This window comes from Heloderma suspectum, chromosome 1, assembly GCF_057233095.1.
Source record: "Heloderma suspectum isolate Gila_16-S chromosome 1, 16-S_ref, whole genome shotgun sequence".
Classification (NCBI taxonomy): Eukaryota; Metazoa; Chordata; class Lepidosauria; order Squamata; family Helodermatidae; genus Heloderma; species Heloderma suspectum.
In genome coordinates this window covers 433,509,883-433,635,077 of record NC_139458.1, presented here as the reverse complement: position 1 = coordinate 433,635,077, position 125,195 = coordinate 433,509,883, and the positions used below count along the sequence as shown (strand labels likewise).

General features: G+C 47.6%; 3 protein-coding genes and 1 long non-coding RNA gene across 12 annotated transcripts; 2 read left to right on the top strand and 2 right to left on the bottom strand.

Annotated features, from left to right (window-relative positions):
- Window positions 1-3,748: 3,748 nt before the first annotated feature.
- Window positions 3,749-23,973, top strand: FDFT1 (farnesyl-diphosphate farnesyltransferase 1). 2 transcript variants are annotated; one of them, XM_084829362.1, is made up of 8 exons: window positions 3,749-4,823; window positions 9,912-10,009; window positions 14,887-15,070; window positions 17,241-17,369; window positions 18,756-18,947; window positions 20,657-20,833; window positions 21,951-22,103; window positions 23,325-23,973. In XM_084829362.1, the coding sequence occupies exons 1-8, from the start codon at window positions 4,722-4,724 to the stop codon at window positions 23,544-23,546; spliced, it is 1,257 nt and encodes a 418-aa protein (XP_084685488.1). In that variant the 5' UTR covers window positions 3,749-4,721; the 3' UTR covers window positions 23,547-23,973. The 2 variants fall into 2 exon arrangements, with proteins under 2 accessions (XP_084685488.1, XP_084685487.1); XM_084829361.1 differs by lacking the exon at window positions 3,749-4,823 and having other exon boundaries at window positions 9,514-10,009.
- Window positions 23,974-32,517: 8,544 nt separating this feature from the next.
- CTSB (cathepsin B) lies at window positions 32,518-57,124 on the bottom strand. 7 transcript variants are annotated; one of them, XM_084829353.1, is made up of 12 exons: window positions 57,068-57,124; window positions 56,483-56,589; window positions 56,045-56,098; window positions 47,284-47,436; window positions 45,622-45,707; window positions 43,850-43,964; window positions 42,019-42,137; window positions 40,970-41,055; window positions 39,304-39,450; window positions 38,218-38,334; window positions 36,497-36,625; window positions 32,518-34,472 (listed from the first exon to the last, which is right to left on the bottom strand). In XM_084829353.1, exons 3-12 carry the CDS (start codon window positions 56,084-56,086, stop codon window positions 34,375-34,377), a joined length of 1,092 nt encoding a protein of 363 aa, XP_084685479.1. In that variant the 5' UTR covers window positions 56,087-56,098; window positions 56,483-56,589; window positions 57,068-57,124; the 3' UTR covers window positions 32,518-34,374. The 7 variants fall into 7 exon arrangements, with proteins under 7 accessions (XP_084685479.1, XP_084685486.1, XP_084685482.1 ...); XM_084829360.1 differs by having other exon boundaries at window positions 47,284-47,432; XM_084829356.1 differs by lacking the exon at window positions 56,045-56,098.
- An 8,610-nt stretch (window positions 57,125-65,734) lies between these two features.
- On the top strand, window positions 65,735-79,847 carry LOC146360331 (uncharacterized). 2 transcript variants are annotated; one of them, XR_014787006.1, is made up of 3 exons: window positions 65,735-68,722; window positions 70,053-70,179; window positions 77,888-79,847. It is a non-coding gene; the product is annotated as an uncharacterized LOC146360331 (long non-coding RNA). The 2 variants fall into 2 exon arrangements; XR_014787005.1 differs by having other exon boundaries at window positions 65,735-70,179; window positions 77,888-77,990; window positions 78,819-79,847.
- Window positions 79,848-105,402: 25,555 nt separating this feature from the next.
- Window positions 105,403-110,063, bottom strand: DEFB114 (defensin beta 114). The gene is made up of 2 exons (XM_084824039.1): window positions 110,006-110,063; window positions 105,403-105,693 (listed from the first exon to the last, which is right to left on the bottom strand). The coding sequence occupies exons 1-2, from the start codon at window positions 110,061-110,063 to the stop codon at window positions 105,566-105,568; spliced, it is 186 nt and encodes a 61-aa protein (XP_084680165.1). The 3' UTR covers window positions 105,403-105,565.
- Between the last annotated feature and the right edge of the window lie 15,132 nt (window positions 110,064-125,195).

The window sequence follows — 125,195 nt, the reverse complement described above, 5'->3', positions numbered from 1 at the left end:
CCCTTTTGTTGACTATGAGTGCTACTCCATTTCTTCTAAGGGATTCTTACCCACAGTAGTAGATATGATGGTCACCTGAATTAAATTCGCCCATGCCTGTCCATTTTAGTTTGCTGATTCCCAAGATGTCGATGTTCAATCTTGCCATCTCATGTTTGACCACCTCCAGCTTACCTTGATTCATTGATCTGACATTCCAGGTTCCTAAACAATATTGTTCTTTACAGCATCGGATTTTCTTTTCACCACCAGACACATCCACAGCTGAGTGTCCTTTTGGGTTTGGCCCAGCCGCTTCACTCTTTCTGGCGCTACTTGGAAATACCCTCTGCTCTTCCCCAGTAGCATATTGGACACCTTCCGACCTGAGGGGCTCATCTTCCGGCATCATCTCTTTTAGCCTTGTGATACGTTCCATGGGGTTTTCTTGGCAAGAATACTGGAGTGGGTTGCCATTTCCTTCTCCAGTGGACCACATTTTGTCAGAACTCTCTGCCATGACCTGTTCGTCTTGGGTGGCCCTGCACGGCATAGCTTATGGCTTCACTGAGTTATGCAAGCCCCTTCACCACAAGAAGGCAAATTGCTGTTGAAATCCACAGGACCTACAAAGTCCCTGTCTTTCATAAAGGAGTGTGCACCTTTCCAACCTATTTATGTATGATGCAAAAAATGTAACCCAGCAGGTTCAACTGGCAATGGATAAAGAGACTCTAATGTACTCTTGGTGATTAGAAGTAATAAATCAATAATATTACTGAGTCAATCATAGGTAAAAGGTAAAGGTGTCCCCAACCAGTCGTGTCCAACTCTAGGGTGCGGTCCTCATCCCCGTTTCTAAGCCAAAGAGCCAGCGCTGTCCGAAGACGCTTCCGTGGTCATGTGGCCGGCATGACTGAACACCGAGGTGCACGGAACGCTGTTACCTTTCCCGCCGAGGCGGTACCTATTTATCTACTTGCGATTTCTTGCTTTCGAACTGCTAGGTTGGCAGGAGCTGGGACTGAAGATGGGAGCTCACTCCGTCATGCAGCACTCGGGTCTCAAACTGCTGACCTGCCGACCTTCCAGTCTGCAGTTTAGAATAGTAGGGTTGGAAGGGGCCTACAAGACCATCAAGTCCAAGCCCAACCCCTGCTCAGTGCAGGAATCCAAGTCACAGCATCCCTGACAGATGGCTGTCCAGCCTCGTCTTGAAGGCCTCCAGTGGGGGAGAGCCCACTCCCTCACTAGGTAATTGGTTCCATTGTCGTATTGCTCTAACAGTCAGGAGGTTTTTCCTGATGTTGAGCCGGAATCTGGCTTCTTGTAACTTGAGCCCGTTATCCGTGTCCTGCATTCTGGGATGATGGAAAAGAGATCCTGGCCTTCCTCTCTGTGACATCCTTTCAAGTACTTGAAGACCGCTATCCTATCTCCCCTCAGTCTTCTCTTCTCAAGGCTAAACAGGCTCAGTTCTTTCAGTCTCTCTTCAGAGGGCTTTGTTTCCAGTCCCCTGATCATCCTTGTTGCCTTCCTCTGAACCCTCTCCAGCTTGTCTGCATCCTTCTTAAAAATGTGGTGCCCAGAACTGGACACAGTACTCCAGATGAGGCCTAACCAGTGCTGAGTAGAGGGGAACTAGTACTTCCTGGGATTTGGAAGCTATACTTCTATTAATGCACACCCAAATAGCATTTGCCTTTTTTGCAGCCACATCCCATTGTTGGCTCATATTCAGCTTGTGATTGACAACAATTCCAAGATCCTTCTCAACTGTAGTATTGTTGAGCCAGGTATCGCCCATCTTTATTTTATTTATTTATTTGTTGCATTTATACCCCGGCTTTTTTCCTCTTGCAAGGAACCCAAGGCGGCTTACATGATCCTCCTCCTCTCCCTTTTATCCTCACAACAACAACCCTGTGAGGTAGGTTGGGCTGAGAGTCTGTGACTGGCCCAAAGTCACCCAGTGAGCTTCCATGGCTGAGTGGGGACTAGAACCCGGATCTCTGGGCTCCCAGTCCAACACTCTAGCCACTACACCACACTGGCTCTCAACTGTGTAACTGTGCAACTCAACTCTTGTAACTGTGTAACTCAACTCTTGTAACTGTGCATTTGGTTTCTTTTTCCTAGATGCAGAACTTGGCATTTATCCCTGTTAAATGTCATTCTATTGTTTTCTGCCCAGCACTCCAGCCTATCAAGATCACTTTGAATTCTGCTTCTGTCTTCCAGGGTATTAGCTATCCCGCCCAATTTTGTGTCATCTGCAAATATGATCAGCATTCCCTGAACCTCCTCCTCCAAGTCATTAATACAAATGTTGAAGAGCACTGGGCCCAGGACTGAGCCCAGCTTTACCCCACTCGTTACCTCTCCCCAGTTTGAGAAGGTCCCATTGATAAGCACTCTTGGAGTCCGATCCTGTAGCCAACTGTGGATCCACCAGATCGTTGTTTCATCTAGCCCACTTTGAGCTAGTTTGCTCATCAGGAGATCATGGGGCACTTTGTCGAAAGCTTTGCTGAAGTCGAGGTATATGATGTCTACAGCGTTCCCACGGTCTACAAGGGAGGTGACTTGATCAAAAAATGAGATCAGATTTGTCTGGCAGGACTTGTTTTTGACAAATCCATGTTGGCTTCGAGGAATCATGGCATTGTTGTCAAGGTGCTTCCAGATGGATTGCTTTATAATCTGCTCCAGAATTTTCCCAGGGATTGATGTCAGACTGACTGGTCTGTAGTTCCCAGGTTCCTCCTTTTTTACCCTTTTTGGAGATAGGGACAACGTTAGCCCTCCTCCAGTCATCTGGCACTTTCCCCGTCCTCCATGTTTTCTCAAAGAGAACAGACAGCGGTTCTGAGAGTTCTTCTGCCAGTTCCTTTATGACTCTAGGATGCAGTTCATCTGGCCCTGGAGATTTGAACTCATTCAAAGTAATTCGGTGTTCCTTGGCCATATGCCTATCGACCTCAAGCTGCAATCCTGCCCCTTCAGCCTGCACTTCGCCTTTGCCAGGGGGGTCATAGACCCTCTTTCGGGACAACACTGAGCCAAAGTAGGAACTGAGCATTTCTGCCTTTTCTTTGTCACCTGTTATCATTTTGCAGCATTTGATTAAGTGGAGGGCTTATTATGCCAACAATAAATGTGCCAGTTCTACTGTGATGATTGCTATTATTTTAAATTTGATAGATGAATCCAAAAAAATTGCACTGATTTAAATTTGTTGCAAATTATACATTTATTATTATTATTATTAATTTTATATATGACGTGGCGGCACTCCAAAGACTCTTTTTTGTTGCTTTGTTGTTGCCTCAACCCTGCAACTGCTGCTATCGCCTCATCTACATATTTTCCTGTGGCAGCGCAGCAGACAAACGTGACCTGCAGGGTGGCATTCTTGGCTTCCTCGGTCCTGTCTGCCAACCCCAGGAAGAAAAAGCCGCTCGGCCCCTTTAAGAAACCCGGCGACTTCGCCGCGGCCCGGCCCTCTCCCGCCGCCCCCGGGCGCGCGAGAGCCAATCCAGAGGCGGCGAATGGTCGGCACACCAGCCCCGCCACGGCCCCATTGGCTGCCGCCTTCCTGGTGCGAGCGCCGCGCGGCTATTACGCTCCCTATCAGCCCACCAAGCCAGGTGCGCTGCCCGCTGATTGGCTGCTGCTAGGGGACGTTGTTAAACGGGGGCAGATGGGGACGGGGAGGAGGAGGATGCGTTAGGTAGGCAAGAGCATCTCCAGGGTCAGGCGCAAGGAGGGAGAGAGGGGCCAGGGAATCACAGGGAGGGACTGCTGGAAGGGGACTAGCACCCTCCAGGCAGCTGGGGGGTGCTGGAAGGGGACTAGCAGCCTCCAGGCAGCTGGGGGTTCCTTGAAGGGGACTAGCAGCCTCCAGGCAGCTGGGGGTTCCTTGAAGGGGACTAGCAGCCTCCAGGCAGCTGGGGGATGCTGGAAGGGGACTAGCAGCCTCCAGGCAGCTGGGGGTTCCTTAAAGGGGACTAGCAGCCTCCAGGCAGCTGGGGGTTCCTTGAAGGGGACTAGCAGCCTCCAAGCAGCTGGGGGGTGCTGGAAGGGGACTAGCAGCCTCCAGGCAGCTGGGGGTTCCTTGAAGGGGACTAGCAGCCTCCAGGCAGCTGGGGGGTGCTGGAAGGGGACTAGCAGCCTCCAGGCAGCTGGGGGTTCCTTGAAGGGGACTAGCAGCCTCCAGGCAGCTGGGGGTTCCTTGAAGGGGACTAGCAGCCTCCAAGCAGCTGGGGGGTGCTGGAAGGGGACTAGCAGCCTCCAGGCAGCTGGGGGTTCCTTGAAGGGGACTAGCAGCCTCCAGGCAGCTGGGGGGTGCTGGAAGGGACTAGCAGCCTCCAGGCAGCTGGGGGGTACTTGAAGGGAACTAGCAGCCTCCAGGCAGTTGGGGGGTGCTTGAAGGGGACTAGCAGCCTCTAGGCAGAGAAAGAGAAGAGGCTTACAGGGGGGGAATTAAGCCTGCAGAAGGGGGAGGGAAGGGGAGTAAAGGATTTAGAGAGGGTGGGAGAAAAAGAAGGGAAAGTTCAAAGGACCTTAAAGGAGAATAGAGGAGGCAATTGGGATAAGTCAGGAGGAAAGAGGCGGGGCAAGGGAACAGAAAGACAACTTGGAGGGAGGAGGACAGGAAGGTTTGGCTACGAAGGTCTTAAGTAGCAAGCAGCACCCTGCACCCCTCTCCCAAATTGGCGTTGAGGTGAGACTGGGCGCTAATGGAGCTGTTAAAGAAATGGCTGGGCCACCCCGAGGAGCTCTACAACCTGGTGAGGTTTAAGATGGGAGGCTACAAGGCAGTGATGCCCAAGATGGACCAGGTGAGTGGGGCATCTTGGTTGTATCTTGGGCTCATATGTTGCTCCCTTTGGATTTGCTTGGTATTTGCTATTTTTGTTGTGTTGCTGTTACTACTACTACTATTTTTTTAGTTTTACAGTTCCTTACTATTCCATTGGTTGGCTTGTTTGTAGATCAGGGATAAGCCTTTGATGGCTCATATTGAGGCAGAAATGCAAGATAAAAAGAGATAAAATAGATGGGCAAGAGAAAAAGGTAGGGGTGGGTAGGGGACACCTTTTTTGTTTTGTTTTCTACTCTAGCCCTGTTTCTGCCCTTTCATGCTTATGCCTTATCAATCGATAAAGGTGGAAGAAACCAGAGCAAAAACCATGTTTGCAAAGGGGGTGGGCGTTGACAAACTGAATTGGTGCTTTATTTATAGGCATGTTTAATGCCTGTTCTAGCCTGTGGATTACAGTAATGTCACTAGAAACAATAGATCAGCAAACGCCGCTTCTAAAAGCCCGTGTGTGTGTGTGTGTGTGTGTGTGTGTATTTCTAGGATGCTCTTCAGATCCTAGACCTCACAAGGCATAAGACACAAAACATAAGACATATTTGCAGCCATTAAAATGATCAGACCATGGTGCACAGTTTAATGAATAACAACAAAGAATCTTGTGATACCTCACAGATTAACCAATGAATTTGGCATAAGCTTTTGTGGATATGATCCAAGATCTGATGAAATGGATAGTATTAATGAAAGCTTATGTCAGAATAAATTTGTTAGGGTGCAATCCTATGCATGTTTAGACAGGAAAAAGTCCTACAACTCCCAGCATGCCCCAGCCGGTATGGCTGGCTGGGGCATGGTGAGAATGGTAGGACTTTTTCCAGTCTAAATTTGCATAGGATTGCACTCTTAGCCTTTAAGGTGCTACAAGATTCCTTGTTTTTGCTGCAACAGACAAACACACCAACCCCTCTAGAAATAGTTTATTGGATGTAACCTACAGGTGAGAAACAAAGGCAGACAAGCAATAACAGTAATACTGCAGTTTAAAGAAATTAAACAAAATTGTATATGTAAAGCTTCAGTGCCAGCCATGTCTGCTGCAACAGCTTCTTGCGTTGGTCTCAGGTTGCAAAAACTAGAGATGAGTGCTGTGAGGTTGTGGAGAGTGCTTCCGACCGAATTACCCAGCTCCCCACCTACGTAGACTGGTAGAAAAGCCTGATTCCAAAGGTCATCTGAGCATCTGCAAAGTGGATTAAGGTTTCCAGTTCAGACTGAGTTGTCTAGGCAGGCTGAAGCCAAGGAATCACTCTGTACCTAGGAATAAACATTTGTATTCCATGAGAATTGGAAGTTCACTGTAACAGAACACCAAAATGTGTATGTAATTTGTCTCCCAAGGATAACAAAATAAATGGTTCATCTGTACATTATTCTACAACAATTTACAAGCAATGTCATCTGCTGAATTTAGAATGCAGATTTGTAACAACTTAACGTGGATTTACCCGTTAATTTACTTTAATTTGCGACCAATGAAATACAGCCAATAGAGTATTTTGTACATAGTGGAAGAAGGCAGATTCCAGTCTACCTCAGTAATTACTTAGCTCATCATACAGGAAAATCCATTTGCCTCCTTTTAATTCTTAGCTGCTGCTAGTGAAAGACAGCAATTATGTCAGCCAATTGCATTTGGAATATGGCCACTTTCTATGCAAAACAAATACTGGGCAACTTGTTGATCCTTGGGGAAAATGGTTTTGAACTTAAAAACAAAACAAACACTTTTACAGCAAGATCTCATGCCAAGCAATGTTATGTCAGAACTCTGCATTTACATTGGGGGCTCTGGAAAAGCAGTGGGGGAAGGGGAACAGTTTGGAGAAGAGCCATGATGGGGGGGTCCTCCCCACCACACACACACACACACACACACACACGCCATTGCCACCCTACTCCTCCCCAAAGCTGCTATTGCTCACAGAGGGGTAACCTTGTCGGTTTAAAAATGAAAGCCAATGAAAACAAATCCACATCGGTGATTTATGCTGATGATTTATTTCCTATAGTGTTAACTATTTTATTTTATTTTTTTATTTATTTCATTTCTATACCGCCCAATAGCCGAAGCTCTCTGTACACTATGTACACGGTGCTTTACAAAGAATAATAGGACAGATTGGATTCAGTCTATTCAATATTCTCAGGGCTTTTCCCCACAGTGGCTTTTTAATACCTTGATTTTACTGAGTTTTCTGCTTTTGGATTCTTTGCGGAATTGAGCTTGACCCTTTATATGCACTTCCCTTTCCCCCCCCTTTTATCGCAACTTCTGTATGTTTCACTATACAGCCACTAGATGGCACTGTTATAGCACCACTTCCTCTTTACATGGACAAATACAACCTGATTCAAAGCGCTTTTTATTCACTCATTATTTCCATTTCAAATAAAGCTGCGGAAATGGTTGGAACCCACGGGAGAGGCTCTGGAGGTTGATGATGTCATGTAATACCCCCCCCCCCCAGCAAACTTCTGTGAGTGACCAATTTCAATCACAGGATAAAAGCCCCATGTGGAGAAGCCCTCCACCACACAGGGTAAATGGAGGGTTGTAGGCATCAGTGTGTTCCTCCTTGATTTCCTCCCCAAACTTGAAAGTGGATTGCTCAGGATTATGTGAACATTTGCACTGGTTCTTTCCTATCCCTGGAGCACAAGGAAGTTGAATTTCTTCCAGCTCAAGGTGGAACACAGTTTCGGAGGAGCTCTTGGGAGCTACATTCTAGTGGTGGGTGGGCCAAAATACCAGCCTATTTTAGCTTAAAGCTCTTCCTGCCTGAAACTAAGCCTTAGGAGAGGCATTTTAACGTTTTAGAATGGGGGAGAACAATGTATAAAGCCAGGAAATCACCAAACAGTAGGTAGTTGGGGGGAGGAGGTGGGACCACGGGAAGGGGATGGTGGGGTTTTGCCCCCATGTGGGCCGGTTTTTGCCCATGTGGCAGAGGTTCAACATCACGGGTTTAAATAGAACCATTTGTTTTCCCCCCTCCGCTTCTGAGATGCACACATACACATTATTTTCCTGGTGTGCGCAGGGCCAACCAGTGAAGGGTCCCAGGGTTGGCTCCAAAACTGGCAAGGTGCTGGTCGGTCACCCCACCCAGCCCAGGCCATAGCCTTACCTGGAAGCAGCAGCTGAATCTGGAAACCCATCTACCATTTCAATTTCTTTCCTTGCTCCAGGGCATTGTAGGAAATTCCAAATGGTGGGTAGTTACCCAGCCACTGCTGCCAAAGTTGTGGTTGGGGAGTGGGGTGTGTGTGAAAGCAGATACCCAGTGGGGTGAAGGCAGGCATCTGTGCCCATGGGGGTCCAAGGAAGGACTTCAGCCCCAGAGGCTGAGGGTTCTGGGTGCTGATGCCAGCCCTGCCGAGCTCCCGTTTTCTTTCTCCCTTTTATTGTCTTCCAACAGCAGCAGGTGCACTGTGTAAATCCAGATGGGATTGCAAGCTCCTGGGAGCTGAGATGTCTACCCCTTGGGAATGTTTCCTTTCCCAGCGTGGGTGTGTGTGTATTTCTCCCACTTCTCTGCCGATGCAGCTTGATCCTAGGCACGTGTACTCAAAAGTGAACATGCATAGGGATTCGGGCACGTAGAAGTGGGCAATTCAGTCGGAATGAAAAGGCATGTCTTGGCTAGGCAAGGCTGGGCCAGGAGCTTGGCCAGCCTGTAGGGCGACGCCTGATTCCCAAAATTCACCGTCAGTGGTGTACCTAGGGCTGGACTTTGGTGCTCTGTAGTGCTCCTTCCCCCACAAGACCACCCAGAGACGGATGACAGCGGAAGCGGAACAATGGGAGTTAGCAAAGCATCCATTTAGGGCGCAATCCGATGCATGTTTAGACAAAGAAAAGGCCTACAACTCCCAGCATTCCCCAGCTAGCCATGCTGGCTGGGGGATGCTGGGAGTTGTAGGCCTTTTCTGTGTCTAAACATGCATAGAATCACAGCATAGTAGGGTTGGAAGGGGCCTACAAGGCCATCGATCCCAACCCCCTGCTCAATGCAGGAATCCAAGCCAGGATCCAATAGGATTGCGCCCTTAATTAATTTACTTGTTACATTTACGCCCTGCCTTTTCCCCCAAAGAGCCCAAGGAGGTCTACCTGATTTTCCTCCCCCTCCATTTTATGCTCACCACAACCCTGTGAGGTAGGTTAGGCCAGGAGTCAGTGACTGGCCCAAAGTCGCCCAGTGAGCTTCATGGCCAAGAGCGGACTAGAAACCTGATCTCCCCAGGCCCAGTCCGGCGCTCTAACCGCTACCCCGTCTCTCTCTTATTTTATCCTTTAATTCTTTTCCTTTAATAGTCAGGGGTGCCCCGGCTGGGCTCTGACACGCTCACAGGTGCTCGCTTTATGTTCACTGGCCGGACACGTGCCTGTTCACCGCCTGGGCGCGTGTTCAGACGTTCGCTTTGCCCTTTGTTTCCGTTCCAACGTCAGGGCAGTACGCGCAGCCGAGGGGGGGGGGCGCGCGGGCTGCGGGGGCGGCGGGGGGGGGGCGCGGCGCCGAGGCTCTGCCCGCTGGCTCCCCGGCGCAGTCCCTGCCTGGCACGTTCCCTCCCGAGGCCAGCGCGCACCGCAGGAAGCGCCGGGCGCGCGCGGGGTTAACGCGAGCCCGGGAGGCGCGCCTGCTGCCGCTGGGGGCGGAGGCGGGAGCCCGGCGGCGGCGGGCGGGCCGGCCTCGCCGCGCCCCGGATCCACTTCGCCGGAGCCATGGGGGGCCAGCGCGGGCGGCCTGCGCGCCGCGGCTAGCCGTGCGCCCCGCGGCGCGCCCTCGCCATGGCCGGCGGCGGCTCCAAGGCGGCCGCCTCGCTCTTCAAGCGCACGCTGGCCCTGTCCCCGCCGCGCGCCGGGGCGGGCGGCGGGCGCGGCGGCGGCGGCGGCGGCTCGGGCTCCTGCTTGGGCGGCGGCGGCCGGGCGCGCTGCAGCACCCCGCCGCCGCCCGCGCGGCCTCCGCCGCCGCCCCCGCCGCCCGCGCGGCCTCGCTTCCTCACCACTCAGCCCGCCCCGCCGCCTGCGCTCTTCTCGCAGGACTCGCTCAGCCACGGCCTGCGCCTGTGCTACAAGTACCTGAACCAGACCAGCCGGAGCTTCGCCGCCGTCATCCAAGCGCTGGACGGGGAGCTGCGGTGAGTCCCGGGGGGGGGGGGGCGCAGAAATGGCCCCTGGGGACTGAAAGCCAGGCAGCCTGCGGCTCTTGAAAGCCTGGCCTGCAAAGGAAGGGGCGAGTGATACGTGGTCTTTGGGAGGGGGAGCAAACGATATTGCTATTGGGGGGCAGGGGAAGACGTGCCCCTTGGGGAGGGGAAGTCGGCCCACTAGCCTGCGGCTCTTGGAAGCCTGGCTTGCAAAGGAAGGGGTTAATGGTACGTGGTCTTTTGGGGGGGAACAAACGATATTGCTGTTGGGGGGCAGGGGAAGACGTGCCCCTTGGGGAGTGGAAGGCAGCCCGCAAGCCTGCGGCTCCTGAAAGCCTGGCTTGCAAAGGAAGGGGTTAATGGTACGCAGTCTTTTGGGGGGGGGGAGAAGGGGAGAGGGACTCTGTTGGGGGGGGCAGCAGAAGACGTGCCCCTTGGGGAGGGGAAGTCAGCCCGCAAGCCTGTGGCTCTTGGCAACCTGGCTTGGAAAGGAAGGGGTTAATGATGCATGGTCTCTTTTTGGGGAGGGGAGAGGGAGCAAAAGATGTTGCCAGTTGGGGGGCAGCGGAAGACTTGGGGAGTGGAGGGGAGGGGAAATCAGCCCAGCTCCTGAAAGCATGGCTTGGAAAGGACAGGGTTAACTGTGTAGGATTCCCTTTTGTGGGGAGGGAGAGCCAAAGATGCTGCTGCCTCCTGCAGGGTCTGGCTTCGGGTCCATTTGATCTTCGCTGGCTGATTGCAGCCCTAACTTTAGCGGGAGGTGGTGGGGATTGAACCCCGTACCTTATGGCTGCCAAACATTGCATGGCGAGAGGAGGACATGGAACGCTTGTGCCCAGTTGGGTGGAGGCTGTTTTGCCCACCTAGTCTGGGCTGGCGAGCAGCAGCTGTGGTGGGGAGCCAAGCAGGTGCTCAGCAGCAGGAATGGGCCCCTCCCGGGGGGGGGGGGGGCGGGCTCCGCCACTGGGCCACAGCTCCTCTCCAAAACAAGGCACTGGGCTCAGCATGGGTCTTTCTGGATCACGTGGGCCCTGCGCTGAGCTCCTCCTGGAAACTTCCGTGGCCACTTATTTATTTATTTGTTGTATATTTTTATCCCGCTTCTCAGCCAAACAAGGTTCCCTGAGCGGCTTACAATCGATGAACAAGGAAGACGGTCCCTGCCCGCAGGCTTACAATCTAAAAAGGACACGACACACAAGGAAAAGGCAATGGGGAGGGGAGAAAAAAGAATTACGTAGACCGTCAGCAAGGCTGGTGGGATGGCCCTGTTCCCCCCTCTCACCCCCAAAGGAGGGGCAGTCCAACTGGATCAGGCCCTTTACAGTTGGAAAGCTCTAGGGCCGATTTACCCATCCCGGCACCCCCCCCCGATGGCTTGGACTACAACCTCCATCATCCCCAGTCATGCCCCAAACCTTGGAGAGCCACTGCCAGCCACCATCCTGAACTAGATGGACAAACGAGCCTTCACCTGGCACAAGCTTCTATGTTCTTCATCCATATTGTATATTTGGCATCCAGATTGTGGGAGTTGTAGTTCAGCCCCAGGCTGGGGGAGGCCGCCCTAGGGAAACTCACTGGGTTGAATGGATGAAGCTGCCCTTTTATTGGGACAGAGTCTCTTGGCCCTTTTATTGCTTCCTTGGATTAGCATCAGCCTCTGGCATCTCTCCAGGCAGACTGAGGCCCCAGCTGCCTGGGATTTTTTGAAGCGGAGATGCCCCCGGGACTAAACTTTGCACATGTGTCTGCTCTGCCCTTTGACCTATGGCTCCTGCTGGCTCCCCCCCTTCCATCTTTGCACTAGGGTTCATTTTCCCATGTCTTTATTTTTGGCCTTCAATGCAGCTGCAAAACAGCTGAAGTTCTTCCTCCCCCCAAATAAGACGGAGGTGCAAGGATGAGAAAAGAAATGGCAGGAAGACGTGCCAGGGCCTTTGCACTCATTGGCTGTTCTTGCCATCCCGCATTCCTGATTGAGTTCTCGGTCTGCTTTTCCTGGCATTTCTGCAAGCGGTTCAGGGGTTGTCATACTGGCAAAACTGATCCCATACACAGGCCCAGATGTAAGTTTTTTCTGTCTCCTCCGAAGGAAGCCCATCCTTCCAAGGCTACCCAGAATTTCCCATCTGGACAGTTTTGTTTTGATCTGGGGAGCCAAATTCCCTTTAATTGGAGGAGAGAGAACTCTTCATTGCATGCACCTTTTACAAAAATCAACAATGTTCGCCATGGCATCTTTAGCACATAGACTAAACACAGCCCTGTGGTTATATATTTATATGGCATCAACAGCTATGTGCTTGGTGCTTTACAGAGTACAAGAGTACAGGTCCCTGCCCCGATGGGATTACATTCTATAATTTGACATAGGGGAGACAACAGAGGAAGTGGTGGTGGGGGAGCAGGAATTGTAGAGTTAGACAAGGGAGGGGTATGCATTCTGTCATTACATGGACTTAAACTTCGTTACAATCCAAGCAGCAGTTCCCAACTTGGGGCCCTCATATGTCACTGGACTGCAGTTCCCATCATCCCCAGCCAGCAGGGCTGTATTTCCCATCATCCCCAGTCACTGACATCCGAGGGTCCCCAGTTGGGAACCACTGAGCATGTGAGCGCTAGCATAAAGGGCAGATTTTGTCCTCCCTGGAGCAATGTCAATTCTCCCTGTGCTTAACCCTTCCATTCACTCCTATGGCGATACCATTCACTTAATGGGAGAAAGTTAAGGGCAGTACCTGGAGATGCTTTGCTCTGATCTGTGTAGCTGCCTCCTGCTTCTTGGTCATGTGAAATGTCTCTCCTTAAAAAAAAAAAAAAAGTTAGGGCAGGAGATGCGTCTACTTTGTCGTGCCTTTTAGGCGCAACAAGTTATGATGGGATTATAACACCACTTTCCAGGACGGCTTATGCACTAAACCACTGTGACCTGGGAGCACAGGAGTTAGTCATGAGCAACACCGTTGCCTCTTTCATGCCTCTCTATTTAATGCAGATTAATTGGCTCGTGTCAGGCTAGGTGCAGCATCCTGTTAACAGCTCAGAATCCAGAAATCTGCCCCAGGCCATGTTCCAGAGAGGCCTTTAATTTTGTTTTATTTATTTTCAGTGTTCTATAAGCTGCTTTCCTGGACTACGGAACAGCAACCTAACCATAAAAATGCAAGCATATATGACAGTGTTGATTATATTGTAACGTAAGAACGTAGGATAGTGTTACAATACAACGTTTAAAAGTCATTAAAAAAAAAAACCCTAATAAACAACCCATCAACATTACCATACCCTTCCGCGGGAAAAAAACATTTCCGAAGCCATTTTTTAGGCTGCCATGCTGGCCTGCTTCTGTGCCTGTCTGTAGGTTTCTCTTCTGCACAGTCACCTGTTCCATCTTCTCAAGCTAAAGATCCTCTCTGAGGGATGCTTCTTGCATCACGGCCGTTTGCAGTAGAGGTTTGGAACTGTTTTTCTGTCCAGGGCTGCCCACCCTCAGGGGAACCGAAGCCAGTGCTGGGTGGGGCCTCTCCCCTTTCCCCGTGCTTCCCCATCCAGCAGACTCGGTGGTAGAGCGCATGCTCTGTGTGCAGAAGGTCTCAGGTTCGATTCCTGGGGGCTCCCTGCAGGGCAGGAAAATCTCTTCGGATTCTGTGCTGTAAAGCTGAATTTGGTAGGCACATGTAAGCGAGGCGTTTTTCTGTGGACGAAGCTGCCGCTTAAAGGCACAAGAGCAGCTCGGTCAGTTGGCAGCATTCCCCCGGCCCTGTTGGTACTGCTTTTATTTTTATTTTATTTTATTTTTTAAAACGTGTACCTCGTTGCGTGGCTCTCCAGAAGGCTCACAGCATAATGAATGGAGCAGCCTTCCGCAACCTGGCGCCCTCCAGAGATGCTGAACTTCAACTCCCATCATGGCGGCTGGGGGTTATGGGAGTTGTAGTCCAACACCTCTGGAGGGCGCCAGGTTTGGGAAGCCTGAAATGGAGCATAACATGCTAAAGTAGGAGATCAGATTACAAACGGGCATCTGAAATGGGTTCGCTGGGGTGATGAATCGCAGCTGGAGATGTAATTGGGAGCAGATGCGATTCTTTCCATTCTGATATGTTAAGCTCCCTCCTGAGAAGTGGGCCCTGGAGTTTTAAACTGATGGAAATGGATCTCAAAATACTAGAACCCAAAGGGGTCATCCTATGAAGCTGATTGGTGGGAGATTCAGGACAGATCAAAGTTGGACTCCCCCCTGCCCTCACATGGCTAACTGACGTCCATGGCCCTGTGGGGAAGAAGGAGCGAAGGAGCCGGCAAAGAGAACATCAGGGCCTGCTCCATTTGGACTGCCTCTCCTGTGGGGATGAGGGGGGGGGAACAGGGCCATCCCACCAGCCCTGCTGACAGTCTACGTCATTCTTTTTTCTCCCTCCCCATTGCCTTTTCTTGTGTGTCATGTCTTTTTTAGATTGTAAGCCTGCGGGCAGGGACCGTCTTCCTTGTTAATCGATTGTAAGCCGCTCAGGGAGCCTTTTTTGGCTGAGGAGCGGGATAAAAATACAATAAATAGATAGATAGATAAAGGAAGGGCTTCTTCACACAGCTCACAGTTAAACTATGGAATTTGCTGCCACAGGATGTAGTGATGGCCCCCAAAGTGGATGGCTTTAAACGGGGGTTGGACAAAGTCCTGGAGGAACCCACAGGAGCCTGTGGGTTCCTGGTCGACAGCTGGTTGGCCACTGTGTGAACAGAACGCTGGACTGGATGGACCCTGGGTTCTTACGTTCTTATGTCTTTGGGGCCAACCCAAGTATTCTTCTCTTCCTCCTGGCTTCCAAGTCGCAAACGCTCTCTCTTCCCTCCCCCTGCAGCCACGCGGTGTGCATCTTCTACTTGGTTCTCCGAGCTCTGGACACGGTTGAGGATGACATGACAATCAACCTCGAAACCAAGGTTCCCATACTGCACAGCTTCCACTCCTACCTATATCAGCCGGATTGGAAATTCATGGACAGCAAAGAGAAGGACAAGCAAATATTGGAGGATTTTCCAACGGTGAGCAACTGCCTGTCTGGACCTCATGTTTATTTATTTATTTATTTAGAGCGTTTTTACCCCACTCTAAAGCCAAAAAAGGCTCCCAGAGTGGCTTACACGGGTTAATATTAGGACAGCCCCTGCCCTCAGGCTTACAATCTAAAATACATAAGACGATAGGAAAAGGGATTGGGAAGGAGGAGGGGAAAGAAAGCAAGTACTGTCGGTTGGAACTGCAATGAGCTCCCTGCCAGGTTGGTTTATGCAGTTCCTAAGTCAGCCATGTGTTCCTTGATTTATGGCCCCTGGGAGGAGGAACTTAGGAACATAAGAGTAAAAAAAAAAAAAAAAAGGTGTGTAAAAATGCAGGATCGCATTGACATGGCTCAAAAGCTCCCCAGCGGGGTACTTGACCGGCACAAATCAAGGGAGAACGACATTTATACGGGCCCCACATTGGGATGCATTATAGATGGTTTTGATGCCTAGCTCTTAACTTATTTGCAGCCAGGGCAAACAGGAACATCTAGCCTCGTGGAGTTGAGTGGTGGGCGGCAGCTGCTCTCCAGGGTCTCAGGCAGGAATATCTCCAGCCCTGCTTGGAGATGCTGCCAGGGATTGAACCTGGGACCTTTTGCATGTAAAGTATGAGCTGTACCACTGGCCATGCCCCAAAGCCCAACACGCTCACCGGTCATCCGTTTGGAAGGGCCCCATGTGTGTGCAGAGACGTGCGTTGGCTTCCTCCACACGGATGGCAGCTCGGATCAGCTGAGAGTCCTGTTCACATGGAGGGGGCCTACATGTGCCCATCGATACGGGCATAGTAGTGCTTAACACTTCTACCAAAGGTTTCCTTGGTGGGCATGATCCTGCTTCCCCCTCTCCCCCCCTCCCCGTGGTTGATAAACACGTAAGGGGGGTTGTTTGGCCACCCCCATTTCATTTGCGTGAGAACAGATTTCCACATTGACTACTGTCTAGCTGCTAGTCAGTGGAAACCCCATAATAGTTTACGTTACCTTATTGTATAGGCTGGTGCTCCAGCACAGAACACCCCCGTGGCTGCACGAACATGTTCACTTGCGCTTGCCGAGTGTGCGCTGAATATGTGTCTGTGCATTGTTGTATAAAAGTTAAAGTCATTCCACAGGTGCTTAAAGATTTGCAAGGGTTTATTTAAATAAAGTCTTAAGAACTTGAGCAGAGCTATGCTGGATGAGACCAAAGTTTGTCTAGTCCAGCATTCTGTTCACACAGTGGCCAGCCGGAAGTATGTTAGTTAGGAAAGGCCTCGAAAATGTAACAGCCAATATCATCCCACCCTTACAAACAACCTATGGGGCAAGCACGCTTGGGCTACTGTGTACAGTTCCATCTGCCCCACCTCAAAAAGGATGTTGTAGAGTTGGAAAACGGGCAACTGAAATGATCAAGGGGCTGGAGCGACTTCCCCATGAGGAAAGTTGCAACAGCGGGAACTGTTGCTTAGAAAAATGGTGAGTGAGGGGAGACATGACAGAAGTGTACAAAATTATGCATGGTGTGGAGACAGTGAAGAGGGAGACATTTTTCGCCCTCTTCCATAATACTAGAACCCAAAGGGGTCATCCCATGAATCTGAGTGGTGGGAGATTCAGGACAGATCAAAGGAAGGGCTTCTTCACAGCGCAGAGTTAAACTATGGAATTCGCTACCACAGGAATTAGGGATGGCCACCAGTTTGGATGGCTTTAAAAGGATGAGACAACTTCATGGAGGAGAAGACTATCAAGGGCTACTAATCATGATGCCTCTGTGCTACCTCCAGTAGCGGAGGCAGTAGGCCTGTGTACTCCAGTTGCTAGGGAACACAACTGGAGTTATAGGCCAAAACATCTGGAGGGCCAGAAGTTGCCCACATCTTCCCTAAAGGTACTTCCTGGGCTCATCAATTTGATTTTGATGCTGTGGGAGAGAGAAGTGTAAGGTCAAGTCCCCTAAGTCAGGGTGCAGAACCTTTTTGAGTCTGGGGACCAAATGTAGTTTTGGAGAAGCTCTTGTGGGTCGCATTCTGGTTGTGGGTGGGGCGAAGGCAAAGGGGGTGTGGCCACCCCTGCCCAGGTCTGAGGTTCCGCACCCCTGGTTTAAATTGTAAGTTTTGTCTCCGAACCTGTTTTTAGTTGTCTTCTTTTTCTGCCCGCCTTAGATCTCCTTGGAGTTCCGGAACCTGGCAAAGGTCTATCGGGATGTGATTTCCGACATTTGCCACAAGATGGGCCGGGGGATGGCAGAGTTTCTGGAAAAGAAGGTGGATTCTGAGAAGGAATGGGACAAGGTGAGTGAGCCGGGTGTCCTTGGCAAATCTCCATGCTGGCTGCAAACCTGGGAATTCAGGAAATGGGCCAAAGTAGTGATTATGAGGCCTGGAGGTTTGCTGTGCAGACACCCATCACATGCTTGACTTCCAGTGGGCAAGATCTTTTTTGCTTTTCTTTTTTTTTTAATAGCAAAGTGCCCCATCAGTATGTTATCAGTATGTCTCCCATTTCATTTATGGGAGAAATAGTTCAGGGCTGGACAAGTCCACCAGGATGGCTTCCCTGACATGTGCAGTGTCAAGTAGAATCCTAGAGTTGGAAGGAACCATTTAGGCTGTCAAGTCCAACCCCTGCTTGGTGCAGGAATCCAGTTTAAAGCATCCCCAATGGATGGCCATCCAGACTCTGCTTGAAGACCAACAGAGAGCCCACAACCTCCCTAGGCAGACTGTTAGGAGGCTTTTCCTGACTGAAATCTGCTTTCCTGTAAATTAAGCCCGTTATTTCATTCCCATTCACCTTGGATGATGGGAGAATGGTTGCAGCCCTCTTCTGTGTGCCAACCCTTTAGGTACTTGAAAAGCGCTGTTCATTTATTTCATTCATTTATTATATTTCTATACCGCCCCATAGCTGAAGCTCTCTGGGCGGTTCCTCAAAATTAAAACCATTAGAATACATTATATAAAGTATAAAAAACCATTAACATAAGGACATAAAGCAGATAATGCACACACAACGACAACATGTATCTAAAACAATTTAAAACCATCAGCCAGATACAATCCAGGACCTGATCCAAGAACTCAAGATATGCTGCCAAATGTCTGAGAGGAGAGGGCAGTTTTAACCTGTCTCCAAAAAGATGACAATGTTGGCGCTAGGCAAGTCTTGTTGGAGCGATTGTTTGATAAATGAGGGGCCACCACCAAGAAGGCCCTCTCTCTTTTTGCCGCCCTCCGAGCCTCCCTAAGAGGAGGCACCTGGAGGAGGGGCTTGGATGCAGCGCGTATCATCTCCCCCCCCCCCCCCCTGGTCTTCTCAAGGTTAAATCTACCCAGTACTTTGAGTCTTTTCTCGCAGGACTTGGTTTCTAGTCCCCTAATAATCTTTGTTGTCCTTCTCTGAACTTGTTCCAGTTTATCTGAATCCTTCTTAAAGTGTGGTGTCCAGAATTCGAGGTGAGGTCTGACCAGCACAGGGTAGAGTGGAACTATTAACCCTGCTTATGAGAGCTTTTACACAACCGCTTCTGGTTTCAGCCACAATATTTTTCCATATGTGTATACACGCACGTGCACACAATTGCAAGCTGCCAGGTTCCACGTGTGCTGCCTCCTCCCTTCCCAAAACCACTCTGGAGAGGGAAAGTGCATATATACTTTGTTTTTGACCCTCTCCAGTATTGTCACTACGTCGCTGGCCTTGTGGGCATCGGCCTCTCCCGGCTCTTCTCTGCGTCGAAGCTGGAAGACCCCATTGTCGGCCAGGACATGGAGCTCGCCAACTCCATGGGGCTTTTCCTGCAGAAAACCAACATCATTCGGGACTACCTGGAGGACCAGCTTGAGGGCAGAGAATTTTGGCCCATCGAGGTAAAAGGAAGAGAGATGGAAGGCCAGAGATGTGCAGCTGGGGGGGGGCACAGCTTGGGGGTAGCCCAGGCGTCAGGGCAGAGAATTTGGCCTCCTTTGGCATGCAGAAGCTGCCAGGTTCAGTCCCCGGGCACCTTCAGTTGTCGGCGTGAAAAGAAAATTAAATGGACGTTGAAACTCTTTCAGCCCAAGGGCTGAACTCAGTTTCAGAGAAGCTCTGGGGAGCCGCATTCCAGTGGGGGGCGTGGGGAAAAAATACCAGGATATCTTAGCTTGAAGCTCTCCCTGCCATTAACTCAGCCTTAGGAGAGGCATTTCAGCCTTTCAGAATGGGGAAAGCATTGCCCAAGAGCCGGGAAGGCACTGAATGATCGGTGGCTGTGGGGGCCAAGGGAAGGGGCGTGGCTGTCTGGGGAGGGCCGGATTGGGACTCCGAACCTGAGGTTCGGCACCCCTGATTTAAAGGATGAGGTGATATTGGTGACGTGAGACCGTGGAGAGGCAATATTCAGCTAAATGGGCAAATCCTCTAACTTGGCACAAGGCAGCTTCCTATGAGGGTCCAGGCCATGAGCCCCAAGACCAGCGTGCTCTTACTGCTTTTAGTGCTGACGTCTGCAATCATGAGGGCTAGAAGCTTGTTCCTTTTGGAACAAAAACTGACGGAAGAGTTCCTGTTTTCCAGTGCTGTAGTTCATATTCTGTAACTTCTGGCTCAGCCCCCACCCCTGCAATGAATGAGTGTTCCTTCCCCAGGCACAAAGATCGGCTCGCTGGCTGTGCTAATTGAAATAGATGCTGGTCATTGTAAGTTTTCAGTCTGTTTTCACCCCCTTTAGGTGTGGGGGAGGGGTGACACGAAGTGAGTACATGTACCCAAAATTAGATTCTGCCACGTCTTGAAACCTGCAGGTCTGTGGCCATGCTGCAAAGCACAGAATACAATTTCTTCCTTACAATCTGGGAGCACCGGCATGATATCTGGAACATCATCTTCCGTTCGCTGTTGCATTTTATTTTTTATGTAAAGGTTCTAGTCCTCAGCATTGCAGTGGAAAAACTTGGAAAGTGTACCAGCAGGGGCTTAGGTGCTAAACACCAAGGGGGCTTTTCTGTAGGGCCTCGCTAGCCTTGTGCTTCTCTGCACCTATTAGTTCCTGGTCACACAACATGTAGAGCTTCAAGACCTCTTCCGTGGTCTGTGACAAAATGATTGTATTGCAGTTCTAGTTGCCATGAACCTCTTGCTCAGTCAGCCTTCCAGAACAATAAAGATAAATTTTTAAAGGTGCTAGGGCAGTGTTGGGCAACTTTGGGTGGTCTGGGGGCCAGTCGTCCCCCCCATGGCCTTACTCTTGCTGCAGCGCCCCCCCCAAACAGCTTGAAAACAAACTAAATTAGTCTTTAAATCAGCTTGTGTAGCTGTTTGATGCCAAATTTTGATGGCAAACCCAATTTTTCTCCCCCGTTTTTTGGGGGGAGGGGTGACGGGGGCTGCTTGTTCCCCACCCCGTGCTTGGGCGATGCTTCCAAAAATAATGTATGGAAGCCAGCATGGCTGAGCTTCTCGGTAACGGTGTCTTTGTGTGGTGGGGGGAGGCAGTGTGGATTGGCTGAAGGTTGTGGGATGTGCGTGGTGCAGAGTTGCAAAGCCAGCCTTGGCAAGCCTGCCTCTGACCCCCACCAACCCCCCTTTTTGGTGTTTCCAGGTTTGGAGCAAGTATGTGAAGAAGCTGTCGGATTTAGCCAAGCCAGAGAACCTGGACAAGGCCGTCCAGTGCATGAACGAGCTCATCACCAATGCCTTGCACCACGTCCCCGATGTCTTGACATATTTATCCCGCCTGAAGAACCAAAGCGTGTTCAACTTCTGTGCTATTCCGCAGGTGGGTTTGATAACAATCGATTATGACGGCTATTTCGGGATTATGACTGCTACTTTGGAGGACATTGTTTATTTCCCTAGGAACGTCCTTCAGGTGCAAGGGCGCGTGTTTTCTGTCTAGAGAACTAAAAGTTTAGTCCGGGGTTGGGTGGACCAATATTCTACCTGTCTGGGTATAATTTATTTAGTGCGCAATCCTATGCATGTTTAGAGAGCCAAAAGTCCTTCAACTCCCAGCATTCCCCAGCTGGAATGGCTGGCTGGGGAATGCTGGATGTTGTAGGACTTTTTTTCTCTCTAAACATGCATAGGTTTGCACCCTTGTTTTTATTTTTTAATAAAACTAATTCTCTGTTTGGTCACGCTCTGGTGTGACCAGAAATGGAACCCAAAGCTGGCTGGGTTGATTCTCAGTGGTTCGCAATAAGGCTTTTGGGGCTGTGATGAAACAAGCAATAATCTAAGAAGCCCCTGTGTCTCTGGGGGTTCCCCCCCCCCCCAAGTCCCGTGTTTTACATTTGGGTGTTCCCCTTTCCTTCCCTTTTTCTGTATCATTTTGCAATCGGCTATCCTGTGTGCATCGAGAGGTGGAGGCTATTTAATAGATGCTATTCCATGATTCTGTGCAAGGGTGGGTGTGTATTCCTGGTTGCACAGCATATTCTGGTACTGGTAATTTGGGCATCTTGAGAATTTGGCTTGAGTTTAAAACACAAACAAGCAGGTTCTGAACCTTATAATGGCAGAAATAAGCACTTGAAGGTGCAATCCTATGCATGTCTAGACAGAAAAAGTCCTACAACTCCCACCATGCTGGGTGGGGCATGCTAGGAGTTGTAGGACTCCTTTTTCTGTCTAAACGTGCATAGGATTGCGCTCTAAGTAGTTGTGCTTATTTCTTTCTCAATTCATTGTTGCGACTGTGCTGGGCTTCTTTGTATGACGTTCTTTTCAAATGGGATTTAAATTTTTAAAAAACTAAATCAAAATAAATTCTCCTTGCACACAGTTCTGGGTTTTTTGTGTGTGTGTCCCGCACACAAATACACACGACTCTTGCTTGCTGATTCCTTTATTGCCTGGAATTGAACAGGATGGTTCTTGTGACTTCCCTTCAGGTGATGGCCATAGCTACCTTGGCGGCCTGCTACAATAACCAGCAGGTGTTCAGGGGCGTGGTGAAGATTCGGAAGGGACAAGCTGTCACGCTGATGATGGATGCCACCAACATACAGGCCGTCAAAGCCATCATGTGCCAGTATGTGGAAGAGGTGAGTTTAGCAGGGGGCTGGAATAATCAGACTTGTCCGGGGTATCTGGTTTCTCTGCTGTAGATGGGAGTGATGTTTTGAGAGGGACCCTGGTTCAAATGTCGCCTCCAGCCATGCACTTGCTAAACATAAGCCTCTGTCTTTTGGCCTCAGATCTTCCACGCATGCCCCCGCCCCAATACAAACACACTTGTGACTGGTAACTCTGGCCGGTGGGGTGTAGAGGCTTGAGTGCTGGGGTTGGACCAGGGAGCTCTGGGTTTGTGCCCCGACTTGCATGAAATCCATGGAATGACCTTGGGCTACACAGGTAGTCTAAGCTACCATACAAGGTTGCTGTGAGGATAAAATATGGTAACCCAAAGATGCATGCTCGCTGGCTGGTGCTCACGCTCTCTTTCTCACTGTCACTCACACATACGCGCACACACACACACACACACACACACTATCCTGAGCTCCTTGGAGGGAAGGGTTGGTACATAAAAATGTGTGTGTGGGGGGCTGTTGTTCTCCTCCCACATTTTCTTTGGCGGGAGCCTCTGCTAAAGGAAGTGAAGCGGGTGGCTACCAAGAAGAGGGCCTTTGCTGCTGTGGCACCCCAGTTGTGGAATGAGCTTCCCGGAGAGGCTTGCCTGGCGCCTACGCTGTACTTCTTTTGGCACCAGGTGACGAAGTTTCAATTTTCCCAGGCATTTTAGTCTTTCATTTTCCGTTGCGTTAAAATCTATCGTCCTATTTTTAAATCTTTATCCTACCGCTAGGTTCTATTTGGTTGCTATTTGTGTTTTTTATACTGTAGTTTTGAAAGTTTTGAGGTTTTGTATTGTATTTTATCTTCTTGCATTTTATGGTTTTACATGTTGTGAACCGCCCAGAGAGCTTCAGCTGTTGGGCGGTATAGAAATCTGATTGATGAGTTAGTTTTGTTGAGGATTGCCAAGAATATACAGCTTTATCGAACTGCATCAGCACAGCAGGAGAACACGCTCTGCAGGCCTAAGCGATTCCCCTCCTCCTCGTGTGTCCCCCAGATCTGCTCTGGAGGCTTGGGGGATTTTCTGGAGCAGGGGTGTGTGCGTGTGTGTGTGTGTGGGGGGGGGAGTGCATTGGGGAGGAGAGGAAGGGGAAGTCTTGTTGCGTGAGTCGCCCGACGCATCGCAGAGACTGTTTCTGCCAACTGTCTTCTCTGACTGGAAGCTGGCTCTTATTTCTCCTTAGATCCACCAGAAGATCCCAGCCGCGGACCCTTCCTCCAGCAGAACGCAACAGATTGTTGCCTCCATCCAGTCCATGAGCTTACCCAGCGGCACCCTGGTCTCCCGGACCCATTACTCGCCCATCTACTTGTCCTGTGTTATGCTTTTAGCCGCACTGAGCTGGCAGTACCTGAGCACCGTCTCGAAAGCAGCAGAGGAATACGTGCATGCCGGGGAGAACTGAGAGCGACAGCCTTGGGGCGTCGTGTCATTCGGGGTGGGGAGGCATTGCTCTGGAACGGGGGAACTTGTTGGAATCCCAGGTCTGTGTGGAGAAGGACTTGGAATCTTTCATTGAAAGCCAGGTGGGGCTGGAAGCATTCACCTGGAAGCAGCTGCTGGATGTGAAGCAACTAACAAAATCGCAGTTTCCGAACGGAGACACTCTCCCCCCCCCCCCTTTTGGATGAACTGGTTACAGACAAGTCTGTTGTTTGAGTCTTACTTAACATTTTCTTTCCAGCAGAGCGTTTGATCTGCAGGATTCTTTTTTTTATGTAGGGTGTTTTCTTAACTAGGGCATTTCAAGGTGCCTCTTTGTTTGAATTTTGACAGTAAAAAAAGTGCTGTGATGAAAGCCTCGATAAGAGTATTTAATGGGTTCAAATTCAACAAGCAAAGAAAATGACCTCTTTTTTTTAGTTATTTAGTCGGTGCAAAGTCCACAATTTATCTTGAGTTGGGCTAATTGAGGAGTAGCGGCAGCTGTTTACTTTAGGATCATTTTAACAGGCCTTTAATGCTATCTCTCTCTCCCCCCCCCCCCTGGCCTTACCACAACTCTGAACATGGTTACAGCAAATGTTAGACAAGTAGGGCTGCAGCTCAGTTGGTTGGGGACCTGCTTTGCATGTAGCGAGTCCCAGGTTCAATCCCTGGCAGCATCTTCATGCAGGGCTGGAAAAACTCCAGGCTGAAACCCTGGAGAGCCATTGCTGCCAGTCAGTGTTGACGATACTGGGCTAGATGGACTGATCATGTGATGCGGTATAAGGTGTCCTATGTTCCTAGGTTTCTGTATCATCATATGCCCAGGGATTTTGGGGTGGCGATGAAGCGTAGGGCAGTGTGTGGCTGGGTTGCCCTATTTTCACAAAGTGATTAGTACGAGAGGTGCCACTATGGTGGACCATGGGGCACAGGTCTGGGGAGGGACTTTCAGATAGTTTTGAATCACTCCCGGGGTGTGCTAATGAGTGGGGGTGTTCCCCGCCAACATCTCTTAATTAGGGATTTGTGACGCAAGCAATTCCCTTCTGTTTAACTCCAGCGGGATTCCCCAATGGAGGATGAAATTGAGAAGTTCATTGACAAGGACAAAATATGGCTCTGCTGGGCTAAAGGAAGTAGTGTCTGGAGGGGTTGGTACTGACAAGGATATTTCCGAGAGGGGAATGTGCCTCTGCGGGGCTACATAGAAGACAGGCAGACTTGGATTGTGCACACTTTTGCAAGATCGCCAATTTTAAAAATCTTTAAAAAAAATTATGACCTCATTGGTGCAAACTTTCAAGATTCCCCCCCCCCCCGCAATTTGCACAAGTTGCCACCACTTTTTTTAAAAAAGGACCCACATATTGGATTGACTCGCTAAAGATTGAGTCAACGCCAGAAGGGGGAAACGGAACAAAAACCACCAGGGCTGAATTGGAAAAATTTGTCAAGGTTTCTCCCCCAAAGGGAATTATCATACATCCCTTCTTTGAACACACCCTTGTGGTTCATACTTGGTGCAGTGCAGAGCACCATCCGAAAGAGAGTCCTTTGATGACGGGTATCAGATCATGGTGAGCCAGTAGATCATAGAATCATAGGGTCGGAAGGGGCTTCCAAGACCATCAAGTCCAACCCCCTGCTCAGTGCAGGAAGCCTGATTACCAGGCCTCCCATCCAAGTGCTAACCAGGGCTGACCCTGCTTAGCTTCTGAGATGTAACGGTGGCAGCATCTGCCAGCTTAGATGGCTTTAAAAAGGGATTGGAATATTCATGGGGGAGAAGTCTTCATTTATAGTTTTGAAAAGAGTTCTCCATCCACCTGCAGAAACGTACACAGCTGTGCAAAGAATAACATTGTTCAAATAACTGCAGCAATGGGATAGGGATAGGTTTTTCTCCTCCCATAATACTAGAACCCAGGGTCATCCTATGAAGTGGATTGGTGAGAGATTCGGGACAGAGAAAGGGAAGGACCTCTTCACACAGCGCAGAGTTAAAACTTACGGAATTCCCTGCCACAAGACATAGTGATGGCCATCAACTTGGATGGCTTTAAAAGGGGGACAGATTCGTGGAGGAGAAGGCTACCCATGGCTACTAGCCCCGATGGCTCTATGCTACCTCCAGTATCAGAGGCAGTGTGCCTATGTACACCAGTTGCTGGGGAACATGGGTGAGAGGGTGCTGTGGCATTCATGTCCTACTTGTGGGCTTCCTGCAGACATCTGGCTGACCCATCTTATGAACAGAATGCCTTTGGTCTGGTTCAGCATGGCTTTTGCATGTCCACAGCACATTCTGATAGATGATAAAACATGTTGGGGAGAGATCTTTATTGACAGCCATTTATCCATGTGAGCACAATGGAACTTCTGGGGCAGGGGCAGTATATCTCAAGACCAGTTTCTGGAAGGATTGCGGTGTAGTAAGCAGGGAGAGCTGTCTTCAGCCAGGCTGTGAGCTTTCAAAGGCCGCCTAGCTGGCTACTCATCGAAGTAGCATGTTGGGTTGTCTGGACCCAGCTGAGATCTAATAGGGCTGCTCCCCTTGTGCCAAGGACGGTAGAGGAAGCCTGTCCTGGATTGGGAGCTCTGCCATTCAACTGGTTATGTACAGCATATAATTATAAAGTTGGTACAGCTGGGGCTGTGTTCATCCCTTGCATTCTTGCCTGCTCGTCTAGGGAGCCTGGTGTTCGGGTTGCACAAGTCAGCCTTGATCAGCTCTGTATTTCCTGATGCTTCTGAAACCTAATGTTGAGCTTGAAGAAGTGGATGGGGCAATCAGCTGATGCAATCCCAGTAGCTAGTGTTGGGCAGCATTCCCTGCGGTGCAGGTGTTGACCTCCCTTCGGCAGGGGTCACAGAAGTGCAGAAGCCATCCATGCGCGGTGTCTGTTGATCCAATTATTACAGGTTGCAACGGCCGTAATCCCTTGGTGTAGGGATTTGATAGCTAATCCTACAGCGCACACAGGCCGAGGTCAGGCACGATCTCGAGTTCTGGTTGGTGCAAACAAGTACTCAAGCTTGAGTCAGCAATCCTGGTGCTTGCTTGCTTATTCTGAATTTATCTGTCTAATCATGGATCTGTCACCTTTATAGAAGCAACCTCTAGCCAGGGCGGGTGCCTTTTTGGGTTGGGGGCTACATTCTTTCAGGCTTAAACTGTGGTGGGGGCGGGCAAAGCCAGTAGGATCACCTCCATCTCTGACTAGCGGGCTGCTTGATGGGGCAGGGAGAGATCACGCAAGAACATAAGAGCCATGGTGGATCAGACCAAGGGTCCATCTCATCCAGCATTCTGCTCACATAGTGACCAACCTGTCGACAAGGTATCCACAAGCAGCGCATGAGTGCAACAGCACCCTCCTGCCCATGTTCCCCAGCAAATGGTGTACATAGGGTCACTGCCTCTGGTCCTGGAGGTAGCACATAGCCATCAAGACTAGTAGCCAATGATAGCCTTCTCCAGGAATTTGTCCAGCCCCCTTTTAAAGCCATCTGTGTTGGTGGCCATCACTACATCCTGTGGTAGCGAATTCCATGCGCTGTGTGAGGAAGTCCTTTTTATCTCCCCTGAATCTCCCACCAATCAGCTTCATGGGATGACCCCTGCTTCCAATATTATGTGAGAGGGAGAAAAATGTCTCCCTAACCACATTCTCCACCCTAGGCATGATTTTGTACACCTCTATCATGTCTCCCCTTACCAGAGGTCTGAACTGATGGTTTGCAGAGGGCTTTGACATTTGGTCAAGGGATGAAGGTTGTCTTCCTCTGTATTTTCCCTTCTGAACCTGTTACCTCCAGAGTAGGGGTGGAGGACCTCAGGCCCTGGGGGCCAAATCCGGCCCTCTGGGATTGTTCAGATGGCCACGCCCCCTCTCTCTGGCCCCTCCCCTTTCCCCCAACCACCCATCGTTTGTGGCAGGAGCGCCCTAGTGGCCTCTTTCAGTCTACTCGAATAGCCAACTCAAGACACAGACAAAAGGATTCTTTTCAAGGCTTTAATACTTTTACAACTTAATGACTCTTTCAGATGCTGATTGCCAGTGACTAAGCAATGAACAGCAGAGTAGCCTATGCTCTGGGTTAGGCAGTTGGTCCCCATTTGAAGGAGAATCACTTGCAGACCCTGAACTTATGGGCTAGGGAGAGATCCTCCCTCTTTCCCTTGGGTCCACGGGACGTGACCGTTGCTTGTGTGCCAAACGGGCGCTACGCCTCCTTTCCGTGCCCTCCCATCGCTCGTCGCTCCCTGCGTCTGCGTCAAGTGTCTAGCAAGCCCCCCTCCCGCACTCTCTCACTGCCAGGGTCACTAAGGAACGCTGGCAGGAGGAATCTCTGCCAGCTGCTGTGCCTGTGAGGGATGAGCTGGCTCCTCTCCCACGGATTGCTGATCCTCCTCAGAATCAGAACTGCTCTGGGGTTCTATCAGCTCAGTTTCCACCCTGACAGTTTGGTGCTTTCCTGGCTCTTGTGCAGTTTTGTTCCCTGTTCTAAAGAAGTTGCAATGCCTCTTTAGTTGGTGGCAGTGAGAGCTTTACGCTAAAATAGGCCGATTCCCCCCAGCCCCCGCTTTGCATTTGGCCCCTCCCACCACTGGAACACAGCCCCCCCCCCAGCTGCTCTTGAAATGGAATTTGGCTCTCGGGCTGAAAAAGGTTCAATGCCCCTGCTCTAGAGGAAGACTTCCTGTAGCCTGAGCCATTCTGGCCCTGAGCCACTCACTACGTGTGTATCTGCTGCACTTGACGGCTGCGGTGGTATGTTCGGAGATTACCGCTTGCCCAGCTTGTCAGTGGGAGGAAAGGAGAGTGTTCTGGAGACTTGTTCTCCCTGTTTCCAAAAGAGGCAGCCAGCCCTGGCAAAACTGCCTTACACTGACCTTGGTGGATTGGGGGAACTACCTAGAGCCTGAGGTGTGGCAGCCTTTCAGGCCAGCCTTGCTGGCCTCAAGCCCCATCCCCTTTCCAGGGCTCCCCGCCACCATAACACTTGAGGCTCGGCATCTTCGTTGAGCGGCGCCCCTGAGCGGTGATCCAAGCAGCTTGGAGCAGGGCTGCTCAAACCCACTGGCGGATCACCAGCAATTGTCACCGGCGCTTCCAGGATCCTCAGCTGCGCTCTTCAGCCGTCCGCGCCGCTTGCACAGTTCCAGCTGCGCTTGGCCGTGCTCCTGCAAGCCCTCTGCCCACTTCTCCTCTTGAGGGTAAGGCGTCCTGCTTGGTCTCTTCTAAAGCGACACTGGAGAGGGGACTGTGGCGAGTGGTTTACGAGTGGGATTGCTCAGGCACGCTGACTGGTTTCCCTGCTCTGTTGCGGGGTGGCTGGGCTGTGAGCATATTTTCCATGTAGCGGTGGACAAGGGTGGCGCCAATGTCAGTGGGGTGGCAAATCCGACTCTTCGTGACCCCATGGACCATAGCACGCCAGGTCTGCTGTCACTGGGATGGTGAATCCAGATCTCTGCCAGAACTCTAAAGGAGCTCTCCAAGGAGCCCCATTGACTTCAGAGCCATCAGCCCCCACGGGACATGAGCCTACCGTGAGCAAGAGCAGGCTGGCCCCCCTCTGTTTCCAGCGTCGAGGTCCGGATCTCTGAATGACAAGCTCCTATCCAAGTCCATTGAGGCAGAGCTGCAGAACCTCTTTCAGCCCAAGGGCTGGAATCCAATTTGGAGAAGGCTTTAGTGTCTGGGTTCCAGTGGTGGGTGGGGCCTAAGGCAAAAGGGGCCGGGCTAAAGTTACCAACGTATTCCATCTTAAAGCTCTCGCTGCCAGGAATGAAGCCTCAGGAGAGGCATTTCAACCTCTATGCATTCAACAAACATTGCCATCTGGGGAACCCTAGGAGGGGTGAATTTGGTACCTGGGTCTGAGTGTCTGCATCCTGGTGGGGCTGGACTATCGTCTGTGACCTATGCCAGCGTCTCCAACAGATGCTTCCCTTGGTTACCTGCAAAGGCCGTTTGCCCCTCCCAATTTTTAACTTTTAGAAAATTTGTTTATTAAAATTTATTTTATTTATTAAATTTATTAATCACCATCTGGCTGGTCACCCAGCCACTCTGGGCGATGCACAGAGTGTATAACAAAACAGTTTAAAACAATAAAATTCTACATTAAAAACATATTTCTAGAAATACCCTAATCCACCCCAAATGCCTGCCTGAACCACATTTTTAATGCGCGGCAGAAGCTCATTAAAGAGGGGGCATGGCGGAGTTCCCTAGGGAGGGAGTTCCACAGAGTGGGGGCCACCACAGAGAAGGCCCTCTCCCTCGTCCTCACCAGCCTAGCTGTCCTGGCTGATGGGATGGAGAGAAGGCCATCCAAGGCTGATCGTGTTGAGCGGCCTGTCTGCTGTTGCTGGAGGTGCTCCTTGAGATAGGCTGGGCCGGAACTGCATAGGGTTTTAAAGGTCAAAACCAACACCTTGAATTTGGCCCACAAAACAACTGGGTTTGTTTGCAACTTGGGCAGTTGCAAAATCAACCACCTTACTTGCAGATACTGGCATTGTCCTTTTCCCAGAATGCCTCTGGGCCCCATAGCCTGTGAAATGTGTGGCTTGTGCCTGGCTGTATCCACTGTGGTAGCCATTTTGTGAATGTGCCCCCAACTCCCAGGCACATCCATTTCTTGATCGCACCCATGACATTTTCCCAAAATACTAAACGTGCCCACCAGGCCAAAAAGACTGGGGACCCCAATCATCGCCGCCAATAAAGTTAGAAGCTCTGTGGGCCCCCGCTGCATTCTGAGGAGAGCATACTCCGCCTGTGTACCATTTCAGTTGTGCCTTATCTGTTAAAATACGCCGTTTTAAAGGCTGAAAGGAAACGTGATGCCAGAGCAGGGGCGTTGCTAGGGTCTAAAAAGATCCGGTGCACAGGCCCATAACACAATGTTATGTATTTTTTATTGATTTCATTTCTATACCGCCCAATAGCCAAAACTCTCTTTCAAAACACAAATTTGCATACACACACACACACACATATATATATACAAGTCTAAGCGCACGTCTAATATGTGTGTGGTGCAGGTACGCAGCGTGCTTGTGTGTGTGTATAATTACATACAAATATCTGAGAAGTGTGCACTGACCCCCACCCCACCCCACAGCCAGCACTGCTGCCCTCCAGGGGACATGCTGGAGACCTCCAAGCCTGGGATGCCACAGACACATGCCTGGGATCAAGGCCCTGTGCCAGAGCAAAGTCCGCCTGAGTCAGCATTCTTTGCAAGGAACCTAGCAGACAAGTCTGTTTGCTCCTAAACTTAAACCTCTGCCCTCAGGTCTCTCCGTGCAAAAGGTCGAGAGACCAACCGTGCAAGCACGCCCACCCCGTCTTAAGAAATCGGCTGCAGAACACTGTTCCTTCCTCCATTTCCCTGAAGGCTTGCAAAAGCCCTTTATTTGTCATGCAGAGAATCCAGCGCTGCTCTAGGCTGTGAGGTTGGGGAGCCCTTCTCAGCCCCAAAGGATCACATTCCCTTTAGGGTAGAGGTGTTGGAACCTCTTTCAGTCCAAGGGAGGAAGACCATGGCAGAGAAGTGCTGGGGGGGGGAGCACATTCCAGTGGTGGGCTGGACCGAAGGCAAAGCGCAGGAGGGGCAGAATATGTTAAGTTTAATGCTCTTAACTGGCAGGGACTAGGGGCATTTCAACCTTTTAGAATGGGGGGGGGAGGCACAAAAGCCAAGAAACCATCAGACGACCAGTGGTTAAGGGAAGGGCATACAGCCACCCGGGGAGCTCTGGAGGGCCAGATTTGGCCCACGCTTCTGAGATCGGGCCCAGGGGCTGGAGGGCCACCCTGTATATCCACAAATATCCACACAGAATACACAGATCTGTTCTCTTTCACACATACACATTACCCTTCTCCCGCAAGAAACGATGCCATCCCCGACAGTGGAGGCTGGTGGCTCTGATGTCAGTGGGACAGTGAATCCGCTCCAGGATTCAGCCAGAACTCTAAAGGGGCTAGCCAAGGTGCAACTCAAAACATCTTGGCTAGCTCCTTTAGAGTTCTGGCAGAAACCCGGATTCACCATCCCAGTGACAGCAGACCTGGTGTGCTATGGTCCATGGGGTCACGAAGAGTCGGACACGACTGAACACCACCACCACCCCGTTAGGACGGGGGGAAATTGCCACAGGCTGTGGGCCAAACCTAGCCCAGCCCTCCACTGTTCCCCAGTGGCCACCCCACTTTCCCCTGGCCCCACCCTCTCCCCACAACTGCAGCGTGTTGGAACTTAAGAGCGTCTAGGCATCACCCATCCATGAGAGACACACGAAGCTGCCTTATACCAAGTCAGATCATTGGCCTATCTAGCCCAGTATTGTCGACACTGACTGGCAGCAGCTCTCCAGGGTTTCAGGCAGGCTTCTTCCCAGCCCTACCTGGAGATCAAATCTGGGGCCTTCTGCACGAAAGCATGCGTGTGCTACCACTGAGCTACAGCCCTTCCCACACAGGCAGTGGAGGGTGGGGCAAAGCACCTTGGATAGAGCCAAGTTCTGCCTGAACCCCGGAGCAGATTCACCACCCTACCAACAGTGGAAGCACCGTCTCCCCTGCTCAGGTCCCTTCACTGCATGTGCTCAACAGACCTGATTGTGCTTACATTATTTCAACTGCCCAGTTCATGCGGGAGTCCATTAAGGAAATCCTGGTTCTAATAAAACAATGAGTGTAATTGTTTCTGCAAATACTTCTGACATGGCAGCTCTTTTACCACCTAGCCATGGCAGTTTCCCAGCCTGCAACAGCCATCAGGGGTGGAGACGTGCCGTGCCCCTAAAACCTCAGGAGTGATGGCAGGCTGCCACTTCCTGCAGCGTAAGCATGACACATGCTGCTGCCAAGAAAAATACGAAGACGGCCATTCCCGGCCACCAGAAGGAAGAAAGAAGAGGCTTTACTGTGGACAAGTGGTAAGAGGCCTTTATTACTGGAGCAAGGGGAGAAACAGACACTGAAGCCACACTGATAAAAACGCATGATTGCTACAGCAGCCAAACGTGTAAGACCTTTTGCATTGAACAAGTACCATTTATTTGGAGCCGGAAGCTACTGAAATAACAGCATCTATGAGATGGATCAAGGTTTAGTTATCCCTACAGCAGATCCACGCATCAATGGGATTTAAGTTGGTCATGATTAAGTCCCACTGCTTTCCATAGTCTACTCAAGGTATGATCAAAATCTGGCTCCGACCCTGTTCATTGTGTCACATTCCCTACTCACCATCTGCATCTTCAGTCTTTTGCTTTCCCTACTGCTAATTTGCAATTGTAAAAATAGATTTTTAAAAACATTTAAGTCATTGGCTGTTTATGTGCAAGTCCAGCTAGTGCAGTAATCCAACCAGAGAAAGGAGAAGAACAAAACGCAGTAGCAAACGCTAAAGTCTCATTGAAAAGAAAAGGAGAACAGGTATCTTAATTTCTGCTTTCCCATTTTAAAGTACAATTTCGATAGAAGTCTTCAGCACTAACAACCTTGATGGTCCTGCAATCCAGTAAAGCTGAATCTAAATAAGGCAGCAATCATAGGGTCGCTAGACACCGTCTAGACGGCCATAGGATTTTTTGGTTTGTGGGAGCCGTGCCCCCCCCGCCCCCTCCCCTTTGTAGCTGGCACAGTTCATCACCGGTTCCGCACTCATAAGTGCAGCACAGAGTGGGTGAAAAGGGGGTGTTCCCAGGGGTGGGGAGGAGACCATGAAGTGTTGTTCCATCGCTTCCTACGTACCCTCCAGCCTCCCCCACCCGCCCTGCTACAATATGCCCCAGCTAGACAGCCAAAATCAGCTGTCTATCCACAAATACAGGAGGAGCTGGAGCATGGAGGAGAGGATCCCCTCCACGCTCCACCCACCCTGCATTGGATAGTTGGATGCCTCTGAACTCAGAGGAGGCCGACTATCCCCATAGGATTGCGATCTAGGAAACTGAAGTTTAGTGTTGAGACGAATGCGTTCTTCACCAATTGCACTGTTAGCTGGGGTCAGCTGGAAATAAGACCTTGACTTGGCTGCCTCCCCCGGCCAAAGAGGCACACGTTGAGACCGAGAAATAGCAAGCAAGGGGCAAGAGTGGGGCAAGGGAAAGATGAGGTACACGCTTCCCTCTTCCCATACACCACTGCTGCATCCCCTCCAGATGCAGTTCCTTCAAATGACCCTTGAGAGACCTCGGGACAAATGGAGTAAACAGGCATTGGAGCACAACTATCCCCAACTGCAGTGGAAGTAGATAGTGTCCTTTTTTTACCACTTGGCACCACGCTGTAGCTCACGCAGGCCGCCCTAAACACACCTCTGACTCCATGGCTTTGCAATAGTTCTGCTGCAAGAGGCATTTTGGAGGACTGGAGCAATCGAAACTGACAATAGGGCGGCCTCGCCCAGGAGGTGAAAAAGAGCGACCGGCTGGGTGGGGGTCCTTCTGCTCACACAAGGCTCTTCCATTCCTCCAGAACTGCCCCATTTAGTACGGTCAGTTTCATTTCAGCGCCTCGCCTGCCATTTTGTCGCACGGCCAAGGAAAGCTGTGTGTTCTGCATCGACTGGGAGCCTCACATCGAAGTCAGCAGCACTGCACAATTCCCCATCACCCCAAAAAAAGACTTTTTAAAAGGCATTAATAAAAAAAGAAGCTGAAGTCGAAAATGCCTTAACAGCACAGGACGTTTGCAACCACAGCTTCCATCTCCACAGGTAAAGTCGACTGATTATTTGCAGAAGCAGCGGGCTTCAGAAGGAGGACGATATTACAGGCGCTTCCAGTATTCGCTCAGCTTCGGGATCCCAGCGACGACCTCCGATTCAATTCCACAGTGGTCCTTCCCACGGAGGATTCTGAAGAAGCCTAGGAGAAATTGAGAGAACACCTTGGCAAAGCTTCCCCGGGTCTGGGAGCTCTGTTAGGCCAACAGCTTGAGCATAAGTGCGCATTCCCTTTCGGTAAAGGGAGGGTTTTAACGTTAGGTTGGGATTAAGGCCAGGCCTGTCTGTGTAGGTTGGCTTGCCCAGCAGCACAAAATGTGGTACTCTGAAGGAAATGCAGCTTCCCAAGAATCAGCTTTTGCTCTTTTAAAAGTTTCTAGTCCTTCTGGATTACGAAGAATTGTTTTAAAGCGACTGTAACCAATACCTGTTATAATTTCAGAAGTCAGCAAGGTGGTTCAAGAAGGTTTCTAGTGGCTAGGGGAAGGGTGTCCGCTGCAGTTTTCTTCCCCAACAGGAAGGCCAAAATTATGCAAAGCAGTTATGCAAATTTTAACAAGGTTGCATAACTTGCACCAGTGAACATATGTCAGGATTTCTGGTACAGGATTTGAATTGCCTCGTTCATTCATTCATTCATTCACATCCCGCCTTTTTTCCTCCTTAAGGAACCGAAGGCGGTGTACATAATCCTCCTCTCCATTTTAGCCTCACAACAACAACCCTGTGAGGTAGTTTGGGCTGAGAGTCTATGACTGGCCCAAAGCCACCCAGTGAGCTTCTATGGCCGAGGGGACTAGAACCCAGATCTCCCAACTCCCACTCCAACAGTCTAGCCACTGCACCACACTGGATCTATTTGTGCACAACCGATGTTTAACAGCATGGATTATGTGCTGCCGCTGGTTAAAGATTTCTGGTCAAGTATTCTCGCCATCTTGAATGGCTCTTGGCCCCCAAAGGTGAACAAACAGGGCGCCAAAAAGCACTTCCCTTAGGCAAGGTCCTGCTTTGCATCCCACAGCCAACCGAGCTATTGCTGCCCGAGAAGACAGACAAGGTTCACTTGACTCCCTTCCCAATAACTAGGGGGCATCTCCTAAAGATTACACTTTTCTGGGTTTGTTATGTTTACTGAATGCCCATAAAATAGGTCAGCCTCAATGGAGGAGTGGGCTGGTGAACCCATTCCAGGTTCCAGTCAGAACTCTAACGGAACTATCCAAACTCCTTTAGAGTTCGGACTGAAACCCGGAGCAGATTCACTGCCCCACTGACATCAGAGCACCAGCCTCCCCCAACCTGGTGCCCTGCAGCTGTTTTGGACTACAACTCCCATCAGGCCCAACCAGCATGACAAAGGTCAGGATGATGGGAATTGCAACTCAAAGCCTTTAGGGGGTACCAGGTCATGGATGGCTGTTTTAGGGGCTTCATCCAGTTCAAAATAATGTTTATAATGTTAAGACAGATTCAGGTTGTTCCCTCTGCTGCTGCATTTTCAGGTTGTGCCCTTAAAGGCGGCCAAAAATAATTTAAAACAAAGTAAAACGGGTTTAATAATAACCCTTTTAAAGGAAGGAAATTGAAATATTGTCAGCTGCCTCAAGAGGCACCTTTAAATTAGAGCAGGAAAGTGGGGCATAAGGAATACATAGTTTTCACAAGAATAGCAGCACTGGAAGTTCCTTGAGGGGAATCCATGACAGTTTGGAGTACAGCAGGAAAGTCCTAGAACTTGAGATTTTTGCCTTGTAGGGCAGGACAACACCCCCTGCCCCTAATTCCTCCATCTTGGACGGTATAGGGTGAGTCTAGGTGTTGAGAAGTTGGCCATAGCAACAGCCTTAGGGATGTGTGTGGGGGGAACAGGTTACATTCCCTCATTTGTCCTCTTTCTACTTCTTTGACATACCCAGGTGTGTGACAAACAGAACAGTGGGAACTGATTAAATACTGAGGATGAGAAGGGCCTTTTATTTATTTATTTTGAAAGAGAGCACAACACGGCTGGGCACAGATGCAAGTTCTCCTAGTTCTCAGGCCCACAAAACACCCCTGTGGGATTATTATTCTCAGGACACAGGTATATGGGCCTACACGGATGAGGCGAGGACTTTAGTAAGCCAGCCCCCGAGATGCTCAGGACAGACTTGGTTCGCCTACCATTTTCGCCCCAGTCGGTGTTCCAGGAATTGGCTACCAGCCAGTAGGGTGTGCCACTGTCAACGCCCCAGCCAAGAATTCGGATGGCGTGACCCCCAACTTCTTCCCCAGAGACATGTTGATAGACACCTACGGGGAGGGAGAGGGGGAATGGAGAAGAGAATTACTACTCCCTTCACAGGCAAGCTGAAGGATTCTCCTCAAGCAATATGTTCAGAAGAGATGCTAGAGGCCTGTTCAGACAGAACCGCAGCAAATCCTGGATTGATCAACCTGCATTTTGCCACGGTGTTTGCCGCTGCCATTTTGCGTATGCTGCCTCGCAACGTTAACCTAACAACAAGGGAAAAACTGAAGGCTAACATTTCAGGGTCCCCGGTAATGGACAGCTGGGCACACTTACTTTAACCAGCCTCAGCTCGGCCCTGATGTTGTAGGTGAGGTTCCTTTGAGGACTCAAGCTAGAATGTTCACATGCACTCAGATTTACTTAAATTCTACAGTAAGGACTAAAATAGTAACATAAGCTAAATGCATTTATTAAGAAAGATGAAGTTTAACACACACACACTCAGCCGAGCAAAGATAAGACATACTCACAAATCCTGCCTACCATTCACACCTGTACTTTACCAGCAAAAGATCTCACTTTCACTGGCAAAGGAAACCTGCTCACAATACAGGACCGCCATTGAGACCCTACGATCAGGAGGAGAAGGCTATCAATGGCTGCTAGTCCTGTTGGCTATGTGCTGCCTCCAGAACCAGAGGCAGTGAGCCTACGTACACCAGTTGCTGGGGAACATGGGCAGGAGGGTGCTGTTGCAGTCATGTCCTGCTTGTGGGTTCCCGGTCAACAGCTGGTTGGCCACTGTGTGAACAGAATGCTGGACTAGATGGGCCCTTGGTCTGATCCAGCAGGGCTCTGCTTATGTTCTTAGGAACACCAAGTCCCATTATGCTTAAGCTCAAATTCTCTTCTAAACTTGGTGACCTCCTCCTTATTACACATTCTAATATTCCTAAATCTATTGGTCTATGTCACCTTTTGGGCCTCTTTTCTCTCAAAGTCCATCCTTTTCCTCAGTCTACAGTCATGGAAAGGGGAGGCTGTGAGTAAGTGAGCACCCAAACATCCTGAACTAAAATTAGGAAGGTTAGCACTGAGCACACATCCACAGTTCCGAACTGTGGTTGCAGGGTATGGCCTGAGGGGATATGATGCAGCCAAATTAATGAAGCTAATCTGGTCTGGATGTGAAATCACCAGGGAAGCCATCTGTATTCTGCCTTCCACGATGGGGCAGACAAGACTCTGAATTTCAGGCATTTTCTAAGCTTGGCTTTTAAAATTGGGGATACATTAAATCTCCCGTCTTATTTTCCAACAATAGCTTATCAAGTATCCAATTAAGCCAAATTCAGTTTTTTTTATACCCCCCCACTTCCCTCAGCCATTGGCAGTGAGCCTACGTACTCCCTCCTAATCCAACAGAATCCATAACTGGAAGTGTTGTATATATTTGGAGACTATCCAAGTCAACATCACTAAAGGCCAATTTGAATTTGCTCCACTCATCTCCACCCCAAATTCACCGTCCTTTCTTCAACACCTAAGTGAATTAGGGACGAGTCGTAAGTGCTCGAAAATTCTCATGCCATTTTAACATGGCTATTCTGAATATCAATAAAGTCCCCCCCACCCCCACCCCAAGGCTTACCTTTTTTGTACATGAGGAAGTCAGAGTAAACTCTAAAAGCTGCCTCAACTGGCCCATTTTTGTAAATCTCACCCATTATCTCTTTCTCACTGCAAGGGACACTGTAGGAGGTAACTCCTGGACAGAAAGAAAAGAGATTAAAAGGTCAGAAAGCATTCAAATTTTGCAACCTTTTTGTTGTTCCCATACTGCTCATGGTAGCAGCTAGGAAGAAAGGACAGCAGCTATTGTTTCCTTGTCGCATTATCAAACCTCCTTCATCACAGGGACTAGAAGCACACTTATCCTTTTTGGTGTCAGATTAGGATGTTTCCATTCGTCCAGACATTTTAATATGTTAGTAGTTGATTGCATGGGGTGTTTTGAGCATTGTTTTGTTTTAATTTCGCATTTGTTTTATAGACAACGTTTTTATTGTGCTTTACAATACTGATGTGTTATTTTATGCTTGTACACTGTGCTGGAACCTACTTGTGTGGGTGAAGGGCAGTCTAGCAGTTTGAAAAACAGAAACACAGAACTAGCTTAACTTACCAGAACATGCCCCAAAGCAACACATACACCCTAGGAAGGGCAGGGAATTTACGGCCCTCCAGATGTTTTGGCCTACAAATCCCATCAGCCCTAATGGGGAGGGATGCTAGGAGTTGTAGGCCAAAACATTCGCAGACCCACAAGTTGCCCACCGCTGTCCTAAAGGGACTCCCAGTTCAAGGCACAATCCTATGAATGTTTAGATACAAAAAGGTCCTACAACTCCCAGCGTTGCCCAGCCAGCCACGCTGGGTGGGGAATGCTATGATTTGTAGGACTTTTTCTGTCTAAACAGGGTTATGCCTCTAAAGGCTTTTTAGCTTTAATTAAACATCATTATTAAGTGCAGATTTTTTAAAAATTCAAACTAGTCCACATTAGCAAGATCAATTTGTTTTCCATGGCTATTTTCATTTCATCAAAGTTCTTGGGTCTCTGCAAACTGTCTCGGAGTCCGAATCTAAAAAAGGATGTAAAGATTAAACTTCAAACCATTTCACTCATTCCCAGCTCACAAGCCCTGTTGAGCGCCGGGCCACACAGCTTCATTACCGTAGTGTTTGTCATCCTGGTACGATGGAGAATAGCCCGCTTCACATTTCTTGACACATTCAGGAGTATCCCCACCTTCGCCGGTGCACGGGGGGCGAGTTCCGTTGGTGTGGTGCTCACAGGGTGGGATTGAATATGGCCTACAGCCTGTTGAATGGAAACCAGAACACAGAAGTTAAACACCATCCATTCTAACTCTAAATATGCCTCACTCCTTCCTCTTTGGCTTTTGGGTTGCCTTGACTAGTTCCTTTTCTTGTTTCTACTACTTTCACTCAGCACCGTTGCCGATAATTTAGTATTTATACTACAGAGGGGGCTTTGTGCCATCACAGAGAAGACTCTTTTCTTCAGACTTTCTGCATCTCTTGACCCATAAGGCACAGAGAAACACAGCCACACCCCTGCTGGCACAGATGCTGGAGATCTGTGCTGTGGAACATTTAGAGTGGGCAACTTGTGGCCTCCAGAGGTTTTCGCCTACAGCTCCCATCAGCCCTATCCAGCATAGCCAATGGTGAAGTATCTTGGGAATTGTGGCCCTCCAGAGGTTTTGGCCTACAAGTTGCCCAGCCCAGGCTTAGAGATGCACAAAGGCCTAAGACAGGTGCCTGCTGGGACCTCCAATGGCACCCATGAAGCTCTACCCATAATGTGCCCTTCAAAAAAAAGTCTGAAGAAAAACCTTGGAAAACGTTACAGCAGTCTTCTCTCTCTCCCTTTTGACCCACACACTTCATTTCATTTATTACAAGTCTATACCGCCCCACAGCCGAAGTTCTCTGGGTGGTTCACAGAAATTAAAGCCATTAAAAATCCATTATACAAAGTGCAAAACCATTTCCATACAAACATATAAACAGACGGAACACACACAGACAACATGTATCTAAGAACAATTTTTAAACCATCACCCAAAGACAATCCAGGACCTGAATAAAAACTCATGATATGCTGCCAAATGCCTGAGAGAAGAGGGCAGTTTTAACCCGGTGCCCCAAAGGTAACAATGCTGGTGCCAGGTGGGCCTTGTTGGAGAGATCGTTCCACAATTGGGGGGCCACCACCAAGAAGGCCCTCTCCCTTGTTGCCGCCCTCCAAGCCTCCCCCAAAGGAGGCACCTGGAGGAGGACCTTGGATGCTGAACGTAGTGTATGGGTCGGTTCACGCCGGGAGAAGCACTCTGTCGGGTCTTGTGATCCTGAGCCGCGTAAGACTTTATAGGTCAAAACTAGCACCTTGAATTGAGCTCAGGAACATACAGGCAGCCAGTGCAAGCAGGCTCTTTCTCTCCGCTCTACCGCGTTATTCCCCCCTCCTGCCCTGCCTTGCTATTCCACCCTCCTCTTTAGCTTACTTTTGACTAGCCAGGCCCCCATGGCAGCCATTATGTAACTAGCCATATCCTTCGTGGGAGCCATTTTGTGGTGGTGCCCACAGCAGGTCTGCAAATTCCCAAATGTGCCCCTGGGCCCAAAATGATCAGGGACCCCCGGCCTAAGAATTACGGCAGAAGGTACCAGTGGGCAGCTGGCTCACGACTTGCCCCGCTGAGGAGCGAAAGTGGCACAGCCACAGCGATAAAGACAACAAGAAGGTGCTGCAGAGGACATTCACGCCCTGCCCAAGGACCAGCAGAGGCGTTTCCGTGTGGACGATGACTTACCCACGTGAGAATCATAAAGCCCGCCAGACACCAGGCCCTTTTCGGTCCAGTACTTCCAGGCTCCTGAAGGATAGCCCCCTTCACACCTGCAAGGGAGCAACAATTATGCACAGCAGCCAGGAGGCTCCAGGGGGAAAACAGGCAGGATTAAAAGAAATTAACTGTAGGCCTGCAGAAACATGGACAACTGGGAAAGTCTTTTGAGTGGCCAGTGCCCACAGAAGTACTTAATGTGCTCTTATCCATCCTTCTCTGAAATCCGAGGGCCAAAACAGACATGACTTTAACTCTGTATCACAGCTATTCAAGAACACAAGAAGAACCCTGCTGGAGATCAGACCAAGGGTCCATCTAGTCCAGCATTCTGTTCACACAGTGGCCAATCAGCTCTCGACCAGGAACCCACAAGCAGGGCATGAGTGCAACAGCACCCTCCTGCCCATGTTCCCCAGCAATGGTGTACATAGGCTCACTGCCTCCGATACTGGACGTAGCACATGGCCATCAGGACTAGTAGCCATTTAGCCCTCTCCTCCAGGACTTTGTCTACCACCCTTTTTAAAGCCACCCACATGGGTGGCCCTCACTACACCTTGTAATAGCGAATTCCATAGTTTAACTCTGTCTGAATAAGTCCTTCCTTTTGCCTGAATCTCCCACCAATCAGATTCATAGGATGACCCCTTAGGTTTCTAGTATTATGAGAGACCAAGAAAGAAGTCTCCCTATCCACTTTCCTTTCTTTTGTCATCATTTTTACTCTAGGGTAGGCACAGGGGGCTCAGTCCAGATCTTAGAAGCTCTCCACTGCCCATGGGAGGGTCCTGATCCAGATCAGCCTGCCCCCCCGTACCTACTCCAGAGTAAAAAAGAAAAAAGTAGCAGCAGCTACTAGATACTGATTTAACATTATTTCCATTTTGGCTTGAAGCTCTTTATCTCTGCGCAGCCCTAGGCGTGTAGCATCGATGAACCTTCCAGTGGTTACTCCTGAATGGGTCAGCTTCTTAAGGGGTGGGAGGCCAGGTCAGGGCAAAGAGCTGACTTACCCCATCCCACATTCCAAGCCGCAGCAAGAGAGCAGGTCTTCTGCAGAGATCTCCACGTTCATCTTGGCATTGGTGTGGACACAAACCCGGTCCGAAATGGCTTCTGCTGCGCCAAATGCCTACAGGTGGCAATTCAAAGGGTAAGTTCTGGCCCAGGCAGCTCCTAAAGCATGAGCAGTTGGCTTTACTCCAAGCTCAAACTACAATCAAGCACATGAAACTCCATCCATCTCCACATTTTCATTTCTCCTTTTCTCCTCCCACTGGAAATTCTGCAGGTCTGGGTGTGTGGTTTTTTTTGGTATGTGTATTTTTATGTTTGAAGGCAAAAGGAGAAGGGGACGGCAGAGGATGAGATGGCTAGATAGCATCACTGATGCAATGAATATGGACTTGAGCACGCTCCGGGAGAGAGCGCAGGACAGGAAGGCCTGGCGTGCTATGGTCCGTGGGGTCACGAAGAGTCGGACACGACTGAACAACAACCATGTTTATGTTTCATTTTACTGCATGATTTGTTAGCTGCCCTAAGAGGTGTGTAAGCACTGGAACAGAAGTACTTCTATAAATACAAAATAAATGAGATTTGTTCCCATCAAAATTAGGAATGTTAAAGTTCTATTTATTTATTCAATTTATCGAGTCATTTCTAATCCACCCCAAAACTAATGTTCTCTGAGCAGATTACAATGAGTTAAACACACACACACACACACACACACACACACACCACAATGCCATTTTAACACAGATAAAAGTACAAAATGCAATGCAAGTATTTAAAACAATAAAATACATTATAATGCAAAACAACAAAACAGCACAGGCATCAATAAAACAGCCATAATAACCCAGAACTAAGATTGTAACCCAGAACTAAGTCTCCGTTGATTGTAAGGCGAGAAATTACTACTCTCCCTCAATCAGATCAAACACAGTTTAAAAGAAATTCATTTTGGCTGGATTCTGCGCATGCCAAACGCTAGCCAGGCACATCGGGGTTGCTGTGGTTTTTGAATGGGACAATGGTGGCATCTGGACCATATTGCACACCACACGCGCGCATACACACGAGCAGCCATCTTTAAGGTTTCCCATCAGTTCATGCATGGATTTCCCATTAATGGCTATGTTCTCAGAACATATCAAGGCAGTGCACAAGTTCGTGTCTTAAGCTAGGCCTATAGAGGCAGATCAGGGGGCTGGATTTACAGGAGAATTGGGCAAGCTCTGGGAAATCTCCTTCAGCAGGTATCAGCGAGGTTTAACCCCATCTATGTCCAAACTGTGCCCAATTTCCTGCCAGCTGTTCTGGAGGGAGGCATCCGTCCATGACTGGAGTATTAGGGCCAAACTAGATCCAAAACTATTCATGCAAATGAAGAATTGTGCGAATAGCCTTAAAAAAACACACAGTAAATAGAAGGTGCTGAGGCTCCAATCTGATTTTTAACTTACAGGTACACCGGAACGCTTCGCAGACATCTCTGCCCCACCTTCCAGATAGGAAATACTCCTACCCGGTGGACAGCAGCAACCAGTTCCATACACTCATCTTCCCCCAACTTGGTGTTCTCCAGATGGGCTGGTCTACAACTCCCATCACCCCCAGGGTGATGGGAGTGGTAGTTCAACACAGCCGAGGGGTGCCAGGTTGGAGAAGGCTGACGTATGTTGATTATGCAACCAGTGTGCTTCTTGACAGGCCGGACCCTCAGGCCAAAGAAGCAATACTTGACACGAGTTCCGAAAGCCCACCAAGCATTTGCAAACTGGTCCTGCTTGCTCTGCCCTCCCCATGCCATCTTCTAGCGGAAGGACCACGCCTTACCCAGCAGGAGCCGCAAGAACCTTGGTCCCTGATCTCGTTGATGGTCGGACAGTTTGGCCACTGCTTGCGGGAGTCGAAGCTCTCGGGTAAGACCAAGTCGTCAGCAAACTCAAACCTTTTTGTTTTGAAGTGGGATAGCGGGGAAGAAGAGGAAAGAGCAGAACAACATTCTGGTTAAGCCTGTTCTTGCTTGTCCCAGAATTTCAGGCACCTGTAAGATGATGCCCAGTCAAGTCAAGGTTTAAAGATATCCCTCCGGCTTGGAGCAGTCCTGCTTTCTCGAGGAAAGCGAATGGCAGGAAGGAATAGGGACTTCAGTTCTGCCCCCCCCCTCCCTCTTTATGGAATCTGCTTCCTTGAGAAGCCCACCAGGCTTAGCTTCTTAGAAAATCTATAGAAAGATAGGCAAGACATGGCTATTTGGGCAGGTTTTTCCCAATTAAGAACATTTCATTCATTGAGGGTTGTTTTTTTTTTTAAGTCTATACATCCGAACTCCCCCTCATCCACCCTTCATATACACCCTGCAAAGAAATGCTATGCTGAAAGAAAATGACTGGCACAAGGTCACCAAGTAAGCTTTCTGACTGAAAAGGGATTTGAACCCAGGTCTTCCTTGGTCAATATTCTGGCACTAGCCACTGCACCCTGCTCGCTCTCCCTTTTATGTATATCCTGCCTTGCCTCCAAGCTGCTCAAGGCAGTATACATTGATGTCTCTCCTGCCTAAGTTTTAATGCTGTAAAGCCGCCTTGAGTCTCAGTATTGGGAAAAAGGTGGGATATAAATATAATAATAATAATAATTTCATCCTAGCCTGAGAAGTGGCAAGTGTTGCAAAGTTACCCAGTAAGCAGTTGAAACCTGGGTTCAAATCCCCGCTCGGTCACCCCAGTCCTAGTCAGACACTCTAACCACTAAAGTACACCAATGGTTACATTCGTGAAACTTGCTAGCCGCACGAGTACAACTGAAAGCTGCTTTAAAAGCTTGCAGCTAAGAAGCAGGCGATGTTCTAAAAACTACCCCCTGCCCCAAATAAATTTTTCTCCTGTTAGCCCTGATTAAAGCACTAGTCCTCATGAGTAAAATACAAAAGGGGTTGATCTGGAAGCATACCTGACCAGGTTTCATTCCAGTAAGCATCATATATTGTCAAAAAAGTAACTGTTTCCTAGAAGTCAGCTACCTGAAGCTGTGAAAAAGTGCCCTTGATTTGTCTTTTACAGCAGCAAGCACAGCCATCTTCTGCACTTAGCTGTGGGGATGGAATTTAGCCTCGTTATCACAGGCACCTATTACGTGTGTCACAGGTCTCTCCCAGCCAAACTACACTTCTGCTAAATGCCTGGCAAGTTGAAAAAAAACAAGAAAGCCAAGGATGCACGCCCCAAGAAAAAGCCCTATACGGAATCAAATATTGGTCCATGCGACTCTCCAGATGTTGGTGGACTGCTACTTCAGTCAGTGCTGCAGTCCAACATCTGGAGGGCTGTACGTTTCCCATTCCTGGTGTACACTGGCAGCGTCTCAGGCAGAGGTCTTTCCCAGGTCTCCCTGGAGATGCCGGGGATTGAACCGGGGACCTTTTGCAGGGAAAACATGCCCGCTGCCATGAGCTACAGCCCTCTCCTTACCTGCAGCAGCATTCTAAGACAACAACTGTCATCAGTTAGACAGTCCTGAAAGCCAAAACAAAACAGTCTCTGTCTGGAAAGGTCTGAAGTTATAGCACACGTACACGCAAGTAACAAGGGGAGTCAACACCTCACCTTTGGGGCAGTTTGAGGCCGTGCAAGAAGGTGCCGCACAACCTTTTCACGTAACTGTAGTCTGCATTGCGGAAGTTGTGCCTGGCCTTTTAAGAAGAAAAGAGAAGCCATTTTAAAAGCCTGCAAGCCAAGAACACCCATGTCACTTTATTTATTTGTTGAATTTCTACCCCACTTTTCCTCCAAGGAGCCCAAGGCAGCATACACGAGCCTCCTCCTCTCCCTTTTATCCTCACAACAACCCTATGAGGTAGGTTAGGCTGAAAGTCAGTGACTGGCCCAAAGGCACCCACTGAGCTTTGTGCCAGAGTAGGGACTAGGACCCCCATCTCCCCATCCAGCACTCTAGCCCCTGCACCACACTGGCTCTCATTGCTTGCAAATAAGGAGCAGCTGTGTCCGAAGTTGTTGTATCTCCCCGCAGATGGGTCAGAGGCCTGCCCTGCCCTCAGGAACGGGCAACTGGCTGGTCGAAAAGGCAGGCAGCATTGCACCCTGGGACAGCGCGTGTATTGAGGAGCACCAAGAAAGTGGCCTAGAGGAGCCTTTCCCAACCTGGTGCCCCCCAGCTGCGTAGGACTGCAACTCCCGCAGTTCCCAGCCAGCACTAGGAATTATGGGAGTTGTGGCTGGACCCATCCGGAGGGCACCAGGTGGAGGAAGAATGGCCTAGAGAGGGCAAGGAGCTTGAAGCAGTGAACAAGAACGTCCGAAGGAGGCCGTTCTTGTCCCGGGATACAGTGCCTTCCACAGAAATGTGTGGTGCTCCCGATCCTAAGCGGGGCCATGCACACTGACACTGGAGTAAAGAAAAAGCTGGCCCTCAGCTATGCGATTAGTGCGATGTGTCGCTTGGCTCAAAGAAGTCGAAATGCCTCTCCTAAGGCTTCCTTACTGGCAGCCAGGGGTTTAAGCTAAACTGGGCCAGTATTTTGGGTCCCGCCCGTTTTGCCTCTGGAATGCAGCCCCCTGAGAGCTTCTCTGAAAGAGAATTCCTCCCCCCCCCCGCCCCCCGATCTAGAAGCCATGGGGTTTGGATGCCAAACTGGGCATGATGATAGCCACAGAAGTGGTAGTTCCAGGACTGTGGTTCATTTACTAAACGGCAGCAGCTGGGAGAAGGAAAGAGGAACTGACCCTTGGCACCCGCCACAGTCCCAGCCCAGATCTTCCCCACGCTTTTTTGCCATTTAATAACCACGAACACTAATGCCACATCTCGCTTGGCTCTTCTCTGCATGCCTAGAAGTTTCGAGGCGCCAGCCACCGCCTGGGGCATTGCAGCCAGCCCCCACGAGCTACGAGCTTCGTGAAGATGTGTCAGCCTGTTGGCAACCGAACATCTCACGCTGACCGGCTCTCTGGTGAGGGAGCAGTGCCCCAAATCTGAACCGAAGCACATCTCTGAGGCCAAAAGGATGGCTCCTTCCCAAGGAAGCAGCTCCTTGAGCCAAACAGCACCTGGATCTCCCTAGATCGTGTGTGTGTGTGTACACAGATGTGCATGCACTCACTGCTTTGTCCATCAAGTAAGGGGGAAGGGAGCAAATAAACCTGGATGTCAATTAAGTTGGATGCCCTTGTAGTCCAGACCACAGCCTAATGGCTCCATGTCAGGGCCCATCAACTCCATGCAAGCACTGGGGACAGACGCCCACTCACCTCCCAGGTGGTATTGAGTTTATTGATGTAGTTCACCAAGTCGTGAGAGAGGGGAGGGAAGTTGGGAAAGTTACGGGCAGTTGAGAGGGCCACCAGGAGAAAGAGAGCTGCTGCGGACCACCACATTTTGGAGACTGGACCCTGAGGGGCTACCTGGGAAAAAAAAAGATGATTAGGTATTTGCAGAGCTGAAATACGTTACCATATAAGTATGAGCAGGAAGCTGCCAATCTCCTCAGTCCTGGCAAGGGAAATATAAAAGTAATGCTTCCCTGATGTGGCCAGACTCATCACAAGCAGCCAGGTGAGTAATCATTGACTCCTGACAAGACTGAGTTAATGAGCTCATTAAAATTGATTTAAAGCATTTTTATCTCACTCCTCAGCCAAAAAAGCTTACAATCAATCAAAAAAACCAAGATGCCACCTGCAGGCATCCAATCTAAAAAAGACACGTCAGCAAAGGAAAGAGGGCTGGGGAGGAAAGAGGAAAAAGCAAGTGGTCTTTCAGTTTTGCTTCCCTCCCTTCTCACCCCACTCTGCTTTTCAGGATTCAGATCACATGACTGAATACTCCTCCATACAAAAATGAAGTCCTTCCACATAGAAAACCATGTGAAAGCATGTCAGGGGGAGATCCTGTGTGCAGAAGAAGGGGGGGAGCAGAGGACCATTCAATTAAGCAAGCCTCCCGCCCCGAAATGGTATAGTCCGGATGCACACTTGCGAGGGCTAGGGCATTATGCTTCAAAGTAGAGATGTAAATTTCCAGAAATTTTGAGGTCATGGGAAAAAACTGTTTCCCCCCCAAGTTTTTAAAGAAAAATTTGAAATTTCAGAAAAATGGAAAAATAAGCAATTTTTTAAGCACTCTTTCCAGATCTAAAGTCACTTGTTGCTTGAAGATAGCCTTCCCCAACCTGGTGCCCTCCACATATTTTGGACCTCATCTCCCATCAGCCTCAGGCAGTGTGGCCAATGGTAAGGAATGCTCGGCACTATAGTCCAAAACATCCTGAGGGCACCAGGTCGGGGAGGGCTGCTTTAGGAACATGAAGCAGCCTTTCTGTTCTTAAAGTTATTTTATGTATGATGCGGTTTGCTCATAAAATTATAATTATATTTTAAAACTTTTAAAAGTAAACTCAGTATATTTGTAATTATTGTCTGAATAGATCAGAACTACATTAAATGACTGTTACAGAATCAGAAACACAGGACTTCTATACAAAAAAACAAAGCTGTCAGGAATGCACATTTACTGTCAAGAATGCACAACGGTGATTCACACGTTAGGAAACCGAGCATAAATGTCTATCAGTAAAATATACTTTAGATCAATAATTTTAATAAGGAATGAAAGAACTAACTATGCTGGGAATCTCCCCAAATTTCCCCCCAATTTTCCCAGTTTTTTCTGGGCCTTCACATATCTACTCCTAAGACACGGGCATAGTTTGACCAGCCAGCTGTCTCAGAATCTTCTCTATTAGCAGTCAAAAAATAGATAAATCTGGGGCTGGTAGCCTTTCCGTGGCACCAACATGACCTTGGCATGTCTGGTGTAGGGGCAGAGAAGGCACCAGCACACCTCTTTAGCAGCTCTTTGCCCTCATTTAAAAGATAGGACAGCTTGCCGGCTACCTCAAAACCCATCATGTAGTTTCTAATTGAAATGCAAAGAGTTTTAAGCTGCATGCAGGAAATACACCATCACTTTTCGCTCAACCTTTCACCCAATCCTGTTAGGGCCAAACTGATTGCATAACTTTTTTTAGTAAAACCTGAGGAGGGGGCATGAATCGGATACCAAGTGCCAAATCCAGCTTCCTGGGAATCTGAACTTTCTTTTTCCTTTAAAAGTGCACGTTTCTAGTCCTTATGGCTGAAAGACTCATTTGAAAGTATAAAAGTGATGCTTGCAGAGGTTTCAAAGCCAGGTGGCCAAATAAGATCTAGTAGCTGGGGCAGGACTTCAGTATCCTGCCAACTTCATGACTATGGCAAGCAAAAGCCAAATGATGCAAATTTGATCTGCACCATTTTTACATCAAAGTCAGCTTCTCTTGCCACATAATTTGGGGCAGAGATCTTTCTTTCTTTGTTTCTTTCTTCCTTTAAGTGCAAGGTACACACACACCTGACTGATCCCAAAGCAGTCCTGAAATGCTCTCTACAACTCAGAACCTTGCTACAAAGCACTTTAAAGGCCAATGCAACAGTTCCCCATTATTCTGTGCTTCACTTACTCTGCGGAACTGAAAGATGCATTGACTCAGATGCTTTGGCAGTTTGTGAAACCACTATCCATTTCTTCATTTCAAACACATGCAGACTGGCCAGCTGTGACATAGAACAGCTTTCTAAAATGAAACTCTGCTAGCAGCTGAATAAATGAAACCCCCGGGTCACAAGGTTGGCTGTATAGTTGTGGTACTCTCAGTCGCCTCTTCTATGTCCTTCTTTGGCCAGTCCTTGCTTACCTTAGCTGCAAACCCTTTTTTAACCATGAGAGAAACGGAGAAACCCAGACCCAGGCTGGGGAACGGCTTGTCTAGTTTGATTTAAAATAAACAAACCCAAGGCAAGTAAGAAATATTCCAAATAAAATATACGTGAAGAGGGAATTTCAGGAGATGCACAACTATTAAAAGATGCATGAGCCATTAGAAGATGCAGGAGCTGGCCCTCTTCTGCATCTGGCCACCCTAAAGCTTGTTCAGATAGACAGACATGGTGAGCGCTGTGCATTTAAGGTATAAATTCTCACCTCCCTCAACTGTAGAAGGTCAACACACATATTCCAATTGCTACCTGGGCTCTTATCTCCTGCTTACCTGCCTTTTCCCATTCTCTCCCCCCCACACACACACCAGTCACTACTGCCTGGCAAACTCTCTCTGTTTTAGTGGCACTTGCAATCCACACAAATAGGCCACGGTTCATGAGTGCTGGCAACTGATCTCCCATAATTCACGTGCTTACTTTTCTCCTCCCCTTGAGAACCAGAAAGGAAGACGCAATGTTGATATTACCAAAGACACCTCAATCAGCATCATTTTATGGAAATATAGAAGCCTCTCTCCTCACCCCCCAACCCACCTTCCAGTCAATTTCTAGGTTCTGAAACATTTGTGTCTTCTGCCAAGCACAAGATCCCAATCCTCACCTTGAGTGGAGGAGGAGGAGGTCTCGGCCACCATCTGCTCCGCTCTGAAGTCTTGCTTCACCCCGCCCCCCCAAGAAATACTGAACAGGACAACAAAGCTCCCCCATCTACCTACCAAGCTAAAGTCAGCCCCCCACTACCACACGTGGTGACCTATGAGGGGCTCAGAGGACCTCCCTGGTTCTGCTGCTCACCTGGGACTGTAGGAGGCAGGCCCCCATTTATGGCTGGTGGGCAACAAGCTTCACCAGCTGCTCTCCCCAGGGCTTGCGTATCCATCCTCTTGAGGTACACAGAGTTACAGCTCATGCAGAACCTGGATTCAAATCCAAACTGAGCCAAGACGTGAACAAAGTGGACTTTGTGCAACCCTCAGCATCTGCCCTGTGGACAGCGCAGGGGGGGGGGGGAAGCTCACAGGAAAGGAGCCATAATCCAAGTAAACACAATGCAAAGAGTTACACAGATGCACTGCACATTGAGGCTGCCAACTAGCCAGAACTGGAGACTGGCAAGCCGAAAAGCTTCCAGCTGTGCCGTTTTTACAGGTGACAGTGTAACTCCATTTTTATTGTGTCATGTACCTGTACGCATATGCTCAAGCGCATACTGTCAGCTAACATGCCTATCACACCTTGCTCTTCCTCACCTTTTCCAGACATCTGCAGGGCATTCATTCTGTTCAGCTGTTACTCGCCCCGTTCTGCCTCTGAATGTAGGGAGGGGCCATAGCTCAGTGTGACAGAGCACCAGCTTGGCATGCAGAAGCTCCCAGGTTCGATCCCCAGCTTCTCCAGGTAGGGCAAGGAAAGAATCCTGCCTGAAACCCTGGGGAGCTGCTGCCGGTCAGTGTTGACAATACTGGGCCAGATGGGCCAATGGTCTGCCTCGCTATAAGGCAGCTTCCTCTGTTAGGAAATTCCTAGTCTGAGAAATAACCTTCAAGGCAGCCTTGCTTCTAACATGGCGATCAGCCTCCCCCAACCCGGGCCCCTCCAGATGTGTTGGACAGCAACACCTGTCAGTCCCAGGCAGTATAGTAAATGGTCAGGAATGGTGGGCATTGCTGCCCAAAACATCTGGAGGGCACCAGGTTGGGGAAGACTGGGCTAATCCCACCACATGGGGTTGTTGCGAGAATATGAGCATGTGTGGCAGGAAAGAGGAGAGCCGTACACATCAGTGAGCTCATTAGAGAAAGGAAAGGGTACACATGTGATAAGCCACGGGTGGGCACAAAGTAGCTCTCCAGATGTTTTGGACTTCAGCTCTGGGAGCCAGTGTGGTGTAGTGGTTAGAGTGATGGACCGGGACTCAGGAGAGCTGGGTTCTAGTCCCCACTCGGCCATGAAGTTCACTGGGCAACTTCGGGCCAGTAACACACTCAGCCTAACCTAACTTGCAGGGTTGTTGTGAGAATAAAATGGAGAGGAGGAGGATCATGTAAGCCACCTTGGGTTCCTTGCAAGAGGAAAATTTGTTTATTTGGTCAGTCGCTTCCGACTCTTCGTGACTTCATGGACCAGCCCACGCCAGAGCTTCCTGTTGGCCATCGCCACCCCCAGCTCCCCCAAGGTCGAGTCCGTCACCTCCAGAATATCCTCCATCAGAGGAAAATAGGAGGATATAAATGTAATAATAAATAAAACTCCCAGCATTCCTGCTATTGGCCATGGGCTTCACACACGGACACCTACTGAAGCCTTGGGAACACACTGGGTTAGAATTTTGATTGTCCAACTCTCTAAAAAACACACACAAAAAACATTCACTTCACATATCAGAACCCTTTTATTTATTTACTTATGTTACGTATTGCATTTCTACACTGCCCAATAGCTGAAGCTCTCATTTTTGGAGGAAGGGGTTCACAGGCATACCACAAGCGTGCTCCGCAGGAACATTCTCATCCTCACACACCAAGACCAACTCCCAGCCTGTTCAGCTTTAATGGTAGGGGGAGGGGGGGTCAGGATTCAGCAGAAACACATACTTTGGGACACACTCTGTTTTTGGACACAGGAAAGCTTGAGAGCACATCTGAAGCGCCAGCAAAACCAACGTACCATTTGCCAATCCCCCAGTTCCAAAGAATAATGCAGTCAGATCACACTGCAGATAATGTAAAGCTCCAGTCCGGCAACAGTTAACAGGATCCGAAGGGCGGGGAGAAATGAAACCAGACACTGGATCAACACAGCTTTATAGATAAGCTCTACAAAGCAAAAACAGGGGAAAAAGGGCCTCAAAAGGAACATTTCCCCCTTTGCAATCTAAAACAGCCTCAACCAACTTGCAACTTCTCCTTGTTTGTGTTGTTGCGCTATGTTTATAGTTATGGTTGATCCTTTTAAAAGAGGGACGTTGGTTAGTCAGCTAAGGGCTATTTGGTACTTGGGCACACAACCTTGACAACCTTTTGCACCTAAAGTGCTGGGCCGGACAATATTCACCGGCATGTTCTACAAGACATGCTCCTGGACATTTGGTGTACGATTTGGTGGGGCAGCCAAAGGCTTATTTGGGGGTACGCCGCCCCCCCCCCCAGTTCCTTACTTGCAATTGCCATCAGGGTCCATCGAACATTAACGGGTGTCTCACAAAAACAACAGTTTTGACTGGAGGGAATTATTACGGACTCCCAAGGGTCCCCTAGTCCTGGCAATATGGGGTAGGGCAAAGCTTGCTTCAGGGTGCAGGGGAAGATCAACTTTAGTTCCTTATGAAGTTTACCAAGTGAGCCATATTTCAAAGGAACTAGTAACCAAATTCTGCACTGTTAGTAAACAGCGGGAACATGGATTTTCATTTCCCCACTTTTTACTGCATTTAAAGCCATCCAGTCTGTCTCTCTCCTTCCTCCCCCCAAAGAAAGAATTCTGGGACCACTAGTCTAATTCCTTCCACCAGGGGGCAACCTACTTGCTGACCCACCAACCAACCCTTGCCAACTTGCCAACTTACTTGCCAACCCACCTAGCCCCTAGGTGATGGCAGGCCAGCGCCACAAGCTCAGCGCCACAGGCACTGGTTGAATCAAATCAGGGTTGTCCTTTGTTTGTTTACCTTCTCCCCCCCCACGCATTTCATGGAAATGACATCAGAGTTCCATGGAAATTACATACAGAGTTCATTTACTTGGCAGAGCATCAGGTCTACGAGGAAGTCATGCCTCTGCAGCCCGAGCAACACAGACCACACAAAACCCATTTCTCTATTGCTCAAGTTATCAGAGCCACACCAAACACTCCTGGAGACACAGCAGGCTAGTGAGGCTTCTATCTCCCCACCCCCATACACTTTTGTCCCCCCCCCCCACCTCCCCAACGGCACTCAGGCAGTCATCTGTCCAGACTTATCTGCCACCAGAAATACTGAGCATAGACGGCCGCGCCCCGTCAGCCTGCCTTCATTACTCCTGTTCTTTATCAGGCAGCGTTCATGTGGACTAGCAGGCCTATTCTGCTTTTAGGCATTCAAAACGAAAACACCTGCCTGTCTCTCCCATGCTAACTAACCTGCTCACAAGTACAGAAGAACAGTTCAAAAAGAGTTCCTCAAGGTGAAGCAGAGATAGAAATGCCCCAGGCAATGGAAAAAGGCAGGGCCGTCCTGGATAAATATGGCCACTGGATTATCTGACTTGCAATCCAAAGTAAGCTTACCAGCACATAAATGCCACTTCGCTTCCAGGTGAGTAAACCAATTTAGGAACAGGCCATTCATTTCAAGTTCAGACACTACAACATGTCCTTGGCGTTCCCCCATCTCCCTCCTCAGTTCAACCCAACATCACAGCACTGTGCAACCCTATAGAGCACATGCTTGGTCCCAGGTCTAGGGAATGGACATTGGGATCTACTGGTATATTTCTGGGCGATTTGCAGTACATCCAAATGACTCCCAAATGTTTAACGTTAGCAACATACAGCTCTACACAAACCAGCTTGCCTGATCCATGAGCAAATTGCGTATTTCTGAGCCTTGGTGTCCCCAGTCTGTAAAAAGGGACTTAACACTTAAGCACAACTTGCCCTTTCGTGAAATGGCAAGTTTAAAGCTGCCGCCACGCCATCCCTCTCAGTCTCCGAGTTGCTTACTTGTGAATGCAAGCGCTAACCACTTGCTTTGGGCCATGCCGTGACTTTGCTCTGTCAGCCAGTTGTAGAGTTTTGTGTTCGAATCTCAGCTCTGCAGTCACTTGGAAGTAGGTATGTACCCACTCATCGAGATCATCACAGTTATATGACTTGGGAGACACAGCAGGGAACAGGCCCCACCTACTCTACACCATTGCGCCCTACCATTATTTTTGGGTCTGGTTGGCAGGCTTCCACATCCTAGTAAGAACAGGAATGAAGGACTTCCTACAAACCTGGAGTCTGTTTGCCCCTGGACCAGAGCAGGGCTGTGCCAGCTTCTTGGATATACTTTCGCTTTGTTTTTTGCTAGAACTTCAAGGTCACCTTCCCCAACCTGGGGCCCTCCAGATGGGATGGGCTACAACTCCCATCAGCCCCTGATGGGGCTGATGGGAGCTGTAGTCTAACCCATCCAGGGCAGGCAGGTCTGGGAATGCTATTCAAAGCCCACCAAGTGGTGCTAGGTGCAAAATAGACGTCAACATACCAGGTAGGGTTGGATGAAGATCTAGTCATACTTGGAGTAGACCCATTGAAATTGATGAGACTTGAGTTAGTCATGGGTAACTTAAATGCTGTTTATTTCAATGGGCCTACTCTTAAGTATGACTAAGTCTGGATCCAGCCCCTGCAACGAAGGAGCAGGGTGCTTCTGAGCACATGGCTCAGACCAAGAATTAGTCTTCAGTGTCCTGAGGCTCAAATATTTTGGCCACCTAATGCGAAGGGAAAACTCTCTGGAAAAGACCCCGATGCTGGGGACAGCAGAGGATGAGATGGCTAGATAGCATCACTGATGCAATGAATATGGACTTGAGCATGCTCCGGGAGAGAGCGCAGGACAGGAAGGCCTGGTGTGCTAAGGTCCGTGGGGTCACAAAGAGTCGGACATGACTGAACGACTGAACAACAACAACAACAACCTGAACTGAGCTCAAAGTCCAGTCAGATAAACCCCCCCCTCACTTCTGGGTCTCCCCCCACCCCATGCTTACTTTAAGCAGCCTGGATTAGAGCTTTTTGACCAGTGTTTTTTGTTGCTGCTGCTAAACAGCAGAAGCCCGAACAGAGTGTGAACCACCCAGAGTGAAACTCAATCATTCTTCTTTCTCCCCACCCTACCCCTGGTCTAGAGTGAAGGTCTTCAGACCTGGAACCCACCTCCAGCCCAAACATGCATTAGGTTTGCTGCCTTGGGAGGGCTTCTGTCCCGAAAGGCGGCCAAGAACTATTTTAAATAAAACAAAATAAGAGCCGTGACCCAGTTGTGAACCTTGACCTGGCCATTCTGAGCAGGCTGCCCCAAACCTCCCCCCCCCCGATGGGTTGGACTGCAACTTCCATCATCCCCAGCCAATTGGCTGGGAGTTGCAGTCCAACCCATCCGGAGGGCCTCAAAGTGGGGCAAGCTAAGGATAATTAACACTGCCCTTTAGGCAGCTTAATATACCTTTCGAGAGAGAAAGCGTGGGTCTGGCCCCACCTCTTCCATTCAGGGGTACATCTGAAACAGAATTCCTGAGTTCGGAACGGGGCTCGGTGGGTGTTGGTTGAAGGAGGTCATTACCCCAGCTTAGTTATCACAGAATACAGGAGTGTGTGCATGTGCGTACGCACAGGTGGAACACCTGGTCCATCCCCAAAGCCATCCAGATGGAGGCAAGCATCTAATCCACCCCTCTCCTCCGCTGCCCTGGCACAGATCCCTGTACCCCCGACTTCCTCTCCCCCCACCCAGCTAAACCGCTTTCTTACAGAGGGGAACACAAAGGACACCACCCCAGTGCCAGGAGGCGCACCTGCCCCGCGAGAGGCACAGCGCGCTGCTCCGGATCGCAGACCACCACAGGAAGGCACGCTGCGCTGATCCGGGGCAAAACCCACGTACCTTCTACTTGGAGCAAACCCACTGAAATGAATGGGGCTTCAGCTGGTCGCGACTTGCTTTTCTTTCAATCGGCCTACTCCAAGTAGGACTCGCGTTGGATTTCGCCCCTGGGTTTAAAGGCTGGATCACGACCGGAGCTTGCCTTAGGCGGCGTCCGGCCGCCCCTTCCCGCGGGCCCCGCTCCGCAGGTCAAAGGCGCACGTTTTGTTACTAGGAAGTCAGCCTCCTCGCCGCCGCCGCCAGGCCGCGGCCCAAGCAAGGCTCGCCCCCGATCCCGCCCTCTCCGCGAGCCGAGGCCCTCCAGACCCCTGGGGCCGCGGCTCCCATCTGCCGCGCTGCCTGGGGGGGCGGCGGCCGATGGGAGCTGCAGCCCCCCGCTCCCGGGAAAGCGCTCCCACGCCGACCCGCAGGCGGCCGCTCCAGCCCTTGCAGCAGCCGCCTTCAGAGGGGGCGGACTACAACGCCCATCGGCCTCAGCCGGCAGGGCTGCCCTCCCGGGGGACGAGCTGCAGACCGCCGAGCCCGGGATGCCAAGGACGCGTGCCTGGGAGCGGGGCCCCCCGGCCCGCGGAAGGGGCCCCTTACCTGGGATGCTCGCGGAGGCTGCGCGGCTCGGGCCGGGCCCGCGGCCCGCCCTTATCTACTGCAGCCGGCCGCCGACGCCCCTCCTCCCGCTGACTCACCCCGCGCGGGGGCTCGGCCGCCAGCTGCGGCAGCGGCGCCTGAACCCCGGCACGTGACTTCTTCCCTCCTCCCTCCCCGCCCCACGGCTGCGTCATGGGATCCGCTCTCAGCCCCACCCGGATCACCTTCCTTCCTTCCTTCCTTCCTTCCTTCCTTCCTTCCTTTTTCTTTCTTTCTTTCTTTCTTTCTTCCTTCCTTCCTTCCTTCCTTCCTTTTTCTTTCTTTCTTCCTTCCTTCCTTCCTTCCTTCCTTCCTTCCTTCCTTCCTTTTTCTTTCTTTCTTTCTTCCTTCCTTCCTTCCTTCCTTCCTTCCTTCCTTTTTCTTTCTTTCTTTCTTTCTTCCTTCCTTCCTTCCTTCCTTCCTTCCTTTTTCTTTCTTTCTTCCTTCCTTCCTTCCTTCCTTCCTTCCTTCCTTCCTTTTTCTTTCTTCCTTCCTTCCTTCCTTCCTTTTTCTTTCTTTCTTTCTTTCTTCCTTCCTTCCTTCCTTCCTTCCTTCCTTTTTCTTTCTTCCTTCCTTCCTTCCTTCCTTCCTTCCTTTTTCTTTCTTTCTTTCTTTCTTTCTTTCTTTCTTTCTTTCTTCCTTCCTTCCTTCCTTCCTTCCTTCCTTTCCTCGCAAGTAAGCCCCCGTGATTTCAGCGAGGCATGCTCGGAGGGAGAGGATGCAAAGCAGGGCCGCCGCGGAGACCCGATCCGCAAGCACAACGTTTCCCCTCCCCCCCCCTCTCCAACCTCTGAAGGCTGCGCAGTCCTCGGCACGCTTACTCGGGAGTAAATGCTGCTCGACGCAAGAGGGCGTAAACCTTCCCAGTGCACGAGCCTAGGATCGGGCTGCAGGCTGGACGGAGTGGAGAGCCTCGCAGTGCGAGCCTGTACATGTCTACTCGGAAGCAGGGGCGTTGCTAGCGTCTTAAAAGATCCGGGGCACGGGCCCGTAACACAGTTTTATGTATTTATCATTTACGGATTTCATTTCTATACCGCCCAATAGCCAAAGCTCTCTTTCAAAACATACATTTGCATACACACACACGCACAGAGTCTAAGCGCATGTCTAATATGTGTGTGTGGGGGTATAGATTACATATGTACATACATACCAAGTGCGCACTGGCTCCCCACCCCACTTCAACTCAGACCCCGATTCAGCATTTTGGGAAACATCCCACTTCTGGCCGGTTTGTAGTCGGACCACTTCAGCTCAGCACCAAACCTGAGTCAAGGTTTGGAAAAATGAGTCTTTATGCTTCCTGTTGAGTACCATGGCAAATTAGAAAAAAAACAACCTGTAACTTTTTTCTCATTCATTCATTCATTCATTCATTTAATCGCCCATCTGGCTGGTCACCCAGCCACTCTGGGTGATGTACAAGCATATAATAAAACAGTTTAAAACAAAAAAAATTCTACAATAAAAACATTTTCTAAAATACCCTAACCCACCCCAAATGCCTGCCTGAACAACCACGGCGGTTTTTAATGCACGGCGGAAGCTCATTAAAGAGGGGGCATGGCAGAGTTCCCTAGGGAGGGAGTTCCACAGAGTGGGGGCCACCACAGAAAAGGCCCTCTCCCTCGTCCCCACCAGTCTAGCTGTCCTGGCTGATGGGACAGAGAGAAGGCCATCCGAGGCTGATCTTGTTAAGCGGCCTGTCTGGTATTGCTGGAGGCGCTCCCTAAGATAGGCTGGGCTGGAACCATATAGGGTTTTAAAGGTCAAAACCAACACCTTGAATTTGGCCCGGAAAACAACTGGTAACCAGTGCAACTCCTTCAGCACTGGAGTGATGTGATCTTGCTGGCGGCTGCCTTTAATCAGGCGAGCCGCCGCGTTCTGTACCAGCTGCAGCTTCTGAACCGTCTTCAAGGGTAACCCCACGTGGAGCGCATTACAGTAGTCTAAACGAGAGGAGACCAGGGCATGTACTACTGATGGGAGCAGATGGTCGGGAAGGAAGGGGCGCAACCGCCGTATCAGATGGAGTTGGTACAGCGCTGTCCAGCTCACAGCTGACACCTGAACCTCCACGGACAGTTGGGAGTCCAAAATGACCCCCAGGCTGTGGACCTGGTCTTTCAAGGGTAGCCGTACCCCATTCAACACCAGGTCAACATCCCCCAGCCTCCTCTTGTCTCCCACCAAAAGTACCTCGGTCTTGTCAGGGTTCAGCTTCAGCTTATTCCTCCCCATCCAGCCACTCACCGTCTCCAGACTTTTGGACAGGGATTCTTGGTGAAGATTTGAATGAGAGGTAGAGCTGCATGTCATCCACATATTGATGACACCACACCCCAAACCTCCTGATGATAGCCCCCAGCGGCTTCACATAGATGTTAAATAGCATCAGGGAGAGGATGGAACCCTGTGGCACCCCACAAGTGAGCAGCCACAGGTCCAGAACCTCCTCTCCCAGTGCTACCCTCTGGTACCTGCTGGAGAGGAAGGACCGGAACCACCGCAATATGGTGTCTCCAATGCCCAACCCCTCCAGGCGGTCCAGGAGGATACCGTGGTATCAAAAGCCGCTGAGAGGTCGAGGAGAACAAGGAAGGAGCATTCGCCCCTATCCAGAGCCCTCCTCATATCATCCACCAAGGCAACCAAGGCCGTTTCAGTCCCATGCCCAAGCCTGAAGCCCGACTGAAATGGGTCTAGATAATCAGTTTCTTCCAAGTGTGCCTTCAACTGCATCGCCACCACCCGCTCAATCACCTTGCCCCAAAATGGCAGATTCGAGACTGGGTGAAAGTTGTTCAGAACTTGGGGATCCAAGGAGGGCTTCTTTAAGAGTGGTCTTATCACTGCCTCCTTGAAGGCTGGTGGCATCACTCCCTCCTCAAGGGAGGCGTTCACCACCGCCCTGATCCCCTCACCCAGCCTCTCTCTGCAGCCCATAATGAGCCAAGATGGGCAAGGATCAAGTAAGCAGGTGGTCGGCTGTACAGATGAAAGCACCTTGTCCACTTTATCAGAAGGAAGAAGCTGGAACCGATCCCACAAAACCAGTTTGCCACAGGCCGCCTCTTGCTCACTAACTGTATCCACAGCGCACAGAGTAACACTCCCAATCCGATCAATTTTATCTGCAAAGTGCCTTGCTGAGGCCTCACAGGAGGCCTTAGAATGCTCCAGCGGTTCCGGAGCAACTGGACCGACCAGGCTTCGGACCACTTGGAACAGCCTCCCAGGACAGCACTCTGCAGACACGATAGAGGCAGCATAATGTTCCTTTTTTGCTGCCTTCACCGCCACGTGATAGGCTGCAGATACAGCTCTAGCCCGTGTCTGATTGTCTTTGGGGCGACACTTCCGCCACCGGCGCTCTAGCCGTCTCACCTCCTGTTTCAGAGCTTGTAACTGCGGATTGAACCATGGTGCAGTCTGAGCCCTGTTCAGGGGGAGAGGGCGTTTCGGAGCTCGTGGGTTTCCAATGGGCATCTGGTTGGCCACTGTGTGAACAGAATGCTGGACTAGATGGACCTTGGTCTGATGCAGCATGGCTCTTCTTATGTTCTTAAATAGAGAGTGCCTCTGAGCATGTGCAGAATGTTTTTCTTTCACCACTGAGCAATTCTATTCCCCTCCATGCAACCATCCTTCCTCATCCTACCATCCTCCAGCAACTCTTCATCAAAACAGATGTCTTGTTTTGTGCAACTCCTCTCTATGCACAAGCTCTCATTGTATCTTCCTCCCCATAACTTCATTTGTGCCAAGACTTCACCAGGATTCAGCCAATGAGTCTGTGTTCAAAACTAGGGCTCAGTTATGGAGAGACTCTGAGCATGCACTAAGTGCTTTTCCCTCACCACTGAAGCTAGAGTTCATGCAACCCGGACCCCCCAAACCCACAAATGACAAAACATGCATAGGACTGAGCTGAAAGGGTAGTCAATTCATTAGGCGTAATTGGGTAGGCACTGTATTAAGCCTGCAGTACCATGCTCACAACTCAGGACTTATTTCTGAGTAAACATGCAGAACATCACGGTGCAAACCTCCCTGCAAAAGTACCTTGTGCTGGAATCCTATGCACACTTTCCTGAGGGTAAGCCTCATTAAACATAATGGGCCTTCTCAGTAGGCATACATAGGATTGCATAAATTAGCAATATTTATCTCCCCTCCACTTAAAAAACAAACCCCAAACTCCTATTTTTATAAAAGCGTTCTGTTCAGAGGGCCGTAGGAAGCTGCCTTGTACTGAGTCAGGCCCTGGGTCCATCTAGCCCAGTATTGTTGACACTGACTGGCAGCAGCGGCTCTCCAGGGTTTCAGGCACAATTCTTTCCTTGCCCTTCCTGGAGATGCTGGGGATTGAACCCGGGACCTTCTGCATGCCAAGCATGTGCTCCGCCACTGAGCTACAGCCCTTCCTATTGCTGGATAATGGCAACTGGCAAAACAGCCCCTGTTTTGTTTCTCTGCAACCATGTGAACCCACTTTTCTCAAAGGCTTGAGTGAGAAGGAGAAAATCCAACCCTCTTGTCTGTTTGTATAAAGTCAAATACGGTTCAGAACTTCTCTTGCCCACCGAAGAGAATTCCCCAGGATATGCTCTGGGTGGAATAAAGAAGAGAAAGGAAGAAAGAACAGGATAGGGGAGGGAAGAAGAAAAGAAGAATGGTGATTGGAAATGTGAACGGAGGTGCGGGGCAGAGAGAGTCCCCTAAGCCAAGTGGCTCCTTTCAGAGTGGTAGTACTTCAGAGGAATTTAGGGAGCTGTGGAGGGTTTGTAAGGATTGCACGTACTTAAATGAACTTTATGAGGTGAGGTGGCTGAGGGCTTTCTCTAGCTTTTTTTTTAAAACTGTAGAACCTATTTAAAAGCCCCAGCAGTTTCTTGATCATCACGCCACATAGTCCTAACCCTCCCTTTGGGATTATTTGAGTCCTACAGCTATTTAGGATAAATTAAAGTGGAGGGGGAGAAAGAAGTTTGTGGAGGCTGATTGGATCCTTTGCTGTACTGAAGCTACTAAACTTCTGCAGAATCCAAAGGTTCCAGCTCGGGGCAGTAAAATCTGATGCTGTGTGAAATACCAGTATTTCACGTGGAGCTCTTTCTTCCCTTCCTTCTCCCTCTTCAAAATTTCATTGCGGGCAAGCTCCCAACAGTGGGCATGTAAGAGAAGAAAAGTAGGGGGAGAGAGGTTTTTTGCACCTCAAAAAAACCCTACACCAGAGATTAGGGATAGTGACCTCCTAATGGTCATCTTAAACACCTTCTGATTAGGATCTCTAATCCCCTGGGTGGCTTGACAGTTTTTACTTTTTGTTTTAGACTTTGAGAAAAGGAAAATTTAAGCATGGCTAGTGCAAATGCCACTAGACCTAACTGTCTGAACGGAGGCATTGAAGACGAAGCTGGACAGCCATCTGTCAGGGATGCTTTGACTTGAGCAGGGGGTTGGACTCGATGGTCTTATAGGCCCCGTCCAACCCTACTATTCTATGATTCTATGATTGCATGGTTATGGTGCAGTTCTACACATGTCTACTTAGGCATAAGGCCTGTTGAGTTCAATGGGATTTACTCCTAGGAAAGTCTAGAATTGCAACCCCTAGCCTCACAACAACCCTGTGAGGGTGGTAGGGGTGCAGGACCGTGGCTGGCCCAAGCTCATGCTGTGGGTCGCACGGCCCAGTGGAGATTTCGTCCCATGTTTGTCTAGCCTTAGTAGTCCAACACAATCTTTTCCCAGTACTGGTTCCCAAATTCAGAGGACCTTATTTCCTGATAAAAAGCAAAGGTAGGTGTGTCGGTCTATACGAAAAAAATCCATGTAACCGAACCCCCAAATGCAAAGTCCCTCCTCTGGCAACCAGGGGAGGTGATTTTGGAAATCACATTTCAGAAGGACTCTGCATGCAATCAGTTCAGACCTCTGGCAAGAAGGATCTGTCCCTTCCCTGGCAGCCCACCATATGGGACAGGAGACGGAGAGAAAAGGGGATGGCAGAAAGCAAAAGAGAAAAGGGGTGACTCATCCACTTTTTGCTCTGGCCCTAACTTTGGCCCTGCTCACTGCTGGCATGCGGCCCCCAACAGATTAGCCACGAGAGAATATGCGGCCCCCGACAGGGAAAAAACAACAGTTGCCCATTGGCAATATTACACAAGTTGGCATCAACTGATTCTTAATTTTTCTTTTACCTAGGACCACCACCCAAAATTAATCTCTGGCATTGCTAATTAATATAACGACTGTCCTGTTTCTCTTTAACTCAGCCCTGTGCCTAACCAGGAACCTGTGTGTTTTGCTTAAAGCTAGAGACAGATCTGAGGAACAACTGGGCGTTATGTTTTTAAAAATGTAGGTCAGCTATTGGTCCTTTGTCCCAGAATCCTTGGTATTTGATACCTGCAGCACCTTGTGACTAAAGGCACAATCCTATGCATGTTTAGAGAGAGAAAAGTCCTACAACTCCAAGCATTCCCCAGCCAGCATAGGAATGTGAATGCTGGGAGATGTTTTTTTTCCTTTCTAAACATGTATAGGATGACACCCTAACTGTGCAATCATATGCATGTTTAGACAGAAAGAAAGTCCTGCATCTCCCATGCTGGCCAGGGAATGCTGGGAGTTGAATGTCTTTTTTTCTGCCTAAACATGCATACGATTGCACCCTAATTCATTCAGTCTGCATTCTCCCATCTTGAGACTGGGCCTAAATGCAGACCTTCATGACTACAACATGTATTGTAATTTTTGTACTTTTTTGGCGTTTTTTCCCTCTTTCTCCCACTCCTGCTTTGGGTACCATTCGGCCTGACAAGGTGTTCTGGAGAACTCCAGAGCTCACTCACTGTCTTGTGATGTTTAGTTTGGACCTAAGGAAGACCTTGCCCAACTGTGGATTTCGTAATTCCCTGATAAAAATGTGTAGGATCAGAGACTCCCCTCTCCAGACATTGTTTGTCTGGCACCTATTCTGTTATCTTTTCGGCACCAGACTCAATTTGCCCTGTTTACCCAAGGTTTTGGTGGGAATTGCTTTGATATGGAGTTGCTTTTTTATTTTTTTTACCTGCTGCCTATTGTGCCATTTTGTCCATTTACTGTTTTATTTATATCTTAGTTTGTTTTGTTTCAAATCTGATTTTATATTTTATTCCTGCCTTACTTTAACATTCATGTGGGTATTGCCTTGGAAGGCAAACTGCTGGAAAGGATTGGGCAGGAAGGGGTGGTGGTTAGAAATACATAAATAAATAAAGGACACAATCCTATGTATATTTAGACAGGAAAAACTCTTACAACTCCCAGCATTCCTGGCTGGGGAATGCTGGGAGTGTTAAGACTTTTTTTTCTGTCTAGGATTGTTCCCTAATAACAATAGTTTGCATTTCGTGGATCTCTAAGATTGCAATCCTATACACACTTCCTGGGGTAAGTGTGTACCATTGAATTCAACATGGCTTATTTCTGAGTAGACGTATAGCACTGCACCATTAATCCGTCTGAGGAGGAAATGATGTTAGCATGATCATGCTTCCCTATATTACTGATCTAACCAGAATTTCATCTTTCTGGCCATTACAGGATGTACTGTAAAGTGACGGGAAACAAACTTTTATGGTAAGTGTTTTTGTTATTTTCCTGCTTTCTACAAGATCTCTGTGTGTGTTTCAAATGGTGTCCTTGATTACTTTTAAAGAAAGCTGCTTCCCTTGAGATGGGAAAGGCACTCTGCACATGCTCAGAAGTATTTTAACCCTAGGTACTATTTTTAAAAAAGGAAGGCATGCTCAGAGCAGAGTCACACAATTTGAGGCAGCCTTTCCGAACCTAGCACCCTCCAGATGTGTTAGACTACAACTCTCATAATTCCCAGCCAGCATGACCATTGCCTGGGAATTATCGGAATATTGGTTGAGGCGACTGATTTTTTATTTTTTTTTTAACACAGAAGGTAACAACTCTATGCTTCCCAGTTCCTTTGGGAACTCTCTTGCATATTTTGTTGCCAACTTTTACAAACTTCTCCTGTGCCTTTAAGAGCAGCTGCTCCTGTGCCTTTAAGAGCAGCCTGATATGCCAAAATGCAAGTTAGGTGAAGCTTTTCCTGTCAGAATCACCCTCACTGATTGAGTGGGGCTTACTTCCAAGTCGACATGCATAACAGTGCACTGTTAGTCTAATTTGGGGCAAGTGACCCATGAGACCAGTTGTCCAAGCAGCCATTTCCTGATGATGCCCTCTGAGCTCCTGCAGGACTTTTATAACGTGAATGAAGCCATGCTGATGTCATCAGGTTTCTGTTCCCACCAGCCATTTCCTAGGAGGGCCAAAGCTGGCTGGCTGGGACTGGGCTTTAGTTAAAGAGAGGGTCAAGGAAAGGCAGAATCCCAGGGGCCCACCATTTGAGTTGTTTTCCTATTAGCAGATCACAGATCTTTAAAAAAAAGTTATTTTGCACTTTCTCCTCTGTTTAAAAGGCTGCTGACATCATTTAATGACTCAGCAGAAACTGGCTTTGCATTCGGGTCATATGATTTCTTGGTAGCGTTTACACACATGGCATATTTAATGTTTTAGAAACAGGCTGCAATCCTATTCAATGCTCAAAAAACCCCTGCTGGTTAACTCCCGACTTAACACTATCTCAGGTTGGCAAAGCCAGGGAATGGGAAGCTTAAGCTGATGCTTTATCTCATGTGCCCCGTGATCAGTCATGCGGTTGTGCAATGTCACAAATTGTGCTGGCTTACAACTTACCCTCACATAATGAGAAGACAGGATATCCTGGAGAAGATGCTGATGCTAGGGAAAGTGGGAGGCAAAAGGAAGAGGGGCCGACCAAGGGCAAGATGGATGGATGATATTCTGGAGGTGACGGACTTGACCTTGGGGGAGCTGGGGGTGGCTACGGCCGACAGGAAGCTCTGGTGTGGGCTGGTCCATGAAGTCACAAAGAGTTGGAAGCGACTGAATGAATAAACAACAACACAACTTACCCTCCATGCACCCATACTTTTCCTGGTCTTTCGGTCCCAAATCCAGGTTGGGTGGATGGAGTGCCCAGGACCAGCAAAGATGCTTCACGTTGTCCTGGTCCTGTATTGCCTTATGAAGCATCTGAGCCTTACTGTATTGCTAGAGGACTTGAGTTTTTCGTTCTTGCAGGTGTGTGTGTTTAGAGTGCATAACTCAGATTTTGTAGTTTTGGAGGTGATTCTGTGAAAAATTATGCTCCTGAGTTGCGTCCTGGACCCCAAGTGGCGGGTGGTATCTGTTAAACCAGGCTTTCCCAACTCGGCGCCCTCCACACAGGTTGGACTACAACTCCCATTGCCCCCACCAGCTGGCTGGGGATGATGGGAGTTGTATTCCAACACATATGGAAGGCTCTGTGTTTAGGAAGGTTGGGTTAAACCCTCACTGGTTCCAGCCCCGCTCAGTTATTGGTAATGTATCAGGTTGTTGGTTATTGTTTACATTAACAAAGTATCAAAAGTGTATAGCAAACAACATTAGATTTTAAAATCACCTCACATCGTTATACAGCCAGACCAAATAGCTAACAGCGTAAGTCTCAAAATGGTCTACTCAAAAGTAAGTCCAACTAAGCTCAATGGGGCTTCCTCCCAGGTGAGTGAGTATAGGGTTGTAGTCTAATTCAATCTAATCCTTAATCATATAAGCAGAGACACACCGAAACAGAAGAAACGTTTCCAAGTTAGCCTTTGATTATTGTCATCTCAAATTGCCCATTTGTCTCAATATACTAATCTTCTGATATGATGTCATCTCACAAGATATTGAGCCATCTGTTCAACCCCCTGTTTCTTGCCCAATACTGGAAGAACAGTGGTCATCTGCATATTTGGCCGGGTCACAGTTATCCCTACTTGGGCAACATCCCATTTGGATTCCTGTAATGCGTTGGACATGGGGCTGCCTTTCAAGTCTGTATGGAAAATGCAATTGGGTCAAAATATAGCAGCTAGATTACTCACTGGGTCTGGATGAAGGGAACATATTAGCCCAGTTTTCAGACAGCTACACTGGACTCTGGTCTATTTTGGGGTACAATTTCAAAGCGCTGGAGTTGATCTATTGTTGCACTCATCCCACCACTAATCTCTCAGCTGTGAGAAGTTCCAGTGGTCCGGTGTTTGTCTAGGTTTGGCTTCCTTTGGAAGTTGGTCACTGGAGCCTCATGGGCATTTTGTAATATTTGTATTTATTTCAGTGGAGGCCCGTAGCGCCCATGTCGGCGGGACAGTGAATCCGCTCTGGGTTTCAGTCAGAACTCTAAAGGAGCTATGCAGAACACCTTGGAGAGCTCCTTTAGAGTTCTGACTGAAACCCTGAGAGGATTCACCACCCCATTGGCATCGGAGCCACCAGCCACCACTGGTTTATTTACAAATGCAGAGGTTGAGCATAGCTAGAGGCATGGCTTAAGCACAGCAATGGAGAGCCAAAGTTCTCTGCTCCCGTATCAGATCTCTAGGAAGCCAATCAGCATCCCCAAACACTGTTAGCCTACAGCTGACAGGCCCCCCCCACTGGAATACCCCCCCCCCCCGAGCTTCCCCAAAATAGCCCTTGGGCTGAAAGCCAGGGGCACAGCTAGGTAATTTAGACCCTGAACTTAATGATTTTATGGGAGCCTTGTTAGACATCCACCTGTATTATTTTTGTTGTGCAGCACACAACGAACATTTCTTCTTCCTGATACGTTAGAACAAGAACAACAAAACAGTTTGCCAACCTGATTTAAAAATATATATAATACTCTGAGCATGTGCAGGTTTGCCTTTTCAACTCAAATCATAGCACCATCATGACTGCAGGAATGGAAAAGGAGTTTGCTTCTGCTGCCTCCGTGACTTGCCACTCTCTGCTTGGTCATTCATGGTATGCCTGGACTTTGGCTCCAGGGCACCACTGTTGAAAGCAGTTCAACAACACTGTTGTTAACTATTAACTTTGGGCATGATCTTACTGGGACGCCCATCAGCCTCCAAACTTGGAGGCTGACAGGCATCCTATGCTGAGTGGGAGGAGCGCGGAGGTGATCTTCGCCTCCGTGCTCCTTACGCTCTGCATTTTTGCTAGACGGGCTTTTTTGCCCATCTAGCTGGGGCTCTGCAGAGTGGGAGGGAGGGAGGCTGGAGGATTCTTCATAAGAACTGCCCCCTTTCCCTCCTCTCTGAGGTCACTTTTGCGACCTTGGAGAGGCAGCTGGCGTGGTTCTCTCCATGCTGACTGCGAGGGGAAGGGGAGCTCGGACTCCTGGGGTCCAAGATCAGAGCATTGTCTCCAACCTCGGATCCAGGAATCTGAACTATCCTATGCCCCCCCCCCGCTATCTAGGGGCAATAAGATTGCTCCCTTAATTGTTTTTATATTTCTGTAGAGGAAGCTGCTCTGAAAACGTGTGCTTGATGAGTGGGGTATGCCTAAATAAAATAAATATTTTCAGTGCTTCTCAATCTTCTCTCCCTAGACCACAAACGGTGAGTCAATTTTGCAGGGTTGTCTGCAGTTCTGTTCCAGGGCTCTTAACAAGGGGTTTTTCTTATTCGAAAGGAAGAGATGGAGGTGAGAGGTTGGTGGTTGGGATGTCGTTAAGAGGACCACACACAAGTAATTTGCTGTGTCTGAATAAAGCGGAGGGAGAAAGCCAAAATGGATATGTATTAAATCAGCATTTCCCAAAGTGGTTTGGACTACACCTCTCATAATCCTTGACCATTTGTCATTATGGCCAGGGCTTATGGGAGTTGTAGTCTAAAACATCTGGAGGGTACCACATTGGGGAAGACTGTATTAAATACATTTTCAAAAACAAAATAGAATGTCTTCCCCATTTTCAGTTCCTGTTAACTTCTCCTCCTATTATCTCACCCTCAACGACTCTTTGTTGAAGGGGGAAATGTGAGGAAGAAACTAAAAGCAGAAAACGAAAAGAAAGGAAGTGGAGGCAAATGTGACATGGTTTTCCTTTTTTTTCCTCCCCTAGAGATTTGGGGCCACAATCCAACCCAAGATTAAGTGCATTAAAACCCATTGAAATCAATGGCCTTAAATGTCCTTTACTCTGGGTTGGATTTGGGGTTGCCAGCTAACCACTGGCCTGGCCTGCTTCTGTATGGGTCTTTGGGATTCGGTGGAAACATGTGACCCCTTTGTCTAAGCGATTAAATAACAGAAGGAGAAATGGGCAGGCTTTAGTGCAGGGGTAGGTGACTTGTAGCCCTTCAGATGTTGTTGGAGTATAACTCCCATCTTCCCTCACCATTGGCTATGCTGGCTAGGGCAGGTGGGAGTTGCAGTCCGACAACATCTGGGGGGCCACAGATTGCCCACCCCTGTTTTTTTGTGAATGGAAAGTAGTTGGCCACAAAGTAACCAGAGTATGGGTTGTCATAGAATCATGGATTCTTATGTGCGAACCCTGCACTATGGTTTAACTATGGGCTGTTAACCATGAACAACCCAGAGTTCACAATCCAACAACAAACCATGGGTTCTCTTCCTGGGTTATTCATGGTTAACAACCCATAGTTAAATCATAGTGCAGGATTTGCACATAACAACAAGCCATGATTCAATGACAAAGCATAGTTAACCCATACTCTGGGTTGTCGTTACGTGCAAACCAGTCCAATGAATCACTTGGTTGTATGCCAGCCTTCCCCAACCGGATGCCCTCCAGATGTGTTCAACTACAGCTCCCATATTTCCTAGACATCTAGGGATGATTGGAGTTACAGTCCAACACATCTAGAGACTTGGAGAATTGTATATAATTCTCAGTAGAAGAGACATTTGCTTAAGTTCTCTGGCAGGATCTTTCCAGTAGATGTTAATGAACACTCTAACTAAAGCTAGATATGCACTGAAAATCTTCACCTGCTTATTTCTGCAGATCAAAAGCCTCCATAAAAGGGAAAGGAGGAGGGCAGGCCTTCCTTTCTGGCCAGTTGGCACCTCTTCTAGGCACACAAGCAAAATCTTAACCTGTTCTCTGTTCGACAGACCGATCCAAGGAATCTGTGAGTAGAGTGCAATTGCCTGGTTCATCAAACGTGAGAAACTTGAGGCTCTTTGAAAATAAAATATGAGTAGATGCCTTCAATGTCCAGTGAAGCGAGAAGCATGTTGACTATAGCCTTTGTCACTCAAGAATCCAGCTAGAAGAGAAAGCATACCATAGCATAACTCGGCGTAGGAATTCATGTTCATGAGCCAACATGATATTCAATAGGTATTGGGTTACCCTGCTATTGCTCACTTCTAATTTTTCGGTGACCGTTATTGGTGTGTGAGTTGAAGCTGAGTTATGAAACCACAGCTCTGATTGCTACATTTCTGTGACATCACAGCGGCTTGTCCAATGGCTAGGGAAGGCTCATAGATAACTTCCAGGCTGTTAATCCAGCATCCTGTGGCCAGCCAGCTGCTGGTAGGAAGCCCACAAGTAGAACATAAACCCAACAGAACCCTTCTGCTTATGTTCTTCAGCAACTGGTGTTTAGAGGAGTACTCCCTCCGATACTATAGGTAATATATAACCATGATGTCTACCAGCCATCAATAGCCTTATCCATTAATTTACATAATCCCTTTTTAAACCATCTAAGTCGGTGACCATCACCACATCTTGTGGTAGCTTAACTATGCGCTGTGAGAAGAAGTCCTTCCTTTGATCCCTCCTGAATCTCCCACCACTCAGCTTCAGTGGATGACCCTGGGTCACTGCTAGATTTTCTCCCCTGATCAAAGATAATTGATAATTGGCAGGATGAGTCGATACACTGAAAAATAAATCTTGATGTGCAATAGCTTTTGCCTCCAAAGCCTTCTTTCTCTTCCTCTGCTGTTTTGTTGACTTGTTCCTTAAAATTGCACCATCACTGTGAACAGCTAAGAATGTGTCTTCCTATGCCGTGCCTGTGGTTAAAATTAAAAACTGTACTTGTGACACCTCCTCTTGGTCTCAGAGCTGAGCTGGCAATCATGAGTTGTGACACAAACATACAAATGCAAGTAAAGCAACAAAACTGCACAGTAACCACAGCTGGATACAAAAATACATGATGATGATGATAATATGATGATGTTAATACAGGCTTTCCACCTTAAACTAAGTGCTTGGACGGTGAACACATACCATTTTTATCCTGCCCTTTCTCCAATGAGGTGATGTCCATATACCTGAGAGAGAGAGAGAGAGAGAGAGAAAGAAAGAAAGAAAGAAAGAAAGAGGTAGTGGGCACTGGTGCAGGGACAAGTGAGCTTCATGGCCAGATGGACATTTGAACCTGGGTATCCTTGGTCTAAATCCAACACTGTAGCCACGATACCATAAGATATAAAAAATATTAGAACAAAATCTTTTTATAGAGAGACAGAGAATGACAGAGAGCAATAATCAAGAAAGGTACTAGCGATTTAGTATGAAAGCATCAAACCAAGAGCACAGAAAACGTCCTTATGGGCTTGCTCCAAGTTGAGGAAGTAGACAGAAGATTCTGGAGTAATACCAGGGTTGGACAAATTAATATATGATACAGGATAATTGGCAATTTTAAGCATTTGGTTGCACTAGCTTCTTTTGACAAAAGAGCATGCAAACGTTTGAGCTACACAGAACTCCACATCAGCCAGAACAGAGAAACAGCTATCACTCATCAAAAAAACTGAGTCAACTTGTCAATACCTGTAGGAACTTCAGATACTTGACTTTTCCTTCAAAAACACTGTAATGTGATTTGGGGTTGGTCTAGAACTCTGGATGAGTCCCTGAAAATCCTTTTGAACTGTGACTCTTGATTTGAGGACTTCTTTTGAATGGGTTTCCCATCCATGTAGGTTGACAGAGCCATACTGGATCACAGCCTTGGACTTGCTGATAGTTCTGGCAAAGTGCCCAGGACCTTTCTTTTGTTTATTATTTATTTACGGCAAGGGTGTTGAACATCAGGTCCGGGGCCAAATCTGGCCCTACTGGGGTCCCAGTCCAGTCCTCTGGGCTTCCCCAGGGGGCCACACTCCCTTTCTGTCACCACTCCTTTTCTCCAACCACCAGCTTTTGCGTGTCTCCCCGCCCCCAACCTTTGCCATTCTAAAAGATTGAAATGCCTCTCCTGAGTTCCTGGTAGTAAGAACGTCAAGTTAAAATATGCTAATATATTGTCTTTGGGGCATTTTGGCCCTGCCCCATTTTGCCTTCAGCCCATCCATCACTGGAATGCAGCCCCATCCTGAGAGTTTCTCCAAAATGGAATTTCGTCCCGCGTGGTGAATGAGATTCATCATGCCTGATTGACAGCATTTATACCTTGCCCTGTAGCCCAGAAGGCTCCTAGACTGACTTACAAAGATAAACAGCGTGACTATCCTTGCCCTCAAGCGTACATCTAAATTGTAACGCATATGGGATACGAGGGAGAAGGAGATATATAATTAAAATAGTAAAAATAGCCTGTGGGAAGAGAAGTTGGTGGTGACAGTTTGTTTCTTCTTCCTCGCCTGCCTACGGGGCAGTTTGCTGGCACAGCCTCTGTGAATATGCTACTGCAGTGGTTTGTGTATAAGCAGGAAACCAAAGGACAAACATGCTGCATTTGGAGCGGGAGCGGAAAAAACGCACAGAGAGCCAAGCTGCTCTCTGCAAGATCTTATGGGGCTGGTTGTTCCCGCAGAAACCTAATGTGGGAGCACTTCCACAAAACGTAGTGATGGACAAGTTCAAGGCTTTAAAGCATCACTTTGGATGGCTTTAAAAGGAGATTGGACAAGTTCATGGAGGAGAAGTCTATGCATGGCTACTAGTCCTGATGGCTATTGCTGCCTTCAGTATCAGAGGCAGTGAGCAGTTGCTGGGGAACATGGGCAGGAGGGTGCTGTTGCACTCGTGTCCTGCTTGTGGGTTTCCTGGTTGACAGCTGGTTGGCCACTGTGTGAACAGAATGCTGGGCTAGATGGACCCTTGGTCTGATCCAGCAGGGCTCTTCTTACGTCCTTATGTTCTTAACCATTAATCCTATCTCAAATTCCCCCAGAGCAACTGCACACCAAAGATGCGTCAGTTTTAACCAACTCCACCTAAAAACTCCCATTGGGACTAGGGGCTTTTTCACATGGAGCTTTTATCCTGCTATTAAGATTGCTCGGTCAAGGAAGTTTGTGGGTCCTTTAGATGACATCGTGAACCTCCAGGGCATCTCCTGCACTAAATGACCTGTATTCGGTTTTTAAATAGATTGGAGATAATGAGCTATCAGATAGCCTGGTTTGTGTTCCGCTTGAATTCCCTTCTTGAAAAGGGGGAAAGCGGCAAGAAGAGGAGCGAGATCAATTAAACATATGGAAGACTCAGATAAGGGGGAGAAGGAGGGGGGAAAGGGAGGGAGGGAAAGGAAGTACATGTAAAGGGAGTCCCTTGTGTTCCTGCGTTTAAAATAGAAGCAGAAAGCCCCATTTTAAATGCAGGATTTTAGGCTGGTGTAGAGATGCTCTAGATGGACCCTTGGTCTGATCCAGCATGGCTCTTCTTGTGTCCTTATGTACCATCTGCTGGGATATTAATGCTGTGAGCCTTCACTTATGCTCAACTAGTATATAGATGTAAATAAACCACATGTCACAAACAACTCCATAACCCTCCAGGGACCTGATTCCTGGGAAACCGAACCCTAGATAAAATGCTTGCAGCCCTGGAGAACTGGAGTGTGAGTTTGTAATCATTAGGGAAGTACGAATCCCCTTACCTTGTGTCCGCGGGGGGGGGGGTCCAAAGGGGGGGGGGAGGTGATCCGTTCCTTCCCCCCAGAATCCTCGCTGGCCAGCTCCGCTCCGCAAGCGATATGGCCGCCACTGCCGTGTCGTATCGCTGCTGAGCAGAAACAGGAAGTGATCCGGATGCAAATGGCATCCGCTACGCTGTTTGCGTCCCTGTTTTTTCACGCGATAGGCTATGTAAATATCTATGTAAATACAGATGCGTAGCCTATCGTGAGGAAAAACAGGGACGCAAATGGCATAGCGGATGCCATTTGTGTCTGGATCACTTCCTGTTTCTGCTCAGCAGCGATACGGATGGCAATGGTGGCCGTATCGCTTGCTGAATGGAGCCGCCAGCAAGGAGGAGTCAGCTCTGCGATGGTCTGGCGGGAGGTGGAGGTGAGTGGGATCGTTCCGCCATGGACTCTGGAGGCCAAATTCCCTGGAATTCGGCCTCACTGGAGTCTGTGGCGAAATTCTCGGACATCCCTAGTAATCATATCAAATTTCAAAGTTCCAGTGTGACCAAGAAAGCAAGGTATGGCCACTCAGAAGGAGAGGGTTGGGCTATGGAGAAAAGACAGACCTAGTTCTCAAGCCCTGCCCTGTTCCTTCTCCACTAAGCCAGCGGTAGGGAAGGTGTGGCCATCCAGATGTTGCCGAATGAAAACTCCCATCAGCCGTAGTCAGCATAGCCAATGATGAAGGATGATGGGAGTTGCAGTCTGAAAACATATGGGGTGGGGGGCACACATTCCCAGTCCTTCCACAGAGCTCTCATGTTGGCCTAGATAACAGGATACAGAATGCAGAGTGTGCACTGCACTTCTCCAAGTAATGCGGCATCCAGGAGCAGCGCGACAGGGTTTAATTTGCTTTGGTTGACAGAGCGCACTGGAGACACAAAGGACCATGAGGTGTGTCTAATATCTGTTTGCTCATACATATACAAGCGGAAGGAGAGAGACTTCGAGCATCTCTACACCAGCCTAAAATCCCACATTTAAAGGGGGGCTTTCTGCTTCCATTTTAAATGCAGGATCACAAGGGACTCCCTTTACACGCGCTTCCTTTCCCCCTCCTCTTTCCCCCTCCTCCTCCCTGTCATCTGAGTCTTCCATATGTTTCATTGATCTTGCTCTTCTTCTTGTGGCTTTTCCATTTGATACTTCATTATCTCCGATCTGTTTAAAAATGGAATAAAGGTCATTTCGTGCAGGAGATGCCCTCGAGGTTCACGACATCATCTAAAGGACCCGCAAACTTCCGTGAGTAACCAATCTCAATAGCAGGATAAAAGCTCCGTGTGAAGGAGCCCTTCAAGTAGGGATGTGCGAATCAGCAAAATCTGAGCTCGCAGAAGTTCTCTGAATTCCATCTCAAAGCTCGTTCCGACTCGAGTCTGTATTAGTTTGTGTGCTTTGTTTTTTCCTTTTCGCCCGAAAATCTGTGTGTATTTTTGTGTGTGTTTTCCCAAAGGTATGCATCAACTGTGTGCATTTTTAAAATGTACATATTCTTCTCCCGTTGAATCAAGCTTATCTGTGCACATATTTCAAAAGTACGCATTTTTCACGCATGTTTTCAAATGTACACACGCTGTTGAATGCATTTTTTTTTGGCGGGGTGCCTGCGAATCACATTGCAAGTTAGGCAATGTATGTATGGACTTCACCTGCAGATTGTGTCTGAGTCTGTGTTCGGTCCAGAAGGTAAGAACTGGGTAAAATCCTGATCAAAAACAACCTGAAACGAATTTCTCATACATCCCTACTCCCAAGCAAGCAGCAAGGAGAAGCCTATTAATGGCTACTAGTCCAGATGGCTGTATGCAACCTCCAGTATCAGAGGCAGGATGCCATTTGTACACCAGTTGCTGGGGAACATGGGCGGGAGGGTGCTGTTGCACTCGTGTCCTGCTTGTGGGTTCCTGGTCGACAGCTGGCTGGCCACTGTGTGAACAGAATGTCGGACTAGAGGGACCTTGATCTAATCCAGATTGGCTCTTCTTATGTCCTCATGTTCTTAACTGCTAATCTGATCTCAAATTCCCAGAGAGCAACCGCACGCCAGAGCTGTTTCAGTTTTAACCACCTCCACCTAAAAACTTCCAGCTCTCTGACTGCCTGTCTCTAGAGTCTAAATCCACTGCTTCAGCTGTCCCTCTCTCTCTCTGATGGGAGTGACAGGCTGGAGAGATATCCCAGGCCATTAAAGCCCTTTTGTTAAATCTGGTGCGCTCATCAGGTGAGTCCACAGCGGTGCTCCCATTCACATAAAATCAAGACAGTTAAAAACAGGCTAGGTGGTACGAAGCTCTCTTCAGTCCTGCTTCAGTTGTTCTCTGGTGGCCAGGTGTCCTACTTTACAGAGGACAGGCCTCTATTTGAAGGTGTCCTCTATTTGATGGACTGTCCGGTACAAATCTGGTTTAAAGTCAAAGAACCATAAGGAGGGAAAGCAGCAGAAATTGTGAAGATAACAATCCATAGTTGGCACCTGGATAGCAGATTGAGCTGCCACACAGGTCGCCTAGTCAGTCTTCTCTACTATGGTGATGTCTTGTATTTCTCTTAAATAACAGTAATTATTTCTAAATTTCCACCTCTACATATACATTTCTCATACATTTTTCTAATGTTACACAAGTTGGTGTCATCTTTTGTCTTCATTTTTGGCGATGTTTTTCCTCTTTTTTTGGCAATTCGTAAGTGGCCACACTAGTTGTTGTGACACTGCCGGCATAGCAGACGGCACCACCCAACAGGGAAGAAGCAACGACTCCTCCCTAAAAAAGTAATAAGGGCTGCAACAGGACCCCTATTGCCACTGCAAGATGAACAGTGGCCTTGTAGTGTAGGAAAAACACAGTGTGATGTGGGCAAAATTGTAACAGAAGTATTTGAAATTCTTTTCCACTCAGAAATGATAGCTGAGTGGCACATCCAACATTTGACAAAATCAAAGCAAGGGAAAACCCTCAAATCTGCATTTCCATATATAGTGGCTGTGTGCTAATTTGCAGCTAACTGTAATTTCTTGTTAAACTTTTATTTTTCTATTTTGTAATGTCCCAGTACCTAGTAAATAATTGTAAAGGTCTAAGGAATAACCACTGCAGGCTCAGGAAAAATGATATTGAATTTATTGGACATAATAGAATCATAGAATCACAGAATGGTAGGGTTGGAAGGGGCTTTAAGACAATTGAGTCCAACCCTCTGCTCAAGTCGTAGAATCATAGAATAGTAGGGTTGGAAGGGGCCTATAAGACCATCAAGTCCAACCCCCTGCTCAGTGCAGGAATCCAAGTCAGAACATCCCTGACAGTTGGCTGTCCAGCCTTGTCTTGAATGCCTCCAGTGTGGGAGATCCCACCACCTCCCTAGGTCATGGGTTCCATTGCCGTATTGCTCTAACAATCAGGAAGTTTTTCCTGAAGAAGCCAGAATCTGGCTTCCTGTAATTGAGCCCATTATTCCATGTCCTGCATTCTGGAATGATCGAGAACAGAGCCTGGCCTTCTTCTCTGTGACAACCTTTCAAGTATTTGAAGAGCGCTATCCTATCTCCCCTCACTCTTCTCTTCTCAAGGCTAACATGCCCAGTTCTTTCAGCCTCTCTTCATAAGACTTTGTGTCCAGTCCCCTGATCATCTTTGTTGCCCTCCTCTGAACCCTCTCCAGTTTGTCTGCATCCTTCTTAAAGTGCGGTGCCCAGAACTGGACACAGTACTCCAGATGAGGCCAAATCAGTAGTAGCTGAGTAGAGGGGAACTAGTACTTCCTGGGATTTGGAAGCTATGCGTCTATTAATGCAGCCCCAAATAGCATTTACCTTTTTTGCAGCCACATCACCTTGTTGGCTCATCCTCAGCTTTTGATCTACAACAAAGCCAAGATCCTTCTCGCTTGTAGTGTTGTTGAGCCAAGTATCTCTCATCTTGTAACTGTGCATTTGGTTTTATTCCCCTAGGTGCAGAACTTGGCATTTATCCCTATGAAATGTCATTCTGTTGTTTTCTGCCCAGCGCTCCAGTCTATCAAGATCACTTTGAATTTTGTTTCTGTCTTCCAAGGTATTAGCTATCCCACCCAATTTTGTGTCATCTGCAAATTTGATCAGCATTCCCTGCACCTCCTCCTCCAAGTCATTAATAAAAATGTTGAAGAGCCCTGGGCCCAGGACTGAGTGCTGTAGTACCCCGCTCGTTACCTCTCCCCAGTTTGAGAAGATCCCATTGATAAGCACTCTGATGAATGTCTTATAACTAATAATAAACTAAGGGCACAATCCTATGGGGATAGGCAGCTGCTTCCAACCTTGGAGGTGACCGCCTATCCAATGCAGGGCAGGAGAAGCATGGAGGGGATCGTCTCCCGCACTTCTGCTCTGCATTCGCTGGTAGACAGCTGATTTTGGCTGTCTAGTCGTGGGGAGTCAGAGCGGGGGCAGCGGCGGCCGGACGACACATAGGATGTGTCATACTGGTGTTTCCACCCTCCCTGCCCCAGCCCACCCACGGGAATGCCCCTTTTACGTCGCTCTGCACTGTTCTTCCGAGTGCGGAGTGTGGGGCCATTCCGCACTGTCTACGAGGTGGTGCGGTAGGGGGGAAGGTCGGTTCCTGGAAACCAGCATATCCTATGGCCATCTAGCCGCTGACTAGCGGCCATAGGATTGCTTCCTAATGCAAGTAAATTAAATAATGAAACTTCTCCCAGGCAAAGCAATTCCAATGAACCTATTCATCCCAATCACTGTCTTCATACTTCACTGTCATGTCATTGTCACATTCACTAACTTGACAGTTACCATATGGGGTTGAACAAGGCAAGTCGTTTGGTTTGCATCCATAATGCAACATTGAACATCCTGTTACTCAGTTACACCTGATCTTTTTCAGAAATGATTCAAAAGCTGGAGCCATATCAGACAAGTTTTGACCAGTACACCTGATCTTTCAGATATTAACCCCAACCTCCAGCATTGACCGAGTGATGTATTGACATCCACTGTAAGATTTTGAAGTATATGCAACAGCTGTGATATGTCGTGATTGCTGTTGTTGGAAGCAAGTTATGTCCAGGCATAACAAAGGGGTTTGGACAAACAATCTCAGTCATGTGCTAGTCACAATTTGTGTTACAAACCATAGAATGTATCCTCTCCATTAAGGGACCATGCATTATGGTCCACAATTGTCTACAGCCAGAAAAACAGGCATACTTTCTGATGTATGCATGAAATCAGTACCTATGATAGTGGCAGTATTGAATTCAGGTTTTTTTACTTTATTGTATGATGAACAAAACACAAATGAATGGAGAGTATTGATAAGAATCATTTTTATTTTGCTAAAAGATCATTTTTAGCTTGTCTGCTGTAACTAAGAGCAAGGGTCAGACGCACCCTAGCAACGGGCCTTAAGAAAGGAGGGACCTAAGAAAAGAAACTTGGAATGCTTCCATAATGCGTTTCCTAGAACATATTCGCTCACTTTGCCAACTCTTGCTTTCTAACTTTGCTAACTGTTGAGTCTGTAAAAACTTTGCAGTAAAGCAGTCCTAATTTAAAATAATCGTATGATTAAGACGCTGCTGTGAATAACGGATATTAGGTGCCATATATGGGGATTGGTCCTCGGGCCGGTTTTTTCTCAGGTATATGAGTGTGCTGTTCTGGAAGGAGGGTTGTTGTTTCCCCTTTGTTGGCGGCCAACCTCCATGCATGAATAAAGGATTTGCGTTAACTCAACCTTGACCTCCAGCCTCATTCCTTATTGAGCAGAGAACCCGACAGTATCAATCAGAGATCTCGATCTAAACTTATGGTGCAACTGTACCACTAGACCGAGCTGTAGAGGAGCTAATAGCTTGTGGCTACAGAGCTTGCATGGCGCTTTGTCCAAACAAACCATCGTTTTTGGACACCTCCTTCCCCACAAAGAGCTTCATACGCAAACACTTCAGCTAGTTTGGGAGATACTAATATGCTTGTTCCTCAGTGAGATCATTTAGACTGAGGTACGCGTCTTTAAAATGTGACAACTGAGCTTTGATATCACTTCTAATGAGTTTGGCTGCAGTTACAGCTACATGTCTGTATCTTCTGTAGGTTGATATCACATTTTTGGGACGTTGCATAGTACTCTTTCTGGATATGATCGGATGTTTCTTTCAGTGCCACCACATCAGCCTTACCACTTTCACCAGATATATGTAATGATATTGTCCCAGTAGTGTTCTATAACCCTGTGTTTGATGATGTGTCTTTCATCGTATGCTTGTGAGTCATCGCCTTCAAGGAATGAACCCTTCAGTAATATGACTTCTGCAACACCCTATTGTTCTTTATCTTTTGCTTCTACGGAACTACACGTCCTCAGAAATGCTTCATGCTGCTGTTAATTACTTGAGCAACCCACAATCAATGTTTTGGCCAGATGTTCATTACTTGCATACTACTGTGGGATGTTTCTCCCATTGCAGAAATTTGTGCTACAGCTCTGATGATATACACGTGCGGCCCCATCTACACCGGGCTTTTACTCCAGGGCAGGTGCGAGTTGAGGTCCCTCGTGATAGATGACACAGTTGCAGCTTCGCAGCCATCTGTGGTTTTTGCCCGGAAAAAGCGGAATTCCAAGGAGTCGTTTTACTGCGGGTTTTTGGGTTTGCTGCGGGTTCCCCTTCGGTTGCGGGCCGTCTGTTCCTTCCCCGACCTCACTCTGCATCTTACAGTGGGCGTGTTGCAGGCGTGCATCGTGCCTGTGTCACTCTGTGATGCCACTTTGCTCCCCCATCCCTTCATAGCTGTGCAGTTACAGAGGCACAGAGGGGCATTTTCATCTATTAAATCACACTTTCGCACATTTCTGCAGCTTCGTATCTTCGCAACGGTTGCTTTTGGACTCAATACCCAGGAGCTGGGGGGGGGGGTCTTGGGGGAGGAGCAACATCGCTCCGGCCACCATTTTGGAACGATGGCTAAGCACATAGCGCTCACGCTTATGAGCGTGAACCATTGCAAGAGTCTCAGGCTGGGGAACTGACAAACTGATGGTGTGGAAATGAAGGAGCACAAAACACCCAATTTTTACCTAAAACAGGGTCAGAAAGACACAGCAGAGCCCCTGAAATATAAAACAGGACAGGACAGCTAGACTGGTGGGGACAAGGGAGAGGGCCTTCTCTGTGATGGCCCCCACTCTGTGGAACTCCTGCCCTAGGGAACTCCGCCATGCCCCCTCTTTAATAAGCTTCCACCGTGCATTAAAAACGTGGTTGTTCAGGCAGGCATTTGGGGTGGGTTAGGGTATTTTTAGAAATATGATGTTTTTACTGTAGAATTTTATTGTTTTAAACTTTCATACACCCTGTACATCGCCCAGAATGGCTGGGTGACCAGCCAGATGGTCTATTAATAAATTTAATAAATACATAAATAAAACAGCTGTGCATTTCAGGGTAATGTAAAAAAAAAAGGGCACGGCGAGTCTGTTAGGGAAGCATGCAGTACATCGCGAGTGTATCGCGGGGCATGGTGATTCAAAGCCCGTAGTTTGCAGTGTGTAGTAATGCTCTATTCTTCCGCTTACTACAATGACTACGCATCACAATGTCTCTTAAAGATAGTTTGAACAGTTTCTGCAAACTGACTTGTCTTAACTCTTACATGTTCTGCTTTTTGACTTGTGATTTGATGAGAAATCAGCATGAGTATCACAAACAGTGTAATTGACTTTCCTGATTAGAACCCCCCCCCCCGCTAAAATGGTTGCAAAGCGCGGGAGGGGCCCTGGAGGACAACGATGACGTGTAAAGGACCCACAAACCACCATTAAGTGAGGAATCACAAGCACACAATAAATGCCTACTGTAGAAAGGCTCTAAATGACCTTTGACTTAAGCAGATACTTTTTTTGAAAGTACTGTTCACATCACAGCCTTTTTCCTTGGAAATTACGTGTTTTGTTTTGGCAAACAACTTCCAGCATGCAACCTGCGCTTTTGAGCCAGCAAGTGCAAAGATGTCACTGCCATATTCTTTGTTTGCAGAATTGATATCTTCGGCCCCCTTTTCTCTTGGTGTGGAGACCTCTTCTTGCAGTTTTAGCATTTCTTTACAGATTATGCAGACTTCTGACAGTGCAGCAATTTAAAAAGAAAATCTCAGGATGACAGTGAGGCCCTTAGAGGCTCTCAGACCTGTTCTTGGTTGGATGTAGGTGAAGGCCTTTGGTTCGTCCCTTGCTGGCTTCCACTGCTGTTTCAGGTTTTGAGCTGCAACCGGGGCCATGGCCGTCTCCTTTATTTTCCACCTCACTAGATTGTTTTTCTTCACTGAATCACCTCTCTCCTCCCCCCTCTGTTTTATTTATTGATTTGTTTATTGGATTTGTATCCCGCTTTTCTTCCAAAAATGGCAGTCAAGGCAGCTTACAATCACCCATAAAGCTTGATAAAAACAATAATAAGGAAATGCATAAAACACAATTAAAAATACAACAATAACCAAGTAGAAACAGCATCCTGCCCAACAGACCTGCTTCCACACCAAAGTCCTGCTTGAATAAAATATGTTTGTCTGCCAGCGGAAGAACAACACAGAGGGAGTGAACCCATCCTCCCGCGGCAGGGAGTCCCACAGCCAGGGGACTGTGAAGGCCCTCTTTTGTGTTGCCTCCAAACACGCCTCTGAAGGTCCCGGTCTCGAAAGAAGGGCCTCTCCAGAAGACCTGAAGGATCAGGAAGGTTTGTTTGGGAGAAGACAGTCTTTCAGGTAGCCTAGTCTCAAGATGTATAGAGCTTTATAGGTAATAACTGTGCCCAGAAACAGACCTGTAGACAGTGAAGTTGTTGTAACATGGGTGTTGCATCCTCCCTGTAACTGGCCCCGGTCAACACTCTGGCCGCAGCATTCTGGACTAGCTGAACTTTCTGAATAAGTTTTTGAAGGCAACCCCAGGTAGAGCCTATCACAGTAGTCCAACTTACTAACCAAGGGTGCAACCTCTTGCACCTTTAGACATAAAAAAAGTCCTACAACACCCAGCATGCCCCAGCCAGCAGGGCTGGCTAGGGAATGGTGGGAGTTGTAGGACTTTTTTATGTCTAAACATGGATAGGATTGTGCCTTAAGTTAACTAAGGCATGTGTGACTGTGGTCAGATCAGACATCCCTAGGAACTGGTGCAGTTAGCGCATAAGTCTCAGCTGCGCAAACGCACTCCTGGCCACCACTGAAACCCAGGCATCCAGGTTCAAGGCTGAGTCCAGAAGTACATCCAAACTCTGTAAATCCCTTCATCCCGCTATGGCTTCTCCACAGGAACAAAATGCTTTCCCCGCAGGGATCCACAATGTTTTGCGATTTGCACAGTGTTATACATATATGCAGGATGACTCAGAACAAAAGGAACACTTATACGAGAGATCAAAGAATCTTCAAATATCATGTCAACCAACATTTACAGAGGGGAGATATGATAATGCTCTTCAAGTACTTGAAAAGTTGTCACAGAGAGGAAGGCCAGGATCTCTTCTCGATCATCCCAGAGTGCAGGACACGGAAGAATGGGCTCAAGTTACAGGAAGCCAGATTCCGGCTGAACATCAGGAAAAACGTCCTGACTGTAAGAGCAATACGACAATGGAACCAATGACCTGGGGAGGTGGTGGGCTCTCCCACACTGAAGGTTCAAGACGAGGCTGGACAGCCATCTATCAGGGATGCTCTGACTTGGGTTCCTGCACTGAGCCGGGGGTTGGACTCGATGGCCTTGTAGGCCCCTTCCAACCCTACTATTCTATGATTCATTCAACAGCAACTCATGGATGATACATGCAACTATCCTTTTTTTCCTGTATGTCTTCGGCTTAGACACCATCTCATGTTTTGGGGGGATTGTAAAAATCTACAGCTTTCCATAAATTTCTCAGAAAAAGTGAACTCCATGAGGTATCCGTCATGTTCTGTTCATGACACTTAACTGCAAATTAGCACATGGGCACCATTCTGAAATGCAAATTTGAAGGTCGTCCCATGCTTCGATTTTGTCAGATTTTGGATGCACTAATCAGCTATCATTTCTGAGTGGGAACCACATTCAAATACTTCTGTTACAATTTTGCCCAGGTTCAGTGCCCTTTTTCCATATCTTTCCTAGATTAGAATTGTAGAACGTAATAGCCAGAAGAAGGTTACAAACGATTGCATTGATCCACGAAACCCAATTCTCTGTGTTGAGCAGTTTACACCCTTATGCCCCCCATTCCATCTCAAGTCTGTGAGCATGGTGACATCATGACTCCAATATAAAGTCCACTTTCCCCTCTTCTCCCCGCCTACCTGTATTTGTAACTTCTTGCCTGATGAAGAGATCTCTAAAGCTCACACACATTTATTTGCATCCTTTCGGTTGGCCTAATAAAGGCATTGCACTAATATGGATTTTTTAAAAGCATTTGTGGTCTTCGCATTTTAAAGTAACCTGGCTTCCTGTATGTCAGCCAAGAATGCAGCTTTTCCATTGTGACTGCTGAAGAACTCTGTGTGTACCTTGAAAGCTTGCATACACATCTGCAAGTATAACTTACTGCTGCAGATTGTAGCCAGGGATCCATTTTGGATGTTAAAGTTGCAGTGTATACTTTCTCTCATATTAATTTGCAGTGCCATCTAGTGGCCAGGATTTGGAAGACTGTGATTCAATTTTTTCTCCAGGCACAATTATTTCAACCCATCACAGGGACAGTGTGTGTGAGTGTACGTGTTGGGTCGAGCAGGGGCAGGGAAAGAGGATGGCATGGATCAGTGATATGTCCTGCTCCGTGATGTGCCTGATGAGATCCATGAGTTGATTATATGTCTGCAAAGAGACCTATGCACATGGATCCCAGTTTGTGCAGGCTAAAATGGTGTGATTTCTATGCCAGAAAAATGCAGTGTCGACGTTATGATTATGAAGGAGGTAGATGAGTGCTCCTCATCCTTGCTGAATATCTGCCGAGTACTGTCTTGCCTTGAATCCAAATTCTGCCAGTTGGTAAGGGCATGTTCCAAAGTGCTGGATAGAGAGATCTGAAACAGAATATCATCCAGCAGACGAGACTGCTTTGCTTCACCACCCCTGAAATGACTTCACACACTTCACTATGAGGTTGAGGCTGCAATCCTGTTCACACTGACCTGGGAGTAAGTCCTTTTGAACTACTTACTTTTGAGTAAGCATGTTCTGCGCTTGTATATGTAAAATAACTGATCACAATGTCAGCTGCTGCTGCTATCTAGCTGCCCGATTCTAGGAAAGTTTACTCAGAAGGAAGTCCCATTCACTGTAATTATTCCCAAGAAACTGTGCATTGAAGTCAGCATCCATAATCTTCTTGTGCTCTAAAAATTAACCCCCCTCTTGAGACAAATGTGGTAGTGGCAAACGTGTTCATTTTTAAACCCACCTCTAATTTGATTTGGGAGCAGGAAACAGTGTTAGACACTTGTTCAGAATCGGGCATGTTTGTTCTGCAGTCCATAGCTTTCTACCCCCAGTCCTCTGCTCCATTCTCCTCTTCCAGCACTAGATATCTGTAGAGAGAAACAACCAATTCAGCACAAAATGGTCAGAACCCCCCCGCCCGACATGCGGAGAAAGGAAAGAACCACAATGGAGCCAAAAGATGAAAAACAGCTGATATTAACTCATCTGACCTTCCCAAAACTGCATTGTTTGTCTCCCATAACTTATCTCCATATGTATTTTTATACAGCATTTGCCCCGCTTCCAAAGCCTTTGACCTCCAGTGTTTGGCTTTACTCCTGAGGTGGCCGTTGGCCATTACCCTCTTCCTTCATGGTGACATCGGTGGCCAATGAGATGTGGATGGAGGAATCCCTGGAACTGTGTCCTCAGACTGCCTGTCGGTGGCTGTATCAGGGAACTCATTCATCCCAGAGGAAATGTGTTGGTGGGAGCCAATGGGAGCTCTATGTGCAGCTGAAAGGGTGCCCAGTTAAGGAGGAAAACAGGAAGGTGGAAGGAGATAAGGAAAAGTGCTGGGAAGGAAGGTTAACAAATGAAGATGGACACCAACATTCCTGTATTTTGTAGGAGTACTGGCTCAACGCAGTGGAGGAAATGGCCAAGACAAAGATGGCTGATGAATGAGCTTCCTTGTTGGCTCTAGGAAACAACCCCCAAGCCCAACTCTGTCTCCAAAAAACACAATGGGATCCATGCCTTGGGTTCCAAACATGGGGCAATTTCACAAGTGTCTTACAGCACGGGGTGGCCAAGTGCCCTACTTTACAGAGGACAGTCCTCTATTTTGAAGAGCTGGCAGATTACAGTCCTTCATTTGAAGGTGTCCTCTACTTGATGGGCTGCCCCATCCATATCTGGTTTAAAGTCAAAGAACCATAAGGAGGGAGAGCCGAGCAAGGGCTTCGGCTATTGGGCGGTATAGAAATGAAATGAAATGAAATAAATAAATAAATAAATAAATATAAGGGCTTTGAAGCTGCCCATCCACAGCTGGCACCTGGAGCAGTTACACAGGGCACCTAGTCCGTCGTCTCCACTATGGTGAGATGTCTTGTATTTCTATTTAAATTATAGCTATTATTTCTAAATTCGTATTTGCAAATGTTATGCAATTTGGTATCGTCTTTGGTCCCCATTTTTGGTGACGCATTTCCTCTTTTTTGCCAGTGCATAAGTAGTCACTCTGAGCCAGGGTGGGCAGAGGGGAGAAGTGGATGGATCTACTGGTAGATCTCTGGGGCTCTGCAGTAGATCAGGAAGGATTTCTGATTCCCAGTTGCTTAAAAATAGCAGCAACAACATATCCCCCCCCCCCCCCCATCACACTGTTGAAATGAAGAAAGTTTGGGCTAAACAGAAGTGGAGTTTTGTGTGGAAATACTGTGAACTCCAGTTTTGGTTTTCAAAACGAATTCCTGGGCTCAGAGTTGCACCAGTCTCCAGTTGGTAGCTAAGTCATCTAGTAAAAAACAAAGTAAGATCACTTAGAATCATAGAATAGTAGGGTTGGAAGGGGCCTAAAAGACCATCGAGACCAACCGCTTTTAGCATTGCATATCAAAAGGCCAGATACAAACTTAACAAATACATAAATAATGAATTTGGTTTTTTTTAAAAGCAATTAATTTCTTGCCACTGACAGCCCAAATGGAAAGGACCAGACCAAAATTCCTGAACCTTGACTTCACGAGGCAGTCGGACTACAACAGCTGTTGTCAGCAAGCAAATTTTCATACAGGATTTTTTTTTTTTAAAAAAATATTTTTATATATTTTATATATATATTATTAAAAATATATTATTATATTATATTATTAAAAATAATATATTATATATTATTATATAATATATATATTATATAATATATAATATTAATAATAATATTAAATATATTATTAAAATATATTATTATATATAAATATTTATATATATTTTATATATATTATATATTTTATATATTTTATATATCATACAGGCACTTACTAACTTACATGTTAGTAAGTGCCTGTACTAACTTGTTAAGCCATCCACTTACATGTAGAGTAAGGTTTTTTTCCTTTTCCATTTTTGTGTGCCTGCTACCAGTCACACAAGCTCCAAGAAGGAAAGCTCCTCAGATATTGCAGTTAAAAAGGACAGCAGTTGTTTTCAAAGATCCAAGAATCCCTTTATCGGAATTTAATGTTTTCCTTAGGTTTTGCAAGCATGAATCCTGCCCACTTCTGCATGCCCGTACAATCCTAGACCTATGTGTATTTACTCAGAAGCAAATCTCGTTGAGTTCAATGGGTCTTACTCCCATATAAGAATATATAGGATTGCAGCTATAATAACAGCCGTGTGGGGTAAGCCAATATTCATACTGCAGATGTAGGAACTGAGGCTGAGGGCTTTTCTACATGAGGCTGTTAATGCAGTTTTTATTCTGTAAACTGCTTTGGGATGGTTTCTGCCCTGAAAAGCAGCCAAGAAATATTTTAAATAATAACTAAATAAATCTGCTGCATTTACCTTCAGTTTTGTCGCACAACTGAAATCCATGCACTATACAAGGAGCGTTTTCTTTCCTGCTTTTCCATGACATAATCTCTAAGTGGGACTGTGGTATAGCAGCATAGCGCAAATACGTAAGAGGAAATCATGATTTCTTTTGACATCAGAAATAATACCCCATTTCCCCTGCTTTAAAAAAACTCGCAGAAAGTGCTGTTTATAAAGAGAAGCCAGACTGGAAGGTCACGATGTCATCTAAAGAATCCATAAACAACAACAAATGTCTCATTTAGAAAAGCTCTGAAAGATAATGGCTTATATGGCCATGTAGCGAGTTTGTTTAGCTCTTACCCATTATGTTATACAAGTTCTTTGTGGATCACTCCTCTCCTTCATGCCTTTACACTTTGCCAGAAGCAATGCTGGCTGACTTTCCTTTCCTTAAGTAATGCAGTAACTTAAAAAAAAATGTTTACAATATTTCATACATAAGAGAAAATGTCATCTTTATTTAGCAGGCTTGAAAGAGCAGTCACGGATTCATCATCGATTCGAACATAAAAACATTTATGGATTTTACGGGGGGGGGAATTGGATTTTACGGGTGGGCTTCCTCCCCCTTTTTTTACTGATTTCACTGCAGAATTGTTTTTAAACTATGCTGTGAGTTGCCTTAAGCATTTTGGAAAATTGGAATAGGTATATTTCATGGAATTGAATCGAAGTCAGAATGTTAAATTAACAAAAAGACCTTTCAGCCATTGATGCCCCACATTTTTTTTTAACACTTTTAAAAAAGCATCTGATGAGCCCTCTTAGATCAGTGATGTACTGATGCTGATAGATGGCGGTACCCACAGGCCAGCTCCAAGGCCCGCTCCATGTCATCTCCTGGACAACCCAGCAATGCCAAAAGGGGCCGTGGGAGTTTGGCCACCATTTTCCCATTCTTATCTCTGCCTAAGTGCAGCTTTTCACCCATCCTGCTCGACTCTGTGACCCAGGTGCGACCTACAGATCAAACCTGTCTCCAGGGAATCAGCCCTATCTCTGTGAACCTCCAGGATACTGGCAGCATTCCCAGCTTAATGACGACAGACACCCCCCCCCCCCGTCTTCCACCTCCTTTCCCTTCTCTCCCAGTCTCCTCCTCAGTGTCTGGCATGGGTTCAGGGGTGGCTCCACTCTTGCTTACCAAAATAGCAGTGCTGATAACTAAGTGCCCTAGACAGAAACGTGCTGATAAATTTCCATTCAGAAAACACCATTCCCCCCCACCAAGACTTCCACCCCCCACCGATAAGTAATCAAATATGTTTAAAGCTACATAACAGATCAAATGCTTTTCATAAAATAAGCCTTAATTTTAATATATTTTAATATATTTTTAAAGTGCTCAGTAGCAACGGGATTGTATTTGGCCTGCATGTTTTTCTTCACATCTCAGTATTAAGTTAGAGTGGAACTTCTCACAGGGTAGGAATCATAGTTTTAGAAGTGACCCCAAAGGTCATCTAGTCCAACCCCCTGCCGACGCATTCGGCCTAGCATTCAGGTGGCCATCCAACTTCTGCTTAAAAATCTCTGATGAAGGAGAGAGTCCCCCTCCTCACACACACACACTTCCAAGGCTGTCTCTTCCACTGTTGAACATCTTGTACTGTCAAAAAGTTCATTATAACGTTTAGTCGAAATCCCTTTTCCTGAACTTTGAACCCATCGGTTCAGGTCATATCCCCTGGAGCAAGAGAAAACAAATTTGCTCCATCATCCAAGTGACAGCCTTTCAAATATTTGAAGTTGGCTATCATACCACCTCTTCAAATCTTGTTTCCAGGCTAAATGTACACAACTCCTTAAACCTTTCCTTGTAGGACTTGGTCTCCAGGCCTTTCACCATCTTTGTCACCCTTCTCTGGACACTTTCCAGTTTCTTAAACTGCAGTGCCTAGAACTGGACACAGGACTCCAGGTGAACTCCGACCAAAGCAGCACAGAGTTGTTCCCAATCTTGACTTTATTTTCTGATGCTAAAGCAAGATCTGGGGTGCGGGAACATTTGGAGGGGAGAATAGGTGGGTCTGAGGCAGGTACTTAAATTTTCCCCCACCCACTAATTCGCCCTTGCCAAATTCCTCCCTCCAGACATTCCCCCCCACAGCTGGGTTCTAGACTAAAAATATGTCAGGAGAGTAGAGTTCAGGGGGGGGGGGATTTGCTTTTGCACGGTAGAATTAGCAGGTACAGAAAAAGTCAACAACCCCTCCTACCTAAGAATAATTTCTCACCCTTGCATTCATGTTACCTGCAAACAGAGGTTTGGGAGCACACATTTGACAAAGTGATGGCTGGATTCACAGAACATGACAAACCAGAATAGGGGTTGAGTATGGGTTGAGTGTGGGTTGTCGTTGAACCATGGGTTGTTGAATCATTGTGTTGTGTGAACTCAGTTGCGCTAACAAACCATGGTTTGTTAACAACAAACAACCCATGAAGAGAACCCATGTTTGTTGTTGGGCTGTGAACTGTGGGTTGTTCATGGTTAGCTAACCATGGTTTGTTAGTGCAGCTGGGTTCACACAACACAGCGACCCACGATTCAACAACAACCTAACTCAACCCAAACTCAACCCAAACTCAACCCATACTCTGGCTTGTCGTGTTATGTGAACCAGGTCAGAATTTAGTTCCACCCTGCAAGGGCTGGATGATCATGACCCTGTCCTGTCAGTGCTTTGCAATTTAGAAGTGGCTGGTGGTGCTTCGTTATGGGTGGCTGGGTTGTCCTTGAGTCCATCTATATGGAAGCTTTGCAAGCTTAAAAGATTTATTAGACCCCTTAAAAATGCCAGGGTGATGAGCAACAGTAAAAATCATATTAGACATTACCTGAAAACAAATTAATTTAAAATGATCTTAACAACCCAGCAGAGATAGTTTAAGGATTCTGTGCTAAACTGGAAGTTTGGGCAATTTTAAAACTGCTTAACTGTCACATTTACCAAGGAAGTCTGGGAATTGTAGTTCTGGATATACTGGGGTGCAACTCCTCAGACTCATGTGCTATGTGCAATCTGATAATTTTGTGCAAAAGGGAGATGGAGCATTAGGTGGTATGAGACTCCCCCACCCCACCCTCTCAATTTTAGAAGAAATAAATACGTCCAGTGGAACTGTGGGCAGTGCTTTTACCACACCTTAACAAAAATTTGGTACGGCTCTCAAGGATCACACAGAATTGCTTTACTGGTAGAATCTGCCCCTGCGAGCCATTGACAGGACACATATGGTGTAGTTCTCCCCAGAGTGAGAAAACCAGTACTGCAAATTGCTTGCATGTTCAAAATGAGAGGTACTGGAGCAAAGCCAGATCGTCTAGAAATTAAACCTGCAGACCTGGAAGCCCATCTTCCCTAAATGCAGCTCCTTAATGGTGAGGACAAGTTATTCTGTGCATGTCCAGACTCACTTCTTAATTACTTCTCATAAGCTTGTGTCTTGCAATTTGTAACAAGCCAACCAGGCTGTTGAGCCTGGCTCAAATTAGGCCTAGTGAAGAGAGTAAGATCGCTTAACTGGGATTTTTAATTAATTTTTAGTTTTTAAAAAACCCTAGTCAGTGGGTGGGGCCAGAGTGGGTGGGCTTTGCCTGGTCAGGGAGTGGAGCCCGGCAAGTTTTTGGTAGGGTGGCGTCTGGCACTTTTTGGACCCACAGAGAGAGAGAGAGAGAGAGAGAGAGAGAGAGAGTAGGTGTGTGTGTGTAGGTTGGGGGCGGGGGGGGGGGCTGGATATTTTTTGCACATTGGAAGGTGGAGCCTGGAGGCTTTTGGCCCAGTATGGGGTGAGGCCTGCAGGTTTTTGGCATATCAGAAAGTGGCGTGGAGGCCTTTGGCCCACCCAAGGGGTGAGGTCTGTTGGTTCAGCGTGCAAGCATAATATACTTTTTAAAATACCTTGGATATAAGGCGGCCACTTATGCATTGTCAAAAAAGGGAATATGCACCACCAAAAAAAGAGGACAAAAGGTGACACCTGCATAAAATGTGCTTATGTCAATTTGTGTGCATGGAGAAATAATTACTATAATTTAAGAAGAATTGCAATAGAACTTGTTCAGTCTACAGTCCAGGAGCTAACTCTTGGTGGGGAACTCCAAGGCCCCTGCTGCTCTCCCTTCTTCTCGTTCTTTATCTTGGACTGCACAGCCCTGCAAATAGAGGACACCTTTAATCAATCAAGTAATTAATTAATCAATCAGTCGCCCATCCGGCTGGTCACCCAGCCACTCCGGGCGATGTACAATAATAGAAACAGTTTAAAACAATAAAATTCTACATTAAAAACATCATATTTCTAAAAATACCCTAGCCCACCCCAAATGCTGGCATGAACAACCAAGTTTTCAAAGCATGGCAGAAGCTCATTAAAGAGGGGGCATGGCAGAGTTCCCTAGGGAGGGAGTTCCACAGAGTGGGGGCCACCACAGAAAAGGCCCTCTCCCTCGTCCCCACCAGTCTAGCTGTCCTGGCTGATGGGACGGAGAGAAGGCCATCCGAGGCTGATCTTGTTGAGCGGCCTGTCTGGTGTTGCTGGAGGCGCTCCTTAAGATAGGCTGGGTCGGAACTATATAGGGTTTTACAGGTTAAAACCAGCACCTTGAATTTGGCCCGGAAAACAACTGGTAAGCACCTTCACAGAATCACAGAATAGTAGGAAAGGGTCCACAAGGGTTGGAAAGGGTCCCCTTCAAACAGAGGACCGTGCTCTGTAAAGTAGACACATGGCCACCCCACTTGGATGCTTTTTGCATCACGGCGGGATGAAAAGATTGAAATAACGAAGTACATTTAAAAACATACGCCTCCCAGCTCAAAATACATGCCTGATACCGAACCTGAGCACTCTTTCTTTCTTTCTTTCTTTCTTTCTTTCTTTCTTTCTTTCTTTCTCTACCGCCCAATAGCCGAAGCTCTCACAGAGTACTGAAGGAAATGGGCGCGGGTAAAATGCCCGGCGGCTGGCAACCGTGGAAGAGAAGGAGGTTTCTAGCCTTTGGGACAACAGGGCAGAGATGGGGCTGACAGCCCCTCAAGGTCTCCCTGAGGAGGGCCAGTCACTCCTCTGTGACAGTACAAATGAACTGTGGCTGAGGCGGCCCTTCAGCCATGAAGAGATAAGCCTTTTCAGAAGATGGGCCTACGTAGGCCTTTGCCCCTGGGCTATAAGGGTCCGGCCAAGATACCGGAGCAACTGCACATTAATCAGCCCCGCCATTAATCTCGAAGCTGGGGGTGTCATCCCGCAGTCTTCCGGCTGTCATATAGCAGCCCCGTGCCAGCCCCTAAGAATAACTGTTTTGCCTGACCAAAACAGGCCCTCAAAAATGGCGTGGTTTTAACTCCCACATGCTCAGAGAGAAGAGATATCTGTAGCCGCTTCGGTGGCGGACGTTAATATTTGAAGGATTTCCTCCTCAGGCAATGAAGTATATATGCACACACTTATTGTTGGCATTTTTTCCTGCCCGCTGAGATGGGAGGCCTATTTGTAACTGTCCTCCTCAGGAGAGATAAATCTATTAACATTCCGGCAGCCGGCGGCATCTCGGCTCTCGCCCCCGTTTTTGAGAGGGGTGATGGATTTCCTGTCATTTCCTCACAAATTTATCCCACATGGCAAAACAAAGCCGTTCGGCTCCCTTCAGGGAAGCTTAATGTACGATTCGCCGTATCTCGATAGGGCTTTTCAAGCAAAACGCCCCGAAAGAAGAGGTTGCTCGAAATAAAAAGCAAGGCCTGCACGTTTAAACCAACCAACCAACCAACCAACCAAAACCGGCCAGATGGTTAAAAACCAAGCCGGCCCATTTCTCTATTACTTTCAATCTGCAGGAAGCTTATTAATGTGAGAAAGTAAGACTTGCATTCTAGATCGATCAAACAAACCCAGCGTTTTGTCTCTGACAATGGACAGCCATATGTTTCTGGAAGCTTCTGTGAGCGTTCTTGCACGGCGGTGCCATTCTTAACTGTTATGGCCAATAGCCATTAATGGAACTATTCTCCTGGCGGGTGTTTCCACCAGCAATTTACTCCAAGCTTGCTGCGTGTCGAGGTCATTAGGGATACATGACATCGTGGCCATCCAGCAGCCACCCTGGGGCTTATCAGGGAAAAAACGGATTTCCTGAGACTGCTTAGTCCGATTCTTTTCCTCAAGTCCGGTTCTCCTTGGTATAGTTGTTGTGTGGCCAACCCCTGCACTGACCTTGGGGATGCCAGCTCTGCCCAGGGGTGTGCCTTCCACCATGGCCCCGGTCAAGGGGTGTTTCCTCCCATTGTGCTGAATGAGGCTTGCCCTCTGAATGCCCACAGAACACAGAGAGATCCCCCTCAATTGACATGGCACAGCGCGATCTCTGATTCTCCTTTGTTTGGTTTATTGCCTCAGGAAGAAACTACTTCCACCCTTCGTTATAGAGATCCTGCGGGTTAAAATGGGGGCTGGTTTCCGTCTTTGTGTTTACGGCTCTCTTTTCCACAACAAACCCATTAGTGCCTCCTCAGAAGTAAGTCCCATTGTGGTCAATGAGGCTTGCCCTCTGCATGCCCACAGAATTTACAGAGATCCCCTCAATTGACATGGCACAGTTTGAAGCCCAAATTCCGTAAGTGCGGTAAAGCGTGATCTCGAGGCTCCGATTCTCCTTTGTTTGGTTTATTGCACTAGGAGGAAACTACTTCGACCCTTCGTTATAGAGATCCTGCGGGGTAAAATGGGGGCTGGTTTCCGTCTTTGTGTTCTCCCCCCACCCTCTTTCCCAGCACAAGCATATGTGTGTCTACTCAGAAGTAACTCCCATTGTGCTCAATGAGGCTTGCTCCTGAAATGCAGGTGCATCTGGACTTTCAGGGGAAAGGAGAAAGGTGGGGAGAGGGGGGGAAGCCTCTCTTATTGGCTGAGCAGCCCCTGCCAGTCAGATGACCTTCACTCCAACCCCCACCAGGAAGTATGTTCTGTGAAGCAATTTTTACTGGTACGGAGCACTTGCTTGTGGAGCCCTGCATGGACCAAAGCACAGCAAAGTCAGTTCCTTTAAAAAAATCTGGTACTCCTCCATTAGCTTCTCCTTCTGTTGTCGTGGAAACACGGCCCAGGAATAGGTCTCGTTCTTTTAAAAAGCCATCTAGTTGTCATCACAAATCATGAAAAGTGCTCAATAATTCTTGCAATAACCCTGTTAGGCGGGTCAGCTTTTATTACCCTCATGTTACAGATGGAGAGGGGGCACTCTGAGGCTGAGACAAAGGCAGTGGTTTGGCTAAGCCTGTGACTCTAAGGCCACCTAGCACATTCCTGGCTAAGGTAAAATTTGAACCTGGGACTTTGTGGCTCATGACACGCACACTTAGCAACTATAATACACTAGATATTATGGATATAGTTTACATTTTTATCTTGCCCTTTCTCCACCAAGGAGCTCAGACTGACTGATTCCTTGGTTTGCCCCCATTTTTTATCATCCTAAAAACCTTGCAAAGTTTACTGAGAGTGACTGTCTCCAGGTCCCCCAGTATGTTTTATGGCTGAGCAGGAATTTGAACCCAGATCTTCCTTCATCCATGCTCATCTACAGCACAACAATGGCACATGGAAGCTTGATATGTGGTGGTGAATCTGTGACAGCTATTTGCACTTGTAAGCCATTGCTTGGTCCTACAGTCAGTGAGTGATGAAAACCTCTGTGTGAACAAGCCCAAAATTATAGAGATAGATAATCATTTTGAGCTTTTCTACACGAGGCTGTTAAGCAGCTGTTAATGGCTGTGTCTACTTTCAGTTTCGTTGCAGAACTGAGAATGGAGCACTACACAAGGAGCGTTTCCTTTCCTGCTTTTCCGCTGCATAACCTCTAGGTGGCACTGTGATATAGCAGAATAGTGCAAATGCACAAGAGGGAATTGCGCTTTCTTTCCCTTTCACAATTAAATGCAGCATTTTCCCTTCTCTAAAAAATCTCGCTGAAAGTGCTGATTAGACACAGAAGTGAAACTGGAGGGTCACAATGCTGTCTAAAGAACCCATAAACAACTGTGAGTAGGGAATGACGAGCGCATGATCATAGAATCATAGAATCATAGAATAGTAGGGTTGGAAGGGGCCTACAAGGCCATCGAGTCCAACCCCCTGCTCAATGCAGGAATCCAAGTCAGAGCATCCCTGACAAATGGCTGTCCAGCCTCGTCTTGAAGGCCTCCAGTGTGGGAGAGCCCACCACCTCCCCAGGTAATTGGTTCCATTGCCGTATTGCTCTGACACTCAGGAAGTTTTTCCTGATGTTCAGTCGGAATCTGGCTTCCTGTAACTTGAGCCCATTATTCCGTGTCCTGCACTCTGGGATGATCAAGAAGAGATCCTGGCCTTCTTCTCTGTGACAACCTTTCAAGTACTTGAAGAGTGCTATCATATCTCCCCTCAGTCTTCTCTTCTCAAGGCTAAACATGCCCAGTTCTTTCAGTCTCTCTTCATAGGGCTTTGTTTCCAGTCCCCTGATCATCTTTGTTGCCCTCCTTTGAACCCTCTCCAGCTTGTCTGCATCCTTCTTAAAGTGTGGTGCCCAGAACTGGACACAGTACTCCAGATGAGGCCTAACCAGTGCTGAGTAGAGGGGAACTAGTACTTCCCGGGATTTGGAAGCGATGCTTCTATGAATGCAGCCCAAAATAGCATTTGCCTTTTTTGCAGCCACATCACATTGTTGGCTCATAATAATTTTTTTTTTTTTCTACACAAGGCATGATAAATGCCTTGTGTAGAAAATTCCTTTGGGTAGAGAGGAAGGATTCCAGTCATCTTTCTTTTCAGTCAGCATGATGGGCAAATGCCAGGGCCCATATAGGGCCATGTGAAGAAAGCGCTCCAGGCAGCAGGTCCTTCTTGCTCCATCTCCAGACTCCAGCAAGAGTGAGGTTGGGGGCAGTGGATGGACCATTAGGGTGGGATACGGGAATCCCCAGTTTCAGGTCTCTGCTCAGTTATGACAAATTGAGTTTCAGGTCTCTCCTCAGTTATGGCTGGCATTGGCTGAGGCATCATCTGTCAGCCTAACCTGCCCCCACCCCCCGACTTGTTAATGAAGCTAGGACATAATTTTGTGTCCCTGGAAGGATTTTAATAGGTCTGAAGACACATGGCGAATCACCTTGCTGAAGCTAAGGAGGCCATGGTCTTGTCAGTGGCTGGGAAGAATGCAAAATTGATTGGAAATTGCATATGTTTAGAGGTTCTCTGAGTTTTCTTAGGTTCCCAAATCTGGAAGTCTCTTTTCCTAGAGGTCTCCCAAAGATCTTGGTCTTGCTGATTTCTCCTCTGCCCCATTCCATATTTGCCTTCCTGTCCTATCTCCCCCTCTATTTATTTAAGTAGCTGTTGTTCCATCTTTCTGCCAAAAAATGGCATTCAAGGTGGCTAAAATAAAATCCAAATTAAAAAAATTAAGATTTTAATTAAAACACAACATCAAATCAAAACAAAGAATTAACAAACACAGTGAAAGAAATAAACCCTTTTCATCAGCAGACCAGGTTGCATGCCAAAGGCCTGCCTGAATAAAGGCCTGTCTTTGCCTGCTGGTGGAAGGACAGCAGAGAAGGAGCCCAATCAACCCTCCGTCAGCAGGGAGTTCCACAGCCTGTGAGCAGCTGCTGAGAAGGCCCACTCTCGTGTCCTGTGTCCCCGTGTAGTGTCGCGCTTGGACTACAACCCCCAGCGTTCTTGACCACTGGCTGTGCTGGATGGGACTGATGGGAGCTGCAGTCCAAAACATCGGGAAGGCACCAGGTTGGGGAAGGCTGTATTAGGCTGTCTCTTTGACAAAGCTTGGCGGGACAGGGCAATTTTGCGTACTACGGATCTGCACAGGGGTGAGCGGTCGATGCACAGGTGGGAAAATGTTGTCACGGATGATCTCATTTTCTGCATGTAAGAGTCACCGATAAGGGGAAGCCGATCTGGACAATTAAAAGCGTCCAGACAGCTTTTGCATGAGCCCCTGAAGATGAAGGATTTCCCCCCCCCCCCCCTGTAGTGTGTGTGTATGTATCTGCGGAGGAAAAGGAAAAAAAGTGATTCCGAGTCTTTGAGATTGGCTGCTAAACATTTAACACAGCTGGCTTAACACCGGACGGAGGATAGAAAATAATGGCAGCCATTGGTCAAGAGTACAATCCACCGGGCCTTTCTCCTGCCAAGGCACAATTCCATGCTCTTGTGTTGGTCTCATTCATTTCAGGAACATCAGAACATCAGGAACATCAGAAGCTGCCTCATACTGAGTCAGACCGTTGGCCAATCTAGCCCAATATTGTTGACACTGACTGGCAGCGGCTCTTGAGGGTTTCAGGCAGGATTCTTTCCTTGCCCTACCTGGAGAGGCTGGGGATCGAACCTGGGACCTCCTGCATGCAAAGAATGTGCTCTATCACACTGAGCTATGGCCCCTCCTTTGAGCTATGGCCCCTCCCTCAATGCTGCTTGTCCAGGAGAACTGACAGGCGGGTTGTGGCCCAGGATTTCCCCCACGGCTGCTAGGAGAGACCTTATAACCCCAAACTAAGCCTGGGACCTCAAACCTAGGAAGAGTTCCCAGATTGGAGGTGGCTTGTGTAGAGTGTTGGTCATGTGCTCATGAAAGGAGAAGCCTGTTGAACTCGTTTAGAGCAAGAGTGCAACTTTGGAAATCCATTTCTGCTCCATTTCATGGCAGAATTTCCTTCCTTCCCTTTCTTGCAACTCCCCTTAATCTTCCTGGGAAATTTATCCTCTTCTGTAGGCCTCAGATCGGCCTCCTGGAGAGCCCATTTCGTGCAGATGCCGTTCCACACCAAGGCTCACATCCATTTGCACATTCTCAGCTTTGTTGTAGCTCCTCTCCCACTCCTTCTCTTTCTCATATTTTCTGGCTCTCCCCCCCCCCCCCAATTACACGATGGCCAATCTGAAGATGTCAGGGCCTCTGCGATAAGGCCTAGAAGGGTCTGCGTGAGAGTAAAGCTTGCATTTGTTCCCGGCGCCAGGCTACATGTCTAGTTCCTGTTCTCCCCCCACCCAACCTCCAATCTCTGGAGCAACTTTTCAATTGTAGCACCGAAATGACATGAGATCATCATCTCTGTGGTCACCCCTCACCCCCCACATCAAAAGTTGGTATCCGCCATACAGCCAGAGGTGTGAACTCCACAGGAAAATTAGAACAGCAAAGTGGGAAGAAGCGAGCCGGAGATTTGGTTACTTTGGCAAGAGCATCCAGTTCTGCAGAATGTCACCGGCCCAGACTTCAAGAAGGTGGAAGAGCTCAAAACCACTTTCTCAGCAGTTCCTTTTTTTCCAGTGGGCGGCTTATCTCTGCCTGATGGCCTTGGTGAGATCCCAGGGTGTCGTAATGGCGGCTGGCTCCATGGCTCGCGCCTGTCTTCTTCCCTCCGTTTCCCTGCCAAACCCCCAGGGGAAGTTCCCAGCTAATGCAAAGAAAATAATGGAGCGTCATGTGTGTGAGGAAAACCTCCGGGTTTCTTGGAGGAGGTTTCAGCTGAACACTGGCCTGGAGGGCCGTGGATTGATTTCAAGGCTAGTTTTGCAGAAAGTTGGCCATCAGCCTCTAGATACCAGTGGCTGGGGAACATGGGCAGGGGGGTCCTGTTGCCCTTGTGTGTCCTGCTTGAGCTTCCATTAGGCATCTGGATACTGGACTACGTAGGCCTTTGGTCTGATCTGGCACAGCTCTTCTTATATTCTTATGGGTGAGCAAATTTATGTATGTATTTAATTTAATTTATATCCTGAATTCCTGGCAAAGACATAAGAACCTAACAAGAGCCCTGCAGGATCAGACCAAGGGTCCATCTAGTCCAGTGTTCTGTTCATACAGTGGCCACCAGCTGTAAACAGGAAACTCACAAGCAGGACACGAGTGCAACAGCACCCTCCCACCCATGTTCCCCAGCAAATGGTGTACATATGCTCACTGCCTTTGGTGCTGGAGGTAACACATAGCCATCAGGACTAGTAGCCATTGATAGCTTTTTCCTCCAGCAATTTGTCCAACCCCCTTTTCAAGCCATCCAAATGGGTAGCCATCGCTACATTCTGTGGTAGCGAATTCCATAGTTTGTGCTGTCTGAAGAAGCCCTTCCTTTTATCTGTCCTGAATCTCCCACCAATCCGCTTCAGAGGATGATCCCGGGTTCTAGTATTTTGAGAGAGGGAGAAAAATGTCTCCCTATCCACATTCTTCACACCATGCATGATTTTTGTGGACCTCTACCATATCTCCCTTTACCCTCCTTTTTTTCATGCTAAACAATCCCAGCTGTTGTAACCTTCCCTCACACGGGAGATGCTCCAGCCCCTTGATCATTTCAGTTTCCCTTTTCTGCACTTTTTCCAGCTCTACAATATTGTTTTTTAGGTGTGGTGACCAGAACTGAGCACAGTATTCCAAGTGTGGTCACACCATAAATTTGTATAGGGGCAGTATGATGTTGGTGCTCAAGGCCTCTAACAATAACATCCAGATTAAAAGCAAAATCCTAATTAAAGCATAGCATAAAAACCAATATGCTAAAAACACAATTAAAAATAACAGTAAAAGAATCTGGGCATGGTTAGCCTTGTGAAGAGAAGACTGAGGGGAGATATGATAGCGCTCTTCAAGTACTAGGAAGGTTGCCACAGAGAGGAAGGCCAGGATCTCTTCTTGATCGTCTCACAATGCAGGACACGGAATAATGGGCTGAAGTTGCAGGAAGCCAGATTCCGGCTAAACATCAGGAAAAACTTCCTGACTGTTAGAGCAATATGACAATGGAACCCATTCCCTAGGGAGGTGGTGGGCTCTCCCACCCTGGAGGCGTTCAAGACGAGGCTGGACAGCCATCTGTCAGGGATGCTCTGACCTGGATTCCTGCATTGAGCAGGGGGTTGGACTCGATGGTCTTATAGGCCCCTTCCAACCCTACTATTCTGTGATTCTAATCAGATAGCACAATGAAAATCATCTTCAGCAACAGACCAGCTCACATGCCAAAGGTCTGCGTGAATAAAAACGACTTTCCTTGCCGGCTGAAGGACCACAGAGAGGGAGCCAAGTTAGCCTCCCTTGGCAGGGTGTTCCGGAGCCAGGGAGTGGCCACCAAGAACGCCCTCTCCCGTGTCCCCACCAAACGTGCCTGTGATGGTGGAGGCACCAAGATCAGGGCCTCCCCTGAAGATGTTAAAACTGGGGCAGGATCGTATGGGAGAAGGCAGTCTTTCAGGTTGCCTGGTCCCAAGCCATATAGGGCTTGATAGGTCATAAACAACACTTTGAATTGTGCCTGGAAACAGACCTATAGCCTGGTCTGTTGTTTTAAAAGGCAGACTCTCCAATGAGGGCTGGTGTCAAGGGTAGGCATGGTTGGGCACCTGCTGAGGGCCCACACCCCAGCAGGGGACCACTAGCAGGAGCCCCGTGGAGTTGCTCCTCCTCTTCCCCACTGAGGGTGACTTGCCCAAGGGCCCTCCAAAACTTGGGGACGGCACTGGGTAGGTCTCCAGATATTTTAGACCTCGGCTCCCAGCATTCCTGACGCTCGGCCATGCTGGCAGGAACGTATGGGCACTGAAGTCCAAAACATCTGGAGATCTATCTTCTCCCCACCACTGCAATAGACTACTGGGGCTAGCCACGCAGTGTTCTCTCAGGGTTAAACTGAATGTGATGCGGTAATGACCGACTGGAACCCTGAACGGGAGCGCTCTGTACTGCACCATTTTGTTACAGGTTTCACTTCTAAGCTCTATTGAATGTAGTGGGACTTTCTTCTGGGCATTGGAGGCTGGTGCCTGTGATGTCAGTGGGTGGTGAATCTGCTCTGAGTTTCAGCCAGAACCAGTCATAACTGCTTCACACCTTGGAGAGCTGCTTTAGAGTTCTAACTGGGCCTGATGGAAACCCAGAGCAGATTTACCACCCCACTGACATCGGAGCGACCAGCCTCCACTGCCCCAAGAAAGTCCCACTACGTTCAGTTGAGCTTACAAGTAGGACCTGTAACAAAATGGTGCAGTACGGAATGCTCCCATTCACGGAGCAGCTCCACTGCTTCTGGGTAAACATGCATAGGATCAAGTCACACTGGTGGGTATTCATCTGTGATGTGCGGAGGGTAAGGTGAGACCAGGGTTGTTGGAGAAATCCAAAATGGATTAAAATCACTTCAGGTTTTTATGGCTCTGATCCAGGGATTCTGCTGCAGAACGGCATTTTCTGAGTCGCGTGGGGTGCATGGACTTGAAGACCATTTTTTTTTTTAACTTTCTGGAATTGGACACACAGTTATATGAAAATACAGAAGTTGCTGAAAAATATGCCGGTATATATGCCGTTAAAAACACGCACACAACATTTAATGCATCTCTGATGTCTCTTCAGCCTCTGCTGTGTAGCAATCTTTTTGTGTGTGCCCCCTGCTCATTGATTGTATGCTGAGCTAAGAAAAATACACAAAATGTTACATTGCGGTGAAAGTTCCGTAAATTGTGGCAGATTTTTTTGTGGACTTTTCCGAAAGGCAGAAAAATCCAATTCTGTCAATGAGTGGACAACGGAATGAAAGACACCTGACAATGTGTGAAATGCAAATGGAACTGACTAAACAAACTCCGTGCATCCCTAACTGAGAGCAGCTTGGAGCATAGGGGCTAGGCTCAGTGGGGCCTGGGAGTCTGCTCCAAAGTCCAGCCCTGATCATATCTCAGCTTGGGGACAAGAGAGAGGAAAAGAAGTCATTTAATTCCCACCAAAGAGGCAGTGCAGAAGCAAAATACTTTACTGCTGAAGTTAATTCTGGAGAAAATTACGGCTGCTTAAAACAATAGATTTAAGAATATCCCAGGTTGAGATGCTGCTACTGTGAGGAATTCCCACTCCCCAGGCAGTGTGCATTGAAAAGTAGGCAAACAACAGAAGGAAGGATGGAGAGAAAAGTGTTGGGCAGGGGTCAGCAGACCGATGGGATCTAATTTTGTTTTTTTATTAGAACTCTGAGAGCTGCCAACTGGACCTGGTGCAAAAGATATACCCTTAGAGTTTTTCTGCCCGAGGCTGTTAATTGCTCTATCTATTTTTGGTTTCGTCACAGAACTCAGATCTGAGCTCGATGCAAAGAGCTTTTCTTTTCCTGCTTTTCCACTACATAACCTCTAGGTGGAGCTGTGCTACAGTGGAATAACGCAAATACACAAGTATGAACAGCACTTTCAGAAATAATACCGTATTTTCCCTGTTCTAACCGCCCCCCCCCCCCCCCCGCCTGGAAGATGGTCTGAAAAAACAAAAATGCAACTGGAGGGTCATGACATCGTCTAAAGAACCTGTTAGCAACCATGAGTAGGGAATCACGAGCACACAATAAATGCCTCATGCAGAAAAGGTCTTAGAATTAAAGAAGTCCTATGGTGGCCAGGTGTCCTACTTTACAGAGGACAGTCCTCTGTCTGAAGGCCTCCCCTCTTTGAAAAACTGTCCAGTCCAAGTCCAGTTTAAAGATAAAGAACCCTAGGAAGGGAGAGCAGGGGTGCTGGAGTTGCCCATCAACACTTAACACCGTGAATTTCTGTTTAAATAATAGTCATTATTTCTAGATACGCACCTATGCAAATAAATGAGCATGTGTACTTTTTGTGCACATGTGTGTCCTCTTTGTTGATGATATGTAAGTGGCCATTTGGAGCCCAGGGGTTTGTTTAGAGTACCGGAATTAAACAGGGCTTGTAGTCCTCCTAAACACCGCCCCCCCCCTCCTGGTCATCCCAAGCTTTCTTCATTTCAGTAGTATAATTTAGGGTGCAATCCTATGTATGTTTAGAGAGAGAAAAAGTCCTACAACTCCTAGAATGGCTGGCTGGGGAATGCTGGGCACTGTAGGACTTCTCTCTCTCTAAACATGCATAGGATCGCACCCTTATTTTTATTTTTTAATGGAACTAATTCTCGGTGTTTGGCCACGCTGTGGTGTGACCAGAAATGGAACTCAAAGCTGGCTCTGTTGATTCTCCGAGGTTCCCAATAAGGCCTATGGGGCTGGAATGAAACAAGTTGTAATCTAAGAAGCCCTTGTGTCTCTGGGGGTTCCCCCCACCCCGCTTCGGCCCATCCTGTGTTTTACATTTGGGTGTTCCCCTTTCCGTCCCTTTTTCTGTATGATTTTGCAATTGGTTAGCCTGTGTGCATCGAGGGGTGGAGGCTATTTAATAGATGCTATTCCATGAGGCAAGGCTGGGTGTATATTCCTGGTGGCATTCTGGTATTGGTAACTGGGGCATCTTGAGAATTTGGCCTAAATTTAAAACACAAATGAGCGGGTTTCTAAGCCTTAAAATGGCAGAAATAAGCTCTAAGGTGCAATCCTATGCATGTTTAGACAGAAAAAGTCCTAGAACTCCCACCATGCCAGCTGGGGAGTGCTGGGAGTTGTAGGACTTTTTTTCTGTCTAAACATGCATTGGATTCTGTCCTTAGTGGTGTGTGTGTGTGTGTGTGTGAGAGAGAGAGAGAAAGTAGTTTTGAGCTAATATTGTTAAAAAATTGGGAGTGAGAAATCTTTGCCAGTTTGCTGCAAATCATCCAGACAGATCTGCCAGTAGATCCAAATCTACTTTATGCCCACTGTCGATGTAAGGTGGAGAGAATGCCAGCAAATGCCATTATATGTACGTATAGCTTGGTTCAATTGGGAATCGGAGGCATTCCCTGGCATTGTTCAGATATTGTTCAGTCTGCATGGTGCTTTTGCGTTTGCTTTTTAGAAAGTATCTCGTTTCAAAGAAGAAATTCAGCCGAATACACAATCCTGACCTGGTATAAAAGTAGAACCTGCGAGAAGGCAGTTTCCTAGTAATCCTCAGTTGGGTAAGTATTGTGGTCATTTGAGAGAGACAAGTGATGATGGAAGGTGACCAGATGTGACTATTATTTTGTTGATTTGTTTTGTTTTTTATTTTCTCCTTTTTCAGCGGGATACAATCTCGTGATGATTACCTCCCTGTGCGTCTCGGTATATTCCATCGTTACCATGAGAGACGCCAGGAGCATGAGACGTTCACAATGCTATGACTTGACCGTAAAAACGTGGGCGCGTGGGCCGCTGTTCACACCCCAACAACTCAAAATCGGCTCCCTGCAAAGGGAGTGTTAAAACTAAACTGGGTGAATGCTGCCACCTGCTGGTGCAGAACTCCCATTTGCTCTCTGTTGAAATGCTAAAGAACAGTTTTGGGGAAGGTGGTCCAAAGGGCCTTCAGATTGTGTTTATGGTAAACGTGAAGAAGGTTTGGAAAGCAAAGAAATTCGGAATTGTAAGGTGTACAAACATTGGAAACCAAATCCACAAGGCTTTTTTTTTTTAAGTGCACAGTTTATTTCGTGATATAGTAAAACGGCACATGTTTTCGATATATATATGTTTTCTGCCGGAGGTGGGGTCCCGTTTGAGGGGCTCTACCCACGCTTCTCTTGGGAGGGCTCCATTCATCTCCTGATCCTCCCGGGCCTTCCGGGACCCAGCTGCTCTCCTTCACTTGCAGCAGCGTTGCCGCCCATTGGTGCAAGTGCCGATCTGCCTTTCGGCGTGGAAGCAAAGTCTCCGGCAGTGGCCATGGTGATGGTTGTGGCATTGCAGACTGTCATGAAGGTCCCCCATTGCTGTTTGGAGGAAATCAGAGTGGAAATGAGACCTGGTCTATCCATGCAGCAGAATGAGGTGGTAGAGGTGGAAGGGCTGTACCACTTCAGACTGAGCAGGGCTGTGGGTGGGGTGGGTGTCACATTTTTAATGCCTCCCTATGTAAAACTAAAACCAACGTTCACTGCCAGTAGAAAGCTAGTACAGCAAGACAGAACCTTTTTCCTTGATGTGCTAGCTGTTTTACTTACAGCAAGTTTTGATTTTTTTTAAATGCAGGGGCATATTCCCATCTCCAGCCTGAAGTGGTACAGTTCAGCCCACCACTTCAGGACTCTACCACCTCGTTCTGCTGGTTGTGTAGATCAGGAATCATTTCTCAGGCAAATTTGCCTCCTAACTACATAGTCTCCTAACATTTTTTTTTGGCCAGTTATGAATAAAATAAAATAAAATAAAACAAACCCCCACAGTTTGGATTGAGTCAATAGTTGTGGGGGCATAGGGAGAAGTGAGAGGTATTAACGTATTGGATTTGACAAGTCAAAACACATTTTTTAAAGTTATATGTTTAATTAATAGACTTTTCCTATGCATATTTTCTCAGTCCAATTTTTTCATGTTTATTCAGAGGTCCCCCCACTCAACATCTTATATAATGCTGCTTCTATGTATGGGATACTGAATTTTGCATCTTTAATTGGAATTTTATGTGGTTTAAATTGCTGAATGTTTTTATCGTTGGAAGCTGCTTGAAGAGGAGATTAGGAATAGCTAAGCTGCACTGAGTTCAATGGGATTAAGTCCCAAAGAACTGTAAATAGGATTACAGCAGTGGCGCATGATCCATCCTGGTACGGGTGCAATGCTGCACGCATGGAGAGCTCACAGCAGGGCTCAACAGAGAGGCTGAAAGGGCCCGTGGCCCGTGGCTCAATGGTAGAGCACATGTTTTGCATGCAGAAAGGTCCCAGCTTTGTTCCCAGACACCTCCATTTTAAAAGAGTTACACAGCAGATCTGGGATTCTGCCCAACGCCTTGGAGAGCTGCTGCCAATAGGAATACTGGCAGCAGGGCTGGCGTCAAGGGTAGGCATTGTTGGGTGCCTACAGGGGCTCACACGTCAGCAGGGGCACACTGATAAGAGCCCCCTGAAGTTGCTCCTTCCCTTCATCCTTGCAACCTCTTGTTCACCTGCCTCTTGCTCTGGCCCAGACAACGGTGGTGGTGAGAAGGAGGAGCAGGAGATGCCATGACGAGAAAGAAGATAAGGAATGAGAACGCAGACTCGGTGAGGGAGGGGGCCCATTGAGGGTGTCTGGCCCAAGAGCCCTCAAACACATGGAGCTGGCATTGATACTGAGCTAGGTGGGCCAACGCCTGGACCCAGTAGAAGGCAGCGTCCTGTCTTCATACGTAGCTTTGTTAACTTGCCTAGGGAGGGCTAGCTGGGAGGTGTGTCCTGAAATGGCCTCGGCCCCATGCCAGCTGCTGAAACCAGCTCAGTTAGGCATTCCCTCCCTCAGCTGTCACCTGCCAGCAGCCATTCCATCAGTCTGCAGCAGAGGGAGGGATGAGAAGCAGCAATCTCCATTTTCAGCTCTGCTGAGAGACCAACCCCATTTGGCTCCTCCTTTCCCTGACGTTCTTCATCCAAGCTGGTCATTATAAGGACTTTGTAATTATAAGAACTGGAGCATGAATTTGCTTGTTTTCCTCTTCCCTCCTCTTCCCTTTTTCCTTTTGTGTTGTGTCTTTTAGAGAGCCAGTGTGGTATAGTGGTGAGAGTGTTGTACTGGGAGCCAGGAGATGCAGGTTCTCGTCCCAACTCGGGCATGGAAGTGAACTGGGTGACTTTGGGCCAGTCACACACTCTCAGACCAACCTACCTCACAGGGTTGTTGTTGTGAGGATAAAAGGGAGAGGAGGAGGAGAATATGAACTGCTTTGGGTTCCTTGCAAGAGGAAAAAAGACAGGATATAAATGCAAATAATAATAATAATAATATTAATAATCCTAATGTAAGGACAGTTTTCCTTGTTTTGATCTTATGTAAGCTACTTTGGGAGCCTTTGTGGCTGAAAAGCGGGGTAAAAATGCCTTAAAGAATAATAAAATAAAACGCCCGAGGCATTTAGGTTTCAGCCTGCCTCAGGGGCTGTGCCTCTTTTTTCATTGGCCTGTATATTGGTGCTACTGTCTTCTGGTGTTTTTTTTTTTTTTAAAGTAATCATCATATTCAAATTAGAAAATTAAAAAAAATATGAATTTCAGAAATGGAATTAAATTAAGTCAAACCAGCACCGTTCTGACAACGTTGCTGGATTTGCAGATCTGGTCTAGTGGCCGTTTTTTTTTAAAAGACACTTTTTCCATTTTTATTTTTACAGTGCTGACAGCAGTATATTAAAGTACACAAAAATAATAAGTATTATCAACAATTTAAACATAGAGAGTATAATCAGATTTATCAACAAAATCAGCAAATATCACAAGGTTCCCAATAACTCAAAAGGCTGCACATTCTCTTGATTCTTGTTACATCAGTACGTTACAAATAAGGACCACTTCTCTATACATCTATTATTTTGTTGTCTTCCCTCTCTAACCTTTACTATGCTAGTTAACTTAATCATATATATTATTTCCCATACTTTGATGGGAAGCCCCCATCAATTGTGGGGGCTTTCAGTTTTTTCCAGTTTGCTGATATTAGCATTCTGGCGGCTGTTAATAAATGCACTCTCATCTGTGTATCGTCAGATAAAACAACTTCCTTAACATAACCAAAGAGAATAACTATTGGATCCAAAGATAGTGTATACCCTGATATAATCTCAATTTCATCTATTATCTTTCACCAATAGTCCTTAATCACTGGGCAAAACCAAAAAAACATGGGCCATATTTGCGTTAGGCATTTTACATCTCCAGCACCTATTATCAGGAAAGGAAAAAAAGGAAAAGAAAAACCTATTATCAACCTTATGATAAATGCAGTTAAGCCTTACAGGCATTAAATACCAGTGGAAAATAAATTTGAAAAAAAAATTCTTTCAGGTTTGTGCTAATAGTCTGCTGTGATATATTATTCCAGGTCCAGGTCCAGGTGCTTACTGGAATCAGACAAGTTAGTTCTCTTTCCCAGCTTTTCTGATAATTATTAATTATAAGATCTGAATCCCAGAGAACTTTATAGAGCTTACTTAATAAGTTTTCCTGATTTTGCATCATCAAAATTTCAAAAGTGTTTTTTTCCTGAAGAGGTCCAGATTTCCTTAATAACCTTAAGGCTATGCTTCTAAGCTGTAGATACTGAAAAAATAAAGGTTGGGAGTATTGCATTTCATTCCGTATTTGTTCGTATGATTTAAATGTTCCTTTGTCTATGAGTGTGTTCATTTCTGTTAGCCCATGATTGTACCATAAAGATAGATTGCCTAATTGTGTTTCATCTGTCATCTCTTTGTTATATGTAATAGCTGTTAATGGAGATAAACCCAGACTTAATACTCTTTTAAATTTCAACCAGTTGTTAAACAGGGTTTTGGTACACGAGTTTGTTCTTAATATATTTTTTTATCAAATTTATTACAGAACCATAGAGTATTTTTCAACTCTGTTGAGACATTATGATGTTCTAATTCGGTTGCTCTATCTGGATTAAACCACGTCTTCAAATGCATAAGCATAGCCGCAACATAATAGTTTTTTTAAGGATGGGAAGGCTAATCCACCGTTCTTTGTTGGTTTTATTAAAGTTTTTTGTTGTTGCTTTTTTCCCATTCCAGATAAAAATCTAAGAACATTGTTTGCCAATCTCCAAGTATCTTTTCTGGGACCTTTAATGGTATATTTGAAAACAAAAATATTTTTTTTGGAAGCACAACCATTTTCAAAGCAGATACCCTACCTATCCATGAAATATGAAGCTGATATCGTGCCTTTTCACAGCTGACTGGGGCTTAGATGCGTGGGGGAGAGGAAGAATAACCTGGGAATATATCGTGCCCGGCCACCTTGCAACCCCTGACAATGCTCTTCTCACCGACTGCTTCTGATCATCAGTGAAACTCCAAAGCAGCCAACCCAGCTAGTGAAACTAATAATAATGAAAGCAACAATAATAACTAGCAGAAATGGTAACTGTAATGGTATTAACCCTGCTGTGCCCATGTTCCATGTCCCTGTGCACTGATCTGGGGGATACGGAGTATGGTGCCTGTTAGAAATAACACTCTGCATGGCTGTTTTGACTCTGGAGGCCAGAAGTAGCTAGACAGAGCTCCTGATCTTTTTGCCCCATCTCCGCTGAGCCTGTGTTTCTCACCTGGTACAGACTGGTAGAGGAAGAGGAGGAGGATGCACAGCAGGTAAAAGAACCTCATGATGCCTTTGGATGAGTGAGCTGAGGTCTCAGCACCGAAGACTCGGACAGTCACGAAGCAACTGAGCAGAATAATCTCTGCATTTATGGGAGCTTGGGAAACATTCCCGAGGGCAGACCATGGAGCAGGGCCTATGCTGGGAGGCTTTCCAACTGTGATTCCTGCAAACATAACCTTTCGTGATGTGATATCATCACCACTGGATGAAAGGTCATGTAAGGTCCAGTACAGACAGAACGAGGTATGTTATGGGACGGTGCACAGCAATCTGGAAACCCTGGCATCGATCTATCCTTTTGACGCAAGATGTTTGGCCTTGTTTTGATCCAGGTAAACCTCTGTCTGAATTCTGCTGCTGAGCGATGATGCAGTGGGAGTTTTTATGCTAATGATTTATTTCAAACATTTAGATCCCACCATTCCACCGCAGGAGGGTAACGTGATCCATACAAATAATAATCGCAATAAAAAAGTATTCTGTTCTAATTTAACACAACTAATTAACAAAAGAAAATGACCTAAAATCAATAGCACAGCAGCAGGCTAAAATACACAACGTGCGTTTGCGATGCTCATCCTTCAATCCCTCTCTAAAGTTCTTTGGAATAGAATAGGCTGGTCCCCTGAAAGGGAGAAGAGAGGGAACCCAGGAGAGGAGCTTCAAAATCTGGGGGCCACCACTGAAAAGGCTGTGCTCCTAGGAGCCACCATTTTAGCCTCTAACAGAGGTATCATAGAATCATAGAATAGCAGGGTTGGAAGGGGCCTATAAGACCATTGAGTCCAACCCCATATATGTCCAACCCCATAGAATATGTAGCAGTGCTTTTGATTATAACGTAATCTGCCAGGCATATTCATATCGGAGCAGATGGTCCTTTGGGATCATTTGAAACTGTAATGGTCAAACCAGCACTTTGAATTTCATCTGGAGACCCAAGAAGTCATCTAAGGTCTGGTGTTACATACTTCATACGACAGGTGCCAGTCAAAAACTTGTTGCCACGTTCTGAAGAAACTGTAGTCTTTAGGTATAGCCCTCTGGGGAGCACACTGCAGCAATCTGAATGGGAACTCACCGAAGCGTGAGCAACAGGAGCAAGGACAGCATTTCCTAGGAGTTAGTGTAGCTGGTGTATCAACAGACGTTGTTGAAATGGAATCTTGGCCAATGGTCAGGGATGCTGAGAGTTGTAGTCCAAAACATCTGGAAGGCACCAGGTTGGGGAAAGCCGGCCTAAGGCATGCCCCACCCACAGCCCCATTAATATGGGGAGGGGTATAGCAACACGCTCTCACTCCGCCGTTGAAGAGATCCCCACCCCCCGAGTAATTCCCTTTGGAGTTGCTGCTTCGGCTACAAAATGGTGTCTTCCGAGAGGCGTTCAGGTCAACGCCATGAACAAAGTGAGCCATTATTGACAAAGCGCATGGCCGTTCCTGATACCAGCGACACGGTGTCCTTGTTCCCCATGAGATTTTGCTGAGACTAGATAAGGACATAAGCAGAGCCCTGCTTAACAGGCCAAAAGTCCTTAGTTTGAGATCCTGTTTGGTAATTCTTTCCAGTGCCCTTACCAGCTGTCTCTTCCTAGGGAAGAGCTCTTCAAAACAGAAGTGAAACTTGGAAGGTCATGTTGTCATCTAAAAAACCTGTAAACAACAGTGAGAAAGACAAGTGCACAATAACTGCCTCGTGCAGAAAAGCTCCATGAAGGCAATAAGCCTCCCTGCAGCTTGCACTGGAATGCAGAGGTATACTGCCTTTGAACATGGAAGCTCCACTTAGCTATCATGGCTGGAGGGGAGCTGGCTGCTCTTGACTGTGGGAGAAGCTGCATTTGTGTGCAGAGGTAATGTGAATGCGCTGGAGCAGCGGTGTTATTACTGAAGACTCAACTGTGAAATAATAATTTTATATAACAGTAGAGCCGTGCATGGTGCTTTACAGGGTACAAGGTGGCAGGTCTCTGCCCTCAGGAGCCACTAGATCAATGGGCCGGATGTCATGGGAAGAGCAAGAGGAAAACATAATGAGGGTGGATTGTGTGCCGTGTTGAGGGAGATAAGACGATGATCAGCTACAATTAAGGGGATTTTCAAATTTCAGCATTGGATGCAATGCTGAGAACATCATGAAAACAACTGAAAGCCTTGTGGCATCTTAAAGCAGGGGTGGGCAGTGTGTGACCATCCAGAAGTTTTGGCCTACAACTCCCAGCATCCCTCACCATTCATGGGAGACGTAGGGCAAAATATCTGGAGGGCCAAACATTGCCCACCCGTGACTTAAAGACTAACATAAGCTTTTGTGCACTAGATCCATTTCATCACATGTGCCTGAAGCATCATTCTTGGTATGCCTCTGATGAAGTGGACTCTAGTCCATGAACGGTAATGCAATAACAGATTTATTAAGGGCTTCTCCACATGGGCCTTTTATCTTGCGATTGGGATTGGTTACTCACGGAAGCCTGCAGGTCCTTTACATGACGTCATCACCCTCCAGAGCCTCTCCCGTGCTTTCTGACCATTTTCACGGCTTTATTTGAAATGGAAACAATGAGCTAATCAAAAGAAGTGGTTTGAATGTGCCCATGAAAAGAGGGCATCTAGTGACTATATAAACAACAATGGCATCTAGTGGCTGTATAATGAAACTTACAGAACTTGCAGATAAAGCCAATCCTACAAAAATCCTACCAGGAAGTGTGTGTGAAGGAGCCCTTCTTAATCTCACAATCTGGAAGCAGAAGCCCTGGTAAAGTTGTGGGATAAAAAACCTGATGTGGAGAAGCCCTAAGTCCTGGCAAGATGGAAGCCCTGTGGGTGAGTTGTTCCTGGGTCCGGGAGAAAGGCTTGTTGCCTGTTCTGGGTCAGTAGCACCCCCTCTGAAAGATCAGGTTCATGGTCTGGAAGTACCGCTAGATCCATCATTGTCACTGGAGGCCCGAGTGGCAGCGGCAGCTTGGAGTGCCTTTTACCAACTTCGGCTGGTTTGCCAGCTACAGCCTCTCCTGGACAGGGATAGCTTGGCCACGGTGGTACAGGCGCTAGTAACCACAAGACTGGACTACTGCAACCTGCTCTACTTGGGGCTGCCCTTAAGGCTGGTCCGGAAGCTGCGGCTAGTGCAGAATGCAGCAGCTCTGCTGTTGTCAGTAGCTGCCCCTTTTCAGCATGCAACTCCTTTGCTGAGGGAACTGCACTGGCTGCCTATTCGCTACCAGGCCAGGTTTAAGCATTTGGTACTAGTGCATAAAGCCTTAAACAATTTGGGGCCAGGATACCTGGGAGAAACCCTTCTCCCTTACCAACCTGCCCAGTCACTGAGGTCATTGGAGGGCTCGTTCCTGGTGGTTCCACATGGACCTGTGGTCCAGCTGGAGTCCACCAGGAAGAGAGCCTTCAGTGTGGCGGCCCCCTTGCTGTGGAATTCCCTGCCTTTGGACGTCAGGCCGGCCCCAATGTTGTGTTGCTTTCGGCGCCTCCTGAAGACGTCGTTATGACCAGCTGCAGTTTATTTCGCTCAGAATCTGTTCTTTTAAAATGTTTTAATTGTTTTACTCATAGGGATTTTATTCTTTTATCTTGCTGTCCACCGCTCCGAAACCTTTGATGTGGAGCGGTATAGAAATAATGTAAATAAATAATACATAAACAAGTCTTTAAGGTGCTACAAGACTCCTGGTTCCTCTTGCTGCAACACAGCATGCAAGGTTACCCCTCTGGAATATGTTCTGAGCTTGTCTTAGCTCAGGGGAGAATTACAAACAAATTCTTGGCACAGACCTGATGTGTTGCTACTTTAAACCTTTGACTTGCTGGCTTTGTTTTTCCTTCCTTCCTTCCTTCCTTCCTTCCTTCCTTCCTTCCTTCCTTGCCAAGGGGAACCATGCCCCCTCACCTCCTCTTGCTCTGCCCCCCCCCCCCCGATTCTACCTTGGCAGCCTGACTGAGTTGATCCAGCAGGGGAGAGCGTGGGCGTGGGTACGCTAAGAACTGCGCCTTCTGGAAAGCAAACACAGACTTTGGTAGCTGGAGACCAGCAGATATCAATCCCAGCTTTTGTAGTCAAACACTTCTAGGGTCAGACATGATCAATACTCAGTTGCTTGGTTCTGCTCTAAGACGTTGTTATTCCGAGAGGCTTTCCCCGAGTGACCAGCCGTGGTTTATCATGTTCAGAATCTGTTCTTTTAAAATGTTTTAGGGCGCAATCCTATGGCCGCTAGTCAGCGGCTAGACGGCCATAGGACAGGTCAGTTCCTGGAGAACTGACCCCCCACCCCCTCCCGCGGCACCTCAGAAAAGCAGCGTGGAGTGGCAAAAATGGGGGTTCCCGGGGCTGGGCTGGGGCGGGGAGGTCAGAAATGCCAATATGACACAACCTATGTGTCGTCTGGCCGCCGCTTCCCATGCTCTGAGGTCTCGCGTCTAGCCGCAAAAGCCGGGCGGGGGGAGCAAGGAGGAGATCTGCTCCCCACCACTCCTCCTGCCCTGCACTGGATAGGCGGTCGTCCCCGGGCTCGGAGGTGACCGTTGATCCAGATAGGATTGCTCCCTTAATTGTTTTAATTATGGGCTTCTATTCTTTTATCTTGTTCACCGCTCCAAAATGTTTTTTGTGGAGCGGTGTATAAATATTGTAAATACATACATACATACGTACATGTTTTGGATGCTTCTTCTGTCTGTGAATGTTGTATTTTGTTGCTGTTTCTGTTGTTGCAAACCAACCTGGAACGTATCGTCTTTGAGGACATATGTGTGCATATGTGTCTGATAAGTTCAGTTTCGAATTATACCTTCGAGAAGATAAGTCTCTACTCAAAATTTGCCAATTAAACTTACGCCTATACATTTTTCTAGACATTCTTATATGGAGCTTTTTGAGGTTATACCTTACACAATATGTTTTGCTCATTAATTGATAAGCTCACACAGATTCTGGCATTGAGAGGCTGAATAGGCCCCAGCCCTTCCAGGCTAATCAAATCCTGGCTGTAATCTACAAGGCCCACTGCAGTGCTGACGCTGGGCCCTGACAGATGCTGACTTCTCCATGTAGAAGTTCCCTGGCATCCAGAGCGGCCATTTATTTGGTTTTTTTACAGCATAGTTTTTGGGTGTTGGAGCAGTTCCCAATCTGCATTTCGTAGTCTCTGCACGTGTCGGTTTCACAGGTCCCACCTCGGAATAAGCAGCCCAGCGTGTCAAAATCACCTTTGCCTGTATGGAGAGGGAAAGAGAAGGGTTATGTTGCCGTCGCTTGCCGTTTTGCCCTGCTCCGACAGGTGCTGTAGGGAACAGGGAAGGTTCAGTTCTGACCTCAATGGTATCAGGACCCATGCTGGCTGGGAACAATGGAAATTGCAGTCCAACACACCTGGAAAGCACCAGATTTGGGAAGGCCGGGTTAGGGTATCTGATAGGGGAGACCTGGGTTCAAATCCCTACTCAGCCCTGGAGCTCACTGGGTGATTTAATCATAATCTCTCAGCCAATCTTACCTCTCAGGGTTGTTATGATGATAAATGTAAGTGGGAGTGGGGGGAGAGAGAAAAAATGGTGGGATAAAAGTGTAATTAAAATGTAATATTTTTACCAGGAATGGGAGCTGGGGGCCCAGGAGCAAGCAGCTGTAGTGTCCCACGCTTACTCCAAGGAGCTCAGGGTACAAATGTCTTCTTTCTCTCCCCCCCACACTTACATTTATCATTCACCTCTTTTCCAAGCTAAACAGTCCCAGATGTTTTATCCTTTCCTCATAGAGGAGTTGCTCCAGCCCTGTGATGATTTTAGTTGCACCTTTCTGCACTTTTTCCAACTCTACAATATCCTTTTTTAGGTCCTTCATGAGTCTGAGGGGCTTCTTGGGAAGAATATGGGCTGCCACCAAAGGATCTGATTCAAAATGGTGTTAATCAGTATGTCCAGCTGACATTCTCTAGTTAATCTAGGGTAAACAGCACTATTCCAAATTAGAAATGTGAATCCACCCACCTCTAGTTGAAAGTTATGGGGATTAGGGCTTCTCATAAAGAAAGGAGCACCAAAAAATTGAATAGATTGAAGTTTATGTCATTAATTTGTTCGTTCGTGGATGTTCTTACCTGAACTGGGTAGGAAGGCCAAGAAGAGGCTGGCAAAGAGAAGGCAAAAAATCTTCATGGCTGTCAGTGTGGTTGGCTGGGATGTAATCTTAAAGGTAAGACAAAGAAAGAAAGACATAAAAGAAGGATTCACAGCAGGAAGCTCTTGAGTTGATCAAGAGCCAGAAAGTTTTTCAACATTTTAATGATTGCTAATGAATCTTACCTTATTTCGATAGTGCTCTTTACTTTACAATATTAATATTACGTAGCCTCTGAAGACTTGCCTAGGGAAGCCTGTTTAGAAACGAGCACATCCTTTGAGTCCCATTGCCTGCAAGTCTTTTTAATGCAAATTTAATGCAACTTATGGAGCAATTTTGCAGGGGAAAGCAAAGAAATTGAAGCACATGGGAAGGGAAGAGTCAACAAGCTGTTATCAACTTGGCAGAAAAAGGCCATTTCAAATAAGGAACCGAACAGCATACGCTGCAACTCTTCAAAGGACAATGCATTTCTTAAGTGTAAAGAGCTTTGGTTATCCTTGTCTGCCACAAATAATTGTGCATTCATGGGCAAATGCCATAGATAACTGCCAGACGTTAATATGTGGAAGTACGTGTTCAGATTAGTACAATCCAGAACTAATGACAACCTCTCTATGCAGGCTAAGAAGTCTTGCTTTGGCATCTGAATCGTCTTGTTAAGAGGGTGCATGGTCAATCTTAACGAACAAGAGAAATTCTTGTAGGGTCCATTTAAGTCTTATTCATATTTTTATTATTTTGTAAAACAAGGAGAGTACACATTATAGAAGTCTGGTTTGTTGGAGTACAGTAACCTTAAGTTTGGAGATGTGTCCAAGAAAATGATGAAGTTGTTATAATTATTTTTTCATATAGCACCATCAATGCACATGTTGCTTAAGAGTAACATAAGCAAAGGTCTTTGTCTCCCAGGAGCTTCTATTCTAAAATTTGACAGCAGGAAGGGATAACAAGGGGCACATAGGCATGTGAGGAAAGAGAGAGGCAAGGGAAAGCAGAGAGGGCTGCGAACAGATGGAATTACATTAATGTAAGCCTAATTTCAGCTGGCCTTGAGATCTAATTAGGCCAGAAGCTTCATAGATAAGATGGGTTTCAAGAGGATTTTGATGGGGTTGGAGAAGAGAGAAAGTGGTGAGATCATGTATGCGAAAGGGGCACCAAGGGAGAACAGGCAAAGTTAAAGGGCATCCTACTTGGGGGGAAAATGAGGGAAGCCAATCCTCTCCAAGGCTCAGTAGGATCGGGGCCTTTAGGAAGTATGTTTTGCCTCCTCCAGGCCTGTAGGTCAGTTCTGAGTTCTACTAGGTCATAATAGGAAGGTCAAAGGATCGAGGATTCTACATAGAGCAAGGTGAAGTGAGTGAGACCTTTAAAAAACATGCAAACTTTTAGAAACACCCCGGTCCAGGGGTGTTTCCTCCCACTGTGCTGAATGAGGCTGGCCCTCTGAATGCCCACAGAACTTACAGAGATCCCCCTCAACTGACATGGCACATTTTAAAGCCCAATTCCTTAAGTGCAATTAAGCAGGATCTTGAGGCTCCGATTCATTGCCTTAGGAATTGCCTTAGGAAGTACTTCATAAATTTGTTATAGATAACCTGCAGTTTACAATGGGGGCTGGTTTCTGTCTTTGTGTTGACTGCTCTCTCTCCCACAACAAACCCATTACTGTCCTCAGAAGTAACTCCCATTGTGGTCAGTGAGGTCCTGGGGTTAAAATGGGGGCTGGTTTCTGTCTTTCTCCCTTCCCCTTTCCCAGCACATGCATATGTGTTACTTGGAAGTAACTCCCATTGTGCTCAATGAGGCTTGCTCCTGAAATGCAGGTGCATCTGGACTTTCAGGGGAAAGGAGAAAGGTGGGGAGAGGGGGGGAAGCCTCTCTTATTGGCTGAGCAGCCCCTGCCAGTCAGATGATCTTCACTCCAACCCCCACCCCCACCAGGAAGTATGTTCTGTGAAGCAATTTTTACTGGTACGGAGCACTTGCTTGTGGAGCCCTGCATGGACCAAAGCACAGCAAAGCCAATTCCTTTAAAAAAATCTGGTACTCCTCCATTAGCTTCTCCTTCTGTTGTCGTGGAAACACGGCCTATATCTTTAACGTATCCAAATAAAAGTATCAACGGGTCCAAAGAGAGCACCACATTTACAGTTTCCATAACTGCATCCTTTCCCATCCTCCAAAAATTTACTATTTAGGGGCAGGACCAAAAAGTATGGTATATATTTGCCCCAGCGGAACCACATCTCCAACATTTATCCTCTACCTGCCTATAGATTTTACTAAGCTTGAGTGGTGTTAAGTACCGTCTAAGGAGTAATTTGTAATAGTTCTTTTTGAAATGCATACAGAGTGTACACTCTGACATTAGGCCTTTGAAGGCAGGAGTGGGCAGAAGGCAGATCTCCAGATGTTTTGGACTTCAGCTCCCAGAAGCCCCTGCCAGCATGGCCAATGGTTAGCATGGCATCTAGGAGGGATACCATGTACAGGTGTTTCTATGCAAATGCTAGAAGCCTACAAGCCAAAATGGGAGAACTGGAGTGCTTGATTTTAAAGGAAAACCTGGATATAGTGGGCATTACAAACCTGGTGGAGTGGAGAGAACCAGTGGGATATGGTCATCTCTGGATATAAACTCTATAGGAAGGGCAGGGAAGGGCGTACTGGGGGAGGTGTTGCCCTGTACATCAAAGAGGGCATAGTGTCGAGTGGACTAGAACACCTGCAAGGGGTAGGCTCTTCCACAGAAGCACTGTGGGTGACAATAACAGGCTCCAAAACTAATTTAGTGCTAGGAACATGCTACCTTCCCCCAGAGTGACCTTGAGATGGAAAACGAAATCAGGGAGGCCTCCAAACAAGGACATGTTGTCATAATGGGTGACTTCAATTTTCCCTACATTGATTGGATAAATGCACATTCCAGCCACAACAAAGAGGTTACATTTCTCAATGCCCTAAACGATTGTGCCCTAGAACAGTTGGTCATGGAACCGACCAGAGGGGAGGCGACCTTGGATTTAATCCTAAATGGTGTCACCCAGGACCTAGTACGAGATGTAAATGTTGTTGAACCAGTTGGAAATAGTGATCACAGTGCTATCACATTTAATATAAATATTTAAGTGGAAAATTGTCCAGGAAGTCCAACACAGTCACATCTGACTTCAAAAAAGGAAACTTCTCTAAAATGAGGGAACTGGTGAAAAGGAAGTTAAAAGGGGGAGTCAAGAGGATTAAATCCCTTCAGAATGCTTGGGAGATTACTCAGAACCACAGTAATAGAAGCCCAGCTAAAATGTATACCACAGGTTAAGAAAACTATCACCAAGTCCAAGAGGTTGCCCACATGGTTAAAGAGTAGTGTTAAGGGAGGTATTAGAGAAAAGAGAGCCTCCTTCAGAAAATGGAAGTCTTGCCCAAGTGAGGAAAACAAAAGGGAGCACAAGCTTGCAAAAAGACGATGCAAGCAGACAGTTGTTGTTGGTGTTGTTGTTGTTGTTCAGTCGTTAAGTCGTGTCCGACTCTTCGTGACCCCATGGACCATAGCACGCCAGGCCTTCCTTTCCTGCGCTCTCTCCCGGAGTGTGCTCAAGTCCATATTCATTGCATCGGTGATGCTATCTAGTAGGGGTGGACGAAAGTCACTTACCTGTCCTCGAAGGACGTTCGTGGTGGGGGGGAGGCGCTTCGCTGGTCCCCCCGCAAAGTTCAGGCCGGGGGGGGAGGCTTCCCGCCTCGCCCTGGCCGAAATTCAGGCCGGGGGGGAGGCTTCCCGCCTCGCCCCGGCCGAAATTCAGGCCGGGGAGGAGGCTTCCCGCCTCGCCCGGCCGCGAACGCGAAAGTTAAAAAAAAAACAAAAAACGCCCCCTGATAGGCTACGTGACGATTCACGTAGCCTATCACGGCTAGATCTGCAAAGTCAGCCGTGATAGGCTACGTCAGTCGTCACGTAGCCTATCAGGGGGCGTTTGTTTTTTTTCTTTCATTGCAATGGCGGCGGCGGCAGCCGGTCGAAAGACCGTTTGCCGCTCCCGCCCCGCTCGAACACCCGCCGAACCGCCGGCCGGACCCGCCACCGGGAGGGACATTCGGTGAAAGTAAGTCCCGTCCCGGGGGGGAGTGCGGGGGGCGGGGGGGGTTCAGAGGATTTCTCCCCGAAACTTGTTTGGGGGGCCGAACACGTTGGCGCTCGGCCCCCCGAAGTTTCGGGGAGAAATTCTCCGCCAACCCTACTATCTAGCCATCTCATCCTCTGCTGTCCCCTTCTCCTTTTGCCTTCAATGTTTCCCAGCATCAGGGTCTTTTCCAGGGAGTTTTCTCTTCACATTAGGTGGCCAAAATATTTGAGCTTCAGCTTCAGTATCTGTTCTTCCAGTGAGCACACAGGGTTAATTTCCTTTAGGATGGACTGATTTGACCTCCTTGCAGTCCAGGGGACTCGTAAGAGCGTTCTCCAGCACCACAGTTCGAAAGCATCAATTCTTTGGCGCTCAGCCTTCCTTATAGTCCAGCTAAGCAGACAGTAAGAGTTGCAAAAAGGCATTTTGAAGAGCATGTTGCTAACAACATCAAGGCCAACAATAAATAATTCTTTAAATATATCAGAAGCAGAAAACCACCTAGGGAGGCAGTTGGAACATTGGATGGCTATGGAGTTAAAGGACTACTGAAGGAGGACAAGGAGGTTGCAGAGAAGCTGAATGAATTCTTTTCATCTCTCTTCACTGCAGAAGATATAGGACAGATACCTGTGCCTGAACAGATGTTTTCAGGAAGGGAGTCTGAAGAACTGAGGCAAATAGTGGTGACAAAAGATGAAGTTTTCTACCTTATTGATAAACTGAATGCAAATAAATCACCAGGCCCAGATGGTATCCATCCTAGAGTTCTCAAAGAACTGAAATATGAAGTTGCTGATCTTCTAACCAAAATATGCAACATGTCCCTAAGACCAGCCTCTATACCAGAGGACTGGAAGATGGCCAATGTAACACCAATTTTCAAAAAGGGATCCAGAGGGGATCCAGGAAATTACAGGCTGGTTAGCTTAACATCTGTTCCGGGTAAATTGGTTGAAGGCATTATTAAAGATAAAATTAGTAAGCATAGAAAAGGACAAGCCCTGCTGAAAAAGAATCAACACGGCTTTTGCAAAGGTAAGTCTTGTCTTGAGTGTCAATAAATATGTAGACAGGGGTGATCTGGCAGACATTGTTTACTTGGACTTCCAAAAGGCTTTTGACAAAGTCCCTCACCAATGACTCCTGAGCAAACTTAGCAGTCACGGAATAAGAGGACAGGTCCTCTTATGGATCAGTAACTGGTTAAAGAACAGAAAGCAGAGAGTAGGAATAAATGGTAAATTCTCCCAACGGAGGGAAGTAAATAGTAGGGTCCCACAGGGATCCGTATTAGGACCAATGCTTTTCAACCTGTTCATAAATGATCTGGGATTAGAAGTGAGCAGTGAAGTGGCCAAGTTTGCGGATGACACCAAATTATTTAGGGTGGTTAAAACAAAATGGGATTGTGAAGAGCTCCGAAAGGATCTCTCCAAACAGGGAGAATGGGCATCTAAATGGCAAATGTGCTTCAGTGTAAGCAAGTGTAAAATGATGCACGTTGTGGCAAAAAACCCCAACTTCAAGTATAGCTTGATGGGATCTGAGCTAGCAGTGACTGACCAGGAAAGAGATCTTGGGGTTGTGGTGGACAGCTCAATGAAGATGTCGCTCCGGTGTGCAGCCACTGTAAAAAAGGCAAACTCCATGTTAGGCATAATTAGAAAAGGAAGTGAAAATAAAACTGCCAATATCATACTGCACTTATGTAAATCTATGGGGCGACCACACTTGGAATACTGTGTACAGTTCTGGCTACCACACCTAAAAAAGGATATTGTAGAGTTGGGAAAGGTGCAGGAAAGGGCAATTAAATTATCAAGGGGCTGGAACATCTCCCCTATAAGAGAAGGTTACAACAGCTGGGATTGTTTAGCCTGGAAAAAAAGAGGGTAAGAGGAGATCTGATAGAGATGTACAAAATTATGCATGGTGTGGAGAATGTGGATAGGGAGACATTTTTCTTCCTCTCAAAATACTACAACCCGGGATAGAATATCATAGAATCATAGGGTGGGAAGGGACCTACAAGACCATCGAGTCCAACCCCCTGCTCAATACAGCAAGCCTGATTCCCAGACAGTCTCCCATCCAAGTGCTAACCAGGGCTGACCCTGCTTAGCTTCTGAGAACAGATGAGATCAGACACAGCCAACCCTTTGCTCCTCAATGTCTTCTGAAGCTGATTGGTGGGAGATTCAGGACTGATCAAAGGAAGGGCTTCTTCACACAGCGCAGCGTTAAACTATGGAATTAGCTACCATAGGATATAGTGACGGACACCAATTTGGATGGCTTTAAAAGGGACAAATTCCTGGAGGGTACTAGTCCTGTTGGCTATGTGCTCCCTCCAGTACCAGAGGCAGTGAGCCTATGAACACCAGTTGCTGGGGAACGTGGGTGGGAGGGTGCTGTTGCATTCATGCCCTGCTTGTGGGTTTCCTGGTCGACAGCTGATTGGCTGCTGTGTGAACAGAATGCTGGACTAGATGGACCCTTGGTCTGATCCAGCAGGGCTCTTCTTATGTTTCAATGTTCTTAACCTAAGAACCATGCTGGATCAGACCAAGATTCTGCTGATAGCCACACCAGCTTTGCCCCAGTTGCCAATTGTTAGTTGGTTTCCCAGCTTTTGTGCATCCCCTCGCCCCTTCTAAAAGGGTGAAATGGCTCTCTTAAGGCTTAATGATTGGCAGTAAGAACTTTAAGCTAAAATCTGCTGGAATTTTTGGTATGTTTGGCCTTGCCTGCTACTGAAATGCCACCCCCAAGTTCTCCTCCACAATTAAATTAGGCCCTCTGTCTGAAAGAGGTTCAACACCTGTGGTGTAAACTCTTTGTTAAAGAACATGAAGCGTAAGAGACAAGTCATGCTTTAATTAAACCAAGGTCTTGAAAATCTTCCTGGCCGCCAGATTCAAACTGCAGCTGAAAGGCTCAGAGGGAACAAGTACACAGTCAATGGACGTAAAGTCGTCATGTTTCCCAATCTTCAACATCTTAGCGCTGTTTGGGGATGTCATTTTGGAAGTGGTTGCACCTGATTAGAGGAGGTGGCGTAGAACATCTCCAAACGAGGCGACGCCTTCTATTTTCTCAGGGCTCTGTGATTTCTTGGGCACACGTTTGCAGCATAAGATCACAGGCTCGAAGCAAAACTCGCCGCTGGGAATTTCCTCTTTGGAGCAGAATCCCATCTTGCAGTTATGGAGTGGAAGGTCACAGCTTCGCTTTGGGGCTTGGATCGGTCCTGCAGAGGGGAAAGAGGGGCTCATTGCTCAGTCCATCCAGAAAACAGCCCATTCACTCAGAAGGACTTGAGAGTTGGGATAAATCAGCGGTGGGCAATTTATGGCCCTCCAGATGTTGTTGGATTGCAGCTTCCATCATTCTTTGGCTATGCTGGCTAGAGCTGATGAGACTTGTGGCCCAACAACCCCTGGGGGGCCACACGTTGCCCATCCCTGGGATAAATGCAGTCTGGAAGAGCAGCCATATTCGCATCTGGTGCAGCAAAACTAACCAAGAGTCTTCAACAGGGGAAAATTTATTGTAGGCAAGAAGCTACTTCATCAGAAGTAGAAAATGTTGTGTATATATTTATGATAAATGTAGATCAATCATGTGCACATTTAATTAACCAGCATGGCAAACTGTGTCTGTGATGCATCTGTATGTGTGAGGAGAGTGCAATGCGGAGTGGGGGGGGGGGAGGTTAGGCCATGTAACAAATACCATATGGCTTCCTCCTCACCGTTAAACTCCCAATTTCAGAGCTACTGTGCTGTGCATAATATGGAGCTTTTCTACATGGGGCTGTTGATCCACTGTATCTACTTTCGGTTTTGTTGCAGAATTGAGATCCGAGCACTACATGAAGAGTGTTTCCATTCCTGCTTTTCTGCTTCATACCTCTAGGTGACACTGTGGTAGAGCGGAATAGTGCAATTACACACAAGCAAAAAGCGTTTTCTTTCGCATTCTTTAAATAATACTGCATTTTCCCAGCTCAAAACCCCTCCAACACCTCGCTAAAAGTGTTGTTTAAAAACAGAAGTGAAACTGGAGGGTCATGTCATCATCTAAATCACCCATAAACAACCATGAGTAGGGAATGACCAGTGCACAATAAATGCCTCGGGTAGAAAAACTCAGAAATACATTTCCTGAAAAGTAAGTGGGGTGTTTTGTTTGGTAGCCTTTGTATTTTAAACTGTCCTTCTGTAAGCTTTGAAAACTAAAGGGAAAACACACTCACACAACTCCTGGGGGTGGGGCAGGGAATATTTGCAAGATGAGATGAAAAATCAGCAAATATATTCTTAAATTGGAAATACCCCATGTGAATGTATCAAGTGAAGCTCGGTGGTAGAGTGAATCCCAGCCTTCTTTAACCCAATGCTCTCCAGACGTGTTGGACTACAACTCCCATAGCCCCCAGCCAAGCTGACTAGAGATGGAGGGAGTTGTAGTCCAACACATCTGGAAGGTGCCAGGTTGGGGGGAAGGTGGCGCATGCTCTGGACGCAGACAGGTCCGCCTCCAGTTAAAGCAAGAGTTGGCAGCTTGCAGCTCATAAGGCACGTGAGGCCCGGGCCACCCCCCTGGTGTGCCCCCTGTTGTGGATCTTGGCAGCAGCGTAAATTTTGGAGGGGGTTGGGGAGTAGTGTTTTTAGTGCTACAGAACTCTAAAATGGTAAAACTTAGTTTGCGAACAAGCTAAATCCCTTTGAGCATTCCGTAGCAGTATTGAGCAGTTTGCCATGATTTCTTTTTCTTTATGGCACCCTGCAGACTGCGTGGTCTGTGGGGGTGGTCCAGGGGGTGAAAACGCCCCCCAGATCTCCCATGGTT

What these genes read in the sequence shown, in the direction of transcription:
- FDFT1 (XM_084829361.1), top strand. Translation starts at nt 9,660, where the DNA reads ATGGCCGGCGGCGGCTCCAAGGCGGCCGCCTCGCTCTTCAAGCGCACG. An exon ending in GCGCTGGACGGGGAGCTGCG is followed by an intron (nt 10,010 to 14,886) that starts GTGAGTCCCGGG and finishes CTCCCCCTGCAG; the next exon opens with CCACGCGGTGTGCATCTTCT. An exon ending in TGTGCCAGTATGTGGAAGAG is followed by an intron (nt 22,104 to 23,324) that starts GTGAGTTTAGCA and finishes ATTTCTCCTTAG; the next exon opens with ATCCACCAGAAGATCCCAGC.
- CTSB (XM_084829353.1), bottom strand. Translation starts at nt 56,086, where the DNA reads ATGGAAGAGGTGGGGCCAGACCCACGCTTTCTCTCTCGAAAG. An exon ending in CACGCTTTCTCTCTCGAAAG is followed by an intron (nt 47,437 to 56,044) that starts GTATATTAAGCT and finishes TTTTTTTCCCAG; the next exon opens with GTAGCCCCTCAGGGTCCAGT. An exon ending in GTTCTTGCGGCTCCTGCTGG is followed by an intron (nt 42,138 to 43,849) that starts GTAAGGCGTGGT and finishes TGCCACCTGTAG; the next exon opens with GCATTTGGCGCAGCAGAAGC.
- DEFB114 (XM_084824039.1), bottom strand. Translation starts at nt 110,063, where the DNA reads ATGAGGTTCTTTTACCTGCTGTGCATCCTCCTCCTCTTCCTCTACCAG. An exon ending in CCTCTACCAGTCTGTACCAG is followed by an intron (nt 105,694 to 110,005) that starts GTGAGAAACACA and finishes TCCTCCAAACAG; the next exon opens with CAATGGGGGACCTTCATGAC.